Source organism: Nicotiana tabacum, chromosome 7, assembly GCF_000715075.1.
Source record: "Nicotiana tabacum cultivar K326 chromosome 7, ASM71507v2, whole genome shotgun sequence".
Taxonomy (NCBI): domain Eukaryota; kingdom Viridiplantae; phylum Streptophyta; class Magnoliopsida; order Solanales; family Solanaceae; genus Nicotiana; species Nicotiana tabacum.
This window is the reverse complement of record NC_134086.1, coordinates 753,122-897,300: the sequence shown is the minus strand read 5'-3', so window position 1 is coordinate 897,300 and position 144,179 is coordinate 753,122. Positions and strand designations below refer to the sequence as shown.

Below are 144,179 nucleotides of genomic sequence, written 5' to 3'. Positions count from 1 at the left end.
TTGAAGATCAACACTTGCTTGAATCATATCTTGCTTTCTCTTCATTGGAAGGTTGACTACTTCAGATTCATAATTGTAGCTTTTACCAACAGATGGAGCTAAGGAAAGTTCAGGAAACTCCATAACTATATATATTCAATAATCTCTCAACAAATTCATCAACTTGTTCTTTCACCTCTTCTTTGCTTTGTTATGGAGTGTATATACTCTTATGTACAGGCAAACTTATAGGAGGGATGTAGAAGAGAAAGGACAAGCAAAATTTAAAGCATCAGGAGTTGGACAAACTAAATTCCTTTAATTAACTTTGATATCTAATTATTTTTTTTTTTTTTTTTTTGGCAGGGGGTCATGCAAGAAGGTGAGTATACTTAAATTGCCTTTATCAAACACATTAAAAGGAGGGCAGGCCGAGCATTTAATGAGACAAGTAGATATATCTCTTTAATGCCCCAAAATCCTACTCTCTCATATTGCTTATAAAATCCCCTCTACAGATGAAACATTAACACCTCAATTTATTGTGGTGTTTGCATTTCAACAATTTCCTTTAATGAAAGGGAAAAATATATAAAAAAAAATATTAAATAACATTAATTATTTTCCTAGGCAAGGTCCTTCAAGAATACTGTGACCTGCAAAATAAAATTGTTTTATACTCCCTTCGGTCCAGTTTAATTGATTTTTTGGCCTTTTTTTTACTCCATAATATTTGATTTTTTCAGATATCAAGAAGGAATTAACTCCTTTTTTTCCAAAGTTGTCCTTGAAGTAAAGAACATAGGGATATTTATTATATTTTTAATAAACAAATTAAGGTTAATATGATCAATTTTATTATTAATTAAAGCTAAAAGATAGATCTATTAATATGCGTGAAATGAGTCAAAAATAAATTAAAGTGAACGGGAGGGTGTAATGTTAATACTTATTATGCCTCGTTAACCTATGACGTTAGTTAAAAGCACCACCTTCATGTCACATATATTGTTCATTCATTAAACAAGACAATTACTGTCTTCAATTATCAAAGTATCTAATGTCATTTTAATATGTTGAAGGGATTAAAATAACAGAAAAGATAGCTGCACATATATAAATGAAGAGGTTAACTGAAGTTCTTCACTAGAAAGATATGGATTAATTCATAGCATAGGAGAAAACACAAAATGCAACCGTGAAATGACATGACGACCGTATCATTCGGGAAAAAATAGACCGCGTCCCAGATTGTCCCATTTTCTACCCTTTCGGCTGAAAATTTCAGTCGTAAATGTTCCGCGATCAAGTTTTTGCCGATCGACCGACCATTACTACGGTCGGAAATTAACCATTTTCTAGTACTGAAAATTCACCTCATGGTAAATTTTGCCATATTATAACACAACATATGTTGCATGGCACAAGGAAAAAGATAACCTTTTAGGTCACTATTGTTGTTTTGCTCTCTCGTGCCGTTTTAATAGTGTTTGTGAATTTGTAATTTTAGGCATGGAATGAGAAAAGGTAAATAAAGACCTTAGGCAAAACTCAAAAGCAAGGGATTCTCAAGGGCCGAATGAGAACATAGGCAGCAGGACAGGTATTTTCGAAAAAAGAAAGAAATGAAAACAGGCAGGAAGGCAAGTGACTAAGATTATAAATCTGGAAAAAGTTATTAATCTAAATTTAATTTGAAGTATGTGGAGTGTAAAGTCATTAATCAAAATTGATTTCATTTATATGGTTTTTTGTGGTAATTATGAAGAGGATTTTCTCCTTTACACACTGTAACAGAAGCTGATATATATATAGTAGTACACTCTTCTCGTACTCCCAATGGGTAGCCATTGTAATATTTCCTTTTGTGAATGGAAGTATTAACTTCTTTTTTTTCTGAAATCCTCATTTGCAATAAATGAGAAGTTGGGAAACTGCATCTATGAATTCATTAAAGAGAGGAGTATATATTATCTACACCTCATTTATTGTTATGTGACAAGTACTTGCAGTTAGCCTGCAAACCTAGTTGGATACTCTTCAATTGGGAATTCACATCAATTTTGGTTTACCTTGCGCTTTCCGTTGCTGTAACAACGGTAAAAGCAATTTTTTCCGTTTCAATTTATACGATGTAGTTTGATTTGACACACAATTTAAGAATTTTTTTTTTAAAATATGTGGTGCTAAAAGCTTAGGGGCAAAATTTTTGTGGAACCATGATATTTGTGTGATTATAAAACCTTCTCATTAAGGGTAAAATAGGTAAACTGAAATATTTAAAATTAAAATTTTCAAATTATAGAAATATGTCATTTTTTTTAACAAACTAATAAGCAAAGTGTATCATTCAAATTGAAATAGATGGAGTACTTATTTGAAGAGGAATACTTCCTCAGGTCTATTTTAAATGCATCGAATTTAGTTCAAAACAAGTGTTGTTTTAGAAAATCAAGAATGCAATTTCATAAAAAAATGATTTTGGACATTACTATGTATAAAAAATTTATTCATTTTTCTAACGGCGGCCAACGCTAAAATTGGTGACACGATTGCGCCAGAATTGATGCAGTCACACCAAGGGTCCAAAAACTCGACTCGAAACACCACCGATTTGATTGGGGGTGTCAAATGGGTGGGTTGGATCAATTTTGGACGGATCAAAATGAGTTGAGTTAATTATTGGGCAAACATTTGGACCACAACCCAATCCGCCCAACTCTTGTGAAGCTTTACTTAATATGTGTTGTTTTCTTTTGAATTGTATAATTACTAAATAAGATTTTTTTTTTCTTTTGTTATGTTCATATATAACATCAAAAAAAGTAAAAATTATTTCTAAAATATTTTGGCAAAGTTACTCATAGATCAAATTCAGCCCAACTTTAAATGAGTTGAGATGAGTTTGAGCAAAATGGACTGAATTTAATAAATGGATGGATCTTGGGCGGTTTGGGCGGGTCATTTGGGCGTGTGCCAAATTTGACAGCCCTAGATTTGCAAAACATTGTACGGGTACCCTATTTGGTCGCCCTCATTTAACTTGTACCCACTTTTTAAAAAAGTTTTAACTTGTATCAATTTGTAAACAACTTCATGCCTCTTTTTTCTCCTCCTCCTCCTCCTCCTCTTCTTCTTCTTCTTCTTTGGGTGACAGTAATTTTATATGGTGTTTGTGAATATATTTTAAGGTAGTTTATGATATTTTACAGTAGTGAGCTGTTATGACGCTTTATTTTTACTATTGGTTAGGGTTTCTTCTTCTTCTTCTTCTTTTTCTTAATTGCAAAATGAGTTCATTAGATTTATTGTTGTTTTGACAAATTAATAATTGGGGTTTATTCATGGTTTTATTTGGAGGCTATGCTTCAAATTTGACCTCATTTGGAGTAGATTTAGGTATTAAATTGTATATTTGATTGTTATAATTCAAAGAATAAATTTATGTTTCTGGCAATTTGCACTTCAAGCCTATTTGGCCTTAAGCGCATGGAAACATTGGTCGTACTTCAGACCTTTTTGCCTTAAGTGCATCTGAAGTGCAATTTTTCACTTCAGACTTATTGACCTTAAGTATAGCAAAACATTTGTTGCACTTCACACCTTTTGTCCTTAAGTGCATCTGAAGTGCAATTTTTTTACTTCAGACCTAGTGGACTTAAGTGTAGCAAAATGTTTGTTGCACTTCAGACCTTTTGGCCTTAAGTGCATTTGAAGTGCAATTTGTCACTTAAGACTTATTGGCCTTAAGTGTAGCAAAAAGTTTGTTGCACTTCAAACTTTTTGGCCTTAAATGCATCTGAAGTTCAATTTTTCACTTAAGACTTATTGGCCTTAAGTGCATGAAACCATTAGTTATACTTCAGACCTATTTGGCCTTAAGTGCATTTGAAGTATACTTTTTCACTTCAGACTTATTGGCCATAAGTGAAGGAAAACGTTTGTTGCACTTCAGACTTTTTGACCTTAAGTGCATCTGAAGTGTAATTTTTTACTTCAGACTTACTAGCTTTAGGTGCATGAAACTACTGGTTTCACTTCAGACCTATTTGGCCTTAAGTGCATCAGAAGTACAATTTTTTCACTTCAGACTATTTTTTTTAATTCCAGACCCGATAAGTCTGAAGTTGATCGTAAAATGGGTATACTTGAAACATCTTTGCAAAGTGGGTATATGTTCAATTGTGATTCTAAAACCGGGTATAGATGCAAAAGCCTTCTATATTTGATGCAATTGCCACAAATACCAGTCCGGAAAAGGATTTTGAGAGCTGACATTGTTAGAGTACTAGATAAAGACTGATGCTATCTTTGTGCCATTATTATAATTTAGAATTGACCCATGTTGTATTGCTTTGTAATTGGGTCACTAGGTCAAGGCCCACTATTTATAAGTGACCTTCTCATTCTTGTAAAGATGGATTTTCATTTTTTACTCAATAGAAAATCTCTGCTTCTCAGGTCATGAACCGTATCTTAGATTTTGTCATTTCCTCTCTAAATCTCTGTACTTAACACGGTATCAGAGCATAGATTTTGCTAGATCTCCTCACTTGCTTACGATCGATGTTAACCTTTTTAGTTTTCATCGAGTTTTAGTTTTGATTTTTTACACTAGATTAGGCTTTTTGTTGGATTTTCGTCGGATGATTTCTTTACATTGTTGCTTGTTTCTGCTGGATTTAATTTTCTATAGATGTTTTGACTGGACCTGGCTGATCTATTCGTCTATTTCGAGCTAGGGTTTCCTTGTCGGTATTTTGCTGCACCGCCGGATGTTTTGTTCACAAGGTTGTTCTCTTTTCGGTTGCAAAAAAAGGGGGGAGGGGTGTAGACATGTAATTTTTTACCCTCCCCAAGATTTTACATATTTTAGCATTTAAATATTTATTTTAGGGCTAATATCGCTATTTCAACTAGTTTTAATTATTTTATTCTATTTTATAACAAAAATAAAAATTACAAAAATATTTTATTTTATTTAGCTAATTGATATTTTACTACCTTACATAAAGTTTGAAAATATAAAAATAGTTCCACTTTGTTTTCAAGAATATTAGTATTTTTGGTAGTAATATTATTTTAATTTTGCGATGATTTTAATCCAATCCCATTTTTTTATTTTTAGTATGATATTTGAAAAAAAAATACCAAAAATAGTTTCATTTTAGGTTAATATTTAATAGTTTATTTTAGTTAATTAGGAGTGATTTTACATATTTATAGGTGTTTTATACTATTATACAAAAAGAATTGGATTTGGATCTATAGTTTATGAATTTTAATTTTTAGCTCAATTTTAATACAATAATACATAGACGCAACCCAAAACTCAAAATTCATCCAAGCCCAATACCCATTAAACCCAATACCCTAAAATTCTAGCCCTTCTTCTTCTTGAAAAGAAAACCCTAGAGAACAAAGAAAAGGACCCTCTCTTCAACCAGACACAACCATAACTCCCAAAAGAACCCCCCGAACATCTTCTTCTTCAACAAAGAATCAACTCCACCACACCCTTGACGAGCCCCCGTCGCTACTTTTTCTTTTCTCCATTCTCACCAGAGCTCGCCGGAACCCAGAACTCACAACTGTTGATCCTCTCAACAAGAACCGCCGCTCACACCCTCCTCCATCTTCAACCGGTTTTGGTCATCTTCAACACCCAAAACGAACCGACCATTCCTATCTTCTACACACCCAAAACCAAAAAGCTGCAGCACACACACAAGCGACCAGAAACTGGCGACCACCTCAAACCTGCCAAGGACACCAGCCAGCGACCCCTGCTTCTGAACACCCAAAAACGAGCTAAAATTTAAGTTTCTTCTCTTGATTTTGGTCCCAAAGATGGAGTTTGTCCGAAGTTGATTTAATTCCCCGTCTGAGGTCTGAGTTCGTCGTTCCGGTTGGAGTATATCTCGTCTTGATGTTTTGGGATTGGCTCGTGGCACGACCCAATTCCCGAACCCAGTCGTGATGGCACCTCTCGTGAAGACAAGACTAACCAACAGACTAACAATACTTCTTTTAACAATTAATTAGCATAAATGAGTCAAAACACTAGATATCATTAACATAAGTGCGGAAGAAAATGATATAACGGGGAACCATCCCAGCTCAGCCCGAAATCGGGGTGTCATAAGTCACGAGTATCTAAAGAATCCTAACACTATTACAAGTCCAGTAATATACAGATTTGAAATTAGGTAACAACAGAGGAAAATATGGTGCCGCGAACGCTGACGGTCACCTGGCACATCTACGATAGCAAGTTCTCCAATCGGCTCAAACCCTCTACCAGGTAAACAATTACCTGAATCTGCACACGAGGTGCAGGGAGTAAAGTGAGTACTCCAACTCAATAAGTAATAAGAGTAAATAATAACCGAGTGGTAATAAACCACGTAAGGCAAATCAACATGTTATATGGTACAGTGTAACCATTGAGAAAACATGGAAAACGTGAAAAATCCTTTAGAAAATATCTTGGCTCAGTTCAAAACCTCTTTTGAAAATATCTTTTCCCAACAGTTAAGTAATTAAATGCGGTACAAGTAGTGTAAGTCAGCACAAAAGTCAGCCCCTCGGGCACAAACAAGTATGCATAATTGAGCTCATAGACTCGCCCTACAGGCAATATTATTGTTCCTGGTCAGCCATTGTTACCTGACCCGTTTACATCATACAGTGTCACTATTACCACTGTCTCAAATTTATTCTCATTAAAGTAATCAGACAATAGTAGAACAACAAATAAATATCTCAAGAAATAACACAAACAACGAATAATTGCACAAAAGTATGAATGCAATGCAATGCATATGACGGTACAGTCTAGTACCCGCTGCGACGTGCAGCCCGCTCCACTTATTTAACGTCGACGTCGCTCACTAGGGGTGTATATAGACTCCGGGAGCGGCCCCTTACGACCCAAGCGCAATATCAAGCCATCTTGTGGCATGAATCTTATTACTGGCCAGTCATTGTTACCTGGCCAAGTGGATATCCGCGCTCACTGTGGGTGTGCAGACTCCGGAGGGGCTCCTACAACCAAAGAGCAATATCAGCCATGTCTTGGCCTCAAATAGGCTCTCGGCCTCAATATCAATATAACACCGCTGCGGCGTGCAACCCGAGCCATCCATATATTCAGAAATCACGATAACACTGCTGCGGTGCGCAGCCCGATCCATACTCAGTCCAGAAATGCACATAAGCCACTTGGGCAATATTAACATGATAATCCTCAGCTCAAAATGTCAATAAAATATTATTTAAATTTTCAAGTCTTAGAAAAAATGGCTGAGTTTGCAAAACAGTATTAAAACCTTGGACCGAGATCAAATAATATGCAAGTAATGCAAAAATAATGATATCAATCCCCGAAGGGTTTACATAGTTGGCACGAAGCCCAAACATAGCAATCAGCCCACATTATGATGATAACAAATAATTTCAGTCAAATACGCGTTAAAAATCAACAACCGGGACGGACCAAGTCACAGTCCCCAACGGTGCTCTACCCCACGCCCATATCCGGCGTGCAAGTCACCTCAATACAACACTATGATATGCAAATCCGGGGTTTCAAACCTTCAGGATATCATTTACAAGTATTACTCACCTCGAGCCGGTGAAATCTCTAGCCCGCGACGCCTTTGCCCCTCAAACCGGCCTCCACGCGCGTCGAATCTAACCAAAATCAGAGCGAATACATCACAATATGCTAAGGGGATAATACCCAATCGAAAACTATCGAGAAATAGCAAAAATCTCGAAACTAGCAAAACTCGAGCCCCAGGCCCGCTTCTCCAAAAATTACAAAACTTACATTACCGGATTCCTCGTCTCGCCGCGAGTTCATACATACCAAGAACTCCCAAATCCGAGCTCAAATGACCTATCAAATCCCAATTTGGAATATCAAAAACTCAAGCCCTAGCTTCACCCTCTTTTGATGAATTTCAACCCATTTTCATGTTAAATCTAACATAATTTCATGTATTTAGGCCAAAGAACTTACCTCCAATCAATCCTCCTTGAATCCCTCTTCAATTTGTACCAAAAAGCTCTTATGGTGGTCAACAATGGAGGAAATAAAGGATGGGGTCGCGGAGGAAATAATATAAAAACCCTTCTGCGCAGCTCTAATTCCTTCTATGCGATCGCGACCCAAGGCTCGCAATCGCGAAGAGCAAATTTCCAAGCTTCCAAAAATGCACTATGCGAACGCGGTCAAAACCATGCGAACGCGATGGCTATTTTCCCAAACTTATGCGATCGCGACCGCCCTGATGTCAACGCGAAGCACAAAATCACACGACATCCAAATCCTTCTACGCGAACGCGAGAATCCTTGTGCGAACGCGGAGCACGAGCTTAGAGAACTATGCGAACGCGATCTCCTGGCTGCGAACGCAAAGAGCAAACTCAGGCAACCCAAAATTCCTTCAATGCGATCGCGATGGACCTTCCCGCGATCGTGAAGGCCAAAATTCTCTGCTATTGCTGCTGCATTTTCTGTAGCTCTTCAAGTCCGAAAACTTCTCGATTGACCATCCGAAACTTACCCGAGGCCCCCGGGACCTCGACCAAAAGTGCCAACCCATCCTAAAACATCACACGAACCTGTTCCAATCATAAAAACACCTCCAACAACCCAAGAATCATCAATTCTCAATGGATTCAAGCCTAAGTTTATCAGATTCTTCCAAAACTCACATTCGATCAAAAACCCGACCAAACGATGTCCGAATGACCTAAAAATTTGCACGCATATCCAAAATCACCCAACGGAGCTACAGTAACTCTCAAAAATTCTATTCCAACCCTCGGATCAAAACCTCGCCCATCAACCGAAATTTGCCAAAATACTAACTTCGCCAATTCAAGCCTAATTCTATACCGGACCTCCAAAATCATTTCCGATCACACTCCTAAGTCACAAATCACTTCCCGAAGCTAACCGAATCACCGGAAATCACATCCGAACCTTCTAACGCATAAGTCAACATCCGGTTGACTTTTTCAAGACAAGACTTCCTTAAAGAGACTAAGTGTCTCATTTCTTATAAAAACCATTCCAAATCAACTCTCACACACCACATACCGATAATGAAATATGAAGAAGAAATAAACAGGGAAAATGGAGCATTAACATATGAGACGACGGGTCGGGTCGTCACATCCTCCCCAACTTAAAGCAACGGTCGTCCTCGAGTGTACCCAGAGTTATCCTAGAAGCCAACCAATAGCTGAATAACCTTACCAAGCATATACCCGGGGTGATCCTATGTCACCCTATCTCGTATAGGTCCGATAACACAGTATAGCTGAAGTCTCACAACCCATCTAGACCATGACCCGTAGAACCACATTGCACTTTCCGATATTATACACAAGACCAGAACATCACATCTATACTCAGGATAAGTCCGAACCAGCTGTAATAACCCATACCTGCAACCTCCGGTGAAATCATATGATATACCACAAAGTCTAAGCACCCGAAACGATAACTTCCATTCACGGCAGCTGTCCACAACAACCATGTACCGATAGAAACCTCTTATTAACTGGAGTCTTATTCCAACACTGCAATATTCTACCATTGATAATGAACACGTAGTAGACCATCACCATCTCTCAGATCAACCATTCACGAAGGCATTTCTTCCCTTTTGACTATTACCACAACAGATCTCCGAGCCAAAACTCGATATTAACCTTCCAAAAAGTTGAAACCAAATCCGTTCGTATTCATTAATGACCCCCAATGATCACTTCGGGTCCAACACACCACTCTGGTGATATGACACCTCAACACCGGCCTAAGCCACAACTTGCATAATACACGTACCAATAAGAGACGGTCTAAACATACTCAAATCATGAAAAATGACTCAAACGAAAGAGCTGTACCTTAAGCTCATCAATACCATTACAACACAAGGCTGGGACCCCATCCTACACCATAGAAATAGAATACCTGAATCTACCCCGAAGGGTCTAATCTCCACGTAGCCTCGCTATAATACGCGATCTTATCCAAACACTGTTACACATGAAGTACCTCAAGTCACTATACTCAAAATTTATAAACACGCACAATTGATGTCTAGAACCCAAACAAATCATTATACCTATGGTGAAGCAAGGCATACGAATAGCATATGGAAAACTATTCTCAACATCACACTGTTGCGGTGTGCAACCCGATCCAGAAAACATACCCATGGCGGCGTGCCACCCGGTCAACACATAATAGATATAGGGAACTGTACTCAACATCACACTGTTGCGGCGTGCAACCCGATCCAAATAACATACCCATAGCGGCGTGCCACCCAATCCACACATAGAATTCACATAAGGAGATATACATCGAGCTAAATCTCTTATCACAAGAAAATACCGAATATCAGTCACAAGCACGCTATGTGCATAATATCGAGCCAAATTTTCTCATTACAACAAAATACCAAGTACATACAATATCTACATATAGCGTTATAAGCTACAAAACTCAAGCGCAACTGAGGTTTCCCTCTCAACATTCCACTATGAATCCCGATAACACCGCACCATATGTGCCCATAGTCCTTAAACAATAACATATCGCAACGCAGAAAACAACTCATAGATCTCTCCAGATCGCTGATAAGCTCCACAACGCTCGAGTCAACCCATCCTTCGATAATACAATTCGGAGCCAACTAAGTCAACTCAAATTGGAACACGCATCCGAAAAGTCCCTTAACGCCGGAACTGGCTCAATAATAGCAACCTCAGCACTGGCATCCATCATGAAGGCTCAATTAGGAAAAACAATTCTTCCCAGCCGTCCGCTGGGTCCTTGAAAGATAAACCACTCCACAAGAACGTAACCCAATGCACCTTGCCACTCAAACTGTGGCGTTTTCGGCATAGCCCATAACGCAATAGTCCAGAATTAATCTGACACTAAGACAACCAGTCCAAAATCCAACATCACATCCAAAATCCAACATACCAGCAACAAAAGATTCACTCGAGCCTCCAAATCCCAATAGTCGCCAAACGGTGTCGATACACACGATCCACCATCACAAATAGCCTGAATATGAGGACTTCTGCCTCCAATTCCACATAGCATATGAATCATCATACTTGATCCCAATTTCACCGTCCGAACCCGTGCCACAACTAAATATCCAATAATCTCCCTGTGCTACCAAGCAAACCCGAATATCACCCGTCGATCTAACGAGGAAGTGCAACAACACCACTAAAGTACCATCACATAATCACATTGCTCTTTCTCTGAAACATATACTCTCATCGGATCACTTTCAAATAGCCGTACCATTTTCCTTGATTATCTGAGGCTACCCGCTGCCTAAGTGCTTTATGCATTTCCTTTCTAACCTGAACTGAAACTTATCTAATCACGAACTTCCATGGATCTCATCTAGAGGAAAATCCTTACCGTGCCGATCCGGTCTGATATCACGCTACTCCATTTATCTAAATTCCTTCTGATTCGTCTTCAACTTGATATTCGCCTTGGTTGTAGTACCACAATGCCTCAACCCAGGCTCACTACATGAGACCCAAGCACAAGACCACACTGTCTAAGACCCACAAGCCACTGAATACTCTCTCAAATATTCCCAGAAATACCACATTCCCGCATGCTCTGCTTGAAGAACTTACTGCGAATCTAACTCCGTTTCCTTTACTTTCCTGATGCGGATACATAGATTACCATAATCAATATAGAATACCACAAGTCATGACATCTTCTAATGAAACTCAGTTCCTAACCCCATATGCAACCTTAGAACTCTCAATTGACGTACGCAGACTCTTGAACCCATTAGAACCATTCTCGCAAGTCATTCTCTCTTATTCAACTGCAATTTACCTGATCAAACTGACATAACCACCTGTGCCTCATTAGCACTCTGACCCTGCAGGACATGATCTCATTCCGATACAACCAAACAACTTCCTTCCTTTTACACTAAGCATTCTTTATCAATGACAGCTCAAGACATCCTATTATTTCCACACATCCACAAAGTACCATATAACCTTTGTCAAAATCTTGCTTCACTCGTGCCATCCTCGGCTCAATTTCTGCAACCAGAACTGATCCGCCAGCATATCTCGAAACGGAACTAACATAGCACATGACCGTGCAATTAGCTAATCAATAGTAACCTCTCTAACTTGGCTCGAAGCCATAGACCAAAATATTTCAATAGTTCATAATACTTTTACTCTATTGATGCCAAAATAACATGGTGAGAGTAAGCTCCAATCGTTTATAAGTTGTGAAACATAGATCTTCTAACATGCACACAAGGACCATACCACGCTAGAACACTCCGCAGGAGATAGCCCACCTGCTACGCCTCAACATAACATTTCCATATACCTTCCACCGTCATACACCTTACAGAGACGACTAGTCTTTTTGAGTCTGAACTCAAACCGCAACATGCTATTTACTTCACTCCCCACTAGGGGACTTGAAAAGATTCTTCACGCACCCATAACTCGGGGCAACACATCCAACCTCAATGGAAATCAAACACTTAATGGTTCACCTATCATTCAGTAGACCTTCTTCGACACCTCCAAGTCATATAGAACACCTCGCAGTACTAACATACTCACCACATAGCTATCCAGCCGTCATTCCCATTAATAGGGGCAACACTGAACATATAAGTTCATAAAACTAGTTCGCACAATCAGCACCTTGGTGCTCAAGCCATAAGCAAAGATCCAGCCTTAAGTCCTCCAGACTGGCCCAACATCAATTCATAGAAATCACATCTTGCCCCTCGATCGAGGAATCACAAGCCGTCAAGGCACATCTGATACTGAGCGCTCACGTGCGCATACAATCACGTGGAAGGAATTTCAAAGGTTTCCTCTTCAAGCTGAATCAAGGACGCATGATAAGAATACAAGAATGAGAATTTTATCCTAAAGTTTCTGCAGCCTCCCGAGGATAATACAGACGTCTCCGTACCGATCCACGAGACTCTACTAAACCTGCTCATGACTCATAAGACCTAGTAACCTAGGCTCTAATACCAACTTGTCAAGACCCAATTCCCAAATCCGGTCGTGATGGCGCCTCTCGTGAAGACAAGGCTAGCCAACAGACTAACAATACTTCTTTTAACCATTAATTAGCATAAATAAGTCAAAACACTAGATATCATTAACATAAGTGCGGAAGAAAATGATATAACGGGGAACCATTCCAGCTCAGCCCGAAATCGGGGTGTCATAAGTCATGAGCATCTGAAGAATCCTAACACTATTACAAGTCCAGTAATATACAGATTTGAAATTAGGTAACAACAAAGGAAAATACGGTGCCGCGAACGCTGACGGTCACCTGGTACAGCTACGATAACAAGATCTCCAATCGGCTCAAACCCGCTACCGGGTGAATAATTACCTGCATCTGCACACGAGGTGCATGGAGTAAAGTGAGTACTCCAACTCAATGAGTAATAAGAGTAAATAATAACCGAGCGGTAATAAACCACGTAAGGCAAATCAACATGCTATATGGTACAGTGTAACCATTGAGAAAACATGGAAAACGTGAAAAATCCTTTAGAAAATATCTTGGCTCAGTTCAAAACCTCTTTTGAAAATATCTTTTCTCAATAGTTAAGCAATTAAATGCGGTACAGGTAGTGTAAGTCAGCACAAAAGTCAGCCCCTCAGGCACAAACAAGTATGCATAGTTGAGCTCATAGACTCGCCCTACAGGCAATATTGTTGTTCCTGGTCAGCCATTGTTACCTGACCCGTTTACATCATACAGCGTCACTGTTACCACTGTCTCAAATTTATTCTCTTTAAAGTAATCAGACAATAGTAGAACAGCAAATAAATATCTCAAGAAATAACACAAACAACGAATAATTGCACAAAAGTATGAATGCAATGCAATGCATATGACGGTACACTCTAGTACCCGCTGCGGCGTGCAGTCCGCTCCACTTATTTAATGTCGGTGACGCTCACTAGGGTGTATACAGACTCCGGGAGGGGCCGCTCCACTTATTTAACTAAGAATTTTGACGTGTTTCATGCTCCTCCTGCTTACGCTTTGATCATAAATTTTTACAAAATAGTCCAAAAGGCCCATAAGTTGTGCTTGATTGCAGGTTTGATCAACAAAGTGACGAGATGTCAAAGATCGGCTCAAAAGGAGTAAAACCTGCACAAGTACCAAAGACAAGACAACTCAGGACAAACAGGTCTAGTGCGGCCGCAATACACTTTGTGCCCGTCCACACTAGTGAGATTCAGAGAGCTGGATTGAAGGCATCAAAGAAGTGCGGCCACAGTACATATTGTGCGGTCTGCACTGAAAACATCGAGACCGCACTGCCATTTCATGCGGTCTGCGGAAGCAACCTTCAAAGAGATATCCAAAGCCTTCAAGTCTATATAGTCCGCGGTCGAGTTTGTGCGGACCGCGCTAGATGCCTCTGCGGCCGCAGTCCACTTTGTGTAGTCCTCGGAGCCTGGGTTCAGAGAGTTAGAATTTCAGAGTAAAGAGCCTAGTGCGGCCACACACCATTTTGTGCGGTCCGCACTGACCCTGCAGGGACATTTTGTCCAGCTTAGTATAAATAGAACATTTTTTCCATTTTAGGGCATCTGACATTTTGAACTTCAGCTGCGCTCGTGAGAAGCCATTTTGTAGTCATTTTGGGCATTTTAACTTAGCTTTAACGATAGAATCTCTGTATTTATTTTAGTGTTTAATTAAAATATCTTTATCTTTATCTATTTCTCTATTTTCTCTTCAAGCATGAGTAGTTAAATCCATTAGCAAGGGTTATGGCTCAACACTAGTGTGGGTAATTGATGGGAGTTGCAATTTAGGGCTAGATTGACTATGGGTGTTTACTATTTGGGTCAATTTTATGGTTTAATTTATGAATTGGTGGTTGCAAATACTGGTTTGTGCTAAGTTGACTTGGCTTTTCTTGAGAAAGAGAGCCTAAGTCTCCAAAATTGACCCAACAAGGAATTGGAATGGAATTAAGAGAATTGATAGTCCCAATTAATGGGTTAAATCTCGAGAGAGTAATTACCCAACTTGAACCCTAGTTGCTTGAGCTAATTTGCCTACCCATTTGGTCTTGAGAATGTCAATTGGGCAAAATCACTCTCTCTACCAAGAGGTGTGAGAGTGGGTAAAATCGTGCAACGGTTATAGCATATTTCCCCAATCATGTCCATCGTGACTTAGAAACAATTACCCGTCAATTAGCCACCTAGGTGAAAGTCACTACCCTAATGCCTTTCTATCAATTAGATACAACTCTTAGCAATTCTCTCTTAGTTAATCTAGTTTCATTTATAATTAGTAGTTGATAATAGTAGATTGTTAAAGAAAAACCAAAATATGATTGGAAGTGACATTTGGAACCATTATACAATTCCACACTAGATACATTCTCGACTCCCTTCCTAGCTCCCTATGGAAATCGACCCCGACCCACAAATCGGGTAAAAGCTATTGCGACCCTCTCTTCCTACTTTATAGTAGTATGGAGTAGGAAGCGATCAAGCGCCAGCACCGCATAATTCACTTTTACCTTCACAACTTTTTCGAGCATCCAACAACCATAGAAAACTGGGGCATGGAGGGGAACAAAGGCAAAAAAATAGTTTCATGCCCATCGGAGAATCCTACACAAGCCTGTTTGAAAAGCTAAAACATTCTGGCCTGATTGAGCCGCTTCTTGGCTATACTCCAGACCCATATGCAAAGGGTTTTAATCCTACTACATGGTTCATGTACCACTCTAATGTCCAAGGTCATAACATTGAAGAAAGTCGTGCTTTAAAAAGGGAAATCAAAAGAATGATTCAAGAAGGGATAATTATAGTCCAGGACTGTGACACCCAGAATATCGCGCAAAATCTTTTATCTACACATAATTATGCACACTTTGTGGGGATGACGCATGGTGATAGGGAGTATGAGAATCCTCTTGGGAAGTTGCTGACTGAAATTAATGATATTAATATTGGTAGTGGTCTTGGTAATATTGATATGGAACTCAGTGGCTAAGATGCCGAGCTTGGTAATTGGAAAGACGCACCTTTCTTTGGTGAGCCAGGGAGGAGTCTTGGTGGTGTATTTTGTTGTCATTTTTGTTGTCTGGGTTATTTCAGGGTTGTAATCCGGATATTGTCTTGTGACTCAAATCCTTCTATCCTTTTATTTTGCCAAGTTCCTTTAATCGTAGTAACTTATTTAGTATTATGTAGGTTTTTTCTAGGGTTGTAACCCCAGTTTATTTTGCTTGTTTTGTTGTTCAAATCCTTTCACCGTCTGGATAATGCAATTTTCTATTTTTTATTATTTTTAGTCAGTTTTGTTTAATTCTCTTTTCCTTTTATAGTTCTTTTCATGCTGGCTTTAGTGACATGACATGCACGCATAATTCTAGGCATGACCTTAAAAGTTAGTTTAATCATGAAGCAATGAAATAATTTTGAAGATGATAGGGACATTTGAGTGAAATAAGTAAAGGCATTTTGAGATCACTTAAAGCCTGAATTATGTGAAACTGGGCAGATAGTTTGGGAAGTTAATAGGACGACAAGAATTTGTTACAAGAGAGTGCAACCCAACAATTTGAAGTGAGCAGTTTTGAGTTCAAGTACACCTCAATTTACAAGATAAGGTCAAGGAAGTTTTCTCCAAACAGACGGAGGGTATCCATCGTGAAGAAAAAATCACCCAATGAGAGTTATGTACTTGACAAGGCACTAAAAAGTGGAAAGCATATCAGTTATATCAATGATGAGGCTATATACGAAATATTGTGTGTGCTTTTCCTTTTTACCCAATGCATGTGTTGTACTTTATTTCTACTGAGTCGTGTCCTTAATTAAGGTTTTATGAATTTAGTCCTAATTTATTACTCTATGCTTACTGAGCCTTGATTCCTTCCTTATTTAGTCATGCACTGATTTTTCTTCTTGCCTTATATGATACTGAATCCTCCCGTTTAATCTAATTCCCTTAACTTAAGGGAGTGTTTCATTGATTCTCTAAATTGATTGATTCTGAGTTATTCAATTATTTTGTTACTATGATTCTTACCTTATTTTACTACCTACTTTTAACTATAAATACCCTAAGTATTTCATTAACATACACGAACACTTGGTTTTCAAAAACTACTTCTCTTACTAAAATCTCTGCTCTCCCCTCTCTTGTGCTATTTGCTGCTATTAGCCGGCTGCAAGCCAGGGCTAATCATCTGTGCTCTCTTGTTCTTTCATTCTGCTTACTTGGCTCTTCACTTGTATATCCTAGTTTTAATTTAAAGCCTCAACAATAACATGCTTCTCTTATTTTTTAGTTTCTCTTATTTCTAGTTTGCTTCTACTTGTGGTTCTGTTGTGAAACTTGTAGTTATGTTACATTATCATCATGTTGTTGTGTCTCCCCTTCCCTTTAGATTAATGTATTCCCTTATGTGTGTTTCAAAGCATGGCTTGTCAATTGTATTTAACTTATTGTGTACTTACCATATTATAAATCCCAAATCCATATTCCCCTCTATGTGTTTGTGTCTTTCCTGAGTAGTTGGTGATTATGCCAGTGTCAACTATCTCTGAGCATGTCCAAACCAGTCCTAAGACCTTTGCTAGGCTATATGTTTGCAGCCAAATGTCTATATGTCCCAAACCCCTTGACCCCTGTGTGACTACTGAATTCATTTGGATTCTGTAGACTAGCTGTGTGTGATCCTATCTTAAGGTGTTTGAGTTTTGTTAACTACTCCAACTTATTTTGAAACAATTTATGTTGCTTTACTAATTTCTTTCAAAAATAGATTTTCTGATCCTGTCCTTAATAAACCTTTTTCAACTTGTGTCCTACACTTCCACTTTACTCTTAGTCAATAAGTTATGCTCCCTCTAGTATGTGTACTAACTTGGGATCCTCTTGAGAGCCCTCTGAACTCTGGCATACTGAGGCTGGCCTTTCCACATTGCACTGGTTCAATACTTGGTTGCTAAGTCTAGGTGTAAGCATTACCCGGGGTCCTTGAGACTCTTAGGGAACTTTGATGCACCTAGACTCTAATTTGTCTATGGAATTGAGGCTCATGAGACCATTGAAGGCTTTGGGAAACTTGGGCCTAATTGTAGGCTCCCTATAGAATAGCTTCTTGAATTTTTATTTTACTTATGTAATTCATTCATTGGCCTGTAATAATTTGTAAATAGATATTTGGGGTATCTACTAAAAAGGTGGGTAGATGTATACTTTAAAAGGTAATACGGGTAGAAATCCTGCACTTAGGACTTTATTTTCTGACTGCTTGCATAAGTAGAAAACATGCTCATAGGTTTGCTCTTTTAAATCTGATTGCTTTGCCTAATAGAAATCATGCCTATGGGATTTCACTCTTAATTTCGTTTGCATCAGGTAGAAATCATGTTAATAAGGTTCTGTATTTTGTCACGTTAGAAACCATGTTTAGAGGTTCCAAACAATCATGTCTTAAATTAGTTCAAATACAGATGCCACGCCTATAGGATTCAACTCCGATTCAGTTTTAATGAGTATTCATGTATGTTGCTGCAAATTGATTAAAATCAATAACCCACCTAGATATTATGCCCATAAGGATTCTACTCGTAATGCTGTCTGATAATCTAATTAGCCTAATAAATCAACTTCATTACACCTAATTCATCTTTTAAAACTGGTCTTATTAAGTACAAGTTCTTTCACAATTTCCCCAATCTCATTAGATATCATGTCTATAGGTATTAAAGGAGTCTATTTCGAAAATCTGTCTGTTTCTGCATTAATGTGGACACAGTATATTGCATATAGGCAAGCCTTAGAGTTTTTTCAAAAACTGCATTTCCCTGAAGCTATCTCTATCGTTTAACGTATCCGATTCTAATAAGCTTTTAAAAAAGGGAATCCCTAGGCAACTGCTAGGTTGTAACTTTTGGGTATAAAAGTTTGGTCTGCTCCTGCATAGTCACGTAGAGATCCCGCTCTAGGACTTTGACTAATAAAGACCTTAAGTGTGTTTGAGTCGTGCTGCTTGTATGTTTACTTGAGGAGGAAACTGTGAGCCCCCCTAATTGCTCCCATTATGTGTGAAAGTCCTAAATGTTTTGACTGTCGCCTTAGAGTTTTTGCCTTTCTAAACCTTAGGGGTACGTCTAGAACTGCCTATAGGTAGAGGTCCTAACTCCCTCCGGGACTATTAAAAAGGGACGAATAGCAGCAAGTAATAGGAATCAATGACCAAACACTCGCTTTGCATGACCAACAAGGGGATGGGATGGGTAGACATAGATACGATGACTACGCATTAATGTCATGTGTAGACCCTCATTGAGGAGTATATACCGGATATTGCCTGGGGTGATCCTATAGGATAAACAACCTAGGACCCCTCTTTACCAAATTCTCTCACTTTATTTAAACTTGTTCGAACCCTTATATTGTCACTTGAGTTATCTAACGTGTTTTACTTGCAACTTATTTGATTCAACTGTTTATATGGACTAATTTGTAAATATAAGTTCGGTGGGACCCACCATTGTGGACAAAGAGGGGTGCCTAACACCTTCCCCTCGAAGTTACTTCGAGCCCTTACCCTAATATTTGGTAATGAAAATCAAACCAAGAGTTAATCACTCTAGGTACCCTAACGAACCATAATCCGTTAGGTGGAGACTCTTCAAATACCCAATTCCCAAAAGGAGATGAGTCATTACACCCCGTGAATATCGAAACCCAGACCCCACAAAAGGAAAAAGGGGGCGCGACAATGTTTCCTCGATCCTCTAGCGAGACTATGTTCAAAGTCTGGATGCCCAATACTATGCTCCAGAACCAACTTTCAAGGTCTCAGATCCATACTCTCATGCTCTTGATTTTGAGCCTCCCGGTAAAACTGAAAAGCCTGCTAAGATAGTGGATCAAGATAAGATATCCAGGAAGTTGAAAATCTTAGAGAAGTCTTTAAGAAACATGCAAGGGATAGGGAGCCAGATGGGAGTGTCTTACAAAGACTTGTGTTTGTTTCCTGGCATCCAACTGCCTACTAAGTCTAAGATGCCAAAGTTTTATTTGTATGATGGACATGGAGATCTCGTGGCCCATTTGAGAGGCTACTACAGTAAGATGAGAGGCGCAAGTGAGAAAGACAAATTATTTATGGCGTATTTCAGTCAGAGTCTGAGTTGGGCAGCTCTGGAGTGGTACACCCACCAAAACGCTAGCAGGTGGTACATATAGGATGATATGGCTTAGGCTTTTGCCTGGCACTTTCAGTACACTATAGAAATTGTCCTGGATCGCATGTCCCTCACCAAGATGGAAAAGGATCCTAATGAAAGCTTTGGGGAATACGGGCTTAGATGGAGGGAGCAAGCTACCCGAGTCAAGCCCCCGATGGAAGAAGATGAGATGGTCGAGTACTTTTTTCAAGATCAAGAGCCAACTTACTTTGTGCATTTAATATCGGCTGTGGGAAAGCCTTTTAATGATGTGGTAAAAATGGGAGAAATTGTAGAAGATGGGTTGAATTCGAGCAAGATCATAAGCTATTCTCTTTTAAAAGCCATAACAAAAGCAATTCAAAACAACACAGGAAGCTTACTGGGTCAGAAGGAACATGATGATGTTGCCATGGTTGTGTCAGGATCACGACATGGCCCAACAGGTCCACCTCACCAATATACCCAGCCTCAACCCCAACCTCAAACCTATCCCCAGGATCCACATAATCCACCTCAGTATTATCCTCCAAACAACGTTCGGTCATTTGTCCAACCATTGAGCCACTCCTTATGGCGAGCGCTAGCACCACATAATGCACTTTTTCCTTCACAACATTTTCGAGCATCCAAGAACCCTAGAAAACTGGGACATAGAGGGTAACAGAGGCAAAAAAGTTTCACGCACATCGAAGAATCCTACACAAGCCTGTTTGAAAAGTTAAAAGATTCTGGCCTGATTGAGCCGCTTCTCGGCTATACTCCAGACCCATATGCAAAAGGTTTTGATCCTACTGTACGGTGCATGTTCCACTCTAATGTCTAAGGTCATAGCATTAAAGATTGTCTTTCTTTAAAAAGTGAAATAGAAATAATGATTCAAGAAGGGATAATTGTGGTCCAGGACAGTGACACCCAGAATATTGTGCAGAATCCTTTATCCGCACATGATGATGCACACTTTGTGGGGATGATGCATGGTGATAGGGAGTATGAGAATCCTCTTGGGAACTTGCTGACTGAAGTTAATGATATTGAAATTGGTAATGGTCTTGGTAATATTCATGTGGAATTCAGTGGCTAAGATGCCGAGCTTTATAATTGGAAAGACGTTCCTTTCTTGGCTAACCAGGGAGGAGTCTTGGTGGTTTATTTTGTTGTCATTTTTGTTGTCTGAGTTATTTCAGGGTTGTAATCTGGATATGTCTTGTGACTCAAACCCTTCTATCCTTTTATTTTGCCTAGTTCCTTTAATCGTAGTAACTCATTTAGTATTATCTAGGTTTTTTCTAGGGTTGTAACCCCAGTTTATTTTGTTTGTTTTGTTGTTCTAACCTTTTCACCGTCTGTCTAATGCAATTTTCTATTTTCTATTATTTCTAGTCATTTTTGTTTAGATCTGTTTTCCTTTTATAGTTCTTTTCATGATGGCTCTAGTGGTATGACATGCACACATAATTCTAGTCCTTGCCTTAAAAGTTAGTTTAATCATGAAGCAATGAAACAATTTTGAAGTTTATAGGGATATTTGAGGGAAATAAGTAAAGGTATTTTGAGATTACTTAAAGCCCAAATTATATGAAACTGGGCAGATAGTTTGGGAAGTTAATAGGATGACAAAAATTTGTTACAAGAGAGTGCGTCCCAACAATTTGAAGTGAGTAGTTTTGAGTTCAAGTTGTAACGACCTGACCCGTCGTCTCATGAGTTACCGCCCCATTTTTCCCATTTTATGTTTCTATATGTTCAATTATATGTGTTTGGAGAGTTTAAAGTAATTCGGATGGAGTTTGGGTAGAAATGAGACAATTAGTCTCTTTATGAGAAGGTTAGTTTGGAAAAGTCAACCGAATGTTGACTTATGAGTTAGAAGGCTCGGAATGAATTTCTGATGATTTGACTAGTTTCGAATGGTGATTTGTGACTTAGGAGCGAAATCGGAACTGAATTTGGATGTCCGGTGTAGAATTAGGCTTGAATTGGCTAAGTTAGAATTTTGGCGAAGTCCGGTTGATAGGTGAGATTTTGATCCGGGGGTCGGAATAGAATTCTAACAGTTGCAGTAGCTCCGTTAGGTGATTTTGGATATGTGTGCAAATTTTCAGATCATTCGGAGTTGTTTAGGTCGGGTTTTGGATCAAATGCAAGTTTCGAAAGTTTTAGTTTAACTTAGGCTTGAATCCGTGGTAATTTGATGATTTTGATGTTTATGATAGTGTTTTTATGTTACGAGCAAGTTTGAATGAAGTAATAGAACATATATGTGCCTTTGGTTGAGGTACCGAGGGCCTCGGGGTGTTTTCGGATGGCTAACGTGAGTTTTTGAAGTTAAAAGTGCAGTAGAAAAATTGCAGAGCAACTTTGTTCATCGCGATCGCAAGCCAAGGGCTGCGACCGCATAGAAGGAAAAAGGGAGGCCTGGCTGTTGTTCTCTGTGATCACATTAAGGCGTCCGCGATCGCATAAGAGGCCTGGGGGCCGGTGTGTTTTGTTCTTCACGATCGCAACGTTTGGAACGCGATCACATAGTTGCGGGTGGTGAGGCATCGCGATCGCATGGGTATGGCCGCGATCGCATAGACAATTTTGGAGGCCTGGTGAATTTGTTCATTGCGATCGCAGGGCTAAGGCCGCGATCGCATAGAAGGAATAAGCTGGGCAGAGAAGGGTTTTTAATAACATTTCATCCGCGAACCAAACATATTTTCCTCCATTGTTAAGCAACCAAGAGAGGTTTTTGAGTGATTTGAAGCGTGTTTTCAATGGGTATTGATTGGAGGTAAGTCTCTTGACTTGAAAACGCCATTTTTAGGAAGAATCAACCCTCAATTCCATGAAATTGTGTAGAAATTGTGAAGAACTAGGGCTTAGTTTTTAGAAACGAATTTTGGGGATTTGAAAGGCTATTTGAACTCCGTTTTTGGTGAACTTTATATGTACGGACTCGTGGAGAGACGAGGAATCCGATGATGTGATTTTAGGAATTTTTCGAGAAGTGGTCCCGGGGCTCGGGTTTTACCAACTTCGTGATTTTTAGCATTTTTCGAATAATTTCAATTGGGTTATGTTTATTTAGCCTATAATAACATATTCATTGTGGTTTTGACTAGATTCGACGCATGTAGACGGATATTCAATGGGAAAGGGCATTGTGGACCAGTCTACGACCTGTTAGAGGTGAGTATTTTGTACAGATGATGGCCTGAGGGTTTGAAACCCCGGTTTATCACATCGTGACGCTATGTTAGGGCGTGACTCACACCCCATGGCAGGTGCGGGATTGTAAATGATTGGGGATTGTGACTTGGTCTATCCCAAGAGCTAAATAAAAATTATTGGCGACTAATACGCACCCTGTAATGAATATATCTGGGCTTATTGCCATGTTTGGGGCCTTGTGCCGATCTGTAGCATCCATCTAGGATGAATATCTTTGTGATATCATGATTTGCATAATCATTGTTCTCAGTCCTGTGTTTAATCACTGTTATTAAATGTTAAGTCACCTTATTCCTGAAATTGATTAATTAAATTATATTCACCTTAATAATTGGAAACTGGGAAACTAGATTGAATCTGTTATGTGACTTGTATGCATACTATGGACTGAGTGTGGGTCGGGATGCACGCCGCAGTAGTGATATGATGATATTGCGCTTGTGCTGAAGGAGCCCCTCCGGAGTCTGTACACATCCCCAGTGAGCGTCGTCGACATTAAACGGATCGGGTTGCACGCCGCAGTGAATTCATGTGCATTGCATTGCATCTTTACATGATACTTGACTGTTATATTTGATATTGCTTTTTTTACTGTTAGTTCGTAGTTAGGGTATAGGACTGTTAGTTTCAGCTTTGCTTTGTGGCATTTCGTGGATTTCTTGCCTTCAGACATTGTATATGCTTATTACTCACTGAGTCGGTAGTACTCACCCCTACTCCCTGCACCTTGTGTGCAGATTCAGGTATACCGGAGGCTTAACTGACACTCGTAGTCTCCAGATATTTCAGAGTCGTTGAGGTAGCTGCTTGACGTTCGTAGGACTTGGCTGCTCTTCATATTTCAGTTTATTATTATTATATACATTTCCAAACTTTTATATTTTCATTCAGATATTATTATCCAGTTTTGTTTAGAGGCTCTAGACTCGTGACCCCAGATCTTATGGGTGTGTTTATCGGTTTTTCGTATCTTTCCGTATTACTCTAATAATACTTTTGGATTGTTATTCTAAAATTGCTATAATATTCTTAAATTGTCGGTTTTTGAGACTTAGTGATAAATTGAAAGCGATTATTGGTCAGGCTTGCCTAGCTTTAGTGGAGTCTCGCGGATCGGTACGTAGACGTCCGTATCTATCCTCGGGAGGATACAAAACTTTTAGGAAACACCTCACTTTCTTGAAATTCATATCGTGCGGCTTTGTTAATGTGAAAAAGTAAATCTCTGTATTCTATTCTCTCGCAGCTGGTGAGAACCCGTGCTAACGAACGTGGGGGATGACCACCAGTACCACCTGCTAGAGGCCGTGGACGCAGATGTGCTGCTGGATGAGGCGGACCAGTAGGGGCAACACCTGCAGACCCATTAGCTGCCCAGGTCCCGGATCAGCCTCCAGCTGAAGATGCTCCAGCAACACCTATTCAGGCACCGACAGTGCCCATCATGATTCATGGTCTCTAGGAGGCTTTGGCTCAGATTTTGTCCGTCTGCACTGGCCTGGCTCAGGCAGTTTCAGCCACTACAGCGGCGGTTACTTCTCAGACCGGGGGTGTTCATCAGACCCCCGATGCTCGCACTCCCGAGCAGGTTGCTCAGGGCTTACAGACACATGAGGTAGCTCTAGTTCAGCCAGATCAGCCAATTCAGCCGGTTGCTCCAGTTGCACCGGTTGTTCCAGTTGTGCCAGTCGCACCAGCCCCAGCTTATGTGTTTCCAGTTATGCCGGACGACGAGCAGCGACATTTGGAGAGGTTCGGTAGGCTCCAGCCTCCGACATTTAGTGGTGCTGAGGGCGAGGATGCCTAGGGTTTTCTGGATAAATGCCAGCGTATGCTTCATATTGCGGGTATTCTGGAGTCTAGCGGAGTGGCTTTCACCACCTTCCAGTTCACGGGGGCTGCATTTACTTGGTGGGAAGAGTTCGAGAGGCATAGGCCCATTGGGGCAACACCCCTCACTTGGCAGCAGTTCTCCATGGTATTTTTGGAGAAGTATGTGCCCCAGTCTCACAGGGAGGAGCTGCGGCGTCAGTTCTAGTGGTTGACTCAGGGAGATGCAGTTTACACAGCTGGCTAGGCATGCTATGTGGATGATCCCGACAGATAGAGAGAGGTTCAGGAGGTTTATAGATGGCCTCAACTATCCGATCCGTATATTGATGACTAGAGAGAGGGCTACAACAGCTACATTTGAGGAGATTGTTGATGCGGCTCGACTGATTGAGACAGATCATCGTCGGGAGTGTATGGAGAGGGAGGCCAAGAGGCCTGGAGGTTCAGGTAATTTTAGCGGTGCTCCGTCTGGGGGCCAGTTACAGCATGGTATAGGTCGTTCCTTCAGGCCTCCTCAGTCAGGACGCACAGAGTCCAGTGGAGCCTCTCTAGGCCGGGGCCATCAGGGTCATCAACAGAGTCAGCCTGCACTGAGTGCTCTTCCAGCTCAAAGCTCTGCTCCTACTCCTTCAGCTCAGGGTTCGTCTGCAGCGAGGGGTTCTCATCATTCCCCTTCTCCAGCTTCAGTTCGTTGCTATGAGTGCGGTGATTTGGGTCATATGAGGAGGCAGTGTCCTCGACCCCGCAGTAGGCAGTCTCAGTAGAGGGATCAACCCTCGTCTTCTGCTCAGGTTTCTTCGGCTCCAACTCAGCCAGCTAGGGATGAAGGCCAGGTAGCCAGAGGTCGCCCCAGGGGTGAGGACCGTACTGGCGGTGGCCAGGCCCGTTCCTATGCCCTTCCAGATCGGAGGGACGCTATTGCCTCGGATGCAGTTGTCATAGGTATTATCTCAGTCTGCCACAGGAATGCTTCTGTTTTATTTGATCCCGGATCTACCTATTCATATGTGTCTTCCTATTTTGCTCATCATTTGGGTACGACCTGTGGTTGTCTTGCCTTGCCCATGCACGTATCTACCCCGGTGGGTGATACTATCATTGTGGATCATGTATATCGATCCTGTCTGGTGACTATTGGGGGTCTGGAGACCTGAGTTGACCTGTTATTGTTGGGCATGGTAGATTTCGACGTGATTTTGGGTATGGATTGGCTATCTTCATACCATGCTATTCTAGACTGTCATGCTAAGACAGTTACATTAGCTATTCTGGGTATTCCGAGGATCAAGTGGCGAGGCGTGACTGATTGTGTACCTAGCAGGGTGATTTCTTTCCTAAAAGCCCAACGGATGGTTGGGAAGGGTTGTCTATCGTATTTGGATTTCGTGAGGGATGTGGAAGCTGAGGCTCTTAGTCTTGATTCGGTTCCCGTTGTTAGGGATTTCACTGACGTGTTTCCAGTAGACTTGCTAGGCATGTCGTCGGACAGGGACATTGATTTCGGTATTGATCTGGTGCCGGGCACTCAGCCCATCTCTATTCCTCTCTATCGTATGGCACCAGCGGAGCTAAAGGAGTTGAAAGAACAACTTTAGGAACTCCTAGATAAGGGGTTCATTCGCCCGAATGTGTCACCTTGGGGTGCACCAGTGTTATTTGTAAAGAAGAAGGATGGCACAATGAAAATGTGCATTGACTATAGGCAGTTGAATAAGGTGACAGTGAAGAACAAGTACCCACTACCCCGTATTGAGGATTTATTTGATCAGCTCCAAGGAGCAAGGGTATTCTCTAAGATTGACCTTCGATCGGGCTATCACCAGCTGAAGATTAGGGATTCAGACATTATGAAGATGGCTTTCAGGACGAGATATGGGCACTACGAGTTTCTAGTGATGTCTTTCGGGCTGACTAATGCCCCAGCCGCGTTCATGCACTTGATGAACAATGCATTTCGGCCTTATCTGGATTTTTTTGTGATTGTTTTTATTGATGATATTCTGGTGTATTCGCGTAGTCAGGAGGAGCACGCGTAGCACTTGAGGGTGGTCTTATAGAGATTGAGAGAGGAGAAGCTTTATGCAAAGTTCTCCAAATGTGAATTCTGGCTTAGTACTGTGGCTTTTCTGGGACACGTGGTGTCCAGTGATGGTATTCAGGTTGACCCAAAGAAGATTGAGGCGGTGCAGAGTTGGCCCAGACCATCCTCAGCTACTAAGATTCGGAGTTTCCTTAGTTTGGCGGGTTATTATAGCAGGTTCGTTCAGGGCTTTTCATCTATTGCTTTGCCTTTGACGAAGTTGACACAGAAGAATGCTCCATTTGTGTGGTCGGATGAATGCGAGGAGAGCTTCCAGAAGCTCAAGTTGGCTTTGACCACAACCCCGGTACTGGTATTGCCTTCAGCTTCAGGTTCTTACACGGTGTATTGTGATGCTTTGATAGTTGGGATCGATTGTGTATTGATGCAGAAGGGTAGAGTTATTGCGTATTCTTCTCGTCAGCTAAAGCCCCATGAGAAGAACTACCATGTTCATGACTTAGAGTTAGTCGCAATTGTTTATGCCTTGAAGATTTGGAGGCATTATCTTTATGGTGTATCTTGAGAGGTATATACGGACCATCGCAGTCTTCAACACTTGTTTAAACAGAAGGATCTTAATCTGAGACAGCGGAGATGGCTTGAGTTACTCAAAGACTATGACATTACCATTTTGTATCATCCCGGGAAGGCCAATGTGGTGGCCGATGCTTTGATCCGGAAGGCTATTAGTATGGGTAGTTTGGCATACATTCCAGTTGGGGAGAGGCCCCTTGCAGTTGATGTTCAGGCCTTGGCCAATCAGATGGTGAGGTTAGATATTTCCGAGCCCAGTTGGGTGTTGGCTAGTGTGGTTTCACGATCTTCTTTATATGACCGCATCAGAGAGCGCTAGTATGATGACCCGCATTTGCTTGTCCTGAAGGACAGGGTCCAGCATGATGATGCCAGATATGTGACCGTTGGTGATGATGGTGTGTTGCGGATGCAGGGCCGGATTTGCGTGCCAAATGTGGATGGTTTCTGGGAGTTGATATTAGAGGAGGCTCACAGCTTGCAGTATTCGATTCATCTGAGTGCTGGGAAGATGTACCAGGATTTGAGATAGCATTACTGGTGGAGGAGGATGAAAAAGGATATTGTGAATTACGTGGCTCGATGTCTCAACTGTCAACAGGTCAAATATGAGCACCAGAGACCCGGTGGTGTATTCCAGCGGATGGATATTCCGGGGTGGAAATGGGAGAATATTACTATGGATTTCGTGAGTGGTCTTCCTCGTACCTCAAAAAAATTTGATTCGATTTGGGTGATTGTGGATAGGCTGACCAAGTCCATGCACTTCATTCTAGTATGCACTACCTATTTTGCGGAGAAGTTAGCAGAGATTTTCATTCGGGAGATCGTACGGTTGCATGGGGTCCCAGTTTCCATTGTATCAGATAGGGATACCGTGTTTACTTCCCAGTTCTGGAGGACTTTTCATCGGGAGTTGGGCACACAGGTACAGTTGAGCACAACATTTCATCCACAGATGGACGGGCAGTCCAAGCGTACTATCCAGATATTGGAGGACATGTTGCATGCCTGTGCTATTGATTTTGGAGGTTCTTGGGCTGAGTTCTTGCCCCTTGCGGAGTTTGCATATAATAACAGCTATCAATCCAGCATCCAGATGGAGTCGTATGAGGCCTTATATGGGAGACGATGTAGATCTCCGGTAGGTTGGTTTGAGCCCGGTGAGGCTAGATTATTGGGGACAGAGATAGTTCAGGATGCCTTAGAGAAGGTGAAAGTAATCCAGGAGAGACTTCGTATAGCTCAGTCGCGTCAGAAGCATTATGCGGACCGGAAGGTTCGAGATGTATCTTATGCAATGGGCGAGAAGGTCTTGTTAAAGGTTTCACCTATGAAAGGCGTTATGAGGTTTGGAAAGAAAGGGAAGATGAGTCCAAGGTTCATTGGGCCTTTTGAAATACTTAGGGGGATTGGGGAGGTGGCCTATATGCTCGCTTTGCTGCCTAGCTTGTCGGGAGTTCACCCGGTGTTCCATGTTTCTATGCTCCGGAAGTATGTTGGGGACCCATCTCATGTGTTAGACTTCAGCACGATCCAGTTAGATGAAGACTTGACCTATGATATAGAGCCGGTGGCTATTTTGGGTCGTCAGGTTTGAAAGTTGAGATCAAAAGACATAGCTTCAGTGAAGGTACAGTAGAGAGGTCGGCCCGTGGAGGAAGCCACTTGGGAGATCGAGCAGGATATGCGGAGCAAATATCCTCACTTGTTTGATACTCCAGGTATGTTTCTTGACCCGCTCGAGGACGAGCGTTTGTTTAAGTTGGGGAGGATGTAGCGACCTGACCCGTCGTCCCGTGAGTTACCACCCCGTGTTTCCCGTTTTATGTTTATATATGTTCCATTATATATGTTTGGAGAGTTTGAAGTAATTCGGATCGAGTTTGGGTAGAAATGAGACAATTAATCTCTTTATGAGAAGGTTAGTTTGGAAAAGTCAACCGATGTTGACTTATGAGTTAGAAGGCTCGGAATGGATTTCTGACGATTCGACTAGTTATGGATGGTGATTTATGACTTAGGAGCAAAATCGGAACTGAATTTGGAGTTCCGATGTAGAATTAGGCTTGAATTGGCTAAGTTAGAATTTTAGCGAAGTCCGGTTGATAGGTGAGATTTTGATCCGGGGGTCGGAATGGAATTCCGACAGTTGCAGTAGCTCCGTTAGGTATTTTTGGATATGTGTGCAAATTTTCATATCATTCGGAGGTGTTTAGGTCGGGTTTTGGATCAAATGCAAGTTTCGGAAGTTTTAGTTTAACTTAGGCTTGAATCCGTGGTAATTTGATGATTTTGATGTTTATGATAGTGTTTTTATGTTACGAGCAAGTTTGAATGAAGTAATAGAACATATATGTGCCTTTGGTTGAGGTCCCGAGGGCCTCGGGGTGTTTTCGGATGGCTAACGGGAGTTTTTGAAGTTAAAAGTGCAGCAGAAAAATTACAGAGCAACTTTGTTCATCGTGATCGCAAGCCAAGGGCTGCGATCGCATAGAAGGAAAAAGGGAAGCCTGGCTGTTGTTCTCTGCAATCGCATTAAGGCGTCCGCGGTCGCATAAGAGGCCTGGGGGCCGGTGTGTTTTGTTCTTCGCGATCGCAGCATTTGGAACGCGATCACATAGTTGCGGGTGGTGAGGCATCGCGATCGCATGGGTATGGCCGCGATCGCATAGGCAATTTTGGAGGCCTGGTGAATTTGTTCATCGTGATCGCATAGAAGGAATAAGCTGGCCAGATAAGGGTTTTTAATAACATTTCATCCGCGAACCAAACATATTTTCCTCCATTGTTAAGCAACCAAGAGAGATTTTTGAGCGATTTGAAGCGTGTTTTCAACGGCTATTGATTGGAGGTAAGACTCTTGACTTAAAAACACCATGTTTAGGAAGAATCAACCCTCAATTCCATGAAATTGTGTAGAAATTGTGAAGAACTAGGGCTTAGTTTTTAGAAACGAATTTTGGGGATTTGAAAGGCCATTTGAACTCCGTTTTTGGTAAACTTTATATGTACGGACTCGTGGAGAGACGAGGAATCCGATGATGTGATTTTCAGAATTTTTTGAGAAGTGGGCCCGGGGCTCGGGTTTTACCAACTTCGTGATTTTTAGCATTTTTCGAATAATTTCAATTGGGTTATGTTTATTTAGCCTATAATAACATATTCATTGTGGTTTTGACTAGATTCGACGCGTGTAGACGGAGATTCAAAGGGAAAAGGCATTGCGGACCAGTCTACGACCCGTTAGAGGTGAGTAGTTTGTATAGATGATGGCCTGAGGGTTTGAAACCCCGGTTTATCACATTGTGACGCTATGTTAGGGCGTGACTCGCACCCCATGGCAGGTGCGTGCGGGATTGTGACTTGGTCTATTCCGAGAGCTAAATAAAAATTATTGGCGGCTAATACGCACCCTGTAATGAATATATCTGGGCTTATTGCCATGTTTGGGGCCTTGTGCCGATCTGTAGCATCCATCTAGGATGAATATCTTTGTGATATCATGATTTGCATAATCATTGTTCTCAGTCCTGTGTTTAATCACTGTTATTAAATGTTAAGTCACCTTATTCCTGAAATTGATTAATTAAATTATATTCACCTTAATAATTGGAAACTGGGAAACTAGATTGAATCTGTTATGTGACTTGTATGCATACTATGGACTGAGTGTGGGTCGGGCTGCACGCCACAGCAGTGATATGATGATATTGCGTTTGGGCTGAAGGAGCCCCTCCGGAGTCTGTACACGCCCCTAGTGAGCGCCGTCGACGTTAAACGGATCAGGCTGCACGCCGCAGCGAATTCATGTGCATTGCATTGCATCTTTACATGATACTTGACTGTTATATTTGATATTGCTTTTTTGTTGTTAGTTCGTAGTTAAGGTATAGGACTGTTAGTTTCAGCTTTGCTTTGTGGCATTTCGTGGATTTCTTACCTTCAAACATTATATATGCTTATTACTCACTGAGTCGGTAGTACTCACCCCTACTCCCTGCACCTTATGTGCAGATTCAGGTACACCGGAGGCTTAACTGACACTCGTAGTCTCCAGATATTTCAGAGTCGTTGAGGTAGCTGCTTGACGTTCGTAGGACTTGGCTGCTCTTCATATTTCAGTTTATTATTATTATATACATTTCCAAACTTTTATATTTTCATTCAGATATTATTATCCAGTTTTGTTTAGAGGCTCTAGACTCGTGACCCCAGATCTTATGGGTGTGTTTATCGGTTTTTCGTATCTTTCCATATTACTCTATTAATACTTTTGGATTATTATTCTAAAATTACTATAATATTCTTAAATTGTCGGTTTTTGAGACATAGTGATAAATTGAAAGCGATTCTTGGTCAGGATTGCCTAGCTTTAGGGTTGGGCGCCATCACGACCGGGTTAGGTCGTGACACAAGTAAACCTCAATTTACAAGATAAAGTCAAGGGAGTTTGCTCCAAACAGATGGAGGGTATCCATCCTGAAGAAGAAATGTGATGACCTGACCCGTCTTCTCATGTGTTACTGCTCTGTTTCCCCCATTTTATGCTTCTTCATATTTCGTTATCGGTATGTGGTGTGTTAGAGTTGATTTGGACTGGTTTTGATAAGAAATGAGACACTTAGTCTCTTTAAGGAAAGTTTAAGTTGGATAAGTCAACCGAATGCTAACTATTGAGTTTGAGAGCTCGGATGTGATTTCCGGTGATTCGGTTAGCTTCGGGGGATGATTTGTGACTTAGGAGTGCAATCAGAATTGATTTTGGAGGTCCGGTGTAGAATTAGGCTTGAATTGGCGAAGTTGGTATTTTGGCGAATTTCGGTGGATAGGTGCGATTTTGATCCGAGGGTCGGAATGGAATTCTGAGAGTTGTAGTAGCTCCGTTAGGTGATTTTGGTTATGTTTGCAAAGTTTTAGGTCATTCAGAGGTGTTTAGGTCGAGTTTTTGATCGAATGTGCAATTCGGAAGTTTTTAAGAAACTTAGGCTTTGATTTGATGAAATTTGAGCATTTTGATGTTAACAATAGTGTTTTGATGGTTCGAGCAAGTTTGAATAAGGTAATAGAACATGTCTGTGCTTTTGGTTGAGGTCCTGGGGGCCTCGGGGTGAGATCGGGTGATCAAACGAGAGTTTTTGAAGTTTGTTTCAGGTCTGTATTTCTGTCATCTGGGATTTCCGCTTCTGCAGAAATGGACCATAGAAGCGGTTTCGCAGAAGCGGGTAAGGGAGTGCAGGAATGATTTTGGAATTGGCTGAGAAGTTCCGCAGAAGCGAAACTTGGTCCGCATTACCGGGTCCGCAGGAGCGGAAATTGAGCCGCAGAAGCGGATATGGGCGATCCGCAGAAGCGGGACCATTGTCGCATAAGCGGTCATGGGGAGTTAAGTTAAAACCGCAGAAGCGGTGGCTTGGACGCTGAAACGGGAACCGCAGAAGCGGAACCTGGGCTGGTCATAAAGGGTTTTATTGAAACATTTCATCCGCGAGGGTTATGTATTTTACTCCATTTTTGAGCGAGCTTTGAGAGCTTTGAGGTGATTTTTGAAGAGGGATTCAAGGAGGAATGATTGGAGGTAAGATTCTTGAACCCAAAACTCGTTTTATTGAGAAATCTACATAGAAATTCATGGAATTAAGCCTAAAATGGATGAATTAGGGCTTGGGATTTTGAGAATTTAAATTGGGATTTGATAGGTTATTTGAGCTCGGATTTGGGAGTTCTTGGTATGTATGGACTCGTGGCGAGACGAGGAATCTGGTAAGGTGAGTTTCGTAATTTTTCGAGAAGCGAGCTCGGGGCTCAGGTTTTGCTAGTTTCGAGAATTCTGCTATTTCTCGGTTGTTTTTGATTGGGTATTATTCCCTTGGCATATTGTAATGCATTCGCTCTGATTTTGATTAGATTCAACGCACATGGAGGTCGGTTTGAGGGGTAAAGGCGTCGCGGGCTAGATATTTCGTCGGTTCGAGGTGAGTAATACTTTTAAATGATATCCTGAGGGTTTGAAACCCCGGATTTGCACATCATAGTGCTGTATTGAGGTGACTTGTGATAACTGTGAATTATACATGTTTTATACCCCGTCTTACCTGAGCTTTGTGCATAAATTGCTTTAAATTAGTCCTAAATTTCTTACAAGGTGCGTTTGATTGCAGGTTTGAGCGACTAGATGATACATATCACAAATCGGCTCAAAAGAGGAGTGAAACCTGCCAAGCGACAAAAGATAATTGAAAGTGGGAAAAGGTGACCTGCGCAGACCGCACTATTCTGATGTGCGGCCGTGCAGAACAGTTCTCCATGATGATAAGTCCAGCCTGACCTGCGCGGTCCACCCTGTTTTGCCACGCGGCCGCACAAGATAGTTCAGAGAGTGACCCAAAAGTGAAGAAATCCCACGCGGACCGCATCCATTTCCACGCGGTCCGCACTGACAAAAGATCAGAGACTTGGCATTTTTAAGGAAAGTCCACACGGACCACAACCCTTTTTATGCGTCCGCAATGCTGATGATCAGAGACTAAGAAACTCAAGGCAAAAGGCCCACGTGGCCGCACACCAAAGCAGTGCGGTCCACATGGGAAGAAGTTCAGAGAACTAACAATTGGGCAAAACCTTCTATGCGGCCGCACACCATTGCTATGCGGTCCGCATGGTTTGACCTATGCGGCCGCGTGACATTTCTATGCGGTCCGCGTCCTCAAGTACAGAAGCCCAGATCTGAAGACCACATGCCCTACGCGGCCGCATGTCATTTCTATGTGGTCCGCGCCAGACCCTCAGGGGTATTTTTGTTCGGTTTTTCCTATGTAGTATAAATAGAACACTTTACGTTTTTAGGTTAAGTTTGGAACCTATTTTAGTAGCTGAGCACGAGATACTTTGTATTAGCCTACTTTAGGCAATTTTCTCTTGTAATTAACGTGGATTCAAGTAGATAATCTTGTAGTTAATGATTATGTTAATTTCTTCTAGTATTTCTTCTATTTCTACTTCCTCCATGTCTAGCTAAACCCATTAGCTAGGGTTGTAGCTCAACCCTAGTGTGGGTAATTAATGAGTGTTTTTGCTTGATGCTTGGATGATATTGGGTGTTTGGTATTTGGGTTATTTGTATGTTTTCACATAGATTTGGTGGTTGCACACACTAAGTCTAGCTTAGTGGGTTTTGACTCTTCTTGAGAAAGAGAGTCTATGACCTCACATTCAACCCAACAAGGATTTAGGATGGACCCATGAGAATGGTAGTCCCAAGTAACGAGTTAAACCTCGAGAGAGTAATCACCCCACTTGAACCTTAAGTTGCTTGGGCAAATTAGCCTACCCAATTGGTCTCGAGAGAGTCAATTGGGCAAAATCACTCTCTTTACCAAGAAGTGTGAGAGTGAATGCTAAAGTGCAACGGTTATCCATATTCCCCATAATTATCATCCTTGTGTTAGAATTTTATACCCATTAATTAGCCACCTAGGTGAGTGTCATGACCCTAGTGTCTTTCTCTTATTACATACAACTAGCATCATAACTTAGCATAATTTAGTTTACAATAGTAGTTGATAAATTTAGTTGTTAACAAAAGAAAAACCAAAAATGATAAAAGATCAATTAGAAGCCAAAACGCATTTCTAAGCTAGCAAATACGCAACTCCAATTTGAAGCTCTCTGTGGAATTATCGACCCCGATAAGCACATCATAGTGTTGTATTGAGGTGACTTGCACGTCGGATAGGGGCGTGGGGTAGAGCACCGTTGGGGATTGTGAAATTGGTCCATCCCGATTGTTGATTTTACCGCATATTTGACTGGAACTACTTAATATTATCATGTTTTGGGCTGATTGCCAATTGTTGGGCTTTGTGCCAATTATTTGAATCCTTCGGGGATTGATATCAGTATTTTGCATTACTCTGCATATTATTTGATCTCGGTCTAAGGTGTTAAATACTGTTTTGCAAACTCAGCCATCTTTCTAAGACTTGAAAACTTAAATGATATTTTACTGACGTTTTGAGCTGAGAACTATTATTTTGATATTGCCTAAGTGGATTATGTGCATTTCTGGATTATGCATGGATCGGGCTGCACGTGCAGCGGTGTGATATTGATATTGCGCTTGGGCTGTAGGAGCCCCTCCGGAGTCTGAACCCCCATAGTGAGCACGGGTACCCAAGTGGATCGGGCTGCACGTCATAGCGGTCATGTGCATTGCATTGCATTCATGCATTGTTTCCTGTTTGTACTACGTGGCATGACATTCAACACTCTCATATCATTGACATCCATGCTATTTCTTGCACTGTTACCAGATACCCTGGTGTTATTTGTTAATGGAGTGTTATGCCCGAGGAGCTAACTTATGTGCGGACTTGCACTATCTGATTTTGCATTTATTTGCTTGACTGTTCGAAAAAAGATATTTTCGAAAGAGGTTTTAAAGTGAGTCAGATATTTTATAAAGAATTTTCCCGGACTTACTGTTTTCTCAAAGGGTTGTGCTGTCCCATATTGCATGGTGGAGTGCTCTTACGTGATTTCTTGCCTCCCAATTATTATTTATTCTTGTTACTCACTGAGTTGGAGTACTCACTTTACTCCCTGCACCTTGCTTGCAGTTGCAGGTATTGTTCACCTAGTAGCGAATTATTAGCGGATTGAAGGTATTACTACTGTAGCTGAGCAAGTTGACCGCCAGCGTTCGCGGCACCGAACTTCATATTTTGAACTCCACATTTTATTTTACATATATTATTGGCCCTGTAGGGTTGTTCAGTCTTCTTTAGATGCTCGTGACTTGTGACGCCCCGATCGGGTTATGTTGGGTTGTAACTAATAGTTTTTAATGCCATTAAGTTGTACCCTTTATTCATTTATGTTTAAAAATTTGTTAAAGAAAGATTTGGGGTTAGTTGGCTGGCCTCGTCTTCACGAGAGGCGCCATCACAACCTAGTATGGAAATTGGGTCGTGCCAAGTTGGTATCAGAGCCTAGGTTGCTAGGTCTCACGAGTCATGAGCAGGTTTAGTAGAGTCTTGCGGATCGGTACAGAGACGTCTTTATTTATCCTCGAGAGGCTGCAAAACCTTTAGGAAAAACTTCACTTCTTGGAATTCTTATCGTGCGTACTTGATTCATCTTGGAATATAATTCTTGAAATTCCCTCCTCACGTCTGTATGTGCACATGAACGCTCAGTATTGTATGTGCCTTGATGGCTTGTGATTCCCCTATCAAGGGGCGAGATGTGATCTCCGTGAGTTTGATGTTAGGCCAGTCTGGAGGACTTTAGGCCGAATCTTCGCCTATGGCTTGAGCACCAAGGTGCCGATTTTGCGAGCTAGTGTTATGAACTTATATGTTCAGTATTGTCCCTAATTGTGGGAATGGAGGCTGGATAGCTATGTGATGAGTATGTTGGTACTGTGTGAGGTGTCTATATGACTTGGAAGTGTCGAAGAAAGTCTGCTAAGTGATAGATGAACCATTAAGTGTTTAATTTCCATTGTGATTGGATGTGTTGCCCCGAGTTTTAGGTGCGTGAAGGATCTTTTTAGGTCTCCTAGTTGGGAGTGAAGTAAATAGCATGTTGCAGTATGAGTTCAAACCCAGGAAGACTAAATGACTGTGTAGCATATATGATGGTGGAAGGCATGCTGAAATACTAAAGGAGGCAAAGCATGTGGGTTATCTCCTGTGGGTTGTTCTTAGGTGGTATGATCCTTATGCGTATGTTAGAAGGTCTCATGTGTAATTGAAGGATACGCGTTGAAATTGAGAATCTGGGGTCACTTAAGAGAGTGGGCTCAACTGATGTGGGGATGAATGCGAGATTTGTAGAGGATTACAGTACTAAGATGATCTGTGTTTTCATAAACTAGTAAATGATTTGAGTTTAATATCATTATAATATTGTGGCATCATTAGAGAAAAGATATTATGGGATATTGAGTGTTTCCTGATATATGGCTTCGAGCCAAGTTGGGGAGGCTGCTATTGATTAGCTGATTGCACTGTTATGTGCTATGTTAGTACGATTTCGAGATATGCTGGTAGATCAGTTCGGGTCGTAAAAATAGAGACGAGTATGGCATAAATGAAGCAAAATTTTGACAAAGGTTATATGGTGCGTCGTAGATGTGAGTAAGTACTAGGAGATCTTGAACGGTTGTTGATAAAGAATGCTCAGTGTATAGAGAAGGAAGATGGTGGTTTGTATTGGTATGAGATCATGTTCTGCATTGTCGGAGTGCTATAAGGCATGAGTGGTTCTGTTCGTTAAGTCAGGTAATTTGCAGTTGTATAAGAGTGAGTGACTCTCAAGAATGGTTTTATTGTGTTCAAGAATTTTACATGTAACGATAAGGTGTTTTAAGGTTGTGTATGTGGTTAGAGACTGTATTTTCATTGAAAAATTTCAAAACTTGTGGTATCTTTATGTTAATTATGGGATTCTATGCATCAGTATCAGGGAAATAAAGGTAACGGAGTTGGATTCATAGGAAGTTCTTCCTAGTAGATTATTTTGGGAATGTGGTGTTTCTAGAAATATTTGAGAGACTATTCAGTGGCTTGTGGGTCTTAGACAGTGTGGTCTTGTGCTTGGGTCTCCTGTAGTGAGCCTGAGATGAGGAACTGTGGTGCTACAGCAAGAGGGAATATCAAGTTGAAAATGAATCAGAAGGAAGCCTAGATGAATGAAGTAGCTTGTTAGTGGACCGAATCGGTATGGTAAGGATGTGATTAATTTTTTGTGTGTGTTCGAGGCAATGAGTTCGTACATGTATTTTGTAGCAAAGCTCTTGTGTTCTGACAGCTGGTTTAGCTTGGTCTAGTTAGAAGGATTCAGTCCTGACAGTTTAGCCTGTGCAAATGGAATGGGAGAGAATTCTTATTGGGTTTCATCGTGGTTTGGAGATGTATATTTTCTATGGACGTGCAGAGCATGGAGTGTGTAATGATTTTCTTCTAAATGGGATCAATAAAAGTTCTTGTCTAGTTGAGCGCGTCGATGTCTGTAGCGCGGAAGGGAGATAAAAGTTCTCATGTTATCCTTGGAGGGTATGGTATATGCAGTATGTTGTAGAAGACTGAGACTAGCGTGTGCGAGGTTTCAGTTCAGTTCTGAAAGGAAGTTCATAAAACCCTTAGGCAACGGGTGGCCTCAGATGACCAAGGAAATGATACTGCAAATTGGAAGTGATTTGACAAGAGTATACGTCTCAAGAAAGGGTAATGTGATTAAACTGATGATACTTCGGTGGTATTGCGGCACCTTCTTGCTAAATCGACTACAGATATATGAGTTTGTTTGAGGGCACAGAAGAATTTTAGAATATCATTCGTGGAATGACTGGGTACTTGAGCTGTAGGATGTATTCATACTGTGGAATTTGGGATCAGGTGATGATTCGTATGTTATATGGAGTTAGAGACCGGGAGTTCTCATGTTCAGGCTATGTAGAGGTTGTGGATCGTGTGTATTGGTACCGTTAGCGGCTATTGGGATTTGGAGGCTGAGTGGATCATTCTTTGCTTGGTATATTAGATTTTGGACGTGATATTGGGGTGTGGACTGGCTGCCTCAGTGTTGGGTTATTCTAGACTATTGTGCTATAGGTTAAATCAGAAAATGCCACAGATTGCGTGGCGTAGTGCATCAGATTATGTCCTAGCAGAGTGGTTGTATTCCAAAGCCCAGTGGACGGCTGGGAAGGATTAAGTTTCTTAATTGGGCCTTCGTGGTGGATGTCAGTGCAGAGGTTTCTACCATTGATTCAGTTCCGATATTGAGGGACTTTTTCGGATGCGTTTCTTGTGGTCGGGCATGTCGCCGAGAGAGATTGTGGATTTCGATATTTATTTGGTGCCGGGCACTGTATCGTACGGCTCCTGCAGGAGTTATAGTAGTGGAGGAGCAGCTTCAGGCTTCTTGGTAGTGAGTTCGTTGGCAGGCCAATGTGGCTACGTATTTAGCTTGAGTTAGCTTGGTTAGTCCCTAGCTGTATTGTTGAGGGATAGGCTGATCCGATCATTTTGAGCTTGTTAGTGATCTAAGGAGATCTGTGAGTTGCTTTTCTGTGCGGTGAGACGTTATGATTTGTTGGATATGGGCACATGTGGTGCGGTTCTATCAAGGAGTTATAAAGGAAGTCGAGCGGGATGAGTAATTGAGTGTTGACTGGTGTATGGAGTATTGGTTATGGCCCATCGGGTTTCGTGTCACGTGGTGTTTGTCTCATCGTGGGTGTAATGGATTGCTTGGTTTCAGACATCGATTTGTGTGTGGCTGCCTATTTTGAGAATGGTGACTTGAGGTACTTCAGGTGTAGCAATGTATGGATAAGATCGCACATTGTAGCGAGGCTACGTAGAGTTATGACATGTCGGGGTAGCTCCAGGTGTTCTATTTCTATGATGTGAGGCGGGTTCTCAGCTTTGTGTTGTAATGGTATTGATGAGCTTATGGTACATCTCTTTCGTTTGGGTCATTTGTCATGATTTGAGTATGTTCAGACTGTTTCTCGTTGGTGCGTGTATTATGCAAGTTGTGGCTTAGGCCTGTGTTGAGGTGTCATATCGCCAGAATGGTGTGTTGGATTTGAGACGATCGTTGGAGTCATTAATGAATATGAACAGATTTGATCTCAGCTTGTTAGAAGGATGATATCGAGGTTTGGCCCGGAAATCTGTTGTGCTATTAGTCAGAAGGAAGTGGCTTCATGAATGGCTGATCTGAGGAATGGTTACGGTTTATCGCATGTTTCACTTGTTGTTGGCAGTATATGAAAGTGTTGGGATAAGACTTTAGCTAATAAAAGGTTTTCTATCGGTATTCGTTTATTGTGGGCAACTGCTGTGAATAGAGGCTATCGTTCGAGTGTTTGGATTATGTGGTATATCATATGATTTCACCTGAGGCTGCAGGTATGAGCTGTTATAGCTGGTTCAGACTTATTCTGAGTATAGATGTGAGGTTCTAATCTTATGTATGATTTTGGAAAGTGCAATGCGGTCCTACGGTTTATGGGTTAGATGGACTATGAAATTTCAGCTATATTGTGTTATCGGACCTATGCGTGATAGGGTGACGAGGGATCATCCTGAGTATATGCTTGGTAAGGTCATTCAACTATTGGGTTTCTTCTAGTACAACTATGGGTACGCTCGAGGACGAGCGTTTGTTTAAGTGGGGAGGATATGGTGACCCGACCCGTCGTCTCATGTGTTACTTCTCTGTTTCCCCCATTTTATGCTTCTTCATATTTTGTTATCGGTATGTGGTGTGTTAGAGTTGATTTGGATTGGTTTTGATAAGAAATGAGACACTTAGTCTCTTTAAGGAAAGTTTAAGTTGGAAAAGTCAACCGAATGTTGACTATTGAGTTTGAGGGATCGGATGTGATTTTCGGTGATTCGGTAGCTTCGGGGGATGATTTGTGACTTAGGAGTGCGATCGGAATTGATTTTGGAGGTTCGGTGTAGAATTAGGCTTGAATTGACAAAGTTGATATTTTGGCGAATTCTGGTGGATAGGTGCGATTTTGATACGATGGTTGGAATGGAATTCCGAGAGTTGCAGTAGCTCCATTAGGTGATTTTGGATATGTGTGCAAAGTTTCAGGTCATTCGGAGGTGTTTAGGTCGAGTTTTTGATCGAATGTGCAATTCAGAATTTTTTAAGAAACTTAGGCTTTGATTTGATGAAATTTGAGCATTTTGATGTTAACGACAGTGTTATGATGGTTCAAGCAAGTTTGAATAAGGTAACAAAACATGTTTGTGCTTTTGGTTGAGGTCCTGGGGGCCTCGGGGTGAGATCGGGTGTTTAAACGAGGGTTTTTGAAGTTTGTTTCAGGTCTGTATTTCTCTCATCTAGTATTTCCGCTTCTGCGGAAATGGAACGCAGAAGCGGTTCTGCATAAGCGAGTAAGGGAACGCAGAAATTATTTTGGAATGGGCTGAGAAGTTCCGCAAAATCGAAACTTGGTCCGCATTAGCGGCTCCGAAGGAGCGGAAATCGAGTCGCGGAAGCGGATATGGGCAATCTGCAGAAGCGGGACCCTTGTTGCATAAGCGGTCGTGGGGAGTTAAGTTAAAACTGCAGAAGCGGTGGCTTGGACGCTGAAGCGGGAACCGCATAAGCGGAACCTGGGCTGGTCATAAAGGGTTTTATTGAAACATTCCATCCGCGAGGGTTATGTATTTTCCTCCATTTTCGAGCGAGCTTTGAGAGCTTTGACTCAATTTTTGAAGAGGGATTCAAGGAGGAATGATTGGAGGTAAGATTCTTGCACCTAAAACTCGTTTTATTGAGAAATCTACCTAGAAATTCATGGAATTAAGCCTAAAATGGATGAATTAGGGCTTGGGATTTTGAGAATTTAAATTGGGATTTGATAGGCTATTTGAGCTCGGATTTGGGAGTTCTTTGTATGTATGGACTCATGGCGAGACGAGGAATCCGGTAAGGTGAGTTTCGTAATTTTTTGAGAAGCGAGCCCGGGGCTCGGGTTTTGCTAGTTTCGAGAATTCTGCTATTTCTCGGTTGTTTTACAATTGGGTATTGTTCCCTTGGCATATTGTAATGCATTCGCTTTGATTTTGGTTAGACTCGACGCGCGTGGAGGCTTGTTTGAGGGGCAAAGGCTTCGCGGGCTAGAGATTTTGCCGGTTCGAGGTGAGTAATACTTGTAAATGATATCCTGAGGGTTTGAAACCCTGGATAAGCACATCATAGTGTTGTATTGAGGTGACTTGCACGTCGGATAGGGGCGTGGGGTAGAGCACCGTTGGGGATTGTGAAATTGGTCCATCCCGATTGTTGATTTTACCGCATATTTGACTGGAACTACTTAATATTATCATGTTTTGGGCTGATTGCCAATTGTTGGGCTTCGTGCCAATTATTTGAATCCTTCAGGGATTGATATCACTGTTTTGCATTACTCTACATATTATTTGATCTCGGTCCAAGGTGTTAAATACTGTTTTGCTAACTCAGCCATCTTTCTAAGACTTGAAAACTTAAATGATATTTTACTGACGTTTTCAGCTGAGAACTATTAATTTGATATTGCCTAAGTGGCTTATGTGCATTTCTGGACTGTGCATGGATCGGGCTGCACGCTGCAGCGGTGTGATATTGATATTGCGCTTGGGCTGTAGGAGGCCCTCCGGAGTATGAACCCCCACAGTGAGCGCGGGTACCCAAATGGATCGGACTGCACGCCACAGCGATCATGTGCATTGCATTGCATTCATGCATTGTTTCCTGTTTGTACTACGTGTGATGACATTCATCACTCTCATATCATTGACATCCATGCTATTTCTTGCACTGTTACCAGATACCCTGGTGTTATTTGTTAATGGAGTGATGTGCCCGAGGGGCTGACTTATGTGCGGACTTGCACTATCTGATTTTGCATTCATTTGCTTAACTGTTGGAAAAAGGATATTTTCAAAAGAGGTTTTTAAACTGAGCCAGATATTTTCTAAGGAATTTTCCCAGACTTACTGTTTTCTCAAAGGGCTGTGTTGTCCTACATTGCTTGGTGGAGTGCTCTTACGTGATTTCTTGCCTCTCAGTTATTATTTACTCTTATTACTCACTGAGTTGGAGTACTCACTTTACTCCCTGCACCTCGCGTGCAGTTGCAGGTATTGTTCACCCGGTAGCGGGTTATTAGCGGATTGAAGGTATTACTACTGTAGCTGAGCAAGGTGACCGCCAGCGTTCGCGGCACCGAACTTCGTCTTTTGAACTCCAGATTTTATTTTACATATATTATTGGCCCTGTAGGATTGTTCAGTTTTCTTTAGATGCTCGTGATTTGTGACGCCCCGGTCGGGTTGTGTTGGGTTGTAGCTAATAGTTTTTAATGCCATTAAGTTGTACCCTCTATTCATTTATGTTTAAAAATTTGTTAAAGAAAGGATTTGGGATTAGTTGGCTGGCCTCGTCTTCACGAGAGGCGCCATCACGACCGAGTATGGAAATTGGGTCGTGATAATAAATCACCCAATGAGAGTTCTGTACTTGACAAGGCACTAAAAAAATGAAAAGCATATCAGTGATATCAATGCCGAAGCTGTAAAAGAAATATTGTGTGTGCTCTTCCTTTTTCATTTCAAGTTACATGTGTTGTACTTGGTATTTTCAGGGATTAAGAGGCCCTCTTTCAGCTACCCAAATACTTATACCATGGTATACTTTTTTGAGCCTGTACTGATTTCTTTGATGTTCCCTCTTTTGGAATCAAATTAGAGTCATACAAAAAAATAGTTCATGTCCCCATAGGTTTATTTTAGAAAGTTCATTCCAAAAGGAAAATTCCAAAAAAAAAAAGAGAAAAGAATAGAGATAAAGAAAAAAAAGGAAAAAGAAAAAGGAAAATAGTATCAAAAAGTAGTCTTTTGAACTACGTTCGACCTGATTCTTATCACCACAAGATGCGTAGGGAGCCTTATAGTTCGGTTGCACCAAATAAAATAATTCATAATTCCACAAAGTCGAGAGTGGAGCAGTCTTTCTTAAAAATTCCATCTCAAGAAAAAAAGGGAAAAAGCAAAAAAAAAAAAGGATTCAAATTACCTTGTTTTAGAAATTTGGGCAAAGTTTTAGAATGGATTCCAAAAGTTGTAAATAAATTAACCCCATTGTCTTAGTTATTTTGAGCCTTTATGATATCCTTTCTCTCTAACCCTGTCCAAAAGTCATATTACAGTCCAAAAGACCTCCTAGATAATCTTTAGGAGTGCCGAATCAGACATGCCAGGAGCATATGATGTTTCTATCGTAGTTAATGCTTTGTCATCTGCGAAATCAGAGGAAAGAAGAAGAAAAAAAAAGAGTCTTATCGGTGAAAACCTTCACACGCACCATAAGGTGACGATAATTTGAGAGAAAGAACAAAATGAGAGAGGCTTGATGGTGAAAACCCTTCGGGCACTACAAGCCGGATAAGGATAGAGAGTCAGATAGGATAATCGGAGCATTGAAGCCCAGTTTCACAACGAAGAGGTACAACAAGAGTTGAATATTAGACTTGCTTGACAGATTAGGCCACTTAATTCAAAGGTGTATGTCATGGTCATTAGAGTTGGTATCCACATCTAATAGGTTTCTACTTTGCAATTTTCTTGTTAGGTATCATCTCTTTTCAGTGTCCCTTACTCTGTTCCTTTTGTTTTGTTCACTTCCTCTTCTTGAGTCTGTTTGGTCAGAATAAGTGAAAAATGACTTCAAAATTTGCTACCAGATTTCCAATTGCACAAAATGGAATCTGGTTAGCACATTAAAGTGGCATAAGTCAGGAAAGAACAATATACACACTGAGTTGGTAACAATCAACGTGTTTTGTGATTCATGTGAAATGCAAAGGTTGATATATGTCAATTCATGAGCACTGTCGCACCTCCTGTTTACCGCGCCCGCGGGGCGCGTGGGGAGTTTTCTCCAATTGAAGGACAGTCGAAACGGGATTTATTTAATTATTTTAGAGTCGCCACCTAGGAATTTTAAGGCGTCCCAAGTTACCGGTTTTAATCCCTGAATCGAGGAGAATATGACTCTGTTTATTATTCTGCGAACCAGAAATCCTGAGTAAGGAATTCTGTTAATCCGGAAGAAGGTGTTAGGCATTTCCGAATTCCGTGGTTCTAGCACGGTCGCTCAACTGTTTTTATTATTGGCTTAGTTATCTTGATTTTTACTAAATACGTTTTTATTGCATGATTTTACTACCACTTTTACTTATTGTTTACAATTATATAAACGAATTACGCGTACGTATATTCGTATTATATATCTTTCATAATTACGGGTATCATGTCACGCATACGTGTACACAATAAAATTGTCCATGTTATAGTTTTTATTATAAATCATATGTTCAAAAATTAAATTAAAATTAGGAACATCATCACCCTTGTATTTAGACAATGAACTGCACATCTCGGGTTATATGAAATTATTTTAAAGAAATTTTGGAGAAATCTTTTTTTTATTAAATATGCACTCGAAATTGCGCGTACGCATAATCCGGATTTGTTTTTTTTTAATATAATCAGGGTACGCGAACGCATCCCTAATCGCGCAAAATATTTGTAATGGTATTATGGATTTTCCACAAATTGTCTATTATATCTACACATTTTATATGAAAATCCTGAGAAATTCACATTTTTAAGGATGCCTTTAAATTCTTTTAAAAGAATTCACAAATTATTAAACGTTGCCCGTCGATTATAATTTCCGGGTATAGATTATATTCATCCCAACTATCCAAATTCAAAGAAAAGGATAAAAATTCGATTTTTAGCAAATACAACATATATATGTATGCCAAAGAATGAATTGTATATGAAACTAACAAATTCTATTTCTAATTACCATTGATATAAAGTGTTGCAATTTGTGCTTATACATATCATCTCATTCTCACATGCTTGTTTTTAATCCAAAATTATAATTGCTTAGTTTATTTATAACGATAAATAATCAAATTGATGAGAAAGGAGTTATTATTCGAATTGATTCAATTCGAATTGTATTACATACAACATAGTTGTGCGCCTAAACATTCATAATATTCTTAACATCATGACGAGCTATACCAACTCACCTTACTCATATGATTATAAATATACCTGTCATCATGCCATATAATAACTTATATCAATCTAAACAAAATCATATTTTTTACAAGATATACTACTAATGTAACTTCTTAATACTTCCATTCTACTTTATATTTAGCTAAAGGTATTATGGGATGTAATCAATGGCCCATTTTTATGCCATACTCCCTGTTTTGACAACTCACATATACCTATACTAATGAGATTTCGAAATGGATAACATTATTACAAACCTTATACGAATTTCAAATAAGGTAAATAACTTATAGCCATCGTGTTGAATTCACCACTAATTAACCAACACAAAATAAAACTGAAATTTAAACTAAATGGCATAGATGAGCAGAAAGCAGAATCATAACTCCAAACTTCATTTATTTGCCGTGTTGAAGCTTTTCACAACATGAGTTTAAAAGGATATGTACCTGAAAATGAAGGTATAAGGAGTAAATTTCAGCCGTAGCAGTAGTAACAAAATCAGCAGAATAGCAGTCTTTCCACAGATTTGAGCAATAATGAGACCCAAGGAAAACAAATGCACAATAGCAGTATTCTTGTGAGAAATTTCAGATTTGAACCACAAATTGCCACTAAAAACAGACCCGGACAGATTCAGAAATGTGTTTCTGATTTTTCTTTTTCTTCTTCTACATATATTTCAGATTGTGTGTGTATATGTGTGTTCTCCTTTTGTTTCTTTCTGTTTCTTCTTCCTCTTCAGAAAATCATTTTTGATTTTTCTGCTTGATTCTCTTTCTTTTTATCTCACTCTAGGTGTATTTTTTCTTAAAATCTCTCTCAAAATCTGATCTAAATTCTGTCTGAAAGCTCTCTTTTTTCCTTGTTTTTCTTCCCTCTAAATCTGATCCAACTCCCTGTATTTATACAAGGCTGCTCCTTTCTTTTTAAGTTCTTCTTGGACCCCCTTTCTTCTTTAAAAATCAGAAAGTTCCATTAAAACTGCTTTTTAATACTTTAAGTGATCTTATCCTGATTTTAAGCAGCCCCATTACCCTTTGTTTCCCGTTATCACTTTCAATAATAGCCAATAACTTTCCACTTTCAGCCCATTATGCTATCATATTACCCTCACTATTCTGTCCCAGAAATACCCTCAGAAATCCTACTGTGATTACTATTATTACTGCTGTCAAACTTAAAATCTAACAATACAGATTTTTAAAATCTGTACAAACCTGATTATTAATCTGATTTAAGACAGCTACAACCAATCCTAAAGTTTTGGACTGAATCCTAACTAAGAATGTAACCTTCTAACACAATTACATCTAATCAACATTTGTAAAATCACACTGAATTCAACATAACAATTTAAACAGAGGATTCTCAATTGAATACTGAACCTGAATAAAGCACACTAACATTACACAAAACATGCAGGATTATTTCAACTGAGATTCAAAACTGAACTAAAAAGCAAACAAATACAGGAGCATTGTCAATATACTGACAATGCCCTGAAACTCAATGTTCAGAAAACAATATATGCACAACATTCATTTGAATTTACTGATTTGCAAACAAACATGATTTAATTGACGAGTATTAATCAGTTGACTATTTACAATATTTGTCCATAATCAGTCTAAAACAATAGAAACAGACTGTTTCAATCAGCATTATCATAAATGAGAATTCATAATATAACTAATCGACGAACTTAATCGAGTCGATTACTCACATTGTAAATAATCACAACCAACAGAAATAGTTTCATATTTTGATCATATAGACGGGTATGAGACAAAAATGACAGAATTAAATCAAACAAAAATATGAAAAATTAACAGGCTATTAAAACAAACAAAAATACGTAGAATACACAAAAGAAATAGAAAAATACCTCTGAACCTTCAAATTTATTCAAACTAGAACTCCACTTGGATTCGGATTTTGTTTGAAATCAAACAGACCTTAAAATACTTCGACTAAGGTCGATTAAACCTCAATCTTCTATTTAATTTGAAACAGATGCCAGGATTGGAAATTTAGGGTTTCAAATCTTGGATTTTAAATCCGAACACTTCTGGGTAGAATCGAATCAAACCAACGGTATTCTAGGCACGAGGGAGGTCAGGGGGGTAACTGGTGTGAGTTTGAGGTAAGTTGGGATAGGGTCAAGTTTTACTCGAATCTTCAAATAAAGATTCGAGTAGTTCTAGTATGATTCGAACCATGCAACCAACAGATCCGTGGTGAGGGAATTTAGGGGAGGCTGTGGTGTTAATTTGAGATCCATTGGAAAGGTTTGAGTTTTCAGACCAACCTTCGATTTAATATTCGAAGAGTTGGGGTCTGATTCGAAGGAAACTAAGGTCAGATCTGTGTAGAGGAAGTGGTGAGGAGTCTAGGGTGTTATTTTGGTGACCGGCGGCGTTGTTGCCGCCGGGTTTCAGGCGGTGAGATTCTAGGGCGGCTAGGGTTAGGGGTGTGTTTGGGAAGACGATGAACAGGAGAGGAAGGGGGGTGTTTAGTTAGGGGCCGGGGTAAGGATTATGGGTTTATATAGGGGAATGATGGATTGATATTGACCGTCCGATCAATCAAAATGAAAGGCTATGATCTACTCACTTAACCAAACGACGTCGTTTGGCTTAAGTTTGGGGGGACGGGTTGAACCGGGTGTTGGATCGGGTAAGGATTATGGGTTAGGGTGATGAGATCTCATCCGTTGGTTGGGTTTGATCCAACGGTCCCTGATAAACTACGACCAAACGCTGTCGTTTTGACTCGTCTGGTTTGGACCGGACCTGGGCTGCCTGGATTGGGCTGTGGGGGGGGGGTAACTTGATTTGGGCCTGGATTGTAATCCAGGTCCGATATTTTTTCTTATTTTTCAATTTATTTTTCATCTTTCTAATTTAAATTTCTAATTTTAATTATAAAACAATTTTAACTTCTAAATAATATTAATCACTTCATAACAACTATTCAACATACAGATAAAACATTAATCACACAGTGGAATATTAAAAATATAACAAAATGCATATTTTTTGTGATTTTATTTTGAATCAATGCATAATTAAATCCTAGATGTGCATGCAACATGTATTTTTATTTTATTTTTTCATTTTATTATGGCAACGTAAATATTTACGGATATAAGACAAATATTTAACAAACATCACGCAAATTCAAAAATTGCACTGTAAAAGAAATTTATTTTATTTTTGATTTATTTTGGAGTAGTTTTCATAAGGCAAAAATCACGTGCTCACAGCTGCCCCTCTTTGTGCGGAAACTCGAAGAGTTTTCGTGCAAAGATAAAGTGAGCGGATACGAGCGATTTTTGCCCGTTCGAATACTCCGTGGGAAGCATTTTTGAAAGATTTGACCGAACCTCTGCTTCAAAGGTTTCCTACATATCCTTGGCTATAAAGGAATCAGGTCAATGTAGTTCGGAAAGTTTTGGGCAGCTGGGACTACCGTGGGACTGTGATGTTACTGCTGCTTCGTGCTGTTTTTACTGCTTGCTGACCTCCTTATTACACCTTACTTCAAAGGAAATACAAAAAACTAAACTAGACTATGGTACATGAATTATAAAATCTTATCTAGATCATGCCCTTGCGTTTCTTGTTATCTTGATATCTTGGTGACTCTTGGGCATTTGGCTTATTCCGTATTCCTTTTCATTGTGTCCCGTATTTTCTTCATCTGTTTGGGACTCTTGTCGTTTCCTGCTGGGGATTTTGTTGGACTCCTCTGCTTTATTGACTCTAAATGTGCTCCTTTATCATATGAGCGGGCTTTTGATTTCAACACTTCCATTGCATTCCCTCGTTCTCCATGTGGGTGCCTGACTTCTTCTTTTCTTTCTTCATCCTCATTTTCCAGGTGGACGCCTGACTTCTTTTTAACTTCTTCATCCTCATTCTCCAGGGGGACGTCTGATTTCTTCAATTCTCATCCTCATTCTCCAGGTGGACGCCTGACTTCTTCAATTCTCATCCTCATTCTCCAGGTGGACGCCTGACTTCTTTAATTCTCATCCTCATTCTCCAGGTGGACGCCTGACTTCTTCGATTCTCATCCTCATTCTCCAGGTGGACGCCTGACTTCTTTGATTCTTCATCCTCATTCTCCAGGTGGACGCCTGACTTCTTCTTTTCTCATCCTCATTCTCCAGGTGGACGCCTGATTTTTTAATTCTCATCCTCATTCTCCAGGTGGACGCCTGATTTCTTCTTTAATTCTTTTCATCCTCATTCTCCAGGTGGACGCCTGACTTCTTTAATTCTTCGTCCTCATTCTCCAGGTGGACGCCTGACTTCTTCAATTCTTTGTCCTCATTCTCCAGGTGGACGCCTGACTTCTTCAATTTTCATCCTCATTCTCCAGGTGGACGCCTGAATTCTTTATCCTCATTCTCCAGGTGGACGCCTGACTTCTTCAATTCTCATCCTCATTCTCCAGGTGGACGCCTGATTTCTTCTTTAATTCTTTGTCCTCATTCTCCAGGTGGACGCCTGACTTCTTCAATTCTCATCATCATTCTCCAGGTGGACGCCTGATTTCTTCTTTAATTCTTTTCATCCTCATTCTCCAGGTGGACGCCTGACTTCTTTAATTCTCATCCTCATTCTCCAGGTGTACGCCTGACTTCTTCGATTCTCATCCTCATTCTCCAGGTGGACGCCTGACTTCCTTTATTTTCATCCTCATTCTCCAGGTGGACGCCTGACTTCTTCTTTTCTCATCCTCATTATCCAGGTGGACGCCTGACTTCTTTAATTCTCATCCTCATTCTCCAGGTGGACGCCTGACTTCTTTAATTCTCATCCTCATTCTCCAGGTGGACGCCTGACTTCTTTAATTCTCATCCTCATTCTCCAGGTGGACGCCTGACTTCTTTAATTCTCATCCTCATTCTCCAGGTGGACGCCTGACTTCTTTAATTCTCATCCTCATTCTCCAGGTGGACGCCTGACTTCTTTAATTCTCATCCTCATTCTCCAGGTGGACGCCTGACTTCTTTAATTCTCATCCTCATTCTCCAGGTGGACGCCTGACTTCTTTAATTCTCATCCTCATTCTCCAGGTGGACGCCTGACTTCTTCTTTTCTCATCCTCATTCTCCAGGTGGACGCCTGATTTCTTTAATTCTCATCCTCATTCTCCAGGTGGACGCCTGATTTCTTCTTTAATTCTTTTCATCCTCATTCTCCAGGTGGACGCCTGACTTCTTTAATTCTTCGTCCTCATTCTCCAGGTGGACGCCTGACTTCTTCAATTCTTTGTCCTCATTCTCCAGGTGGACGCCTGATTTCTTCAATTCTTATCCTCATTCTCCAGGTGGACGCCTGATTTCTTTAATTCTTTTATCCTCTACCAAGTGTTTCCTGACACAAATGTTATTTTTGCCCCTGTTTTAAATCAAAGAAAACTTCGTTAGTTTAAAGCAGGGTGGTTAACTGGGGTATTCCTGCCGATGGTGGGGCTTCTTCTTCGTCTTGTTTTATTGCCTTGGAATGGTTGAAAAAGACTGTTTTGTCTTTGTGATTGATCCTTGACTATAGGATTCCCCTCTGTATGTTTTCCTTCAAACCCTTTTAACTGTAATCATATGTCCCTCCTGACATTGCTGATCCACTTTTGATTTCACTTTTCTTACACCCATATCCTATTATTTTATCTCCCGCCTTTCATGGCCGTATTCTGTATCATGTAACCTTGAATCTTGGTAGTATACCTTGACATTCCTTCTTATTTGTTTGGAATAGAACTTATCTCAAAGCTTTAGAAAAGTAAGATTATTAGTGACGAAACACGCTGATTTCGACAATTATAGAATGAAAAGAAAAATCCAAGTTTGGATGACTGTTGGAGAAAGAATAAAAACTTATCTGATTGGAGTTACTGGCGCCAATGATCAGGGTATGCATTTCGGATTAATCAACCCAGTCTTTTAATCAATCTCCTTTCAATTGTCTCATCTTTGTTTTCCCCCAAAAATTCCGTAATCCAACTTCATTTTTCATTTTACAGACCTGTTGGACTTGCAATATCTCAAAGAGTTTTCACCGATAAACCTTCCTCATTTGTTCATTTCTTACTTCTTTTTCGCCTTATGGTGCCTACGGAGGTTTTCACTAATAAGACTCTCTCATTTTACTTTCTCTCAACTTCCGTCGCCTTATGGTGCCCGTGTGGGTTTTCACCTATAAGACTCTCTCATTTTTACTTTCTTTTCTTGTTTGTACCAGAGTGTTATGAACCATCTTCATTTGTTTGACTCAGCCTTTTTCTAAGATTGATTGAAAGGTCTTTTTGGTGTGTGGTTGGGAATGGAAAGGTATCAAAAGCTAAATAGTTTTGGTATGTGTTTAAAATTACAACTCTTGGAATCTTTTTCTTATTTTCAATACAGTTCTTGCCCCAGTTTCTTGATTGGGGTCGCTTGATGTTTCTTTTTGTGCACATTATGCATATTGTGCACCCTATGACCGAGCCGTGAGGCGCCTACGTATCCTTCTTTGAGGAATCAGGTCAAACGTAGTTTGCTAAATAATAGTGATTTTTTTTTTCATATTTGATTTTCATTGATTCCAAGAGAGGGTAGGAAAGAAACAAGTATGGCTCAAAGGGGAAACAAAGGGTATAGTGTTTGGATAGCAGAATAAATTGCCTTTGTCATTCCAATCTTCGAAATAATGCTAAATATAAACATTCAAAAAGTTATGCATAATATCTCTTTACCGCGTCAGAATTGATCGCCATGTCTATGCATTTGCCTTCAATATCTGTTAAGCATAGTGCACCATTCGACAATACTCTGGTCACAATGAATGGTCCTTACCAATTCGGGGCAAATTTGCCTTTCGCCTCAACCTGATGTGGAAGAATACGTTTCAGCACATGTTGACCCACTTCGAACTTCCGTGGACGCACCTTTTTATTGTATGCTCTTGCTATTCTTCTTTGATATAATTGACCATGACATACCGCGGCCAATCGTTTTTCATCAATCAAGTTTAACTGTTCTAGACGGGTTTTGACCCATTCATCATCATCAATCTTTGCTTCGGCGATGATCCGAAGGGAAGGGATCTCAACTTCTGCAGGAATTACTGCTTCAGTGCCATATACCAACAAATAAGGAGTAGCTCCTACTGAAGTGCGAACAGTAGTGCGGTATCCCAATAATGCAAATGGTAATTTTTCATGCCATTGTTTTGAACCTTCTACCATTTTCCGAAGTATCTTCTTTATGTTTTTGTTGGCTGCCTCGACTGCTCCATTCGCCTTGGGCCGATATGGGGTAGAGTTGCGATGTGTAATCTTAAACTGTTGACATACTTCCTTCATTAAGTTGCTGTTAAGATTAGCACCGTTATCTGTGATGATCACCTTTGGGATTCCGAATCGACATATGATATTTGAGTGGACAAAATCGACCACGGCTTTCTTGGTCACCGATTTGAATGTCTTGGCCTCAACCCATTTGGTAAAATAATCAATGGCTACCAGAATGAACCTGTGCCCATTGGATGCTGCCGGCTCAATCGGTCCAATCACATCCATGCCCCAGGCAACGAAGGGCCATGGTGCCGACATTGTGTGCAACTCGGATGGTGGAGAATGAATCAAATCTCCGTGTATCTGGCATTGATGACACTTGCGCACAAAACTGATACAATCTCGCTCCATGGTAAGCCAATAGTAACCAGCTCGGAGGATTTTCTTTTCCAACACATATCCACTCATATGGGGTCCGCAAACTCCCGAATGTACTTCAGACATGACAGCTGTAGCTTGTCTGGCATCTATGCATCTTAATAATCCAAGATCTGGTGTTCTTTTATACAAAACTCCTCCGCTTAAGAAGAATCTATTTGCCAATCGCCTAATGGTCCTCTTTTGATCTCCTGTGGCTTGTGCGGGATATATCCCCATCTTGATATACTCCTTGATGTCGTGGAACCATGGTTCACCATCAAATTCTTCTTCAACCATATTGCAATAAGCGTGCTGATCGTGGACTTGAATATGTATCGGATCTACATAAGCTTTGTCCGGATGATGCAACATTGATTCCAGGGTAGCCAATGCATCGGCAACCTCATTATGGATTCTTGGAATATGTTGGAACTCCACTGATTGAAACCGCTGACAAAGATCATGTAGACATTGTCGGTATGGTATAAGCTTCAAGTCTCGGGTTTCCCATTCTCCTTGAATTTGATGTACCAAAAGATCCGAATCTCCCATGACTAAGATTTCTCGGATACCCATGTCTGCGGCTAGCCTTAACCCCAAAATGCAAGCTTCATATTCAGCCATATTATTGGTGCAATAAAATCGCAATTGAGCCGTAACAGGATAGTGATGCCCTGTTTCAGAAATGATTATAGCTCCTATCCCGACTCCTTTCATGTTAGTGGCTCCATCAAAGAAAAGTTTCCAGCCAGGTTTTTCAATTCGTTCCACCTCGTCGATATGCATTGTTTCTTCATCAGGAAAATAGGTTTTCAACGGCTCGTATTCCTCATCGACCGGGTTTTCGGCTAAATGATCGGCTAGTGCTTGGGCTTTCATTGCAGTCCGAGTCACATAGATGATGTCAAACTCTGTGAGCAAAATTTGCCACTTTGCAAGTCTTCCTGTTGGCATAGGCTTTTGAAAAATATATTTTAATGGATCCAAACGCGAAATGAGGTAAGTAGTGTAGGACGACAAATAGTGTTTCAACTTCTGAGCTACCCATGTTAGGGCGCAACATGTCTTTTCCAGATGAGTATACGTAACCTCATAAGCTGTGAATTTCTTGCTAAGGTAGTAGATGGCCTGTTCTTTTCTGCCGGTGAGGTCATGTTGCCCCAATACGCAACCAAATGAATTTTCCAAAACTGTCAAGTAAAGAATCAAAGGTCTTCCTGGCTCTGGCGGGACCAACACGGGTGGGTTCGACAAGTACCCTTTTATTTTATCGAACGCTTCTTGACACTCATCGGTCCATTTGACCGCAGCATCCTTTTTCAACAATTTGAAAATTGGCTCACAAGTTGTTGTGAGCTGAGCAATAAACCTGCTGATGTAATTTAACCTTCCCAACAAACTCATTACTTCAGTTTTGTTCCTGGGAGGTGGCAATTCTTGGATGGCTTTGATTTTTGATGGGTCTAGCTCGATGCCTCGCCTAATGACTATGAATCCCAGCAACTTTCCAGATGGAACTCCAAATGCGCATTTGGCAGGGTTAAGCTTGAGGTTGTACCTGCGAAGTCTTAAGAAGAACTTCCTCAAATCCCCAACGTGGTCGGCCTGATGCTTTGATTTTATGATCACATCGTCCACGTATACCTCAATCTCCTTGTGTATCATATCATGAAACACTGTGGTCATTGCTCTCATATAGGTTGCTCCGGCGTTCTTTAAACCGAATAGCATTACCCGGTAGCAATAAGTTCCCCATGGTGTGATGAATGCCGTCTTTTCTGCGTCTTCTTCATCCATTAGAATTTGATGATACCCGGCATAACAATCCACGAAAGATCCTATATCATGCTTGGCACAATTGTCGATCAAAATATGGATATTGGGTAATGGGAAATTATCCTTTGGACTTGCTTTGTTGAGATTGCGGTAGTCGACGCATACTCTAATTTTGCCGTCTTTCTTTGGTACAGGAACGATATTAGCCAACCAAACAGGATATCGAGTGACTCGAATGACCTTTGCTTCCAATTGTTTGGTGATTTCTTCCTTAATTCTCACACTCATATCAGGCTTGAATTTTCTCAGTCTCTGCTTGACAGGAGGCACCGTTGGATCGGTGGGCAATTTGTGAACCACTAAATCAGTGCTCAGGCCCGGCATGTCGTCATACGACCATGCAAAAACATCTTTGAATTCTATGAGTGCTTTAATTAACTCTTCTCGGATCTTTGGTTCGAGATGGACACTTATTTTAGTTTCTCGGATATTACTCGTGTCCCCTATATTGATGTCTTCGGTATCACTCAAGTTAGGTTTGATTTTTTCCTCAAAGTGAATTAACTCTTTACTAATCTCTTCAAAAACCTCATCTTCATCATATTCTGATTCATAATCACAATATATTTCTTGAATTATTACTTCGGAACCAGATTGATTTTTACGACTGGGCTGAGGATTCCTCATGCATGCCATATCACTAGAGCCAGCGTAAAAAGAACTGTACATGAAAGAAGAAAAAGAAAAGAAAACTATCAGGAATGATAATAAAAAGGAAACTGCTTTTTATTGGATGATGAAAGATAACAAGGTTTTGCACACTTCAAACAAACTGTAAGATAAGCTTTGGGATTACAACCCTGAAGTAACCCAAACAAACTGAAAGAAAATCAAAATAAACTACCAAGACTCCTTTCGAATTGGGAGAGGAGTGGCTTTCCAGTTATTAAGCTTTGTTTCTGGCCCAACGAATTGAACTTCTGCGTTGCTACACCCTTCTCCGCTTTCCAACATATTCACATCATTAAACAATTTCTCGAATCTTTCAATTAATTCCTCCTCAGGATTGACCCGGGATTTGGAAGATCACATGCCTTATGTTTCAGCTTTCTGGCCTTTTTCACATCGGTGATAGTGGGTATAAATCCCAAACCAAATGTTCCCCAATTCTCGGGGAGAGATACTGGTTGTATAATTCCTTGCAAAGATGAGCCCAGACCTTTGCCGGGTATAAAACCGTTTTTTAACATTTCATAGGCTACCATGACTGATGCAGAGGATATCTTTGGATTCGGAAAGTATTTCCCCTCTGGAATTTTCTCTACCGACACTGTGTCGGATACTTGGTATACCCATGGTCCCTGGTCATTTTCCGTTCCCTCGACCAGTACAATGGTACTGCTGTGAGCATTTAAACTTTCTTCCCCATGCACAACTATTTCTTGATAATCCCATTCAAACTTGACAGCCTGATGTAGTGTTGACGGGACTGCTTTAGCAGCATGGATCCATGGTCGACCCAACAACAAGTTGTAAGAAACAGTTATGTCCAACACTTGAAATTCCATTGTGAATTCAACCGGCCCTATTGTTAGTTCCAACACTATGTCGCCAAATGAATCTCTGCTTCCACCGTCAAACCCCCGTACGCAGATACTATTTTTCTGGATCCTCTCCTCTTTAATTTTTAATTTGCTTAAAGTGGAGAGAGGGCAGATGTTTGCACTTGACCCATTGTCAACCAATACCCGGGTTACTACGGAGTTTTCACATTTCACGGTGAGGTAAAGAGTTCTGTTGTGCTCGGTACCTTCCACAGGCAATTCATCATTAGCAAATGTAATTCTGTTTGTCTCAAAGATTCTGTTGGCTATTCTTCCCAAATGATTTACAGAGATTTTTTCAGGAACATGAGCCTCATTCAGGATTTTCATCAAAGCCAGGCGGTGCTCCTCTGAATGGATCAGTAATGACAACAATGAAATTTGAGCGGGCGTCTTCTTCAATTGATCCACCACAGAATAATCATGGAGTTTCATTTTTCTTAAAAACTCTTCCGCCTCTTCTTCCGTCACAGCTCTCTTTATTGGTGTTGGATTATTTTTAGTTTTTCTTAACTCTTCGGGCGTAAAACATCTTCCCGAACGAGTCAAGCCTTGCACCTCACACACTTCTTCCTTGACTTCTTTTCCCTTGTACATTACAGTCACCCGTTCATAGTTCCATGGGATGGCTTTGTTGTTGATGACTGGCAGCTGGGTTATAGGTGTGATAATAACCCGATCTGTACGAGCTCCTTCCACGAATACAATGGGTTTGTTGGCAACCCCTGGTACTATCACTTTCGGCCTTTCTTGTTTTGTGGCAACTTTGCTCGATGATCCCTCCTCGACTATCATAGATGGTTCATCACCATTTCTGTTCTGCTTAGGTACCGGCTTCTCCTCTGTTAACTGCTTATCTGGCTTGGCTTCATGAGACTTGATCATCATGACAGTTTGTGACGGCTTCTTTGTCTCCCCATCAGCTTGTATGATTTCTATCATATTGGCCTCTTGATGGGCTGGCATTGGATTTCTATTGATATTGGGAGCTTCGAGGGTTTGAACCTCGATTTTATTAGTATCAATCAGCTCTTGTATTGCATTTTTCAAATGCCAGCATTTCTCTGTATCATGGCCTGGTGCACCGGAGCAATACTCACAGCTAATGGTGTAATCCAGATTCTTTGGAGGAGGATTGGGTAGCTTGGATTGTATTGGTCTTAGCATGTCTAGCTATCTCAGCCTGTGGAACAGACTAGTGTAAGACTCTCCCAATGGAGTGTAAGTTTTCTTTTTCTGTTCCCTTTCTCCCCTGAATGCTGGCCTCGGCCTGAAACCTGGTCCGGGATAGGCTCGTGGATAAGTACTTGGTATGACAGGAGCACGCCAGTTAGCGTGTGCCGGTGGATGATTGTATGCTTGTGTATGGTTGATGAAAAAATGAGGCTCCGAAGGGTGATAGTAATGTTGGGATGAATCGTGGTGGTAAGTTGATTGGCGAGGTCGTTGTTGATTATAGTAAGGCGGTGAACCTCTGGGTCCTGACCAATTTCCTGAATCAATTACCGCTGCTTCCTCCCTCTTCTTTCTTCTGATTCCTCCTACCCCGCCTTGAATAGCTTGAGTAGTCGCCTTAATCGCTGAATAGCTCATGATTTTATTTGTCTTGAGGCCTTCTTCCACCATACCTCCCATATTTACTACTTCGTTGAATGATTTCCCAACCGCTGAAACCAAGTGGGCATAGTAAGTTGGTTCCAAGGCTTGGAGGAAGTAGTCTACCATTTCACTCTCCTTCATAGGAGGATCCACTCTTGCTGCCTGTTCTCTCCACCGGAAGCCATACTCTCTGAAACTTTCATTGTGTTTCTTCTCAAATTTTGTCAAAGATAATCGATCTGGGATGATTTCCAGATTGTATTGGAAATGGTATGCGAATGCCTGTGCCAGGTCATCCCAGGTGTACCATCTCCCATGGTCCTGGCGTGTATACCACTCCAAAGCTGATCCGCTTAAACTTTGACTGAAGTAAGCCATCAATAATTCATCCTTTCCCCCAGCTCCTCGCATCTTGCTACAGAAACCCCTTAAATGGGCTACTGTGTCGCCGTGCCCGTTGTATAGGTCAAATTTGGGCATCTTGAAGCCAACTGGTAATTGTACATTGGGGAATAAGCACAAATCTTTGTATGCCACACTGACTTGCCCACCTAATCCTCACATTTCTCTGAACGATTGTTCTAGACTCTTGACCTTCCTGAACATCTCTTCTTGTTCAGCATTTTTGGCTGGCTTGTCAATTTCGGTTGGGAGATCAAAACGAGGAGCAGTTGAATGGATTTCAGAGGCTTTGAGGGTGGGCTCCGGGGGTAATATTGGTTGTCATGGGCCTGGAATGTAGGCTCACTAAGAGATTTATGGAGTGTAGCTGTGGGAGGTGCTACGAAAACAAGAGTCATAGGCGGAGGAAAGTATGGAACTGGTTTCGGAGGTGGAGACTGCGGTGTCTGAGAGGTGGTGCCTCGGTAGTGCTGGTAAATAGGGAAATTTGGGGATAATTCAGTGGTAATATTATCCTGAGTTTGGGTCATTGATGGAGCAGGGTTATTTGGGTAAGATGGGGTAACTGTCCTGTAGACCAGGCTTGGTACATCTCAGCCATTTGCTGCTTGAGTTTAAACATCTCTTCTTTCATTTTCCCAACATCCATTTCTTCTATTTCCATACCTGTGTCAACATCTGGGATAGACATACTTTCGAGTATTGGTCCTTTTGATCTTGTGTGATAGTGATAATATGCCAGTATACTCTTTAGAGAAACTAACTGCTTGAATTCTGGAAATGAACAAACTTGTTAGTTTTGAGAGTTTAACACATATATAATCACACGTTGAGATGCAATGCTCCTAGACAAATAATCCCTTTCTATTATGCATTTGCTCGGCTGCTTGTGTCGTCCCAGCTTTCTTGAAATTTTTATTGTTATTCACTTTTATTTATTATATATATCTTTTATCGTGGTGGTCGAATCTTATAGAGATTGCCTACGTATCATGCCCCTGCATGAATCAGACCTTGCGTAGTTCGAACTAAAGGCGATCACTTTTATTCATTATACAAAGATGGAATTACATTTGAAAATTTTAAGAAAATGGTTTGAAACACACATAAATAAAAATACAAGATACAACTCTTAACATCTCACAACATGCCCCACTTTCCACTTTTGTTGTTAATTATTGGATTATCTGCTCAATGTGGGGCTTGACCTGGATGGCCTCCCAGCGTACGATACATCCTTTCCACTCCATTGCTAGATGACGAGCCAAAATGGGTGCATGCTCTGTAAACCTTTCATAATCCATTCCTTGGCAATTTACATAACTTTGAGAAGTGTAGACCGCCAGGTCGTGGATTTGTGCCCTGAAATCTTGGAGACGTTAGTCTTGGTTCTGCAATTGCTGCTGACGAGTGGTGGCTATATCTCTGACACGGTTTTCACAATCTAGAGCTGATTCTAATAGAGCTCGGAGTCTGGCCTGCTCTAATCTTGCATGCGCTCTTTCCCTGTCGATGTCTGCTTGTTGATGTTCTCTGTTGCATCTTCTTGCCTCTTCTAGTTGTGCACGAAGCTGATCTTCTGATCGTATCCAATGGTCTTTTTCCTTCTTGAATTGTGCCCTGTCTTCTTCGGATTGCCTTACTTGGCGTTCCTTATTAGATCTGGCCTCTTCGTTTAATTGTTGGATCCTTTCTTTTGCTTTGCATAACGCCCTTTCGTTTTCCGCAAGAATGGAATCATAATCTTGCATTCTTTCAAAAAGATTGGCGATGGTTTTATGATCCTTCCAGCTCCTCTTTGGTGTCTCAGAAACTCTTTTCATTTTTTGGAATCGAGCATGAAGATTTTCATTCTCACAAGCTAGACTCTTCTTCTCGCCTTCGGCTTCTTGTGCTTGCAAATCTTTCTCCAAACTGAGGCTTCTCAGATTTTCTTTTAGGGCTTGGATAGTTGCTTTGTACCCTTTTTCCTTTTCTCCCCAGATCAACCGCTCTTGGATTTTATCATTGAAGTTTTGAACATGGGGTCTTTTTGTTGGCCTTCTTAGCTCAGGTTCTGGTACATCATCCACGCGAGATCGTTTTTCAAACCACCTTGCATATCCAGGATTTATCTCACCCTTTGTAGTGTCTGGGACTTGAGTATCACTTTTCAAGTACCAACATCCATTCCACATCTGCTGAAGTAGATCCTCTGGAATAGTGGCTTCTGGATGTAATTCGATTACTTGCATACTCAAATCTTCATCATCAGGAACTACTTGATATCTCCCTAGTTGTCTTAGGACTCTTAGTGGCGCATACGGCTGGATGCTTCTCAATCCCAATAGTAGCAGATAACTATTTGAGGTTGACATGTGTATCACTTCCCTCATCGGGAGCCATCCCAAAGTCCATTCAATTTGATTTGCCGTTAAAGCCCTTAGATGAGATACCCATGCTTCTATCCCTTCGGGAGCCTGATAATTTTTCATTCTTTCTTCATAACTCTCGATGCAATTATCATTGTTTGGCCCATACTGTATGATCTTGGGCTGTTGTTGGAGATGTTCCATCACCCACATTTGCAACAAAATTTTGCATCCTTCGAAGACTTTCGCTCCTGATTTACACAAAGTCAAAGCCCGATAAATGTCTGAAAGAATGATGGGGACAAGGGTGTGATTTTCTTTGGTGGTGAGGATTTGCACAACTTTCGCGGTGTGAATATCAATTGTTCGCTCTTTGTTTGGGAAGATCATGATTCCTAGAAAAGCCACCATGAAGGCAAAGCGACGGTGAATCTGCCAAGTGTCTTTGTTTTGCTTGTTAGTAAGGCCTTTCTCATGAATTTCGAACCCATCTGACTTTCCGAATCTTGAATACAAAAAGTTGAAGGAACAACATCCATTGATAACATTGCTTTTCCTGATTTGACTGCTGATGTTCAGAAGACCGAAGAATCGATGTACCGAAGGAGCCTTTGTGAATATCAGGCTTTGATTTCTTAGACTTCCGTCAAAACCAGCATATCCAGCTATCTCCTCTAATGTAGGAGTAAGCTCGAAGTCAGAGAAACGAAATACATTGTGAACAGGGTCCCAAAAAGTTACTAACGCCGCAATCAGATCATCACGGGGTTTAATTTTCATAATATCCGTGAGATTTCCCAAATGCTTGACGACCCATTTTTGACCATCTTCGCCTAAATCATACCACCACATTTGAAGCTGAAATAGAAACTCTTCTGTATTCGTGGATGGGGGGTTTTGAGTGGTGCTCATTTTGTATCTGAAATTTAATTTAATAAAGTTAAGACTCATTTTGAAAATAAAAAAAAATCATTTTCAAAATTTTATATTTTTTTTATTTATTAAACACTTTTTATTTCAAGATTTCAAAACTACTTTTTGCGGATTTTTTTCTTTTATTTTTTTTTTTTTTAAAAATAACCCATTTTATTCCTTGACTCTCAAAAATATTTTCAATTTAGCTGGTCAACAAGCAAATCCGAGGCAAATGAATGCACAGGTAGCAAGTAGGATGCATCATGATAGTCTTTTCATTTTGGGTTCACCTGTCCTAGAAAAGCCCAACCCCTGTGTTGAGTCTCCAAGGCCAAATGCATATGATGCAAATATTCGTTCCTACTAGGGATCCGGTACATGGCTGAGTTATTCTAAGTGTAAAACCTGAGGTTGATTGTTCTAAACCTGGCTTACCCAAACGGACAGTTTGAGCCGAAGTGGGGGCAACGTACCGGGAGCACGAAAGTCTACCCGGCCTAGTTACTTGTCCCAACTCCGTCTTATTTGGTATGACTTTAACAGAAAGGTGGGCCAGGCGCACGTGTACACAATAAATTCAGAAGACTCAGAGAGAAGGGGGTTTCGTAGCAGTTATATATATTCACAATTCAAATAATATTAAAGCGGAAAAAAAAAAACATTTAGCATATTGAGCATATAAACAGTTGAAAATCATATAGTAAATAAAGCCAATTAACACAGATATTTTAAGCTCGAATTCTTTAAACACTGAACCAATGGTTCTGGGTTACAGTTTACACAGTTATCCCCAGCAGAGTCGCCAGAGCTGTCGCACCTCCTTTTTACCGCGCCCGCGGGGCGCGTGGGGAGTTTTCTCCAATTGAAGGACAGTCGAAACGAGATTTATTTAATTATTTCAGAGTCGCCACCTGGGAATTTTAAGGCGTCCCAAGTCACCGGTTTTAATCCCTGAATCGAGGAGAATATGACTCTGTTTATTATTCTGCGAACCAGAAATCCTGAGTAAGGAATTCTGTTAATCCGGAAGAAGGTGTTAGGCATTTCCAAATTCCGTGGTTCTAGCACGGTCGCTCAACTGTTTTTATTATTGGCTTAGTTATCTTGATTTTTACTAAATACGTTTTTATTGCATGATTTTACTACCGCTTTTACTTATTGTTTACAATTATATAAACGAATTACGCGTACGTATATTCGTATTATATATCTTTCATAATTACGGGTATCATGTCACGCATACGTGTACACAATAAAATTGTCCATGTTATAGTTTTTATTAAAAATCATATGTTCAAAAATTAAATTAAAATTAGGAACATCATCACCCTTGTATTTAGACAATGAACTGCACATCTCGGGTTATATGAAATTATTTTAAAGAAATTTTGGAGAAATTTTTTTTTTATTAAATATGCACTCGAAATTGCGCGTACGCATAATCCAGATTTGTTTTTGTTTTTTAATATAATCAGGGTACGCGAACGCATCCCTAATCGCGCAAAATATTTGTAATAGTATTATGGATTTTCCACAAATTGTCTATTATATCTACACATTTTATATGAAAATCCTGAGAAATTCACATTTTTAAGGATGCCTTTAAATTCTTTTAAAAGAATTCACAAATTATTAAACGTTGCCCGTCGATTATAATTTCCGGGTATAGATTACATTTATCCCAACTATCCAAATTCAAAGAAAAGGATAAAAATTCGATTTTTAGCAAATACAACATATATATGTATGCCAAAGAATGAATTGTATATGAAACTAACAAATTCTATTTCTAATTACCATTGATATAAAGTGTTGCAATTTGTGCTTATACATATCATCTCATTCTCACATGCTTGTTTTTAATCCAAAATTATAATTGCTTAGTTTATTTATAACGATAAATAATCAAATTGATGAGAAAGGAGTTATTATTCGAATTGATTCAATTCGAATTGTATTACATACAACATAGTTGTGCGCCTAAACATTCATAATATTCTTAACATCATGACGAGCTATACCAACTCACCTTACTCATATGATTATAAATATACCTGTCATCATGCCATATAATAACTTATATCAATCTAAACAAAATCATATTTTTTACAAGATATACTACTAATGTAACTTCTTAATACTTCCATTCTACTTTACATTTAGCTAAAGGTATTATGGGATGTAATCAATGGCCCATTTTTATGCCATACTCCCTGTTTTGACAACTCACATATACCTATACTAATGAGATTTCGAAATGGATAACATTATTACAAACCTTATACGAATTTCAAATAAGGTAAATAACTTATAGCCATCGTGTTGAATTCACCACTAATTAACCAACACAAAATAAAACTGAAATTTAAACTAAATGGCTTAGATGAGCAGAAAGCAGAATCATAACTCCAAACTTCATTTATTTGCCGTGTTGAAGCTTTTCACAACATGAGTTTAAAAGGATATGTACCTGGAAATGAAGGTATAAGGAGTAAATTTCAGCCGTAGCAGCAGTAACAAAATCAGCAGAATAGCAGTCTTTCCACAGATTTGAGCAATAATGAGACCCAAGGAAAACAAATGCACAATAGCAGTATTCTTGTGAGAAATTTCAGATTTGAACCACAAATTGCCACTAAAAACAGACCCGGACAGATTCAGAAATGTGTTTCTGATTTTTCTTTTTCTTCTTCTACATATGTTTCAGATTGTGTGTGTATATGTGTGTTCTCCTTTTGTTTCTTTCTGTATCTTCTTCCTCTTCAGAAAATCATTTTTGATTTTTCTGCTTGATTCTCTTTCTTTTTATCTCACTCTAGGTGTATTTTTTCTTAAAATCTCTCTCAAAATCTGATCTAAATTCTATCTGAAAGCTCTCTTTTTTTCTTGTTTTTCTTCCCTCTAAATCTGATCCAGCTCCCTGTATTTATACAGGGCTGCCCCTTTCTTTTTAAGTGCTTCTTGGACCCCTTTTCTTCTTTAAAAATCAGAAAGTTCCATTAAAACTGCTTTTTAATACTTTAAGTGATCTTATCCTGATTTTAAGCAGTCCCATTACCCTTTGTTTCCCATTATCACTTTAAATAATAGCCAATAACTTTCCACTTTCAGCCCATTATGCTATCATATTACCCTCACTATTCTGTCCCAAAAATACCCTCAGAAATCCTACTGTGATTACTATTATTACTGCTGTCAAACTTAAAATCTAACAATACAGATTTTTAAAATCTGTACAAACCTGATTATTAATCTGATTTAAGACAGCTACAACCAATCCTAAAGTTTTGGACTGAATCCTAACTAAGAATGTAACCTTCTAACACAATTACATCTAATCAACATTTGTAAAATCACACTGAATTCAACATAACAATTTAAACAGAGGATTCTCAATTGAATACTGAACCTGAATAAAGCACACTAACATTACACAGAACATGCAGGATTATTTCAACTGAGATTCAAAACTGAACTAAAAAGCAAACAAATACAGGAGCATTGTCAATATACTGACAATGCCCTGAAACTCAATGTTCAGAAAACAATATATGCACAACATTCATTTGAATTTACTGATTTGCAAACAAACATGATTTAATTGACGAGTATTAATCAGTTGACTATTTACAACATTTGTCCATAATCAGTCTAAAACAATAGAAACAGACTGTTTCAATCAGCATTATCATAAATGAGAATTCATAATATAACTAATCGACGAACTTAATCGAGTCGATTACTCACATTGTAAATAATCACAACCAACAGAAATAGTTTCATATTTTAATCATATAGACGGGTATGAGACAAAAATGACAGAATTAAATCAAACAAAAATATGAAAAATTAACAGGCTATTAAAACAAACAAAAATACGTAGAATACACAAAAGAAATAGAAAAATACCTCTGAACCTTTAAATTTATTCAAACTAGAACTCCACTTGGATTCGGATTTTGTTTGAAATCAAACAGACCTTAGTCGAAGTATTTTCCACTGAAAATACTTCGACTAAGGTCGATTAAACCTCAATCTTCTATTTAATTTGAAACAGATGCCATGATTGGAAATTTAGGGTTTCAACTCTTGGATTTTAAATCCGAACACTTCTGGGTAGATTCGAATCAAACCAACGGTATTCTAGGCACGAGGGAGGTCAGTGGGGTAACTGGTGTGAGTTTGAGGTAAGTTGGGATAGGGTCAAGTTTTACTCGAATCTTCAAATGAAGATTCGAGTAGTTCTAGTATGATTCGAACCATGCAACCAACAGATCCGTGGTGAGGGAATTTAGGGGAGGCTGTGGTGTTAATTTGAGATCCATTGGAAAGGTTTGAGTTTTCAGACCAACCTTCGATTTAATATTCGAAGAGTTGGGGTCTGATTCGAAGGAAACTAAGGTCAGATCTGTGTAGAGGAAGTGGTGAGGAGTCTAGGGTGTTATTTTGGTGACCGGCGGCGTTGTTGCCGCCGGGTTTCAGGCGGTGAGATTCTAGGGCGGCTAGGGTTAGGGGTGTGTTTGGGAAGACGATGAACATGAGACGAGGGGGTGTTTAGTTAGGGGGCCGGGGTAAGGATTATGGGTTTATATAGGGGAATGATGGATTGATATTGACCGTCCGATCAATCAAAATGAAAGGCCAGGATCTACTCACTTAACCAAACGACGTCGTTTGGCTTAAGTTTGGGGGGAGGGTTGAACCGGGTGTTGGATTGGGTAAGGATTATGGGTTAGGGTGATGAGATCTCATCTGTTGGTTGGGTTTGATCCAACGGTCCCTGATAAACTACGACCAAACGCTGTCGTTTTGACTCGTCTGGTTTGGACCGGACCTGGGCTGCCTGGATTGGGATGTGGGGGGGGGGGTAACTTGATTTGGGCCTGGATTTTAATCCAGGTCCGATATTTTTTCTTATTTTTCAATTTATTTTTCATCTTTCTAATTTAAATTTCTAATTTTAATTATAAAACAATTTTAACTTCTAAATAATATTAATCACTTCATAACAACTATTCAACATACAGATAAAACATTAATCACATAATGGAATATTAAAAATAGAACAAAATATATATTTTTTGTGATTTTATTTTGAATCAATGCATAATTAAATCCTAGATGTGCATGCAACATGTATTTTTATTTTATTTTTTCATTTTATTATGGCAACATAAATATTTACGGATATAAGACAAATATTTAACAAACATCACGCAAATTCAAAAATTGCACAGTAAAAGAATTTTATTTTATTTTTGATTTATTTTGGAGTAGTTTTCGTAAGGCAAAAATCACGTGCTCACAAGCACAATGCAACAGATAGAGGGTATTGGATTTTAACGGATCAGAGGTATTGTCTGTGATAAGGGTGACAGAGAAAGTGATTAGTCAATAAACAAGCAAGGTCTTTCAAGTTAAAATCAAAGTTATCATGGGAAGTGAAGGAGCAATTGCCCTCAAAGTCAAGGCCACAAACCAACCACCATGTTTAAACTCATAAATTTTCTTTGTTTGAAACAGAGACGAAGACTGTGTCCAAATCAAAGCTTAGAAGCTTGAACCTTTCCAGTGTCATGCCCAATTTTGTCAGTACAAAGGCTGTTTGAGAATGTTTTTTTATCTCCTAGGCATCCCCTAGTTGAGAAGATCATCATTTCCCGAGAATTTGCCCTAGTTGAGAAGAACCATGCCTCCTAGACATCCCCCTAGTTGTGAATAATATTTAGTTTTCTTATGTTCACGGGTCCCGCCCGGAAAATAGGGCAAGTTTTTAATTTTTCTTAAGTTGTCAATCTTTCATTTTCCTTAAGATTAGGGGTCCCGCATGGAGAATATGGTCAATTGTTAGCTTTCTTAAGTTTAATCTCTAGTTTTTCTTGAGTTCAAGGGTCCCGCCTGGAGAATAGGGTTAATTTTTAGTCAAGTTAAGCTCCGTTTATAGTTATCCTCAAGCTCAATCTCAAATATAGGAGACACACTTCCTAAATTGAGATTTCCTAGTTTGGGCCTTTCAAGTTATATTATAATTTAGGAGACACACTTCCTAAATTGAGAATTTACTCCTAGGAGATGCACTTCCTAGTCTGGGTATTTCAAGTTAGATTTTTATTTTTAGGAGACACACTTCCTAATGTTGGTCATTTAAATTCATCCCTAGGAGACGCACGTCCTAGTTGGAGTCATTGAAGTTTTACCCATTAGGAGACGCACTTCCTAGTAGGGGTCTTTCAGATTATACTTGTTAGAAGATGCACTTCCTAGATTTGGCCATTTAAGTTCATTCTTAGGAGACGCACTTCCTAGTTTTAGTCATTGAAGTTTCACCCCTAGGAGACACACTTCCTAGTTTGAATCATTGAAGTTTTGCCCCTAGGAGACGCACTTCCTAGTCTGGATCTTTCTGGTTATATTTTTATTTTAGGAGATGCACTTCCTACATTGAAGTTTTACCCTTAGAAGACGCACTTCCTAGTTTGGGTCATTTAAGTTCAGCCCTAGGAGACGCACTTCCTAGTTGGTTCATTCAAGTTTCACCCCTAGGAGACGCACTTCCTAGTTGGTTCATTCAAGTTTCACCTCTAGGAGACGCACTTCCTAGTCTTGGTTTTTCAGGATATACTTTTAGGAGTCGCACTTCCTATATTGAGATTTCACCCCTAGGAGACGCACTTTCTAGTTTGGGTCATTTATGTTCAGCCCTAGGAGACGCACTTCCTAGTGGGTTCATTCAAGTTCCACCCCTAGGAGACGCACGTCCTAGTCTAGGTTTTTCAGGATATACTTTTAGGAGACGCACTACCTAAATTAAGATTTTACCCCTAGGAGACGCACTTCCTATTTTGGGTCATTCAAATTCGTTCCTAGGAGACGCACTTCCTAGTTTGAGTCATTGAAGTTTTACCCCTAAGAGACGCTTTTCCTAGTTTAGGTTTTTCAAGTTATTCTTTTAGGAGACACACTTCCTAAATTGAAATTTTACCCCTAGGAGACGTACTTCCTAGTTTGATTCATTGAAGTTTCACCCCTAGGAGACGCACTTCCTAGTCTAGGTCTTTTAGGATATACTTTTAGGAGACGCACTTCCTAGTCTGAGTCTTTTAGGATATACTTTTAGGAGACGCACTTCCTAAATTGAGATTTCCTCCCTAGGAGATGCACTTCCTAATCTGGCATTCATGTTTTATTATTAGTAGAAGCATTTTCTAGTCAAAGTGTCTTAGTTTTACTCATAGGGGATGCAAATCCTAGTCGAGTCTTTATTTTACTCCATCATTGCATGTTACATCCCATTTTTTCTTATGTGAGAATACGTCGTAAGCCAACTGATGTAAGCTCGAAAATGAGATCATTTTTGAAAGTACATAACTTAAGTTCATCATTTTATCTTGGAGGTTCCAAATCTTTAAGATCATGAATAACAAGTACCAAAAGGGCTGGAAAGCTTAAACGCTAAACGAACTGAAGAAAATAAGTTTCGTCGAAAGTCAACAAGTTTGGAATGTTATAACATATACTTTTGGGGCCGCACTAGGGTGATTAACATGATAAGAAGGTTAAGCTATGAGTTATTTTGGTTGTATGATAGTCTTGTGTTGTGTTTCTAAGTCATCCGAGTTGTGGAACAAAAGTTGGCAAAGGTCATCCCAAGTTGCATTCATAATGTGCTGAAATTCAGGTCAAATGCAGCTGCACTTTTCTCCCAATATACTTGGAATCGAGTGATGATATACATATCAAATTGAATATCTCCAAGTCTAGTTTCTAATGGATCAAACCGTTTGTCGATACAACATCGTACTAGAGAGATATTTGCATTTTTGCGAGACTGCACCAAGCAGCTCTCTATGGGGCCCACATAGGCGGTTTAAGACATATTGATATATATAAGATACCTAAACCCCATTTTAAGTAATTATTTTTAGTATATTCAGACCTTAGAACCCTATAAATACTCTCTCAAGGTTCTCTCATGATCCAAGACCCAAACAAAGGGCAAACAACACAAATCAAATGTCGGGAATCCGGTGGCGCTAGCAAGTTTCTTGTTCTTCTTGTTGTTGCCAATTTTTAGGTGGTTCCAGCTCGTGTGGGAGGTTTTTTTAAGTGGTTTATGTTCTTTAAAATACTCTCCCATGGTTTTCATATGAACCCTAGGTTATTTCAAGTCATGCAAATGGATTACACCATATTTCAACATCAAAAGTGAAGAATAACACCTCTTTGAGGTTGTGTTGTCATTGAGGATAGTTGTGGGTTGTTTTGTGCTGAAATTTCAAGTTGTTGCTACTGGATAAGGTGAGTATAACAGCCTACTAATTGTGCTTAAGCTTTCTTGTATGTTGGTTAAGTTGTTAGTATGATAAACTACAAGATAATACTTGGATTAGCTTAAGTCACTTCTATGGTGTTGTATTGCCATTGAGGGTTGTTGTAAGCTAAATATAACTTGGATTTTTACTTGAAGCTACTGTAGGAGGTATGTGTATTTTGTTCTTGCAAGTTCTTAAGGTTATCTTGATGTTGATTAAGTTAAATGGTTGGACTAGACATGAACTAGTGAATAAAGTTTCTAATTGAAGATAGTTGGAGTTGTAGATTGTTTCCTTTGTTATAAATATATGGTATAAGGGTGGAATCATTGATGAAATAATTCATTATCAAGTTAATGATGATGTTAAGGTAATGTAAGAAGTGTATAAGGGGTGATATGGGTTATACGGATTCCAATCAGAGCTTGCCACTCGTCGTGAAGTAGTTAAGACTTGTTGTTGTTATATGGTATCTTTTTATTGATATTTATATGTTGATGGATTTATTATGTTGTTGTTGTTTGTATATGGTATTGGCGGAGTCCCTTGTTACATGGGAGATGCTGCCCGAATTTACGTAAATGAGCTACTAGCTTAAGTTACAGACTTAGCCTTTGCTCAACACTGATTTTGAATCTTCTTATACTATAATAGATTGAGTTGACTTGTTTGAAGAGTTGCTTGGAAGGAATTAAGGACTCAACGGATTTAAGGTATGTTAAGGCACTTTCTTCTTTCTTTTGGCATGATCTAAAGTGAAACGAATACGATATTTCATAACAGATCTACTCCTAGCAACTAAGGTTGTCCATGTTGTTCTTTCCTTATAAAATTATTCTAAGCAACTGTGTATGATCCTTGAATCCTACTGAGGTTCATATTGAGGGTATGGATGCCCATAATGTTCTTAAGTCACTCCAAAAGGTTTAGAACGTGATTCCATGAGTCTAGCATGCATTATATATAGTATCTATTTTATTCTACCGAGCCATGCAATAGTCGGTCGGGTACGGAACATATTGTGCAACCACTTATCAGTAGGGTTTACCGAGCTCCACGTGGCCGGGTACGATTCTACCGAGCCTTATGATGGACGGGTACATTTTTACCGAGTCCTATTTGAGGTCGTGTACGATATGATGATGATGATGCCTGATTGCTGCCAACTCAATGCTACAAGAATGTAGGGAGAGCGGGTCACTCTTTTACCCGAGTAGTGGTTCGGGATCAAATTTCCACAGGGAGCTTGGAGTGGAGTTGTATTGTCTGTTTAGTCTAGAATCGCGTTTGTACTTATAATTGCACTTCACACATTTTTTGGGGTTTTTCTGTGAACTAAGGATTAAAGCTAAATTATGCTAAGGAGATACTGCTAGGTTGTAATTAATAGGGAGAAAGGCACTAGGGTTATGGCATCACCTATGTGGTTAACTGACGGGTAGAAACTACTAAGAATAGATTGACATATTTGGGATTTATGCTATAACCGTTGCACAATTTTACCCACTCTCACACCTCTCGGTAGAGAAAGTGATTTTGCCCAATTGACTCTCTCGAGATCAATTGGGTATGCCAATTAGACCAAGCAACTAGGGTTCAAGTAGGGTGATTACTCTCTCGAGATTTAACCCGTTAATTGGGACTACCACTTCTCATGGGTCCATCCCAATTTCTTGTCGGGTCAATTTTGGGGTCATAGACTCTCTTTCTCAAGCAGAGTCAAAACCCACTAAGCTATAATTAATGTTTGCAACCACCAATCCTTAATTAAAGCATAAAATTAACCAAAATAACAAACACCCAATATCAATCTATCATTAGAAAGCAACACCCATCAATTACGCACACTAGGGTTGAGCCACAACCCTAGATAATGGGTTTAGCTAGACATAATTGACGAAGAAACAGAAGAAATAGAAGAAGAAATAAACATATTAATTAATAACTAAAGAGAAACTAAAAGAATCTATGGAGAAATTAATGCTAAAATGCCAAAATAGGCTAAAACTATCATCCTCACGAGCGCAACTCTGTTCTTTAAATACAACTTAACCTAAAAATAGTAAAAGGTTCTATTTATAGTGTGCTGGAAAAACTGGACAAAATTGCCCATGCGGGGTCAGTGCGGGCCGCACAATTATGATCGTAGCCGCACTGGCTGTTTGACTTCCATTTTCATGCTCTCTAAAGTATCTAGCGCGGACAGCAGAAAGGTGTAGCGCGGATGCGAGGAGGTCTGACGCGGACCGCGTGAGAGTGACTGCGGCTGCGTGGCTTGTAATTGCCCAAATCTCCAACTCTCTGAATCTCTTGGCGCAGACCGCATGACACAGTGGCGCGGCCCGCGGGAGCTAAACGCGGGCCGCATAAATCCAACCGCGGCCGCGTGATGAGGGCCCTGATCATGCACTTCTCTGAATCCCCTAGTGCGGCCACATGCACAATTGTGCGGACCGCACTAGGCTCCTTTTTCAACAACTTCACTTGGCCTTTGATACTTGAGCAGGTTTCACTCTGTTTTGAGCCGATATTTGACATTTCATCACTTTGTCACTCAAACCTGCAATCAAGCGCAACCTGTGAGTATTTTGGGTCTATTATGTAGCAAATTATACTCAAAGCATAGGCAAGTAGGGACATAAAATACATTAAAATCCTACTTATTAATGCCCAAATATGCATATGTTTTTAAAAGCTTATGTATATGCATATATTATGCATTTCATGTCAGTAGCCCCCAGAGGAACTCAGATGTTACAGGTTATATCTCATTTATCTCTTTTTACATTACTGTTCATGTTTATGCTTTCCTGTCTTACATACTCGGTACTTTATTCGTACTAACATTCTTTTTGCTTGGGGACGCTACGTTTCATGCCCTTAGGTCCCGATTGATAGATTGACAGTCCTCCTAGTAGGCTATCAGCTCAGCGGAGGTGTTGGTATACTCCACTTGCTCCAGAGTTGCATATTTGGTCAGTATGCTTTGGATATGTATTGATTGGTATGGTAGGGCCTTATCCCGACCTTTATGATTTTATGTACTCTTAGAGGCTTGTAGACTGATCTCAGGTGTATGGATACTTGTAAGGCCTTGTCAGCCTATGTTTTAATTTTACAAATGGTCATGTCGGCTTTATAGGCCCATATGTCACATGTATAAGTTTGTATATCATGTTGGACCGTCATATGTTGAGTATTACCTTATGTTTTATTCTTGTTATCTCATGACATGTTTTCTAGCTCATTTACTCATGATAGTATGATGAGAAAGATATGTTACATTGGTACTCAATTGAGTAAGGCACCGGGTGCCCGTCGCGGCCCTTCGGTTTGGATCATGAAATTGCATCAATAACATAAGTGGTTTACAGTTTTGCTAACAACTCACAAATCTTTCTAGTGCAAATTGGGGCAGAAAACTTCGTTTATTTTGTTGTTTTGATTGCAAGCACCCACATGGAGAACAAGGAAATTTGTTTCGGAATTATTTCAAGTTTCAAATCAGTAGTAGGCGCCCACCTGGAGAACAAAGGAAGTCATTTCAGAATTCAATTCAAGTTAGAAGTAGCAGAATCTCGCAGAAAGAATGCGAGTCAACACTCCGAGATGACCAATAGAAGTACTCTCAATCCAAAAAAAAAGAAAAAAAAAAGAAAAGAAATGAAAAAAAAGAAGTGAATCGAAAATGTAGAAGCAGAAAAAAGATGTGAACTGCTCAAGATGTGGTTGAAGTCACGAGCGCGGTGTGTACGGTTTTGATCCGAATAACCTGCAGCTAGCAAGCGTCAAGGTTCAAATCTAAAGTATGCATGAAGAACCATTCGAGACTCAAGATCAAGTTTCAGAAGACTTATAGATAGGAATCTTGTAACTCATAGTTGATAGGCTTATTCAATCTTTTTTATTTTTTTGATTTTGATGTAATAGCAGGACCGCGGACCCGAACCTCGATGGAACGGCACCTCAATCAGCTCTCCACCTCGGTATACTCCATCACTATTCCTACTTCTGAACACGTGGCCTGACTCCTTTATAGCCAAGGATATGTAGGCAGCTCAGATATCAGGGCTCGGTCATATTCTTCTTTCTCTTTGTTTTTGGTCTCTCTAAATAAGGGTCGGGGCAAAAAAACTATCTCGTCGTTCTTTTTCTGAAAACTCTTCACGTTTTCAGTCAAAGAGGGGCAGCTGTAGACATGTAATTTTTTACCCTCCCCAAGATTTTACATATTTTAGCATTTAAATATTTAGTTTACGGCTAATATCGCTATTTCAACTAGTTTTAACTATTTTATTCTATTTTATAACAAAAATAAAGATTACAAAAATATTTTCTTTTATTTAGCTAATTAATATTTTATCTAGTTACTTTTAGTTTATCTACCTTACATAAAATTCGAAAATACAAAAATAGTTCCTCTTTGTTTTCAAGAATATTGGTATTTTTGGTAGTAATATTATTTTAATTTTGCGATGATTTTCATCTAATCCCATTTTTATTTTTTGTTTTTAGTATGATATTTGAAGAAAAATACCAAAAACAATTTCATTTTAGGTTTATCTTTAATAGTTTATTTTAATTAATTAGGAGTGATTTTACATATTTATAGGTACTTTATACTATTGTACAAGAAAAATTGGATTTGGATCTCTAGTTTATGAATTTTAATTTTTAGCTAAATTTTAATCCAATAATACATAGACCTAACCCAAAACCCAAAAGCTATCCAAGCCCAATACTCATTAAATCCAATACCCTAAAATCCCAACCCTTATTCTTCTTACAAAGAAAACCCTAGAGAACAAAGAAAAGGACCCTCTCTTGAACCAGACACAGCCGCAACTCCCAAAAAGAACCCCCATGAACGTCTTCTCTTCAACAGAGAATCAACTCCACCACACCCCTGACGAGCCGCTTCTTCTTCTCCCCATTCTCACCAGAGTTCGCCGGATCCCAGAACTCACAGCCATCGATCCTCTTAACCAAGAACCGCCACTCACACCCTCCTCCATATTCAGCCGGGCACACACACAAAAAGCTGAGCGACCCCTGCTTCTGAACAATCAAAAATGAGCTAAAATTTCAGTTTCTTCTCTGGATTTTGGTATCAAAGATGGAGTTTGTCCGAAGCTAATATAATTTGTCGTCTGAGGTCCGAGTTCATCGTTCCGGTTGGAGTACTGTGGCAATATTTTAAAACTTCTTTGGACAAGTGTTTAGGCCTTCTAGAAGGTTAAGATACATGGCAAGATGCATGCTAGAAAATTTACAAATGGCAAAGAACCTTGACAAATGGCAAAGAGCCTTGACAAATGCAAGAAAAATCTTGAGCCTTTTTGCCTATAAAATGGTCTTTCCATAAGACAATTTGAATATTACACACACTTCTCATATGTCTCTCTCTTCCTCCTTCCAATTACTTTTCTATAATATTTAATTAACTTTACACATTAGTTGGTCTTCCTTTTTCCTTCTAGCTGGATTAGTACAATATTTAATTTTGCTGATTCTTGTATCCTCTAAATAAAATAGAGGCAAGCTTGTTTAATCCTGGAAAAATATTTCACACTGCTGAAATAGTTTCTTAGGACAGTGCCCAGCACGACTCAAGCCAGTTGGTGTATTTCTTCTCAAAAATTATTTTATTGTAGTATTATTATTGTTGTTATTTTCGGTGTCATATCACTACAATATAAGAAACTATAGCAAATAACACTGATGCTAAAAATACTACTGATACCGCCAATATTGGCATTACATCCACTACTCCAGCCCCAGTTGCACTACCATATGCCAGGCCATTTCCAGATGTGTCAAATATTGAAATTTTCGCCAATGAAAATTTCAAGCGTTGACAAGAACGTATTTTCTCATTGCTTGATGTCCATGGTGTTGCACATGCACTACTGCATCCATAATCTAGTGGAGACGTTGATAATAAAATAGTGGAATCATGGTAATATGCCAACAAGGTATGCCGCCATACAATATTGCAAACTATTTCTAATGAACTGTTTGACGTGTATTGCAGTTATATAGAAGCAAAAGCTATATGGGAATCTTTAATTAAAAAATTCACTGCTGAAAATGCTACAAAACAAAAATTTGTAGTAGGAAAATTTTATCAGTGGCAGATGAGAGATAATAAAGAGATGAACATCCAAATCAACGAATTTCAAAAATAGTTAGAAGACTTGAAGGCCGAGGGGACGTCTTTACCAGAGAAGTTTGTTGCTGGAGTGCTAATTGAGAAGCTGTCTGACTCATGGAGTGACTACAAAAATAACTTAAAGCACAAACAGAAAAATTTCACTATTGAGGAAATTGTGACCCACATCCTAATTGAAGATTCCAACAGAAAAGAATTTGCCAAAGCTAGGATGACATCTCTTAAAGCAAACTTAGTGCAAAGCAGCAACAAAAATCGCAAAAGGTACGAGAATAAGTCTCAAGGTTGCAAGCCTAAAAATCCTAACCTTAAAAGAAAAAAAGGCTCTTGTTTTGTTTGTGGAAAACCGGGCCATCATGCCTCACAGTGCAAGTACAGAGCAGGAAATGACAAAGGAAAAACTAATACTCCTAAGGCTAACTTAGCCGAAGGAGGTGATATTATTGCAGTTGTCATTTCTCAAGTAAACATTGTAGCACATGCAAAAAAATGGGTGATAGACTCTGGGGCTACTCGGCATATTTGTGCAAATCGAGAAGCATTTTCTTCGTATCTCCTGTAAAGGATGATAGAAAAGAGGTCTACCTTAGAGACTCAAGTACTACCAAAGTCTTGGGTAAGGGTAAAGTTCTCCTGAAACTCACTTCGGGAAAAACTTTAGCCCTTGTTGATGTACTGCATGTTCCTACTATGAGAGCAAACTTGATCTCTGTATCCTTGTTGGGAAAAGCCAGAGTGAAAGTGTCATTTGAATCTGATAAGATCATAATGACCAAAAATAATGTGTTTGTTGGGAAGGGATATTGTAACCAAGGACTCTTTGTATTTAATATTTCTGATGTTATCAATGAAAATGTATCTGCTTCTGCTTATATGATTGCGTCTATTTCTCTATGGCATGCTAGACTAGGACATGTTAATGTCACATATATAAAGAAAATGCAGTCACTAGGATTAATATCTGGTTTAGACTCAAATAATATTAACAAATGTGAAATATATGCTGAAGCTAAAAGTACTACAAAGACCTGTTTTTCCATAAATATAGAAACTGAATTGTTATCTTTAATTCATACTGATTTAGGCGACTTGAAGCAGACTATGACTAGAGGTGGTAAAAGATATTATGTGACTTTTATTGATGATTTTTCTAGATATACTAAGTTGTATTTGATTAGAAATAACGATAATGCATTTAATGCTTTTATTTCTTATAAAACTGAGGTTGAAAATCAACTTAATAGAAAAATCAAGAGAATTAGATAAGATAGAGGTGGAGAATATTTATTTTTAAATGAATTTCGTGAAAATAATGGAATTATGCATGAAGTAACTCCGCCTTATTCACCTGAGTCAAATGGAGTAGCTGAAAGGAAAAATAGAACATTGAAAGAGATGATGAACTCTATGTTAGTTAGTTCTAATGCTCCTGATAATTTGTGGGGTGAAGCTATTTTATCTGCATGTCACTTACAAAATAGAATACCACATAGACGAACAGGCAAAACTCCTTATGAATTGTGGAAGGGTTACAAACCTAATATAAAATATTTAAAAGTGTGGGGGTGTCTTGCTAAAGTTCTTTTGCCTGAACCTAAAAAGAGAAAAATAGGTTCTAAAACTGCTGATTGCATGCTAATTGGATATGTTGAACATAGTGCTGCATATAGATTTCTTGTTTTAAAAAGTTATGTGCTTGATTGCAATACTATAATTGAGACAAAGAATGTTAAGTTCTTTGAATATATTTATCCATTATATGATAAAATTTCTCATAAACCTTTTGAAACAAATAATGAAATTACCTCTAATGAGGAACTGAGAAGGAGCAAAAGGCCTAGGAAAGAATATTTTTCTTATGGAAATGATTTTCAAAATTTTCTTGTCGATAATGAACCATCAAATTATTTTGAAGCTATATCTTCTTCAGATGCTAAATATTGGAAAGTGGCAATAAAAGTTGAAATAGATTCTATTAAGAAAAATAGTACATGGATTTTAACTTATTTACCTCCTGGTGCAAAGCGTATTGGTTGTAAATGAATTTTCAAAAGGAAATTTAATCCTGATGGATCTTTAGATAAATATAAAGCTCGATTAGTAGCAAGAGGTTTTTATCAAAAAAAAATATAGATTATTTTGATACATTTGCACCAGTAGCTAGAATTTCTTCTATTCGAATTTTAATTGCATTAGCTTCAATCCGTAAGCTTCTTTTTCCACAAAATGGATGTGAAAACTGCTTTTCTAAATGGTGATTTAGAAGAAGAGATTTATATGTTTCAACCAGAAGGTTGTGTCATTTCTGGACAAGAAAATAAAGTTTGTAAACTAATTAAATCTCTTTATGGCCTTAAACAAACTCCTAAACAGTGGTATGAGAAATTTGAACAAGTCTTACTGAGAGACGATTTTTCTTCAGTTGAGGTGGATAAATGTGTTTCTACTAAAGTGGTAGACAATGATTATGTGATAATATATCTGTATGTTGATGACATGCTTATATTTGGTACAAGTTTAAATATTGTGCAAAATACTAAATTATTTATGTCTGCTAATTTTGATATGAAAGATCTTGGTGAAGTAAATACAATATTGGGAGTTAAAGTCATAAGGAGTGAAGATGGAATAATGTTGTCTCAAGAACATTATGTTGAGAGACTTCTTCAGAAGTTTGAATATTTTAATGTCACATCTGTGAGCGCTCTTTTTGATGCTAACTCTCAGTTAAAAAAGAATAATGGTGACCCAGTTGCTCAATCTAAATATGCTTAGATTATTGGGAGTCTGATGCATTTAATGAATTTTACAAGGCCTTATATAGCCTATGTTGTGTGTATCTGAGTAGATATACTCATAATCCCAACATAGAGCATTAGTCTACATTAGATAGACTAATGAAATATCTGAGAGGAACCATGAATTATGGTATCCTATATAGTGGATTTCCTTATACTTTAGAAGGGTACGGTGATGCAAACTGGATCTCTGATTCAGATGAGACAAAATACACTAGTGGTTAAGTGTTCACCCTTGGTGGTGGTGCAAGATCGTGGAAATCAGCTAAACAGACGATCATTGCTAGATCGACTATGGAATCAGAGTTTGTAGCTCTGGAGTTAGTTTGTTCAGAGACTAAGTGGCTAAGAAACTTCTTAGCTAATATCCCTTTAATAAAGGATGTATTGCCTCCTGTGTCTATACATTGTGATTGCTAAGCGGCAATAGCTATAGCAAAGAATAAATCTTATAATTGTAAAAGTAGACACATGAAACTGAGACATGATGTCATAAAACAGTTGTTGAGAGATGGAATAATTTTCATTGATTATGTGAAGTCAGAGATAAATTTGGTCAATCCTCTGACTAAACCCGTAGGAAGAAAATTAATTCTTCAAACCTCAAAAGAGATGGGGTTAAGGCCGACATGTTGTCAATTGAGATGGTAACCCAACCTATGTGATTTGAGATCCCATGAAGTAGGTTCATATGGGTAATAGCAAGTCAATATTGGTACTGATGCACTAAAAGAGAGTGCTTGACTACTACTAATTGAGAGTCTGAGTTATAACTCTTAATGAAATTCATAGTCCTTATGGATGGTATATTTAAAAGCAGTATGCACTTGATGAATTCACCTATATAAGAGTGGAGTGGGCCGCTCCTATGAGATTTTGGCCTAGTCTCTAAAGCTCTCATGAATAACCAGACACGCGAATGGCCTATTGGGCGCAAAACCGTGTTGAACAGCAAAATTACCGGGGGTCAAAATGTGATTGATAAAATCTCTGACTTACAATAAGAATTATTGGTTCATAGAAATATTATATTTCACCAGTAATTCTGTGAGTTAAATTTTATTGGTCTAAGTTTGGTTCATAGTCCAGAAGACACCAAACCTATTACATTTGGACCATACAAATCCAGCAAGTTTATTTTTGAAAGTCTTAAAATAGTGGGGGACTGTGGCAATATTTTAAAACTTCTTTGGACAAGTGTTTAGGCTTTCTAGAAGGTTAAGATACATGGCAAGATGCATGCTAGAAAATTTACAAATGACAAAGAACCTTGACCAATGGAAAAGAGCCTTGACAAATGCAAGAAAAATCTTGAGCCTTTTTGCCTATAAAATGGTCTTTCCATAAGACAATTTGAATCATTACATACACTTCTCATACGTCTCTCTCTTCCTCCTTTCAATTACTTTTCTATAATATTTAATTAACATTACACATTAGTTGGTCTTCCCTTTTCCTTCTAGCTGGATTAGTATAATATTTAATTTTGCTGATTCTTGTATCCTCTAAATAAAATAGAGGCAAGCTTGTTTAATCCTGGAAAAATATTTCACACTGCTGAAATAGTTTCTTAGGACAGTGCCCAGCACGACTCAAGCCAGTTGGTGTATTTCTTCTCAAAAATTATTTTATTGTAGTATTATTATTGTTGTTATTTTCGATGTCATATCACTACAATATAAGAAACTATAGCAAATAACACTGATGCTAAAAATACTACTGATACCGCCAATATTGGCATTACATCCACTACTCCAGCCCCAGTTGCACTACCATATGCCAGGCCATTTCCAGATGTGTCAAATATTGAAATTTTCGCCAATGAAAATTTCAAACGTTGACAAGAACGTATTTTCTCATTGCTTGATGTCCATGGTGTTGCACATGCACTACTGCATCATAACCTAGTGGAGACATTGATAATAAAATAGTGGAATCATGGTAATATGCCAACAAGGTATGCCGCCATACAATATTGCAAACTATTTCTAATGAACTGTTTGACGTGTATTGCAGTTATATAGAAGCAAAAGCTATATGGGAATCTTTAATTAAAAAATTCACTACTGAAAATGCTACAAAACAAAAATTTGTAGTGGAAAAATTTTATCAGTGGCAGATGAGAGATAATAAAGAGATGAACATCCAAATCAATTGAAAGCTCATTTTCAGATCCAAAGAGCTGAGGTTCTCTCTTGTCCCTCTGACTTATGAACCCGTTATTTTCTTTTCTTGGTGTTGCTTTGAGATTTTGCTGTTTAGTTAGTGACTGTTATTCCCATTATGAGGTTTTTTGGTTGACGGCCTATTTTCCTATGATGTTATTCTCGACTAGCGTAAAGGCTTTGGGATAATCTCTGTTAATTATTAACTTGGGTTTAATCAATTGGATGCTTGGATTGAGCTTCACCAAAAGATTAAAATTTAGCTTTTCTCGGCCTAAGAGAATAATGGCTCTTTAATTTCTTAGATTTGAATCTATTCATGTAACGATCTTTATATTTGGACTAATATGCGGGACTTCAGTGATGTTAAGCTTAAGATTTTGCTTTTCTTAGTTAGCAATTTAATATCTGTTTTTTTGACCGCATCTTCTTTTGGTTCTTTTTGTCCTGTTCATGAGGTACATTTAATTCTTCTTATGTACTAAGTACTATTTTGGATCTGCTCATTTCCTATGGAACTTTATTTTTAAGTTTGAGCGGTTTATCTTGATTATGCTACATATAAATGATGTGTGATTACAGGGCATACTTTGTTTGTTTTGTAATTGTTTGTTTCAGTTCTTATGCTCGTCTAAAGCCAAAATGTGTTTCTCATGAATTATGACCTGAAGGACCAAATAGATGCATCATGGAACTGTATTCTCGGTCTCACACGAAATTTTGTACTACTTGTACCACAAATTAATTCCAAAGTAAAATAAATAAATAAAATAAATATTCGTAGTCAATGCTTTAGGTGCAACTTAATCTATCATTGTAATTGTGTACACGTTCGCATGATATAGTTACGATTCTTTTAAAAATGAAAAGCAAGGTATGCGTTCACGCAACTTTGACCATGTTTTTTCCTAAATAGCTAAGTGTTAGGACTTATGGACACATGCGCGTGAAGTGATTCTTGACGCGCCAAACAAAATGAGTACACGTACGCGTGACTCGTTTTTCTAGATAACTCCCTATTTAGGAATAATTAAGCAAATAAAAGTGGTAAGAGGTAAATGCACATATGTTCTAAAATAAGTAACTAAACAATTTAATAAGCCATGTATGATTAAAGCGACAGTGCTAAAATCACAGAATCTGGGAATGCCTAACACCTTCTTCCGGGTTAACAGAATTCCTTACTCCGATTTTTGTGTTACGCAGACTGTAAAACAGAGTCAAACTTCCTCGATTCGGGATTTTAAACCTTTAATTTGGGATACCATAATTATCCCAAGTAGTAACTCTGAATTTGAATAAATAATTCCATTTCGATTATTGTCTTTTTTATTAGAAAAATTCCCTTATATCCCCTTTTGGGTAGAAAAAGGAGGTGTGATAAGGGGTAAACCAGTTTCTTCTTCATATCTCATAAGTTTGTTGATTGTTTTTGTTTGTTGTGATATTTTTCTCTCAATGACGAATGATAATCTTGCAATTACACCTTCCTCTTCCTCTACTGCATCTCGTACTGTGTTTCATTAGGATTACTTTACACATCTATGTCATTCACTATATGTGCATCCATCAGATGTGGTGGGAACCTCCTTTGTTTCTGGTCTGTTTGATGGAACCTGCTATGACAGCTAAAGGATAAACATCTTAGTTGCTCTTTCCATTCGTAAGAAACTTGATTTTATCAATGGTACCTCTACAAAGCCACTTTCTGGGTCTCCTCTGGCATGTCAGTGGCAACGATGTAATGATCTTGTGGTGTCATGGTTGGTTTATTCCCTGTCGAAAGAAATATCTCATAGCGTAGAGTATTCTGAATATGCTAGGGATATTTGGTGTGAATTTCGGGAGAGATATGGTAGGGCTGATGGGGCCAGAGTCTTTGAGCTAAAGAAAGAGTTAGCACATATCTCTCGAGGGTCTTTAGAAATAGCTTCTTATTTTAACAAAATCAAATAACTCTGGGATGAAATAGCATCTTATAAGGTCATAGTTTGTACTTGTGGGGGTAAGGCTGCTGAGGATGAATAGCAGAAGGATTATCAGTTCCTTATGAGTCTGAATGATACCTACATGCAAAATCGCAGCAACATTCTAATGATGAAACCACTTCCATTTGTTGGAAATGTGTACAACATCTTATTATGTAATGAGAAGCAGAGGCAGGTGTCTTCTGACTCCCAATTCTCAACACAATCTATTTTTTTTAATGTTGGTACTTCTAAGCCATCATTTCCCTCCAAGGTTTCTTTTGAGGCTCCCAGGACTTCTCTTATCTGCAAATATTGCAAGAAGCCTGGACATTCTATAGAAATTATAAGTTGCATGGATATCCTCCTAATTTCAAGTTCAACAAAGGACCTCCTCTTCGCAGAACTACTGCACATGTTGAGCTTGAATCCTCTGGTGGTTCCTCTGTGTTTGGTAGTTTTGATGGTCCAGTTGAGCATGAGGATTCCTTTGTGATACCTGGCCTTACCAAGGATCAATACTCCCAGCTGATGATCTTATTACAACAATTCCAAATCTCTGCTTCCCCATATTATCCACCTTTCTTAGCCTCTGCTAATTTTGCTGGTAAGCCCATGCCTTATAAGGGTGTTTCTTATGGAGCTTGTATGTTGTCTAGTGTGAATGGCGTTATTTGGATAATAGACTCTAGAACTACTGATCATATGACTTCCATTAGGAGTTTGCTTTTTGATATAATCACTCTTCATGTTTCTTAACTTGTGTCTCTTCCAAATAGGTACAAAGTAAAGGTTACAAATGTTGGTTCTTTAGCTTTATTCCCTAACTTAATTCTTCTTAGTGTTCTTTACATCCCTAGTTTCAAACATAATCTCATATATGTCCAGAAGCTTTTGTCTCATTATGATGATGTTGTACAGTTTACCAAGTCTACTTGCACTTTCCAAGGCCCTTCAGTGAGGAAGCCAGTGGTGCTTGGTAGACTGGACAATGGACTTTACAAGTTATTTTAGCATGTGACTTCTCCGGTTGAGTCTGTTAATGTTAGTTCTTGTTCTTCTGTTGTTTCTTCTTTACCTGTAGTGTCTAATAATGTTGTTGTTGAAAATTCATATGTAAATACCATGGTTGATTCAAATAAAGTGAATAATTCTGATGTTGTTTGGCATTATAGACTTGGACACATTCCTTTTTCCAAAATGAAACTTATTTCTGGTCTTGATAATGGATTGTCTTCCAATTAGTCCTTCACATGTCCCATTTGCCCCTTAGCAAGACAAACTAGACTCATTTTTCCTGATAGTTCTATTTAGTCCACTCAGTCTTTTCAGCTTATTCAGATAGATACTTGGGGCCTTCACACCACTCCTACTCACTCTATTTCTAAGTACTTCCTTACAATAGTAGATGATGATACTAGGCTATCGGGACACATCTGATGGGGGCAAAGAGCAATGCTTTTAATTTGTCAAAGGCTTTTATTTCTATGGTTGAAACACAGTTTCAAACTAGAGTTCAGACTATGAGAAGTGATAATGCTTTAGAGCTAGGATCCTCTTCATCTGGTTCTCATTTTTATCTGAAAAAAGGGATCATTAATCAGACCTCTTTTCCTCACGCTCCACAATAAAATGGTGTAGTTAAAAAAATATAGGCATTTATTAGAGACTGTCAGGGCTTTTTTGTTTCAATCTCATCTTCCTATTAAATTCTGGGGTGATTGTCTCCTTACTTCCACTTATCTGATAAATAGATTTTCTTCACCTCTTCTCAAGCACAAGAGTCCCTATGAGTTATTTTTGGCAAGGAACCTATATATTCTCACTTTTAGATACTTTGGGTGTCTTTGCTACTCAACTGTGCCCAAACCCCATAGAGATAAATTTCATCCTAGGTCTGTCCCAAGTGTGATCCTTAGATACACTTTTGCCAAAAATGTTATAAACTTTACGATTTGTCCACTAAATACTGTTTTGTCTCCAGAGATGTGACTTTCCAAGAACACATTTCCCGTTTTCCAAATCGTATATTCCCCCATCCCCTATCTTGCCTTCTCCTCTCGTTCCTGACAATCTCTCTGATGATTCAACTTCTCCTTTATCTCCTTCTATTCTTGTTTCTTCTCCCCAATCCTCTACCCCTCCTCCTTCTTCCCCAGGTTCCCCTAATTTTATTATCTCTCCTTCCCCTAGCTCATCTTCCCCTTCTGTTCTTCTTTTATCTCCTCCTCCACTTAGAAGATTTATATAGGTTGCAAATGGGTATACAAAGTGAAATATAGAGCTGAAAGGAGTCAGGATAGGTATAAGACCAGGTTAATAGTTAGGGTGATACTAAGGTTGAAGGGGTTGACTTTCATTAAACGTTTTCTCCAGTTGTTAAAATGTCTACTGTAAAGTCTTTCATTTTTGTGCCTGTCAATTAACACTAGCCTTTATTTCAACTTGATGTTAATAATGCATTTTTACATGGGGGTCTTGATGAGGAGGTTTTCATGAAGGTGCCTCCTAGTTTATCTGTTTCTCGTTCCTCTTCTTCTTCTCCTCCTTTGGTTTGCAAGCTACTCAAGTCCCTCTATGGTTTGAGACAAGCTTCGAGACAATGGTATGCTAAATTGTCTTAGGCTCTTTGTTCTAAAGGATATTCTCATTCTTTAAATGACTACTCCCTATTTACTAGGGGTTCTAGCTCTTTCTTGGTCATTTTAGCAGTGTATGTGGATGGTATCATTGTTACTGGGACTGACTTGTCTGAGATTTCCTCCTTGAAGGGATTTCTACACGAACAATTCAGGATTAAGGACCTTGGTTCTCTTAATCACTTTTTGGAAATTGAGGTTCTCTATCGTGATTATGGGGTTCTTCTTCATTAAAAGAAGTTTATTCATGACTTATTAGAGTCATTTGCTTCTTCTGTTGTTGTTTGTCCTCTTGCTCTCAATGAGAAATTAAAGGCTTCTGTTGGTGATCCTTTGCCCAAGCCTGAAGAGTATAGATGCTTGGTGGGCAAGTTAAATTTCTTAACACACAAGGCCTGATATCAGTTTTGCATGTCAACATCTTAGTCAGTTCTTGCAAACTCCTTGTGTTCCTCATATGCAAGCTGCTTTACATCTCTTGAGGTATTTGAAAAGGACTTTTGACATTGGGTCATTATTTAGTAATTCTCCTAACCTTTCTTTAAAAGTATATTTTGATACTGATTGGACTTCTTGTGCTGATAGTAGAAGATCTGTAACTGGTTTTTGTATTTTTCTTGTTGATTGTTTGGTGAGCTGGAAATCCAAAAAGCAGCCTGTGGTCTCTCTTTCTTCTGCTCAAGTTGAGTACAGGGCCAAGAGTAAAGCTTAGCTGAGGTTACTTGGCTTTCAATATTGTTGTCTGATTTAGGTCTTCCTTCCTCTTCTCCCCTTCCTTTGTATTATGACAACCAGACAGCTTTGAACATTGCCCGCAATCTAGTTTTTCATGAGCGGACTAAGCATATAGAGCTGAACTGTCATTTCATTAGAGGCAACATTGGTGATGGGCTTATTAGCTTGGGTCATGTATCCACTGATACTCAAGTTGTTAATATTCTTACCAAGGCCCTTCCTAGGCCAGCTCATCATTTTCATCCTCGGAAGTTGGAGGTTTTACCACCCTCCAACTTGAGGGGGGATGTTAGAGTATTAGATAAAGGCTTATGCTATCTTTGGGCCATTATTATAATTTAGAATTGGCCCATGTTGTATTACTCTGTAATTGGGTCACCGGGTCAAGGCCCACTATTTATAAGTGACCTTCTTATTCTTGTAAAGAGAGATTTTCATTTTTTACTCAATTGAATCTCGAAACTTCTCTCAGGTCATGAACCCTATCTTAGATTTTGTCATTTCCTCTCTAAATATCTGTACTTAACAGACATCACCTAAAATGAGGATTTCTTCAAGATTTGATTTACGATTAGTTTTAATCATACAATTTAATTTGTTTAAGTTTGAGGTGATGGAATATCGCGATATATAGAGGAATCTTAGATAGACCTTTTTTTTGTGAAAAAACCATCTCTTAAATATTCAAATAAAAATTTAAAGCATCTACAATAAAGGATGGAGGGCTAGTATTCCACTCCACTGAGCCTGACATAGAATCAGCCACTCGTGCTAATGCATGAGCAACCTAATTCGCAGACCTTCGAACAACAGATAAAGACAGAAACTGAAAAACTCTTAAGAGGTTTTTACAATCAGAAATCAAGTCAGATAAATATGAGTAAATATCTTCGGCCTTCTCTAATGCATTCTTCACAAATAGACTATCCATCTCGAGCTCTATCTCGGTGTCTTCGTAGTGAATCTTCAGCCAACTAAGAGATTCCTTTACCGCCAATGCCTCTGCCATTATCGGACTGAATGTTGCCCCTATGTATATCGATATACCTCTCAAAAACTCACCTTGCCTATCCCGAACAACCATCCCTGCTCCAGCTTCACCGGTTGCAAGGTTGAAGGATGCGTCAATATTGCACTTGAGAGATAAACCATATGGGGGTTTCTACTTTTGATTCTCCTCGTTATCCTGCCCATGTGAAGCATATGGCGTGAGTAACTGGCGCCATTCATTGATGAAGCTAATAGCTTTATCTAGTATGTGATCCACCATACTCGTTCTTTGGTTCCAGATTACACCATTTTTATAGTTCCAAATCTCCCAGCATATCATGATTGCTTCTTCAATCTCCTTCTTGTTCAATGTATGATTAAGCTTGTTAAACCACTGCTCCATATTCAAAGTTGTTTCTGTCCATCCCACGTGAGATTGCAGCCAGCATGCCTTAGCCATGGTGCAATTAAGGAGGCAGTGCTTGATGGTTTCGGGGTGCTGCCAACACAATTGACAAGTTGCATTATTCATCACATGTCGTCAGGTCAAGTTATCACATATTGGGAGCACGTTGTTCATCGTTCTCCACATAAACTTTTTTATCTTTGGTGGGGTTCGCAACTGCCACAATGATTGCCAAAGTTGTCGGCGACTTGCCTCAATTTCATGTCCGACTTTATCATAACAACCACATCTATTTATCCGGCTGTCAGGTCGAGCTTAGTGGTATTTTTTGTATTAGTTCAATCTCCTGTGCATTAAAAATTGTCTCCGGCTTCACTTCTCTCCATGTTCGAGTCTCCTCACATATTAATTCTGACACGACCATCTCCTCAATCCCATTATTGCTCACACTTTGAATAACTTGCAATTGGTCGGATGGTAGCCATGGAGTATGGAATATTTTTATTGTACGTCCATCTCCTATACGCCTAACACAGCCCCCTTGTAAGACCTGTAACCCCACGCATAATGAGCGCCAAACATAACTGGGGTTATTTCCCACTGTTACTGAAAGAAAATCTCCTGTAGGGAAGTATCGAGCTTTGTATATTCGGCTCACTAGTGCCTCCGGTCGTGTCAACAAACTCCATGCTGTTTTTGCTAGCATAGCCAAATTAAAATCCTGCACCTCTCGAAATACCAATCCTCCGTCTTCTTTTCGTTTACATAGCCCTTTCCATGCCATACATCTCATTCCCCGAGGGTCACCACCTTTTCCACGCCACCAGAACCCATTCATTGCTTTCTCAATTGAGTCACAAGTTCTTGTTGGGACAAGAAATAGCATCATAACATAATTTGGGATAGCTTGCACCACTGTTTTCAGTAGGATTTCCTTACCAGCTCTAAAGAAGTACTTTTGCTTCCACCTTTGCATTTTTTTCCAAACTTTATCTAATACATATTGGAAGATGTCCTTCTTTTTTCTACCCACAATGGATGGTAATCCGAGATATTTGCTCGAGGTAGCAATCTCTTTCACTCCAAGCGCATGTTTTATCGCTATCTTTATATCTTTCAATGTATTCTGACTAAAGTATAAATCAGATTTTTGCAAATTGACCTATTGTCCAAAAGCCTTCTGATAGCTATCAAGGTAGAGTTTAATGATATTTGCCTCACCAATCTCTGCCTGAGAAAAGTGCAAGGCGTCGTCCGTAAAAAATAGGTGTGAAACAGATGCTGCCTTAAAGCCACATATCCTTTTTTCCTCTGTGTTTTGAGTTTCAAGTAGTGCATCGTTTCAAGAGAAATCATTGCATTGTCCGAATAAATCTTCCAGGGATGAAGGCACTTTGGACCTCCGTAATTGCTACATTCATAAACTTTCTCATTCGATTGGCCATGGTTTTGCATGCGATCCTGTCAATCACATTACATAAGGATATAGGGCGTAAATCTGTGATGTTCTCAGGAATCTTCTTCTTTAGAATTAAGATAATATTAGTGAGGTTTCCTCCCGGATTTGGCATATTGTGGTTAAGAGTCGCTAGAACTGCGTCACTAACATCTTTGCCCATGATAGACCAGAACGAGCGATAGAACCCCGGATTCAATCTGTCCGATCCCGGTGCCTTATCAGGGTGCATATCGAAGGTTGCTGTCTTAACTTCCTCTCTAGTAAATGGCCTTTTAAGCTAGATATTATGTTCTTCCTTAACTCTACATTCAACCATCTCCAGGATCTCGTGCATACTCCCTTGATTGGATGAAAACAGATTCGTATAGAAGGTGATAGTCAGATTTTTGAGTCCGTTATCCCATCCAACCCATTTTCCATCATTATGCTTAAGTTGCACCAGTAAATTTTTCCTTCTCCTTACTGAAGCCATGTTATGAAAGTAGCGTGTATTAAGATTACCATCGTGTAACCAGTGTTTCTTTACACGTTGGCGCCAATACATGTCTTCCTGCTTAGAAATCTGTAAGTAAGCATCTTTAGCTGCGGTATACAGTTGCGCATGCTCCGGGTTATTGCAATCTCTGAACTTATACATCTGATTCTTACATTGTTCTAGCTTAGTGCGGAATTTGTCTTTCTTATTTTCCCCCTATTCCTTTAGAAAGTTTCCACAAATTGCAATGCGATTGCCAATTGGCTTTTCTCTGCCGCATGACCACGCCTCCAAAACTGCCTCTTCTATGTCAATCTCTTTGAGCCAAGCATTCTCGAATCTAAAAGGCATATCGAATAACACTCACCCCTAGTGTTAAGAACAGAGTGGAGTGATCACTATTCGCTGCCTCAACATGATGGACCTGCGCCTTTGGAAATAGGAAGACCCACTGAGATGTGGTCAAAACACGATCTAGTCGTTCACAGAACAAATTTCTTGTATTCCTGTGACTCTCCCAGGCGAAACGATTACCCGTAAACCCCAAGTCTCTTAGTTCACATTCCTCGACGATTTGCCGAAAGCCATCCACACGCCAAACTGGTTGTTGAATCCGTCCCATTTTATCTCCAAAAGAGAGGATATCATTAAAGTCTCCTCCAATACACCATGGTAGAGAAGAAGTATTCTTAAGTGTTTGCATGATATTCCATGATTGTCTTCGTTGGTGTGAACCAGGAAGACCATAGAAGCCTGTGAATCGATAGCATGGAAGGCCAACAATTTCAACTTTGACGTCAATAAAGTTAGTTCTGTATCCAAGAACGGTGCACATGCCTTTCTCTTTCCAAACTAGTACAACACAACCACTGAGTCCTACTGAGTCAACTGCTAGGAGTCCCTCAAACCCCAATTCCACTCGAACTGATTCAACCTTCGAAGCCAGAACTTTAGTTTCTTGCAAAAAAAACAAATTGGGCTACTTATCAAGGACAAAGTCCTTCAGTTTTGAAACTGTACATGGGTTCCCAATTGTTAGGGCCTGACTTTTTGTCATCGGGCGTGGCACGGCTGTGGCAAGGATTTGGGCGTGATGGCCTTGTCATTGGCCCATGTGCGGGCAAAACGATCATGCGGAAGACGGACAAGACATTGTCATTGAGGGCTGTTGTAGGCAAGTATGGGCCAAGACCTTGGGACAGGCAAGGTGCGCTTGGCAAAGGCTTGACAAAGCTGTGTGGGCAATGTTAGGGCGGCATGGCACGGCATGCGCGCCAAAGTCAGGGGCATGACACTTTGGGTTGTGGCAGCTAAGTGCGGGCTAAGCTAAGACAAGACGGAAATGCGAGATGATGGAAAAGGCTTTCAATAGCTAAGGCAAAGTTATGTGATGGAAAATACAAGCAATGGCACGAGGGAAATGAAGGTTGACATGAGCAAGGCAGATTTGGGCCAAGACAGTGTGCGGGCGGCAGCTGCGTCGGGCATGTGCGGCAAAATCACAGGCAGCGGATGCGGGCAAGGCATTGGCGCGAAAGCAATGTCAAGATGTGCCAAGGTTGGGCACAATGCCAGCCTTGGGCACGAATCAGCTGGCCAAGTGAAGAATGGCACATGCAATGCACATGGAAAGTAGTTGGCGGTTACCTTGTCATAACCTCTTTGTCCCATGATCTGATCATGCTTGTATAATGTCCCCATTTCGTGTATAATGTGTCCTAAGTAGTTGGGGATGTCAACTACATGTTAGGAGCAGAATTAGTCTTAGTCCGACAAGTGGCAAAAGCTGTAGACAACAAGTGTCATGTGCTGCCAAGTCTAAGGGCTGCCTATATTCTATAAATAGGACCTTTGTGACTTAGGCAGAAAAAAGGAGTGAATGTGGGGAATTTCGTGAGAAATTCTAAGTGGGAAACAAGAGTGAAACGTGAGGGTTTCAGTTGTTTCAAAAAGGGGCTAAGGTTTGGCTTAGGCAGATCTTAGTGTTGACAAGAACGACTTGTGTTCTATGTCAAAAAGTGGGCTGTGAGCGGACTGTGTTCATAGCAAAGTGAGGGTCCTTTGTATATTTTCCACATTAATGCAAAGGTTGGGATTTTCCCGTATATGTGTGTGTTCTTATTGAATTGCTGTCTAAATTTCGTTTAAGGCCAAACTTGCCGAAAATTGGCTAAGTATTTTGGGAAAAGGCTGAGTCAAGTGTACGACTTGACTGCCGCGCGGGTGTGAGTTTTGACTGACTAAAATCGCCCCCGTGACAACTGGTATCAGAGCCAGGCAAGTTCGTGGCAGTGGCAAGACGATCGGTGGCAGAATTCGTGGGGCTATTTGAGAACATGGCTGGTGGCACAAATGCGGAACTGCGTCAAAGGATAGAGCAGTTGGAAGCACTCGTTGGGCAGGCTCTTGAAGCAAATGGCGATTCTTCTGTTCTTGCAAGAATGGCAAGGTTAGAGGCAGATTATGCAGCGAGACATGAAACAACGCTGGCAGAAATGGCCTTGGTACGCCAAGAGAAGGAAGAACTGCGCGAGGAAGTGGTTCAACTTCGGAGGGAATTGCAAACTGTTGTCCCTAGAAGTGATGAACGCACTAAGTTGAGGATTCCGGAGCCAAAGGCATATGGGGGTGCAAGAAGTGCCAAAGAACTGGAAAATTTCTTGTGGGATATGGAGCAGTATTTCCAGGCTGCACGTGTTGCGGATGAAGACAAGGTGATAATTACACCAATGTATTTGACTGGTGATGCAAAGGTGTGGTGGCGCACACGAATGGCAGAAACGGAAAGTGCTGGACTGCCCAAGATTGGAACTTGGGAGATGCTGAAGAAGGAATTAAAATCCCAATTCCTTCCAACTAATTCGTCGTGGTTGGCACGAGATGGACTTCGTCGCTTGAAGCAAAGTGGTACAGTGGCGAAGTATGTCAAGGAATTTTCATCCTTGATGCTCAATGTAAGTAATATGGTAGAGGAAGATAAGCTGCATTACTTCATGAGCGGGTTGAAGGGTTGGGCGCAATTGGAGTTGAGAAGGCAGAATCTTCAATGCCTTTCTACTTCCATTGCGGCGGCAGATGCGTTGGCTGACCTAAATATAGGTGATGACCCTGCTGGAACTTCGCATTCAAAGGCTGACGGGAAAGCTAAGGAATGGAAGAAAAGAGGGAAGGGGCAAGCTGCCGAAGAAGAGGGCTTTGCCAAGAATGTGAGACAAGAGAATCACAACGGCAAAGAAAGGAGCGGCAAGTTCAAAGGCTGCTTCACTTGTGGTGGACCGCACTTGAAAAAGGACTGTCCGGTGCAGGCTAGGGTGAATGCTATGCTGGCTGCAGAGAAACAGGAACAAGTGGCGGAAGCAAATGCCATTGTGGCAAGTGGGAATGAAGCACCAGGGGCGGTGTATGTTAACAACCCCTTGGGGCTGCTTCATTAAGTCGGCTCGACAAAGACTCTAGCAAAGGTGGCTTACTGTTAGGGCCTGACTTTTTGTCATCGGGCGTGGCACGGCTGTGGCAAGGATTTGGGCGTGATGGCCTTGTCATTGGCCCATGTGCGGGCAAAACGATCATGCGGAAGACGGACAAGACATTGTCATTGAGGGCTGTTGTAGGCAAGTATGGGCCAAGACCTTGGGACAGGCAAGGTGCGCTTGGCAAAGGCTTGACAAAGCTGTGTGGGCAATGTTAGGGCGGCATGGCACGGTATGCGCGCCAAAGTCAGGGGCATGGCACTTTGGGTTGTGGCAGCTAAGTGCGGGCTAAGCTAAGACAAGACGGAAATGCGGGATGATGGAAAAGGCTTTCAATAGCTAAGGCAAAGCTATGTGAAGGAAAATACAAGCAATGGCACGAGGGAAATGAAGGTTGACATGAGCAAGGCAGATTTGGGCCAAGACAGTGTGCGGGCGGCAGCGGCGTCGGGCATGTGCGGCAAAATCACAGGCAGCGGATGCGGGCAACGCATTGGCGCGGAAGCAATGTCAAGATGTGCCAAGGTTGGGCACAATGCCAGCCTTAGGCACGAATCAGCTGGCCAAGTGAAGAATGGCACATGCAATGCACATGGAAAGTAGTTGGCGGTTACCTTGTCATAACCTCTTTGTCCCATGATCTGATCATGCTTGTATAATGTCCCCATTTCGTGTATAATGTGTCCTAAGTAGTTGGGGATGTCAACTACATGTTAGGAGCAGAATTAGTCTTAGTCCGACAAGTGGCAAAAGCTGTAGACAACAAGTGTCATGTGCTGCCAAGTCTAAGGGCTGCCTATATTCTATAAATAGGACCTTTGTGACTTAGGCAGAAAAAAGGAGTGAATGTGGGGAATTTCGTGAGAAATTCTAAGTGGGAAACAAGAGTGAAACGTGAGGGTTTCAGTTGTTTCAAAAAGGGGCTAAGGTTTGGCTTGGGCAGATCTTAGTGTTGACAAGAACGACTTGTGTTCTATGTCAAAAAGTGGGCTGTGAGCGGACTGTGTTCATAGCAAAGTGAGGGTCCTTTGTATATTTTCCACATTAATGCAAAGGTTGGGATTTTTCCGTATATGTGTGTGTTCTTATTGAATTGCTGTCTAAATTTCGTTTAAGGCCAAACTTGCCGAAAATTGGCTAAGTATTTTGGGAAAAGGCTGAGTCAAGTGTACGACTTGACTGCCGCGCGAGTGTGAGTTTTGACTGACTAAACTCGCCCCCGTGACACCAATCCTACGACAATTCCAAATTATTGAACTCATTGGTCCTGGCGGGCCTGGGAACCAGGACCCGCCTCGAATCCGTTTTTTGGATTCTCGTATATTACCATCGCACCCTTTCTTTCTAATTTTCTCTTTTTATCCATTGGACAGACTGTACCATCCTTCACACATATTGCCTTTCCATTCCTAATCTCCGTTACCCTAACCAACCCAAGATTTTCACTCTCCATTTTCACAAATTGTACCCTCTCTTTTTTAGACCCCATCCCCACATTTTCCGTCATTTGTTCCCCCACGTTACCATTCCCTACACCCTCTTTTCTAAAATTTGCGAAATTCCCTCCCCTATTTTTTAGGACAGGATCACTCCCTTCCCCATTCTCGCTCCCTGATTTTCTCTCTCCCTCGATGAAATCGGGGTTTCCTTATCCATCATGTTTCTCTCCTCCGCCCAATTCTATGGCTTCAACCACTATGCTCCAGCCATGACCACCGACCTCCTCTCTGCTCGTAGCCAAGGACCATATGCAAATGGTTCAGTAGTCTGTCCACGATTTTGCCATAGTTTACGGAAAAACTTATCAGTATGTCCGAGAATACCATAGTAAAAGCAGAAGATTCCTAGTTGTTCATACTGAATGAGACTTGTATACAGGAACCCCTAGGTCGACGGATATTCATTGTCTTTTTCAGAAGGTTTCGGACGTCAATTTGAACCCTAACGCGCATGTAGTCTCTGCAAATGGAATCGTGATTTTTTGGGTCAGCATACTGGAATTCCCCGAGTGTATTGCCAATATCCTTAACCACTCTCTCTGATCGGAGAGCGCCCACCAGATCATGTATTTGGATCCAGATTTCTAGTTTTGTGAAATTAAACATATCTTGGGTTTTGTCCTGGCGGAAGGGGCTTCATAATGATCGGGCATTGTTCAAAGTTCCATGGTCTGTCTTTTAGAGTCCTAGTATAGTCCATTTCATCGAAGAATTGGAAAGCAAAAGCATTGTTACCTAGTTCTTTCACCACCATACATTCCATTGGCCGGATAGCCTTTGCCAATGCATCCTTAGAGAACTTAGGATTTATGACCTAGCGGTAAGCACCAGGGCTACAATACACCATTGCGTGGTATCGTCATGCAAGCTCTGGCTGGCTAGGTCTGCATCGTCTCCATAGTCTAAATCAATTTTTGAGTCGCCGAGATTTAAGCTGGACATTTCCTCCCACGGAGGGCTACCGCCAGTGGGGCGTGTAGAAGCCATAGTCGCCAATAGCGGATGTAGAAAGCGAGAACTCTAGTTACTAAAGAAAACTTGTTATGAAAACAAGAGGACTGCTCTCATACAGAGAGAGTTTAGATGTTTGTACTTTAGAAGAAGTGTTTATTTTGTGTTTAGATAGACTTCTCAAATAACTGAAGGAGAAAAAAACAGATAAATTGCTGCATTATTCTTATACTATTACTTAGAGAAATTAAACAAATTAGAATAGAATTGGACAAGGCTTAAATTTGTGCCTTGTCACCAGCCACCAGGTCCACCATACAAAACCATATGTTTCCAATCACCCCCAACATTTTCAACATCTACGGCGTTGTATACATTAGGACTATCTACATGTGTTGTCAATTTACCTATGTCTATATTTTAGCCTTTATCGTTTAAAATTGTAATATTTCTGCAATATCCATCACGCGTAGTGTTTCCTATACATGGGCGGTTCAAGTATTCCAGGTGGACTATATACCACTCCGCCAAATTCAATTCTTGTTGCAAAATACGTAAAATCATCAAACACCACTTGAGGCCAAAAACCAATTGGTGTATGAGTGTTTGTAATAAATAACCACCAATTTCCATTGTTTAAGTCCTGTTTTCAATAGAAAAAAAAATGGTTAATAAATAAAAAATTTCTGTTGTATTTGTGCTTCTCTACTTGAAGGTACAACATAAGGAAAAAAAAGTTACCCAATTTAAGTAAAAACCCAGGTCATATGTCTTCACTCCAGGTTGTGAAACGGGAGAAATTATTGAATCTACCGCTATTTCTGTATTTATAAGTACAAAAGCAGGGCATAACAAATTGAAACAAGAATTTGTAACATCCTGAAAAAAAAAATGAAAATCTACATTTAAGGGACCAAAAAACTTATAATATAGTATATATAAGAAGCTAACTGATCTTACTAGTAATTGGAGACTTACGTCGAAATGTATGTATAACCTAGTATTATTGTCGCCGTACAGAGTAGGGTCAACCTGAAGCAAAGAAAAAGGATAGATATGTGAGAATTGAGTTGTAATTAACTCACTTTTCGAGTTATTACCTTGTAATTTACAAGTATACGGTTCAACAATAACGACCGAGTAAAATCTCACAAGTGGGGTTTGGGAAGGGTAGTGTCTACACAGACCTTACCCTACCCCGATGGAGTAGAGAGGCCGTTTTCGATAGACCTCGGCTTAAGAAGATGGAAAAGACGAGAAGAGACAATATATCAGTACCATCAACAAAAATCATACTAATAATAACAACATCACAATAAAATAGATGAAATGTAATAACAATAACCATTAAATAAGGCTCAGTGTTTTGAAAAATTGAAGGATAGTGTGAATACAACATTAACCAGGAGCCATCTAAGACCAACCATATCAAACTAGCCTCACCCCCAGTACGAAAGTAGAAAAATGTTCGACTACCTCCTAGCCTACCACTGTACCAGAAGTATACAATTCATATTTCTTAATTCTTTTTGAAGGTGATTGAGGCCAGAGGCGGAGCCATGATTCCAATTTTATGGGTTCGGAATTTTAGTCGTCTTAAGTTACTGGGTTCTAATTAATAATTTATACATATTCAATAAAAATTTTAAGATAAATATAGAGTTCAAATAAAAGCTACTGGGTTCGGCCGAACCCACTCTCGACACTCTAGCTCCGTCTCTAATTGAGGCATCATATGAATTAATGTTAAATTTATCAAATAACGCAGTCACGCTCAGGCCGCACTCGTCAGGCAGAACACTGGGCAATATGCGCGGCCGCGCTAGTCAAATCCGGAAAAAGTATTTTTTTCGTCTAAGAGAAGGTATAATTATTTGGGCCCAACCCTACTTGGTATATATACATGAAAAAAATGGTATTTTGAGGAGGTTGGACATACTTTTGACACATATTCGACCTAAGGAGACAGAGACACAATAGAAGCAAGGCGGGGAATTCTTTTATGAGTTTTTTCTTCCTCTTCCTATTTTTCATTGTTGGTTATGATTTTTAGTATTTTAGTTTTACATACTATTATGAATAGCTAATTTGTTATCTAGGGTTTTGATGGAACCTTTTTTGTAGGATGAATTATTGTTATGTTTTTATATAATTGAGCCGTAATATTTTCTTTATTTGTTCAACTATATTATTCTTGTGGTTGATTGAAAGGCCCTCAATTAATTGTACCTATTTAATATGTATTACTCGGGAGAGAGTGCATATTTAGGTAGTTGTTGAACAACATCACTCCTGACGTATGTGAGGAATCAATAACCTATGGTTTAAAGGTGGGATTAGGGATAACGAAACCTTGGGTGCGATCTAAGTGAGATATAAATTAAAGCCAGCTAGCGTAACTCGGGAGAGTATCTAGTAAATTATCGTAATTACTCGGAAGAGAATTACAATACGCAGAGCGCTCATGATCGCTAGAGAATACTTAGGCGAAATTATAGAAGATATAGCGGGAAGGATTCCGACGATTGGGGAAATCATAAATCTAGATCTCTTTAATCTTTTCTCCAACCTGTAGTATCTTTAGTGTTAATTTATTATTTTAATTTATTAGTTAGTTAGTTAAACACAAGAATCTTAATATCTATAAGTTAGGAATTGTTCAAGTTTGTATTCTTGGTGATAGTGAACAACTGTAGCTAAGCCTTATTTCTCTGTGGGATTCAACTCCAGACTTGTAAACCGGATTATATTTGTAACGACTGCTTAGTCTTTTTTATAAGGCATAGTTGGGCGTTACCAGGCAAGTTAAATTTCTTAACACACACAAGGCCCGATATCAGTTTTGCATGTCAACATCTTAGCCAGTTCTTGTAAACTCCTTGTGTTCCTCATATGCAAGCTGTTTTACATCTCTTGAGGTATTTGAAAAGGACTTCTGACTTTGGGCTATTCTTCCGTAATTCTTCTGACCTTTCTTTAAAAGTATATTGTGGTAGTGATTGGGCTTCTTGTGCTGATAATAGAAGATCTGCAACTGGTTTTTGTGTTTTTCTTGGTGATTGTTTGGTGAGCAGGAAATCCAAGAAGCAACTTGTGATCTCTCTTTCTTCTGCTGAAGCTGAGTACATGGCCATGAGTAAAGCTACAATTGAGGTTACTTGGCTTTCAAAATTGTTTTATGATTTTGGTCTTCCTTCTTCTTCTCCCCATCCTTTGTATTGTGACAACTATGCAGCTTTGCACATTGCCCACAATCCAGTTTTTTCATGAGCGGACTAAGCATATAGAGCTGGATTGTCATTTCGTCAGAGGCAAGATTGGTGATGGGCAAATTAGCTTGGGTCATGTATCTAGTGATGCTAAAGTTGCTGATATTCTTACCAAGCCCTTCCTGGACCTGCTCATCATTTTCAACCTCCAACTTGAGGGGAGGCTATTAGAGTATTAGATAATGACTGATGCTATCTTTAGGCTATTGTTATAATTTAGAATTGGCCCATATTGTATTGCTTTGTAATTGGGTCACCGGTCAAGACCCTATTTATAAGTTCCCTTCTCATTCTTGTAAAGACATATTTTCATTTTTTACTCAATAGAAAATATCTGTTTTTCTCAGGTCATGAACCGTATCTTAAATTTTGTCATTTCCTCTTTAAATCTCTGTACTAAACAGACATCACCTAAAATGAGGATTTCTTCAAGATTTGAGGTGCGATTAGTTCTAATCATACAATTTAATTTGTTTAAGTTTGAGGTGATGGAATCGCGATATAGTGGAATCTTAGATAGACTTCTCAAATAACAGAAGGAAAAAAACAGATAAATTGGTGCATTATTCTTATACTATTACTTAGAGAAATTAAACAAATTATAATAGAATTGGACAAGGCTTAAATTTGTGTCTTGTCACCAGCCACCAGGTCCACCATACAAAACCATATGTTTCCAATCACCCCCAGCATTTTCAACATCTACGGCGTTGTATAAATTAGGACTATCTACATGTGTTGTCAATTTACCTATGTCTATATTTTCGTCTTTATCGCTTAAAATTGTAATATTTCTACAATATCCATCACGCGTAGTGTTTCCTACAGGGAAAGAGCCTGAACCCATGGGCGGTTCAAGTATTCCAGGTGGACTATATACCACTCCGCCAAATTCAACTCTTGTTGCAAAATACACAAAATCATCAAACACCTCTTGAGGCCAAAAACCAATTGGTGTATGAGTGTTTGTAATAAAAAACCACCAATTTCCATTGTTTAGGTCCTGTTTTCAATAGAAAACAAAATGGTTAATAAATAAAGTTATTTGTGCTTGAAGGTACAACATATATATGGAAAATAAAGTTACCCAATTTAAGTAAAAAGCCAGGTCATATGTCTTCACTCCAGGTTGTGAAACGGGAGAAATTACTGAATCTACCGCTATTTCTGTATTTATAAGTACAAAAGCAGGACATAACAAATTGAAACAAGAATTTGTACCATCCTGAAAAAAAAAATGAAAATCAACATTTAAGGGACCAAAAAACTTATAATATAAGAAGCTAACTGATCTTACTAGTAATGGGAGACTTACGTCGAAATGTATGTATAACCTAGTATTATTGTCGCCATAAAGAGTAGGGTCAACCTGAAGCAAAGAAAAAGGATAGATATGTGAGAATTGAGTTGTAATTAACTCACTTTTCGAGTTATTACCTTGTATTTTACAAGTATAAGGTTAAACAACAACGACCCAGTAAAATCTCACAAGTGGGGTTTGGGAAGGGTAGTGAGTACACACAGAGGCGGAGGTAGCTCTTCGGCTGCGGGTTCGGCCGAACCCAGTAATTTTGATCCAAATCTTATATTTATCTTAAAAATTCGTTGAATATGTAAAAAATATTAAGTTAGAACCCAGTAACTTCAACAAACTAGAATCCTCAACCCATAAGAATCAAGTCCCGGCTCCGCCTCTGTGTACACAAACCTTACCCTACCCTGATGGAGTAGAGAGGCCGTTTTCGATAGACCTCGGCTTAAGAAGATGGAAAAGATGAGAAGAGACAATATATCAGTACCATCAACAAAAATAATAGCAATAATAACAACATCACAATAAAATAGATGAAACGTAATAACAATAACCAGTAAATAAGGCTCGGTGTTATGAAAAATTGAAGGATAGTGTGAATACAACATTAACTAGGAGCCGTCTAAGACCAACCATATCAAACTAGCCTCACCCCCAGTACGAAAGTAGAAAAATGTTCGACTACCTCCTAGCCTACCACTGTACCACAAGTATACAGTTCATATTTCTTAATTCTTTTTGAAGGTGATTGAGGCCAGAGGCGGAGCCAGGATTCCAATTTTATGGGTTCGGAATTTTAGTCGTCTTAAGTTACTAGGTTCTAAATTAATAATTTATACATATTCAATAAAAATTTTAAGATAAATATAGAGTTCAAATAAAAGCTACTGGGTTCGGCCGAACCCACTCTCGACACTCTGGCTCCGCCTCTAATTGAGGCATCATATGAATTAATGTTAAATTTATCAAATAAAATACATGAAAATATGTTTATGTTTACAGGATAAGATGTACATAATTGATTTGACTTACTCTCCAACCAGCTTGTAGAATATTTGACCCTTTAATAATTTTTAATCGACATGCACTATGTTGTTGACCTTCGACATGAGGATTATATACGGCTGCTGCCATGGAAGCTCCTCCAAATTTGTTGTTTGGATTATCGTCATCAGTATGAACAGTCGCAATCTGAAGAGAATAAACAACAATATGATTTAGAAAATTCCACATAGACATGAGATATCCATCTCAAAACTAAAATACAAAAACAATAAAATAAAACAAAATAATTTAATCTGAATAAGTATGATTACGTACCTTGTACCCTTGCAAAGGTTTGTATCTTCTTCTTTTTGAATCAATGGAGTTTTCCCTCTGTGCACAAGTAAATTAATATTATACAAGATGTTATATTAGAAATTTAAATTTAATTTAGTGCGTGATAGGCGCAACGAATCTTTCATGTTTATAAGTTATAAATTATCAATGACAATCAGAGGCAAGTCTAGGATTCGGACTGTACGATCATGGCCTACATCCGCCATGAAATATTGAAAATAACATAATCTTACATGAGTAAGTGGACTGTCGACCATGACATTTTCTGCTGGTGGCATAAGTTTATGTCTAATAAGATCTTCTTTGGTTGTTCTTCTTATTGGAACAGTTCCAACAGGACAACCTCCGTCTGGTAATTCTATTCCTGACAGCTTATTACTTGTTGACATAGTTGAATCGCTCTCTTTCACAAACAAAGATGGTTTCATCTGCTCATCCAAAATTTCTTTTTATAATTCATCACTTATTTTCAGAATTAAAAACAAAAATTGATTGCAGGAGTATATAGTGGAGGTAAACCTGAGGATGGTAATTGTGATTTTTCAGTAATAGATGATCAAATGCAGGTTGTTTGTAGAAGTCCACACAATCATATATATCTCCAAATTTAGTCTGTTGATGAAAAAATCGAAATATAAATGATTTACATTATACCAAAGAAGCAAAGAGTATAACTAGCAGTGTAAACATACAAAGTGGGCTTACGGTATGAATTTAAAGTTAATGAAAAGGTCATTTGAGAAAACGAAACAATTATCTCCAAGTAAGTTAGGTTAATGGTAACAGAGATATCAGAAATTCAAAAAGAACGAGAAAACTTAAACAAAAAATAAAAAGAAAAGGAAAGAATACGCCACAAAATACAAAGATAGTCACAAAAAATAAGCTATTGAAACACGTACCTTAATCGTTTTAATTGCAGGTTTATTTAGAAGTTTCAGGCGCTTCTCCAACTCTAACTTGTCTTGATTGGGTAACTTTCTTCCTCGAACCCCGTCATAGCTCGAGCATAGATAGAGCATAAACAAAAATTGTTCTATAATTTTTCGATTCATTATCATTTTCTACATCATAAAAAAGAAGGTTCGCTGTTAAATGTGTATATGAAGGATATGATTTCTTTCATATACATAAATTGCTAAATGAATAAAAACTTTAAGGGCATTCTCTAGCTAGTATGAACGCCAATACGTGGGTAGTGAAGAGTGTAGAAAATAAGAAAAAAAGAAAAAGAACATCTTATATAGAACCCAATCATTCATAAAATTTCATATATATCAAACTAAATTAGTAAATTAAAATTAAAATAGTATGAAAAAAGACTACCACTTACTTGATTCACCAATATTCTTGAGGTTGAATATTTCTAGCTACTATCACGAAAATTTTATACTTATTGGGATTTGAAGTGTTTTCAATTATTAAACAAATTAATCGAGATTAAGTAATATTAATATATAGAGAAGATTTGACGTGTAGAGGTATTAAATTAAGATTGCCTAATACTTGTATGTTCTTATACTCTTACCTTTTGTGGAGGGAAAAGTGTGAACAAATGCAATGAGGTTAATTACCACAAGGAGATTATTTAACTAAAATGAAAAAATATTTCCATTTTTGAAGATTTATTTCTTTATTGAATGGATATTGATTGACCTCTAGAAAAGAAAAGTTCATGAAGCCAATTTTAGAAACTCATCAATGAGTTTTTCGAATATCAAGACACTAGTGTCATGGAGCTGGAAACTTTTAAATGTTACTCCCTCCAGTTTCAATAATTGTCCAATTTGTTTTTTTATTTTGGTTCAAAATAAGTGTCCAATTATGTAATCAAGAAAAAAATTAATTTATTTTTACAAAATAACCCCTATGTACATCCCTAAAAAAAATTCTTACTCGTCACATTAAATGTTTAATTAGGGGTAGATTAGTTATAGTAGGTATTTTTCTATAGAATTTAGTATTTTCTTAATGGGCTTGCTAAAAGCAAATTGAACACTTATTGTGAACCGGAGGGAGTAGTAATTAGTTAAATCGGAAAAAGGGCCTAAAATTCCCTTTTACTATATGAAATAGGACATCAAAGCCCTCCGTTAAAAGTTGGCCCCTTAAATGCCCTTGCCGTCTAAAAATTGGCTAAAAAATGCCCTTCTCCACTAACGGAAGACATGCAAATCCACGTGGAATTACATTTGCCTATTTAAAAACATAGAAGGACATTTTAGACCCTTTTCGGATTGTACAAGGTCATATATGAATCAGTTATAGTAGTCAATTCTCAAGCACTTCACACCATATCAGTTTACTCACACACCTATTTGAGATCAACAACGCTATAATTATCACAGCAAATAATTCAATCACAGACACAAACTAATTATCACAGCAAGTAACTCAATAATATACAAAAACATTCAAATGAATGGAAATGGCTTCATTGAATCTTTGCACAAAAACATAAATTTTCATTACATACAACAATTAAGCCACAATAACACTACCATTGCATATCATTTCCCCTTAATGCAAAGAACATAACAAAACATCCCAATATCACACAAAAGAAAATCCACGTCTTCTTCCGACATTTAGCATCACGCAGAGCTGAGTACTCTAAATCAACCACTTTCTTCATTAGAACATTTCTTACCAATTCCAAGGATTCTATTCCACCATGATCGACGAGCATCATAACATTCTCAAGATCGGCAACTTTTCTTTGGAGTACATTTCTTTCACAGATTAGAGCTTCCTTCTTCTTCTTTAAGCTGCACATAAGATTTGAAATTCTAGGAGGAACCTCCTCATCTTGCCATTCCCAATAGGAATATTTTTCATCCTAAAACCAAAAAAAAAAAAGAAATTACAGTCAAATCGACAAATTTACATACCTCATGCTTAGGGCACTTGAAAAATCTTCTCCCAGCATTTAAAGGAGTCCACACCATGAAATAATTAGCAGCAAGTCCACAACGACACCTCCAAATCGACCTATTTAAGCTACTCGAACTTTGCGACATTGTCTTAGAGAAATCTCCAAAACAAACTGATAAAGATGAAAAATAATTAAACCTAAACTAGAACCCAACTCGAAATCGACAAGGTGACCCAATTAGTAGGAGATATCAGATATCAATGAAGGGTCTAAAATAGGTGTGTGAGTAAACTGATATGGTGTGAAGTGCTTGAGAATTGACTGCTATAACTGACTCGTATATGACCTTGTACAATCCAAAAAGGGTCTAAAATGTCCTTCTACGTTTTAAAATAGACAAATGTAATTCCACGTGGATTTACATGTCTTCCGTTAGTGGATAAGGGCATTTTTAAGCCCATTTTCAGACGGCAAGGGCATTTAAGGGCCAACTTTTAATGGAGGGCTTTGATGCCCTATTTCATATAGTAAAGGGGCATTTTAGGCCCTTTTCCGTAGTTAAATTAACCCATTATTTTCTCTGGTACCACCTATGAAATTATCCTATTATTTTTCAGACACCATTCATGAAATTACCTTAATTACGAAACTTTAAAGAGTCAATTACTCAAATGGTCAGTCAACTATCTCAAATTATCTCCTAAAGTCACTTTTCTTTCGTTTGTAACAACAAAGTCACTGAACTATGTCTGTTGCATTCAGAAGGTCACTCAACAAGATTTTTCAAATTTTGGATTGTCAAATACCTATTTTACCCTCTAAATTATAAATATTTATCTTCTTTTATTTTTTTATACAAGCGAAACTCCATGACACTGTCTTAAAGTTTGAAGTATCTTGAACTATCTCCTTCTCAAACTGATAAATATTTTAACTCTATGAATATTTTCTGGAGTATGAATTCTACGTGTTCAAATTTCGTAAAACTTCCTGGAGTTTTCCGTGTTTCGATTAGATTTTTTTTTTTTCAAAACTTTATTTTCGTATTAAAACGGTAAAACTTTGAATAATTTTCAAACAATGGTTAAATATTGACGAGAGGTCTGAGAAGGAACTATTGTGAAGTCTGAATTCCCTCATGTGCTTCAAATTAAATTCCTTCCAAGACACTACGAACGGGCCCAAAGATAGTGGCGCGAAATTCAAAATTAACCAGATTTTACCATGAGTAATTGAAAAATAGTCACAGTTTCAATCATGTATTTATCAAATTGAAACGAAAGTGGCTTTTGCAGTAGAGAGAATTGTTTAGCACTGTTAATTTACGACCCAAACAATTCTGATGAACAATAGATCCTACTTTAACACTCAGGGGTGAAGCTATGCTCTTCTAAGGGTGGTCAATTGGCCACCTTTTGTCAAAAAATTTATATAAATAAAATATTAGATTTTATGGGCATATAATATATATTGAATACCCTTGACTCATGCGTGCTCACCAGGTCCACCATAAACCATCACATGTTTGAAATAATCCCCACCATTAGGAATATCTATAGCATTGTATAAATTAGGGCCGTTTGCATATATTGGCAATTGACCTACATTAATATTGTCACCCTTATCACTTAAAAGTGTAATATTTCTGCAAAATGCGTCATATAAAGTGTCTCTAATGGGAGAAAATCCTGAACCCATGGAAGGTTCACGTATTCCTGGTGGACTATATACGACTCCGCCCCACTCAACTCTTGTTGCAAAATAGTCAAAGTCATCAAACACCTCACGAGGCCAAAAACCAATTGGTATATTAGTGTCTGTGCTGAACAACCACCAATTTCCTTTATTTTGGTCCTATTTTCAAAAATAAAAAATGGTTAGCGAATAAAAATTGATATTGCTTTATGCTTGAATAAAAAAAAAAAACTTACCCAATTTATTGAAAGTCTCATCTCAAATATTTTCTCTCCACGTTGTGAAACGGGATTAAGTGCTCCATCTATAACTACTTCTCGGTTTACAAGTACAAAGGCAGGACATAACAAGTTGAAACAAGCATTTGTACCATTCTGAAAGTATGAAAAGAAAAGTTTGAGGGAGCAAAAGAAATTACAGAAAATACCTAAAAATGCCACTCAACTTTCAAAATGGTCTATCCATGTCATCCGTTAAAAAAATGCTCATTTCCATGCCACTGTCGTTACAGAAATGGCCCATCCATGCCATTATTGACTAACGGCAGTGGCATGGATGGGCCAAATAAAAATTGAGTCGTTAGTCAATAATGGCATGAATGGGCCAAATGTGTAACGGCAGTGGCATGAAATGAGCATTTTTTAAAGAATGGCATGAATAGACCATTTCTCAATGTTGAGTGACATTTTTAGGCATTTTCCAAAGATATTATGAAATATATAAAAAGCTAACTAATCATACTAGTTGGGAACTTGCCTGGAAATGTATGTATAACCTAGTCGCGTTGTCACCATACAAGGTTGGGTCAACCTAAAGTAGAAAAGAAATAATGTTAATTATAGCTCTTTTCTTTGTTTAAATATGTAGATAGGAAAAGAACTAATTCCCAGTGAAGAGTCTCATTTGACTTACTCTCCAACCAACTTGTATAATATTTGTTCCTTTAATTATTTTCAAACGACATGCACTATGTTGTTGATCTTCGACATGAGGATTATAGACACTAGTTGTCATCGCGCCTCCTCCAAATTTGTTATTTGGATTGTCAGCTGTATGAATGATTGCAAGCTGAAGGGAGTAAAAATATATAGGATCACTTAAATTTGAAAATTCTTCACGAAAAGCTAGGAATAATTTAAACATAATTTAAATAAATATGATAAATCATGATATTTACCTTGTACCCTTGCAAAGGTTTGTATCTTCTTTTTTTTCGAATCAATGGAGTTTTCCCTCTGTGCAAAAGTAAGGTAAGAATATAAGATATATTATATTAAAAAGCTGAATTTAAATTGTGATAGCAAATGAATCTTTGGCATGTTTTATTTATAAATTATAACTAGCAATAAAATATAGTGAAATATGAATTGTATTGGAACCAACTTTGTCAATTGAAAATAACACAATCTTACATAGGTAAGTGGACTGTCGACCATTATATCTTCTGGTGGGGGCAAAAGTTTATGTCTAATAAGATCTTCTTTCGTTGTTCTTCTGATAGGAACAGTTCCAACAGGACAACCTCCATCTGCTAATCTTATTCCTGGCAACTTATTACTTGTCGACATAGTTGAATCGCTCTCTTTCACAAACAACGAGTTCATCTGCTCATCCAAAATTTCTTTTTATAATCATCACTTATTGTCAAAACTGAAAATAAAAATTGATTATATTGGAGGCAAACCTGAGGATGGTAATTGTGATTTTTCAATAATGGATGATCAAATGCAGGTTGCTTGTAGAAGTCCACACAATCATATATATCGCTATATTCAGTCTGTTAATGAAAAAATTGAAATATTAATGATTTCATTATATCAAAGAGGCAAAGAGTATAATTAATTAGCAATGTATACTTAAAAAAGTGGGCGTATGAAATGAATGTCGATTTTAATGAAAAGGCATTTGAGAAACGAAACAATTATCTCCAAGACAGGTAATTAATAATATCTCAAAACTGCACACACTGAATAAAGAACGGGAGAACTTAAAAATCGAAAATAAAAAGAAACGGCAAAATTAAGTTACAAAATAGAAATGTAATCACTAAAACAAGTTACAAAAAACAATTATGGCAATTTAACTATTGAGACACGTACCTTAATCGTTTTAATTGCAGGCTTATTTAGACGTTCTAGTTGCATCTCCAACTCTAGATCTTCTTGTTCATCGGATAACTTTGTTCCTCGAACCCCATCATAAATCAAGCACAGAAAGAGAACCAACAAAAGTTGTATAATCTTTCGATTCATTACCATTTTCTACCTCATAAAAAAGAAAGTTTACTTTAAAAAGATGTGTGTGTATAGGAAGATGATTTATTTCAAATAAATAAATTGCTAATTATTTTTACAAGTCGATGACTTATTCTAGCTAGTAAATGTCATCTAGAAGAATGAATGTCGATATATGGGTAGTGAAGAGTGTAAAAAGGTAAGAAAAAAGAAAAGAAAAAGAGCATTTAATATGGAACCAAACATTCATAAAATTTCAGATATATCAAATCAAAGTAAATTAAAATAGTAGAGAAAAGACCACCAATTACTTGATTCACCATTACTCCTGAGGTTGAATTTTTCTATCTGCTCTTGCCTAAGCTACTATCAAGAAGATTTTATATTTATTAGGATTAGAATTATTTTCAATTATTTTTGGTAATAATATCCATAGAGGAGATTAACTCATCTTGTGTAAGAGTATTAAAGATTGTCTAATACTTCTATGTTTTTATCTTCTTATCTATTGTGGAGGGAAAAGTGTGAACTAATGCAATGACATTACCATAAGGAGATTATTTAACTAAAGTGGAAAAATAAGTTCCATTTTTGAAGATTTATTTCTTCATTGATTAATGGATATTGATACACCTCTGGAAAAGATTTTAGAAACTCGTTTGTACGCGGGAAAAATCGGGGGCATAATGCTTTGAAGAGTAAGTCCCGAAGTCACAGGATCTCGGTTCGGCCGCTTCCCTCGAGATTTATCGACGCCTCGCCCGGATCAGGCGTCGGCCAAGGTCCTGATGAGCGAAGATACCCTCGCTCGAGAGAATGCATCGGGGGGCCGCCAGCCTTGTCAAAATAGCTCGACGCCAATCCTCATGCGACATAAGAGAAACGGGCTATCACATCTCTTTCTTTTTGTACTACGTATTCCGTACTAAGTTTGGGGCGCCCCTTTTTCTATAAAAGAGGGGTCATCAACACCTTGTAGTCCATCTCCAACTATCTTAAGAAAGCAATAATACTCCCCCCCCCCCTCTCTCTCTCTCTCTATCTCTTCTAAGATATTTGTCTCCATCGACCTCGAGGTCACTTTAAAACTTTATTATTTCACCGTGTGTTCTTCATTAATATACTCAAAATCGATAATATAGAGCTTGGCTCAACCGTATTTTTACTTGTTATCCCTTCCCCGACTACCTCCGATAAGCCCGAGACAGGCTCGAGGCTCGGCCCCGAAGCATCTACTGGCCGGCTTTTCGCCCAGGGAACGTCCCCTTACTGGTTCGGTTATTGCTTTGTTTAGATCAATCTCCATCGTTTTACTTCACGTTTCGACACTAAACACCCCCACAAACTAGCTCGAGAATAGATCACGTATTTTTAGAATCCCATTTAATTTACAAATTTAATTATTGTTACAATTTTCACGTTAAATAGTTTGGCGCCCACCGTGAGGCTAAATATAATAGTGATTATTTTCTTGCTAGTTTCGTCACTCAAACATACGATACCTTTCACACATTTTCTTGCCCGAGATCATTTGATAGCAGGTGGAAATATCCGGCTCGATAAACAGAGTTGAGAACAATATTCTCGAAAACCATGGGGAAAATGATGTGGCTGTCCCGGCCGCCGGAGCACCCCCGCAGGAGCTTGGTGGCATTCCCGGACCAATCCTGGTGGACGCAGATTCGCAGGACGCTCAGCAAGTGGACGAAACTTCTTGCTGCAACAGGAGCATACGACACGACGACCAACATGAAGCACAAAAAACCCCGGCCCGGGAAGATCAAGAAGTTAGTCTTCATGTTATTTTTGAAATGTTGCAGGCATAACAGCTAGCGATTTCTCAGCTGTAGAGCCACCCAAGAACCCCCAGCACGGTAGCACTGGATACATCTCCCCCGCCGAACGGGTACTCGAAAGATTAAGCAACAACTGATCGTGGCTGATCCCATCATCATAAAAATGCTCGAGGATCTTACCAAAAGAATCGAGTCGGGAGAAAGGATGATCGCAGCCAACGACAAAAGGGTCGAGACCTACAACTCTAGGGTCGATCAAATCCCAGGTTCTCCCCCGGTCCTTAAAGGTTTGGACTCAAGGAAATTCATCCAAAGGTTGTTCCCTGAAGAAGCAGCCCCGAAACCTATCCCGAAGAAGTTCAGGATGCCAGAGCTCCCTAAGTACAACGGCACCACCGACCCCAACGGACTCGTCACTATGTACATTTGCATAGTAAAAGGCAACGACATAAAGAGCGACGAGATTGAATCTGTACTGCTGAAAATTCGGAGAAACACTTTCAAAGGGGGCCATGATGTGGTACCATAACCTGGCTCCCGACTCCATAGATTTGTTCGCCATGTTAGCAGATTCTTTCGCGAAAGCACATGCCGGAGCCATTAAAGTAGCAACGAGGAAGTCTAACATTTTCAAGATCAAGCAGAGGGAGAATGAGATGCTGCGAGAATTCGTGTCCCGATTCCAAATGGAGCGGATGGAGCTACCACCAGTCTCCAACTATTGGGCGGTACAGGCCTTCACCCAGGGCCTGAACAAACGAAGCTCCATGGCTTCGAAGAAGCTGAAGCAGAATCTGATCGAGTACCCAGCCGTAACTTGGTCATACGTCCACAACCAGTATCAATCAAAGATCGGAGCGGAGGATGACCAGCTAGGGGCCCATCGGGCTCGTTATACCCGAACAGACTCCTAGCGAAAGAAGTGAAACTAATCAAGGAAAGGTACCAATTGTACCTCGAAGACAGGAGGAACACCCCAAGGCGCAACCTGCCCTACAACGATCGGAGAATGGATCGGGGACAGGATCCTCGAGGGATCATCAATAGGGACAAATTCGACCGAGGCATGGAACCGACCAACGCACCTCACTTATCAGAGTATAACTTCAGCGTCGACCTATGAGACATCGTGTTCGCTATCAGCAAAATCCAGGATGTAAAATGGCCTAAACCAATACAGTCAGACCCGTCGTAGAGAAATTACAACTTGACGTGTGAGTTTCATAACACGCATGGTCACGAGACCGAGGATTGCCATCAACTGTGAGAAGAGGTAGCCCGGCTACTCAGCAAAGGACATCTCCGGGAATTCCTCAGCGATCGAGCCAAACATCATTTTCGAGATAGGGAGGCGATCAAGAAGAATGAAGTAAACGAACCACAACACGTCATTCACATGATCATGGGGGGTGCTGATACCCCGTAGGAACCCATGATGAGGAAAACCAAAATATCCATTACTAGGGAGAAACGGACTCGGGGATAAAACGCCCTGGTAATCTCATAACAACGCCCTGGTAATCTCCTTCCTAGTGAATTCTTTTTAGGTAAAATGTGTACTCGTGGATCCAGGTAGCTCAACCAATATTATCAGATCAAGGGTGGTAGAACAGCTCGGCCTGACCGAACGGATCATGCCCACCACTCGAATCCTCAACAGGTTCAACATGGCAAGCGAAACGACGAAGGGAGAAATCAACATCCCCATCACCGTGGTTGGTACGACCCAAAACACCAAGTTCCATGTCATCGAAGGAGACATGAGGTATAACGCCTTGTTCAGACGATCGTGGATACATTTCATGATAGCAGTACCGTCCACTTTCCACCAGATGATAAAATTCCCGACGAAAGACGGAGTTAAAACCATCTACGGGGAACAAGACGCGGCAAGGGAAATGTTCTCAATACACGACGCACCATCGGCCCCGGTATTCCCGCGTCCGAAATAAGCCCACAGGCGAATCGAGCCTCGTCACCAGTCAGGATAGGCAAAATGAAAAAATAAGAACCCGTACTTCATACCCGACATCGGGCAATCATAGCAAATCAGCTCCGGAACACCGCCGACGTATCTTGTCCCAAGGTACCGCCACTTTCTTTATTTTATTTTTAAATAAAAATTAACCCTCGTACAGGCACTCGACCAAAGATATCAGGACACTGGCACTATCAGAAGACCTCGAGACCCCCCAAAAAGAGTTGCGCCCATTGCACTCTTTTCCTTAGGCCGAGTTTTTTATCCCAAAAAAAAGAAAGGGTTTTTACCGGTAAGGTTTTTAATGAGGCAATGCCCGCTAAGCTACCGGGGGAAAGAATCCGCAAAATCGCTCGGAGCCATCCTAACTACCAGCGCCCGAAGCAGCCAGGGGCATTCCCCCTGAAAATCCACCGGACTCATGGGAGCACCAAACAAAGGTCCCTATAGGGAAATAATGTACCAGGCCAAAATGTTCGATATAGCCAAACCTCGCTAGGACGAGGAGATGTATCATTCTGTCTGGCAATCAAAAATACCCCCATTCTTTTTATGAGAAAAGGGAAAGGCTCCTAATCAAGGGTAAGGCAACATGAAAATCGACGAAACAACCCGGCTTGGCCTAGGAACCGGTCGTTTCCGCGCAATAGCACACATATCGCATCGATGGGCCAAAATGTATCTCCAACGCCTTACTATCCAAAAGAGGAACAAATCGCAGTATACTCCCAACAGGAAATATCTCCATCAAATATGTCCCGAAACACTCGGAGACTTAAAGTAACTCGACATCCACTCTATCTCGGGGTCGAAACTCCGGGCTCACAAAGCCCTCGCAAATGCAACTCCGGGCACACAAAAAGCTATCTTCAAGCTTTAGCGGGACTCAATATTTCGTAAAATCATCTCCAATCACCACATACTAGAAAATCTGAAATTGTAAGACCCTAACGGGCAGCCTCGGCACAACCAGATCTATTCTCCATACACTGTAAGAACTCAACAGGCATGGCAAACTGTAAGACCTTAACATGCATGAAAGGTCCCACAGTCTAGGCTATATGTCGCATTTGTAAGAATCCCAAAAGGGCATACCCTTGGCGTAGATGCCTAGAACTGCTTCTCGGGATCAAAAATGGCTCTGGCCAAATGCACATGACTTCGGTCATAAATGACTGCTACAGCCCAAAAACACGACTCGAGGACGCCCGACTGTCATTAAAAAATCATCTGAATCTACTTCGGAAAGAACCAGTTAAAAATAGACTTCCCTCAACAGGCAAAAAACACGAGTCCCAACCACGTCAGCTCCAAAATCGCAAAAATGTTGATAAACTCGACCTATGAGCTATGAACCTTCCGAGGTGCTCAAAACTTTACCGACTACGACTTGATATCAAAGTTCTTTTAGAACTGACGACGGGTCAGGCAAACACATTCAATAAGACCTTAACTAGAGAAAACAAAGCCTGTAGAGATCCCCCGGGCCTCATATCAAAAGGTCTCTACGACCAAACAACGTAAGTGCCATTGTTGCCGACTAAGCATGCCTCCAGGCCTCACATCGAAAGGTCTCTACGACCAAACAGCGTACGAGCCATTGTCACTGGCTTGAAAATTAACAACTTGAGGATTAAAATGAGCTCGAATCGTAACCCAATTCGGAGACCGGATCCAAAATAGTTAACCAAGCAAAGCCTCCGGGCCTCATACTAAACGGTCTCAATGACCAAGTAACAGAAAAAGCCACCTTCGTTGGACAAAAAAGATTTGTGGATTGGTTACAGCTCGGGTCGTAACGCTACTTGGAGACTGGGCCCTAAAAATTGCAACATGCTCAAGGGCATGAAATTGATACTATTACCACCAACTGAAACTCCCAGAAGGATTAAAAGGTTCATTAACAGCTCGAGCCGCAACACGACTCGGAGACTGAACCTGGAAAATCGCCAGAAAAGCAGATCATCCTTGCTAGACAAAATTGGCTCAAGGGTAAGTTAAGCACGAGTCGGATTCCGACTCAAAGATTAAACCCAAGGATAAATCAATCCCAAAATGCCTAAAGGCACAAACACCGCTATCACCGGCCAGAAGCTCTATAAAGATTTGGGGATCGATTGCGGCTCAAGTTACAGCGTGACTTAGAGACTAAACTCAAAAGTCGCAGAAAGCCTAAGGGCACGACGTAAATACCAGCATGCCGGCCAGAGTATCACGAAAAGTCGAGGCTCAAATTCAGCTCGAGCCACAGCACGACTCGGGAACCGGGCCAAAGGGAAGTTTGACCACGGATGCTTCTAAAAGCATAAATGATATCATTGGCAAACGCCGATACAAGCAAGAAATACTCGGAGACTAATAAAACTCGAGCCACGACATGACCCGGAGACTGGGGCCAAGAAGAATCGGGATGTCAAAAGAATCAAGAAGGTCTGAACCAAGACCCGCCTCAAAGGACCCAACTCGAAACGGCTAGGCTAAACACGCGAAGCCCCGACATATCTGATCAAAATCGGACTTATGAAGGCCCGTCCATGCACCAGAATCAGCCCGCCCGGGCTAAAACAACAAAGGTATCAAAGAAGAAAAACTCCAAACATTTCTTTATATACATATATCATGCACGAAAGGCTCCCTTTCAATCTACAGGCATCCTACGACTATGTCGAAAACAAAACAGCAAAGAATGATAAAATCTATGCCCCGCGCCGAAAGGAATACAGCTTGTCAGGATTCACCCTCTACTGCCTCAGCAAAAGACAACCAAGCTCCGCGATTGTCCCGCTACACTAGCCCAAGCGGAATATTCCTCTTCGCAGGCCACATGGAAACATCTTCATAGTCGCCCCTCGACAAATTGGGCCACCCAGCTAAAAACTATTTCGGCTTATCCACAATAAGAAATATCCTCACCTGATGTATCTCGAAATACCCGGAGACTGAAATCGAAGGCGATCCAACCTCAAACATGCCTAAAGGGATGACCCGAATAACAACTATCAATGGTCGAGGTAGGTCTCCGAACCGCCCGCCCGCAAAACCGCTTTAGTTTAGGAGCGCAAAGTTCCATCTCCCCCCGCCCATGAAGGCGTATAGGATCCGGATGGCCAACCAAAGCTCGAGCCATGGCACGAATCGGGGACTATTGTCACACCTCCTTTTTCACTACACCCGTAAGGGCATAAAGGAGTTTTTCCGCTTAAAGGACATTAGAACGGGATTTATTATAAGGATTTCAGAGTCGCCACTTGGGAGATTAATGGTGTCCCAAGTCACCATTTGAATCCCGATCCGAGGAAAATATGACTCTGTTAACAGTCTGCGAACCAAAAATCCGAGTAAGGAATTCTGTTAACCCGGGAGAAGGTGTTAGGCATTCCCGGGTTCCGTGGTTCTAGCACGGTCGCTCAACTGTCGTGTTTAGCTTATTCATCTGATTTTATTACATGACAAACCTATGTGCCGACTTTTACTTTTAACCGCTTTTATTTAATTTTTAAAGAAAGTTGAACGTCGTTTAAAACGTGTCTTTGGATCGTGTCACATGAAATGCACCCGCAATCCTAAACACATTTCATTCAACGTTTTGGAATTTGATTTGGGTCACATGAAATTCACACCCGAGTTTAATTAATTTTATTAAAAATTGCACCTCAAGTATGTAACGCGTTGTTATCTTTGGGGGAGGCCGTAAAATTTGCTAAACGGACCATCCCAAATTCTAAATATTTTATTATAACCAGTTATTGAGGGCCCCGCAACTTTGCATTATATTTGGCGAGGCTCGTCTCATTTTTTATTTAAAGTCTACCCTAAAGTAAACTATGATTTTCTATATTATTTGTCTAATATTAAAGGAAAAGGCCTAATTAGTTAGTATTATGAAATTCAGGTCTCAAGTTCAAGTCCGGATCCAAACAAGAGGAAACACCTTTTAGTTTGAACCCGCTACCTAACTTAAAGCCCACAACCTGTCATTTAAGTACTAACAAATCAATGGCCATTTCAGTCTTGGGCCTAGGGAGCCCAAACCAAACGACACATGCGGGCAAGACAAAATTTCAACCAACCAATATATTGGGCTTGACATCAATTCACACTAGACAGAGGATAGACCAGTGAAGCTTGGCCCAGGTCCAAATAGACAAATACTTATGACAAGACCTGGGCCTTCAACCCAAATAACTAGGCCCAAAGGCGCAGGGGAGATCTGATAGCCCAAATAGATAAGAACATCTACTAGGGGTGGGCGTTCGGTATTTCGGTTCGGTATGTAAGAATTTCGGTTCGGTATTTTAGTATTCAGTTTATCAATTGTGTATACCAAATACCATACCAAAATATTTCGGTACGGTTTCGGTTTAACAATCAATGAATAATCAATGTTAAGTGCTAACAGTGCATATACACAATTGAAATTTTCACTCTAAAAGAATATATTTTCCGATATATAACAGTGCACAACTGCACAATGTGCACATGGCTGAAACAAGAATAACATATTATATTCTCTTAATTGTGGCTGAAACCTAAAACCCCTGTTATGTGAATATGTGATAACCAATTCACAATTTCACATGACTTAAGAATAATTGAAAAGCAAAAGCTGAACAAGACAACAACTTCTTTACAATCTGGCAATCTGCAGTTGCAAACTTGCACGCCAGTATACTCAATACTGTATGTTATATTATACAATATTACAATCTGCAGTTCTGCACAATGCACAATGAATTTGGCGTATACTGTAGTTGGCAAAAGCTGGCCAACTGCACAATGCACATTACACAACTATATTAAAAAACTTAAACACAAAATACTTAACACAGTCCAACAAGTCCAACAACTTAAACACAGTTAAACACAGTCCAACAAAAACAGTCTTAAGTATTAACACTTAAACACAGTGCAACACAAATAAGAGCTTGCACACATTTAGGAGTCAATGAACTTCTAAATGAATCAAGAATACGACCACCAGTGCTAAATGCGCATTCCGACGCCACACTAGAAATTGGAATTGTCAACACATCACGAGCCAACTCCGAAAGAATAGGAAATCTAGGAGCAATCATGCCATCAACCTCATCCATAATCAGAACAGTCTTCTGATGGTGCAATCTACAATCATCAACATGGATTATGGCATATCATACTTCTGATACAAACATTCAAAAAAGCAGAGGTTTACCTGCCAATATTAGCACCTAGGGATTCATTGCTAACAAGTTCTTTTATGGAATTTGCAGTACTACCACCAATTCCTTTCTCAATTTTTGAATCAGCCTTTCCACGACTATCACTAGCATTTACCTAAAAAAAATAAAGGTACTGTTATATTAATCCAACATCCAACAAAAAGAAAGAGTAAGTTAAAATGCGCATTCGGTTGAATACTTTTTTAGATACTCTCCAAACAAAGAATTCATATAAGCATACACCTCAACATTTATTTTCTTCCCTTTTTCCTCCCCAAAAAGTTCTTCAAGTGCTCCCTCAACATATTCAAATTTGTTACGTGGATCCAAGACGAAAGCAATAAAAATCATTTTATTCATCTTTTCAGGCTCACCCCAATACTTCTTGAAAGGCTATAACGAATTAACAATATCTTTCCAACAGATGCAGTAGCAGTCTAATACTCTAATGTAACTGCAGTCTGCAGCTAAGCAAAAGCTAAAAAGGCTAAACAAGCCATTAACATTTAACAATATCCTTTTCTAGCCATCTATAAATAAATAAAAAACCATGGCCATTACTACTCAAGTGACAAGTCCACACTCCACAATTATTTAAATCTTTCCAAACCAGCAACCATAAGAATGTCACAACAAAGAAGACTAACAGTGAATTCACTCAACTGTCATCATCCTAAAGTGTCTATCACAAGAAAAATGCAAGGAAAGTTCTAAAAATCAGACCTAAACAAAGTAATCATATGGTAAGCCTAACATATAGTCGTGTACTCACAACTGTTATTATACAAGCAAATGAATTAAACAGCATGAACGTGATACAGATGATATTTTCCTACTAAAGGGAAAAGCTCGGAACAGCAGTTCATTCAATCAGCAGTACAACCAAAAGAAAGCAAAACATACCTTTGAAATTGAAATTGAATCGAGCTCGGAACACTAGAACAGGACAGCAACGTCTTCGACACTTTGTTTGCCCGGAATTTGTGAGGAGTGAGGAATCAAATCGAGCTGGAAATCGCCGCCTATAACCCTAAATTAGTTTGATGCAGAAAATCGAGCTGGGATGAGAATGAGATGAGATGAGACTTACAAAAGTAGTGAAGTTAACCGGTGAAGATGACATGAGACTCGAGCTCGACTGTCGACTGGTCGTAACTCGTAAGTCGTAACTCATAGACTGATATCCTAAGCAGTCGATTCTCGTCTAGACTCAGCACTCGCAGACTGATATCCTAGACTCGCAGTCGATTCTCGTCTTCTTCTTCTCGATGATATCCTTCCTAAGCAGTAATCCCTAATGGGTAATGGCTAATGGCTGCCCTACTTTGATGAGAATGCCTAATTTGATTCTCGACTTGGGTCTTGGGTATACTATTAACTGACTTGGGTCTTGGGTAATTGATTGGGATTGGGCTTGGGAGTTGGGGGAGTTGGGCCTGGGTGGGTGGGATGCCGGGAGACGGTATTGGATTATGGGGCATGGGCTATTAAATAGGTAATTGGGCTTAGAACTTAGATATAGTCATATATATTATATAGGTTCACCAAAATTTCGGTATTTCGGTGTACCGAAATTGTAAAATTATAGTACCAAAAACCGAACCGAAATACCGAAATACCGAAAATTCAGTACCGAATTAGACCGAAATACCGAAAAAACCGAAACCGAAATACCAAATTAATTTGGTTCGGTTCGGAATTCGGTTTTTCGGATTTTATTCCCACCCCTATCCTCTACTGAAATTGATTCTCAACGGGTCTAAATGCACCAAACGTTAAGTGACCGAATTTTAATTACAGTTATTTTTCTTACTGACTTTAACTTGAATTTTCCAATACTATTAATGAGAAGCCCCAAATGGAACGTGATTTACAAACACAAAATGGACCAATTGTTTTTGAATTAGGCAATCCAGGTCATTACACATTATGTAAACATGAGGTTAGTATCATATTTTACTACTCACGCAGACTTGAAATAATGACCAAATCATTTATACTAAGTGAACAACAGGCTGGAAATAATGACTAACACTGGCAACCGGATTCTATTTCTGATGATTTCGACTTAGTTTCCATTTCAAGGCTATGATTAACACATAATACTAATGACCTGTATTATGACTACTAATTTTGAAGAAACAAACACAAATCCATTCACTTAACAGTCTGATATTGTAATTAAACAGTATGAATACAAGCTACATAAATCAAATGTAAACTAAGCAGGTACAGATTGTAGATCGTCCCTTCAGCAACTCAGATTCCACTTCAGCAACTCAAATACAAAGCTACATCCATTCAGATTTGAGTATGTACCTGGAATTTGAAATGCAATGAGTAGAAAGAGGAGAGAATCAGCAGCAGTTAGCAAGTGGTCACAAGCAGCCCAATAATAGTTCAGAACTCAAAATATTTCAAAATCAAGTAGTATCGGCAGGTCAGACCAACACCCAATCGAACTAGTTCAAACATATCCCAAATGCACCCAAAATGAACCCAGTATCACTTAAATCTTCCCACAAACCAGAGCTTCACCAAAATCAAGCTAAGTAGACCAAAATACTCAGAATCAAACTAGTTAACCTCCACAGAAATTCAGCAAACCAGTAGGATACTACGATCACTTACTAAAATTGAAATTAGCCTAAAATTCCTAACGAAACAGTAACTTTTTTTGTGATTTTTGAGTTTTTTCTTGTTTTTGATTTTTGAAATCTGGGTTTCAACTTCAGAGCTGAAAAAAAACTAAAGAGAGGGAGTTTTCTTTTTTGGGGGGATTAGATAGCTGAAAAACCTTGGGAATTTTCAGGGAGTCTAACCTTGTAATCCAAGGTACTAAACATGCCTTTTATAGGCAGAAAAGGGGGCAGAAGGTTCTGGAAACATTTACTCATTTTTCCCTTTCTTATTTCAGAAATTATTGCTTAATCCCTGAATTTTTGGCTTGTTACTGAAGATTCTGCATTAAAAATGCAGAAACTTACACTAAGGCCCCCTTCTAGAAGGCCCTAGGGTGTTCTTTTACCTATACAATACCTATACTACCCTTATTTTGGTTTTGGAATTACTATTCTTAACAGATTACATCATTTCCCATGCCCAAACTGCCCTTACGTGCCCCCTGAAATTACTAACCACCCAAACCCCTTTATCTTTGCTACAAATTCACCATGGTTAATCAGAACTAAACTATTCAGCTACATCCAACCATCCAACCTTAAAACTGAATTAAAGAATAATTAAACCTTCTAATCAAACTATCAGAATACTAATTCAATCCAAACAAAATCCAACAATGTTCAACAAACTTGCAACCACATTTAAACTTAAAATCTAAAATTCCCAAACCAAGATGGAAAAATGAAACACACTTACTACAAACACTTACAGAAATCAAAAAGAAAACTACCAAATTCATAACTAAAAATTGAAATCAAAGCGAAGAAAACCTAATTAAATCGAATTCGGCTAACTAAATAGAACTAAACACTGAGAAAATCAAAAATACAGTAACGCCTAGAATTGTAACAGAAGCATGATCAATTGGAAACAAATCAAAAACTTCATTAAACCACTAACAACAAGAACCAAACTAATAAAAACCAAGACTAATAAGAAAAAGAAAGAGAAGAAAACTTACTGCTAAATCTTCATTTGGACAAATTCATCGAAATTGGTTTTCTAATTAATGTTATATGTTTATAAAACATATAACATCAATTAAGAAACCACTTGACGCCTGAAATCCCCAAAACAGCTTCAAATCCATAACCCTAAATTTGACATGCGAGCCCTTGCACTCAGATTTGAAGGATTCTGGGTAAGTATTAGTGATGAGGGAAGGAATACGATCATCTGGTATCAATTTGGTGGGAAAAAATGGGCGGCGGCTAGGGTTTATCAACTTCGAATCAGGATTCGAAACCTTTGAGGTTGATTTGAAAGAAAAGAAAGGTAGATTTGGCATGAGAAGGCAGAGACGATGTCAGGGTGTGATTTTGGTGGCCGTTGGTGTAACTAACGTCTTGGCCGGAATCTTCAAATTAAGATTCGACCCGGTGAGGTCTGATTCGAGGGAAACCGGGTGCACAGTTGGAAAGAGAAGATCGAGGAGAGTTACTGGTGTATTTTTGGTGGTCATCGGCGTAGTTATCGTCCTCCCCGCCAGCGAGTTTTAACGGAGAAGATGAGGGCGGGTGAGGATCCCTAGGGTTTGGTTGGAGATGGAGGAGGGGGCTTTGAGGGTGGGGGTGTTATGTTTCGGACAAATTTATATTAAAATATGGGGGTTTCCTGGTCGTTTGATCGAGTTACCTCGACGGCCAGGATTGAGGTTAAAAGGGAAAACGATGTCGTTTCGGTTAAGGGGGAGATGGACCGAGTGAGGTATTCAATTGGGCTGGGTGTGGGGATGTTCGGATTGGGCCAAACTCAGACAACTAAAGAAATTAGCCCAATTCGGGTTTCTTATAAAGAACCCTTTCATTTGTTTGATTTCTCTTTTATTTATTTTATTTATATTTGTTTGTTTTTTTTTTCATTTTGTATTTTTGTATTATTTTTCTGATTTTATATATATGCAAAAATTAAAATTAAAATTAAAATCAAGTCCTAATTTATTTCAAAGCTAAATTAAAAACTACTTTGTAACGAATTCACAATTAAAACAATTAAAAAGTGAATTATTTTTGTTATTTTTTTCATATTTTGTTCTAAAAACAAATTAATCCCTAATTAACACTAAAAATATGAAATTAAATCCTAAATGCAAATATATTTTTGTATTTTTCATATGAATAAAAATTCACAAATAAAATGCAACAATTACCAGAAAATGCCACAAAATTCACAAAAAATTGTAAAATAATAAAGATATTATTTTGTTTGAATTTAGGAATAATATGCTTAGGGAAAAAGTCACGTGCTCACAACTATTCCCAAAACCGGCTTACACGATCAAAAGCAACAACAGAAAAAAGGTACGAAAGGAATAAAATCTTTAAAAGTTCTTCTTATATTACATGCAGAAAAAGAAAACATTCCCCGCATACAGGCGCACCCTGTGCGCGCCGGAAATAAAGTTACGAAACAAGGGAACCTCTATTTCTGTGCCAAAGGGCTACAATTCGCCAAGATCGCCCTTTTCAACGCCCACGGAGAGTGACCGAGCATCACGTTCATCCGCCCTTGCTTGGGCCAATTCCTTCAAAGAAAATGAAGCCCCCCATTCCAGCCTTCTTGAGTATCTCTCTTCATGGTAGGCAGCAGACGTATTCCTTGATCCTTTTCACGATCAAGGGCTCACCTCAACTCGGATCGAGCATCACAACTTCCTTTATGCAACCTCCATCCCGCGATCATCCTGGTTCGGCTTAAAAGCCGTTTTCGCCCGGGCATGGGTTGCCTCGGCCCTGACCTACAAAGAAATTAGGTTCGAACTTCTCAATCATATCCTCCCGGACCCTGGCATTATCACAGGTCAAGTAAGGTTAGACCTCGAAGGTAGGGGTCCTAGCCAAAATTCTTATCTCCTCCGAAACCCGGTGCCTGCGCTCGAGTCCTCAGCTCCCCGCAAACAATTCTGGCAAAATTATCATCGCCCATAAGGTACTGCAAAAAATCTTCACCTTTTTTCTACAGCTGATAGAAAGGAGGCCGACTAGAAGGATAGAAGATGCGAAGCAAGCTGCAAAAAGTTACCTGCTCCACCAAATAGCTCCAGAAATTCGAGCTTGACCTCAGGTATAATGGGCCCCAACGGCGTCCGACTTAGTCAATGCATTCCCCTCAGGAGCATAAAGCAGCCTTGCCTTGACAAAAGGATCTGGCATACCACATGCCTCATCATCAACACTGCCCGCCTAGGAACCTACAGGAAAGGCACATTCGCACCCCTAAGGAACCACCCAACGCCGACAGACTCCCGCAATAGAGAAAGGAAAGAGCAGCCACTGAAATTCGTCATCATCAAAGATAGAACCGGCAGCACACTAGGTATGCTGCCTGAGGGACACCCTTTCGCCCTTACGGACAACTAACAAAAGGTACCAAAGGCACGGCACCTATGCCCGGAAGGAGCGACTCACCTAAAAATCGGTCTCTGCCCCCTCCGAATAAAACAGCCATTAAAGGCAGGACCCAACGGCTCCTAAGGATGCAACAACAACCAGGAACGCCAGTCGTCAGCTCCATCTCCTAAAACGGCATAAAAGTCGGCCTCGGGAGCCCCCATCATTGTGAAGTAAAGCTCCTTAAAGCCAACAACACCTCCACCTCCACAGCGTCAGCACACAAGGGCATGTGTCCGAGAGACGGCCAGCAGACGCAATGACATTTTGATGAGCACTCTCATGGAATGATCTCTGGGCTACGATCAGGGTGACCTAATTACAGGTAGATCTCCACCCAAAAGCCGCATTTGGGGAGCCGGCAGTGCCCCTAAACTCGCCAGCCCTCAGACGAGCCTCCTATCAAAGGCCTCCGTAAGGTTCGAGGTCATCACCCTCACCTTCACGGCAAAATATTTAGCTGCCCAATGTACTAATTCTATTTTTGGAGCATGGAGAATCCTATGCGAAGCTGCTTCTTTGGGCAGAAGCTTCACGAAGGCCAGAAAAAGTGCCCGAATACAAATAAAACATGGTTCGCCTCATGCATCCCGAAGAGGGTTATCCACGTCGAGATTGGCAAATACCCCCGGGTACCCAAAGGCAAGCCTCGCCCATAATAACGTCCCTGAAAGTACCGGGGTTCAGCAAACCTCAGAACCATTCGGAGAGCCCGGTAAGCCAGGTCTATCGAAGCAGATGCTCACGTTCAAGACAGGTGACGATAGTCCGCGAGTCCGCGAGCAATAGAGAACGCCCGAGAGGCCTCAAAAAGAATCAAAAACATTCAAAGGAAAAGCGAAGCAAGGAAAGCAGAAATCCAAAAAAGGTTTGATTCATATTTTCGAGAAATGCATAAACAGAAAGCCCCCGAGGGGTCATTACAAGTGACACAAAGACCCGCGAGAGGATCATTACACAGAAGAAAAATCTAAAGGTCGGAGGAAGCCGACCTCATATATCGCCATACCAAGCCAATGGGAACAACAACAATAACAGCAACAACAACAACAACAACAACAACAACATCAGTAGCAACATCATCGCAGGACAAGCCTTTCCCACCGAAGAAAGATCGAGAGCTGGCCCGCGGCATGCCCGACATAGGATCTCAAGGCTGTAGGCCTCAAATATTGCAAAGCAGCCAAAATTGGAAAAATGGCAGGAGAGGCAAGAAGAGAAGATAACGAAGGGAGCTTTTGGATGAGGAACTGATCATAAGGAAACTCCATATATATAGGGAAAGGCAGAGTAACCAACGACGCTATTATCGCCCTCTAGAAACAAAACATTAGGTATAATTAAAGAATTCATGTAAGCCAAAGCAATAGCAACGAAATGATAGAACAGAACGATAACAACAATGCTGCCCCGAGAAGAAAGGGGCCACGATACTTCTAATGGTCCTAAAGAAGCAGGAAGGATAAACGCCTCGACTCCTGAGAAGGGAGGTTGCGCCATCGGCACAATGTCATAACGGAAGCTCACGAGGAAAAGTGTCAAAAATGTTTCTTATCATTTCTCTCAAAGAAATGCAGAGTCTATCTGTACGTGGGGAAAATCGGAGGAATGATTTTCCTCGGCATAATGCTTCGAAGAGTAAGTCCCGAAGTCACAGTTTCTCGGTTCGGCCGCTTCCCTTGAGATTTATCGATGCCTCGCCCGGATCGAGCGTCGGCCAAGGTCATGATGAGCGAAGAATGAGAGAAGATACCCTCCCCCCGAGAGAATGCATTAGGGGCCCGCCAGCCTTGTCCAAATAGCTCGACGCCAATCCTCATGCAACATAAGAGAAATAGGCTGTCACATCTCGTTCTTTTTGTACTATGTATTCCATACTAAGTTTGGGATGCCCCTTTTTCTATAAAAGAGGGGTCACCAACACCTTGTAGTCCATCTCCAAGGTTGCTACCATTTAATTGTTGCTACCATTTTCACGATAACCATCGTTGATGAATACTTGAAAATTAATGAATCTTATATGGTTTATTTAGTTTTTTCAAGAGTTGAAATAAATGGTTTTGGCTCCTCTTGATTACTTATTTTCTCTATTTTCCCAAATTTTTACTTGGATGAGTGACAAATGAAATAATTGTTGCAGTTCAAACTCAAGTAAATCATTTGGGAATTTTCCCATCCGCATTTTAGCTAGGATTTTGTTGTCCAAATTACTTTATTTTGTATTAAAAAGTGGTAAATGTTTGAATAACTTTAAAGGGTAGCTAAATATTAATTAGCTATCTAAAAAGTTGCTATTTGTTGAAGTTTGAATTCTCTTATGTTCTTCAAATTCTATTCCATCCAAGACGAATTAATTGGTGAAATATGACACAATAAAGGGTAGTCTTAAAATTTTGGTCCTGCTAAACAAAATATTTAAACTTGAGAGAGTCAACCATAAGAACTTAATGAATGAGTTGGCTCACCAAAAGTCAACCATAAGAACTTGATGAATGAGTCGATCTATAGAGAGTCAACCGTAAGAACTTAATGAATGAGTTGGCCCATAAAGAGTCGACCATAAGAACTTAATGAATGAGTTGGTTCACAGAGGATGTTGTCATGTAAATGTGATTTATATTTTCGAACTCTCAGGTTCATTCCACACTTATGTCATTTGGCCAAAGGCCTAATTATCTTTTGAATCAAAACAAAGATTTCTAAGAGAGAGTTTAAGTACCTAGGGTCTATTATTTAGGGAGATAAGGAAATTGATGGGGATGTCACGCACCATATCGCGGTGGGGTGGATGAAATGGAGGTTAACGTCTGGAGTCCTATGTGACAAGAATGTGTCACCGAAACATAAAGATAAGTTCTATAAAACGGTGGTTAGACCAGCCATAATGTATGGGGCTGGGTCCTGGCGAGTCAAGATTTCACATATCTAGAAGATAAAAGTAGCAGAAATGAGGATATTGAGATGGATGTGCGGGCACACTAGGATGGATAAGATTAGGAATGAGGACATTCGGGAGAGGATGGGTGTGGATCCTTTGAATGACAAGATGTCGGACGTGAGGCTTAGATTGTTCGGGCACGTGCGGAGGAGGAGCCTAGATGCTCCGGTTAGGATGTGTGAGCGGTTGTCTCTGGCGGATATGAAAAGAGGTAGAGGGCGGCCTAAGAAGTATTGGAGCGAGGTGATCAGGCAGGACATGGCACGACCTCAGATTTCCGAGGACATGACTCTTGATAGGTGTTTCGGCCAAACGCACACGCAAGTATACGCGGTCGTCAAGTAATAAAGTGACTAAAAATTGAATGTCGATCCCACAAGTACTTGTGATTAACTATTAACTAAATTTGACTATCCTAATTATCTAAAAAAGAATTAAACCTAGAAGTATTTGATTCTAAACTAATTAAATAAAGAAATATAAACAATGAACTTTGAATAGAGAAATAGCAGATTTTTATGATATCGATGTAATGAAAATGATCTAGGGTTATGGGCTATCTAACATTCCTATTGTATTCTTCAATTGAATTGACTAACTAATTTATCTAGTTTATTGGTTGAGAGAATTAATATTGTTCATAAGAATCTGTCGAGTTCTTACTCGTCTATTCTAGCTAACCTAACGACTATATTTCTATGGAGTTGGAATCAACAAGAACGCATTTATAATTCCTGTAAGTTGATGATAGGCTATAATTGAGTATTTTAGTCGGTTATTACACTCTAATTTACTGCACTTTAATTGAGTTTGCGCTTTAATAGCTAGTATTTTGCACTAACGGTGTGTTTTATGCCTTGTAGGAGTGATTCCGAGCTATATAGATTTTATGGAATGAATTCAAGTGATTTGGAGATTTGAAGTCTGAGGAAAAGTCCAAGGAATTAAGTCGAGATCGTATTCGGGGATCAACGAATGATAAAACAACAAAACGAAGACTCTAGTAGGCATATTACGCACTATCTATTAAAATTCACATACCTTTTTTCTCAGAACTCTATTTGGGCTCCACAATATATTGTTGGAAATCTAACTCAAAGGTCTACAACTTTCATGTTTTATGTTTTCCCAAATTCCAAACGGAACAGGATGAAAAATGCGATTGAAAGTTCACCGCCGTTATTACCGCGGTCTGCGCCACGGTTTAAGGCAGTGCCTTCCGCGGTCCACGCCGCGACCGCGGCAGTCCAGACGTGAAATATTATTCTTTTTCGTGTAGGAGAAGTTATAATTGTTTTGTCCCAACCCTACTTGCTATATATACATGGAAAAATGGTTTTTTAAGAGTTTGACATATTTTTGACACGGATTTGACCTAAGGAGGCAAAGACACAATAGGAGCAAGGCTTGGGGATTCTTCTACGAGTTTTTCCTTCCTCTTCCTATTTTTCATTTTTGGTTATGACTTTTAGTATTGTAGTTTCACATACTATTATGAATAGCTAATTTGTTATCTAAGGTTTTGGGTGAAACCCGTTGGGGATGAATTAGTTGTTATATTAATATAGTTTTGAGTTGGTTGTTAATCTCTATTTGTTCAACTACTTTTTGGTTTTGGTTAATTGAAAGGATACTCAATTAGTCGTTCCTATTTATTATGTATCTGCTAGAGAGAGAGTGTATATTTAGGTAGTTGTTTGAACAAAATCACTCCCGGAGGATAGGCGAGAGTGATAACGGAGGGTTTAGAGGTTGGATTAGAGATAACGATACCTCGGGTGCGATCTAAGTGAACTGTAATGTGAATCTAGCCAGCGTAGCTTGAGAGAGTGCGTCTATTAAATTATCATAATTTCTTGAGAGAGATTTATGATAGCTGGAGAGTTCACGATTGATAGAGGCAACTAAGTCAAAGCTATAAGAAACATGCAACTAATGAAATCAACAACGGGAGAAACCATTACCTTAGACCTCTTAGTTTAATCTCCAACCCTTAGTATCTTTATTTGTTAATTTATTGCTTTAGTTTCTTATTTAATTAGTTAGATACAAGAATCTCAATATTTATAAATTAGAAAATTGTTCAAACTTGTCTTCTTAGTAATATTAAACAGATACAGTTAAGCCTTAGTTATCTATGGGGTTCGACTCCGAACTTTTAGACCGGATTATATTTGCTGCAACCACTTATCCTTTTGAGGACTAGAGGTGGGCGTGATCAAATTTTGGCGCCGTTGTTAGGGAACTAACGGTGTAGTTGTAGCTATATATATTGCTAGGTTTCGAATTTGAACTTTTATTTTATTTTCTTTTGTTTTGTTTTTTTGTATTTTTCTATAGCTATTGATTGGAGAAACATGACATCTTGGAATTATGGAAATTTAGGTGTAGATAATTCTACTATTGATCTCCATACATATTGTGAAGGAAACCACCTGTGGCAAAATTTTCAAAGCGTTCCTAAGAGCGAGTTATGTACACCAACTCAATCTTATTTGAGGAATGTGTGTGATGTGTGTGGTGGTAAAAATGGTCACCTTCATGGTTGTGCTTATATTTCTTATTTTCCCCCAACCCCTTACTATGATGGTTCTACCATTTCTTGTGAAGTTAATAGCAATAAAGAACCTGGGAATGCGGACCTGAAGGAGATCAAGGATATGCTAAAGTGCCTTATGGAACAAAACAATGAGAAGCAATTGCACATAGAAAGGCAAGAGGCAACTATTCACAAGTTGGAGGCTCAATTGAGTCAAGTGGTTGAAGCTTTTAATGCTCAACAAGCCAATATTGAGGACAACAAACAAGAAGAGCATGAATTTGAGGTGTTAATTGGGGAGCTCAGAGTAGAAAGTCAACAACCTAGCCAACCACAATTTGAGGATGTCAATGTTAAAGAAGTGAGACTAGAGCCAGCCAAGAACTTTGAGGATATAAATTTTGTTGACTCTAGTATCACTGATGTTGAGGATGTTGAATGTCCTGAAGTTCATGTGTTTGAGCGCATTGGTCCACACTCCAAGCATTTTTCCACGTTATGTTTGGATGATGATATGGAAATAGAGTCATGTGAACCAATCGAAGAGTCAAGGAATGAGGAACAAGGTGCATATATTCTGGAATTTTTCTTGCCAAAAAGTCGGGATTACATACCTCATACAAAGGCCAAGGAGTGAAGAATACTATATTATTTCCTTGGGCCAGTTAGATCCATTACACCGCCCCATGACCATAATCATAAGCTTGAATCAAAACTTGGGGTTCAATTCATAAGCTCAAGGTGGAGGCAAAACGTTATTCGCGTCGTGCCGCGACGTTAAATCAAGCGCATGTTGGGAGGCAACCCAACTTTATTTTTATTTTATTTTTTTAATTGTATTATTTTTGTAGTGTCAATTTTTTATTTTCTAGGAGCATGTAAAGCAAAGGTATTGGAAGGATGCAACAACAAACCAAATAGTTGGAACTAAGTGTGAGGTACTCGCGTGAAGGACCAAGCTTGGGAGAAGTCTGAGTAACCCATGAGCTGTTAATGCTTCGGCCTTTAGCCTATCGGGGAGTCTCTTTTACCCTTTTATTAGTTATGGTGTGCATCGAGGACAATGCATAATTTTAAGTGTAGGGTGAGGAGATTGTCTGAGTGACTTTCTATGCTATTTTAGTTGTGTTAGTTTAATTGAATAATTTTTTTTAAAAATAGAAAAGATTGGACTTTTACCGACGATAGATCTATTAGACAATTTTCTTGAGGGATTTAAGTCTAAATAAAAAAAACAAAAAGATTTTCTATTGTTAGGTAGTGTAGAAATTACCCTTTGGTTTTTCTTTAAACCACGGTTCTTTTCCAAGGGCTTTATTTGAACCGGGTGTAGATATTATTTTTGGGAGTAGGAGCCATTGTGTTGTGTTTTGAAGTAAAGCAATAATATCTCTTGACTTTGTTATGCCTTGAGAATAGTGAGTACTTTGGTTGTGACACTTAAGCTCAGTTTTTGACTCTTGTATAAGTACCTTAAATTGTGTGTTCTTAAAATTGCTTAACTGCTTTAACTAGAGTGTCCATGAATCCAATCCTGAGTGAGTTATGTGTCATGTGTGTGTGAGGTTTTTTGTATTCTGTGCATTACATTTGATGTCTAGAACTTGCCCTGTGTATTTGCAAAGCGAAATAGTAGTTTTGTTCAGTCTTGGAAGTGATATAGGCGTTTTTTTGTTGAGCCAGATATGTATATTTTACCACCTAATTGTTATATATCGTAGTTAACCCATTTGAGCCTGTAATCTTGTTTATTTGGCAACCACATTACAAGCCTTATCCATTTGTTGGAATTAACCATTTATTTGAACCATTGTAACCTCTCATGAGCACTTGAATTATTTATGAACTTTATAAAAGTTAAAGTGTGGGGTGCTTGGTTTGGCTTTTGAGTGGAACTAATGAAATAAGGAGAAAGGTGCATTGTTTTGAAAAAGTAAAAGCCACTTGAATTGAAAAAAAAATAACTGGATTGTTGTGAAAAAATAATTTCTTGTGGTGGTGGCTTTTGATGTAAGTGTGCGTAAAGAAGAATGGGGTAATATACATTGATGTGAAGGTGAAGTTTGGTTTGACATAAGTATTGTGTTTGTATGTCAAAGTATATGTATTAAAGTGTTTAGGGAGGTGTAGTCGCTCTTATATCTTAATGTATCCTACCCGTCCCGTAGCCTACACTATAACCAAATAAAGTCCTAATTGATCCAAGATTGAATGAGCTCGATTAGTGGAGTATTACACTACGGGCAAGCTTATGGTGCATCTTTTGTGGCATATGAATATTATTTCTGAGAGTGAGTGAATTCTTTCTATCTTGAGTTCCTAAGTGTTCTTAAATTTTATTGTATGGAACTACTCTCTTTTGTGTGTGAGGGCACTTGATTCATGAAGGAAAGGTAATGTCAGTGACCTCTATGTTATAGTAAGTAGGTGAGTTGTGAATAATGTGTGGTACTTGTGAGTCAAATCTTGAGTTGAAGATGTTACGCTTTTGTGCTTAGTCTATTTTAAATACTCTTGGTGTGATGAGTTAGGAGAATTGTTTAAAAGGTTCGTGTCTATAAAAAAAAGTGTAGTTTGATTGCTCGAGAACGAGCAATGGTTTAAGTGTTGGGTGTTTATGATAGGCTATAATTGCATATTTTAGTCGGTTATTACACTCTAATTTACTGCACTTTAGTTGAGTTTGCGCTTTAATCACTAGTATTTTGCACTAACGGTGTGTTTTATGCCTTGTAGGAGTGATTCCGAGCTATATAGATATTAAGGAATAAATTCAAGTGATTTGGAGCTTTGAATTCTGATTAAAAACCCAAGGAATTAAGCCGGGATCGTATTCGGGGATCAACGGATGATAAAACAACAAAACGAAGACTCGAGTAGGCATATTGCGCATTGTCTAGTAAAATACACATAACATTTTTCTCAGAAGTCCATTTGGGCTCCACAATATATGGTTGGAAAGGTAACTCAAAGGTCTACAACTTTCATGTTTATGTTTTTCCAAATTCTAAAGGAAACAAGGTGAAAACTGCGGTTGAAATTCACTGCGGTTGTAACCGAGGCCGCGGCAGTTCAGACGTGAAATATTGTCTTTTTTCGCGTAGGAAAAGGTATAATTGTTTGTGTCCGACCCTACTTGGTATATATACATGGAAAACGGTATTTTTAATATTTGGACATATTTTTTACATAGATTTGACCTAAGGAGGCAGAGACACAATAAGAGCAAGGCTTGGGGATTCTTCTACAAGTTTTTCCTTCCTCTTCCTATTTTTCATTGTTGGTTATGACTTTTAGTATTATAGTTTTACATACTATTATAAATAGCTAATTTTTTATCTAAGGTTTTGGGTGAAACCCGTTGGGGATGAATTAGTTGTTATATTAATATAGTTTTGAGTTGGTTGTTAATCTCTATTTGTTCAACTACGTTTTGATTTTGGTTAATTGAAAGGATACTCAATTATCCGTTCCTATTTATTATGTATCTGCTAGAGAGAGAGTGCATATTTAGGTAGTTTTTTGAACAACATCACTCCCGGAGGATAGGCGAGAGTCATAACCGAGGGTTTAGAGGTTGGATTAGAGATAACGATACCTCGGGTGCGATCCAAGTGAACTGTAATGTGAATCTAGCTAGTGTAGCTTGAGAGAGTGCGTCTAGTAAATTATCATAATTGCTTGAGAGAGATTTATGATAGCTGGAGAGTTCATGATTGATAGAGGCAACTAAGTCAAAGATATAAGAATCATGCAATTAATGAAATCAACAACGGGGGAAACCATTACCTTAGACCTCCATAATTTAATCTCCAACCCTTAGTATCTTTAGTTGTTAATTTACTGCTTTAGTTTCTTATTTAATTAGTTAGATACAAGAATCTCAATCTTTATAAATTAGAAAATTGTTCGAACTTGTCTTCTTAGTAATATTAAACAGATACATCTAAGCCTTAGTTCTCTGTGGGATTCGACTCCGGACTTTTAGACCGGATTATATTTGCAGCGACCGTTTATCCTTTTTAGAGTTGGGCGTGATCATAAATAAACAAAGCAAGGCAATCAAGTATATGTCTATCCTAACCGCGAATCCGTTCTCCGATGCCCAGGTTCAACAACTTGCTCTACTCAATCCTATATGCAATCTAAAATTCTCACTTTCGAGTTCAACTCTAGATTCGTAGATAGTATTCAATTGGTGATCAAGCAATCAAACAATTAAGTGCAAGATTGAATAAATAAACCAATATGATAAATCAAGAAATCAAAATTAATATTCGAATAACAATAGTCATGAAAGAACCACAACCCTAGAACGGGAGGTTTAGCTCCACATAGACATGAAAGCAAAACAACAAATCATACAAATAAACATAAAAATTACTCAGTTTGGTGGAAGAAAAGATGAAACCCGACCTCCACGGTAGCTCTGTACTCTTCCTAGGTCTAAGATGTGTTAAAAGTCCTCAAAATAACGTTTTATATGTATTTATGCCAAGTAAGGTTTGGCCCAGACAAAAACACCTTCTTCCGCGCGAAATAGGACTCTGGATCTGTAAATTTTTTACAATCGCGCCACACCCTGCGGCGCGCCATGCGGCGCGCTAATGGAGTTTATCAGCAGGCTTCACTTTTCTTGTCAGGCCAGTTTTTACACTGCTATGCCGCACCCTGTGGCATCCTATGTGGCAAGGTATTGAGAATTTGCAAAAATTCAAACATGAAAGTTGTAGCCCTTTTGAATAGCTTTCCAACGATATCTTGTGGAGCCCAAACGAAGTTCTGAGCGAAACGTTATGTGCATTTTACTAGACAATGCGCCGTATGCCCGCTCGATTCTTCGTTTCATTCTTAACTATCATCCATTGATCCCCGAACACGATCCCGACTTAATTCCTTGGGATTTTACTCAGACTTTAAAGCTCCAAATCAGTTGAATTCATTCCATAATATTTACATAGCTCAGAATCACTCCTACAAGGCATAAAACACATATTTAGTGCAAAACACTAGCGATTAAAGCTTAAACTCAATTAAAGTGCAGTAAATTAGAGTGTAATAAGCGACTAAAAATTCAATTATAGCCTATCATCAACAGGAATGTGTGGAGGTCGAGCATTTGGGTTGTAAGTTAAGGGGTAGTCGAGCGTTTCTCCTCGTTGTGTCGGCTTGGCATTTTGTCTAGGACTACGATTTTGTTGTATTTCACATTTTTTATGTTTTTCACATTTTGGACTTTCTATTTATTTATTGTCTTTTACAATGTTGATTCTATTTTTTAGGTTTCGGCTATTGTTACGGATCTATTGTCTCTGAGCCGAGGGTCTCCCGGAAACAACCTCTCCATCCCTCCGGGTTAGGGGTAAGGTCTGCGTACACTCTACTCTTCCAAGACACTCTACTCCCCCATTAGTTTTGGTGAAGCATTTCTTTAGCAAAACTTATTAGGTTAGTAAATCTTAACTCGTTTCTTCATTTTCCATCAATATCTATTGAATTCCTAAGCCTAAATCATGTAATTTAGGGTAGAAATTGGGGATTTGAGTAGAGTTAGGGCTTTTTGATTTTTCTTGATTTAGACCTTGTTTTGAGGTCGAATTTGAAAATAAATTATATATTCGGGCTCGTGGGGGAATGGGTGATATGAATTTGGTCCAAACCTCGTGTTTCGACCAAGTGGGCCCGGGGTCGATTTTTGGAATTTTGGGAAGAATGTTTGGAAAGCTATAATTAGACATTGGATTCGATTTCTTTAGCTTTTATTGATGTATTGAAGTCATTATTGTATATATTTGATTGATTTGGAGCCGAATTCGAGAGGGAAAGCGGTTGTTGTGGATTGATTTGGTCGTGGAAGTTTGAGGTAAGTATTCGGTCTAACTTTAGCTTGAGGGATTGGGAGTCGAGTCATATTTACTACTTGTTTTGTGTTGTGTACGACGTATAGGCATTGTGACAGGTATCTATACGTTGGTGTCGAGCATGACTGTGAGTCCTAAATTGCTAAATTGTTGTATTCTTAATTGATCCTATGAGAACTTTGATAGATGATGTTTGATACTGAGCAAGTAATTAGTTATTTCCGTGGACTTTGGTTATGACTGAGTACTGGTGTTAGTTGTGTTATGTAGAAATTGAATAGGATTGGTTATAGCTGAATCTCCCTTGTCGGGGAATCATTATGTTATCTTGTTCCCATTCCAGAAAATCATTATATTATCTTGTTCCCTTGCCGTGATTCTCTTTGTAATGCTGTGTTGGATCGAAATGGGAGCGGGTGGTACGCCTATCATAGGATTTATGAAATGGGAGCGGGTGGTACGCCTGCCACATGATTTATAAAATGGGAGTGGGTGGTATACCTACCATAAGGTTCATTAAATAGGAGTGGGTGGTACGCCTACCACAAGATTGATGAAATGGGAGAGGGTGGTACGCCTACCACATGACATTATGAAATGGGAGCGGGTGGTACGCCTACCACGAGATAAATGGGATCGGGTTGCACGTATACAACAAGATGAAACTTAAAATGAAAGTTGTCTTTATGTCTTTATTCCGTGTTAGAATTTAAACTGTAGTATTTTCCAGATTATTCATGAGATTCTGCTTTTATCTGCTACCCCCGAAACATGTTTCCCCCTCCCAGCTTTAATTGTTTATTTCTATTGTTTCTCCGTTGTATTTGTATATATATATATATATATATATATATATATATCTGCACAGGTTTATCAGGAGTCTGGTCCTAGCCTCGTCATTATCTCGCCGGGGTTAGGCCAGACACTTACCAGCACATGGTGTCGGTTGTGCTGATGCTACACTCTGTGCTCTTTGGAGCAGCAGTAGCCATGGAGCATTCCTTCAGTCCACGAGATTCCCGAGGGAGTCCTGCAGGCGTCCGCAGGCCCGGTATCTCTTCAACCTTTTCCTTCCCTGTTTCCCTTATACCGAGACAGAGTTTATTTATTTTGTTTCAGACTTTTGTGTTTAGCATTCCAAGATAGTCCATGAAATCTTATGATACCAGGTGCTGGGTAGAGACTTGTATCGATATTTTAGACGCTATTTCCATATGTAGTTTAGACTTCCGCCATTTTTTATTAATCGTCGTCTTTTAATTGCTTATTCTTCAATCATTTAATGGTTTTAATCATGTATAAAATGAGATAGAATAATATTTGCAAATGTTCATGGCTTTCCTAGCTTTCACGAGTAGGCGCCATCACGACTCTCGAGGGTGGGAATTCCGGATCGTGACAAGTTGGTATCAGAGCACTAGGTTGCATAGGTCTCACAACTCGCAGACAAACTTAGTAAAGTCTGAAGGATCGGTACAGAGACGTCTGTATTTATCCCCAGAGGCGATAGAGTTAGGAAAACTTCACATTTGTTCTTTCTTGTCGTGCAATTTTTTTTTCTGAAATACTGATTGCCTTTCTACTCTGTTCTTTCGTAGATGGCGAGAACACGTGCTTCCTCATCTACCGCTCAGCAGCCCGAGCCCCCAGCAACATCTCCCACTAAGGGAAGAGGGTGAGGCCAAGGCCGTGCCAGAGGCGGAGGTAGGGGCAGAGCTCAGCCCCGAGCAACAACACCAGTGGCGGAGCCCCAGGTTGATTTTGATGACGAGGTTCCGGCCCCAGCAGTTCCAGTGGGCCTAGCTCAGGTCCCAGAGGGGTTTATTGCTACCCCAGTTCTTCAGGACTCTCTAGTGTTGGCCCAAGTTCAGTTGGAGTTTTGAAGATTGACAAATGAACTCAGGGAAGGACCTGGTCCATCTTGAGAGACACAGTTAGTCATAACCATTGCACATGGAAGGCACGTGAGGAAGATATGTATTGAAGATTACGCAGCAAATATCTTCTGAACGGAATTGAAAAGATTGCATTGAGCTCTAAGGAGGACAGTCTCCTTATGATAAGAGAACACAATCCTAAGCTAGGATAATGATGGGAGTTTGTATTGGTTAAGGACTCAAATCGACTAAGGATAAGCATTGGAGTCTCGATTAAACTCTAACTGCTAATCTATTAAATAACCAAGCTGTTCTCTTTTACAGGTAATGCACATACGCAGAAGTTAAGCATATTTGAGAGCAAAAAGAGCAAGTCTAATTTGCGAGCAATATATGTGAGATACAAGTGTGCACCTCTGAAGCTACATGAACTAAGATAGAAGAACCAGTTTCATCATTGTGTTTATTCTAAGTCTAGTTCAATTTTAGTAGGTTTTCATATTGTACCTTTCAGCTTTCTTAGAAGCAATTGTATTAGGTACTCTGAGTATTCAAGTTAGAGTTAACTTGAAAGTGTCGCAACAGTTGAGGCTATGTACCACATTGGGATTAGAGTTAATCCTTAGGTTTACAAAGAGTTTTGTAAATGTAGTTTTTGGCTCAGTGATTTTAGTGGAGTTTGGGAAAATCCTACTGAGTAGTAGGTCGTGGTTTTTTCACCTTTTAAGCCAGGTGTTTTTCACGTAAAAATCTCTGTGTACTTTACTTTCAGTATTTATTATTCCGCAAACTGCTGTAGTTAGAACACTTAGAAGAACCTGGTTCTTCTAACGCGAAAATTAGGTACCACACAAATCACCCCCCCCCCTCTTGTGTGGTATTGATGTTTATAACATCAATTGGTATCAGAGCAGGTTATCCTTGAAGAGGTTAACACCTTAGGAAAAGATCAACATTAGTGCACCACCTGGGAACTGGGAAGGGCAATCCACTGCCAGGACTCCTCTCTTCAATGGCCTCTACTACTCCTGGTGGAAAAACAGAATGAGGGACCATATCATGGGCGAAGACTATGAGCTTTGGGATATCATCACCGATGGTCCTTTAGCCACAACCAAGAAGACTGTTGAAGGGTTGGATGTTCCAAAGACAAGAGCAGATTGTACTGCTGAAGATCTAAAGAAGTGGGAGAAAAATGCGAAGGCCAAGAAATGGCTAGTGTGTGGACTTGGTCCTGATGAGTACAGCAGGATTCAAGGTTATACTACTGCCAAAGAGATTTGGGACACTTTACAAATGGCTCATGAAGGAACACCTCAGGTGAAGAGGTCAAGAGGAACACTGTTGTATTCTCAATATGAGAATTTTACTATGAAGGATGGAGAAACTATCCAAGAGATGTATACCAGGTTCACTACACTGACAAATGAACTTGAGTCTCTTGGAAGGATTATCCTGGAAGAAGACAAGGTGGAGAAGATTCTAACTAGTGTTCTGCCAATCTCCTGGGAAAGCAAAATCAGTGCTATTCAGGAATCCAAAAACATTGCTACTTTAAAATTGGATGAACTCATTAGAAATCTTACTGCCTATGAATTGAGAAGGCGGACAATGAAGATGGATGCTCCAAAGAAAGAAATAAGTCTAGCTCTCAGAATCTCAGAAGGATCAGATCTTGAAGATGATGAAATGGCTATGATAACCAGAGATTTCAAGAAATATCTTATGAGAGGAAAGGGTCCTTCAAAAGGAACAACATTCAACAAACCTAGGGCTCTTGAGAAACAAACCAATGAGGGGTGTTACAAGTGTGGGAAGACTGATCACCACATCAGAAATTGCCCTCAATGGTAGGTTGAATGGAAGAAAGAAAGAGCAGATAGAAGAAACAGGAAGAAGGAACAGGTTCAACCAAGAAGGAACAAAGGATCAACTAAAGTTGTGGTTGCTGTATGGGGAGAAACATCAGATAAGGACTCAGAAAATAAAGCTGAAGATGAGCAAGCTCTTATGGCCATTGGAGAATCAGAAGATGAACAGGTGGTAAGTATTTTACATCTTAAAGAAAAGATTAAGTTCTTGTCTAAAGAAAAATTGGCTGATCTACTGATGGACTTCATAGATGAGTTTGAAATAATAAACAATGAGAAGGATGTTCTGTCTAGGGAATGTGTTATCCTAGAAGAAAAATGCAAAAGGTTAGAGTCTAGGGCTGATGAGAGTGACAACACAAATACTGAGTTGAAGAACCAGGTTCATCAACTTGAAAATAAGGTCCTAGAACTTAGATCTGAAAATATTAAACTGAAATTAGGGACAGGAAAGAAAAGGGTTGATCAATCATTTCTCACTCTAGAAGAAAATCTAGGAAAAATGAAAGATGAACTGTACAAGAAAGATGAATTGATTAAAGTCCTAAAAGAAGATTTAGGAAAGGTAAAGCATGAACTAGGCAGAACATGCAAATGGAACAAGGCTTCCGACGCACTCTCCTGGCTGCAAGAACATCATAGTAGCAATAAGAGAGGACTTGGATTTGGGACACAAGCTCCAAAATGGGATCCCAAAAACAAGTACCTCACAATTCCTAAGAATAAGATCTGCACACACTGTGGTAAGACTGGCCATTACAAAAATGAATGTAATACAAAAGAAAAGGCCAGTCAAAAGAATAAAGCATTTGTTCAAGAAAAGCACAAACTGCCTGGTTGGGCAAAGAAAAATATAATTCATCCTTTTGCCCATAGAAAGGGACCCAAACTAGTTTGGGTTCCTAAGACTAACCCATGATTTCTTTTTGCAGGTCCAAGTGAAGGGGAGTAGCCAAATATGGTACATGGATAGTGGTTGCTCAAAACATATGACGGGTAACAAGGATCAGTTCCTTTCACTTGAGAACCTAAAAGGAGGTAATGTCTCCTTTGGAAATGGAAAGAAAGGTGAGATCATTGGAGTTGGAAAGGTAGGAAAGATATACTCTCATTCCATTGAGATGTCTATTTGATAGATGGCTTAAAATATAGCCTGATAACTGTGTCACAACTGCGTGATAGAGGTAACCTTGTGGCTTTCACTTCCACAAAATGTTTTGTGATTAGCCTTACTACTGACAAGATTATTTTGCAGGGAAGGAGAGTTAACAATATTTACATTATAGATCTGTCAAATCTCTCTGAAAATGAACTCACTTGCTTGAGTGTGTTAATTAATGATCCCCTCCTTTGGCACAAAAGACTTGGCCATGCCAATCTAAATCAATTGAACAAATTAGTCTCCAAGGACTTGGTGGTAGGGTTACCTAATATCAAGTTCAAGGAAGACAAAGTTTGTGAGGCATATGCAAGGGGGAAGCAGGTAAGGTCATCCTTCAAACCCAAGAAAATGGTAAGTACGTCCAAGATGTTGGAACTGGTTCATATGGATCTTTGTGATCCAATGAGATCCATGAGCAGAGGTGGTAAAAGATATGTAATGGTGCTTGTTGATGATTATTCTAGATTTACCTGGGTGTTGTTTCTAACTTCTAAAGATGAAGCATTTGAAATGTTCACTGTTTTGTTAGAAAAACCCAGAAACAATTAGGAAATCAACTTGCATCCATTAGGTCTGATCATGGAACTGAATTTGAAAATGCAAAGTTTGCTGAATTTTGTGACAAAAATGGAATAGATCATAATTTCTCTGCCCCTAGGACTCCTCAGCAAAATGGGGTAGTTGAGAGGAAGAACAGGACCCTTGATGATATGGCAAGGACCATGCTTCTTTTCAATAAACTACCTTATAGCTTCTGGGCAGAAGCTATAAACACTGCTTGTTATATAATAAATAGATGCATGACCAGACCTCCTGTAGAGAAAACTCCTTATGAGTTACTTAAAGGGAGAAAACCAAACATATCTCATCTTAGGGCTTTTGGTTGCAAGTGATATGTGCACAATAATGGCAAAGACTCCCTAGGTAAGTTTGATCTCATAACTGATAAGGGAGTATTCTTGAGATATTTTTCACATAGCAAAGCATATAAAGTGTTTAATAAAAGAACTCTGTGTGTTGAAGAAAGTGTACATGTTGTGTTAGATGAATCTAACACTCTTTCTAAGAGACAGGAACATGAAGATGAAGCCATTGGACTGGTGAGACAATTGACTGAAGCCACAGCACAAGTCAAGGTGGCATCAAAGGAAGGAGTAGGTGATGGAACAGGTCCTTCGACCCAGGGCAACCTGACTGGTGGAACCAATTTGAGAGAAACTGAACAAAATTCTCTGAAGGATCTTATACCTGAACCTGTTCCTCTGCAGCATAACAATAAAGGAGCAACTAGCAGGAACCAGCTAGTGGGGAAATCTTACAAGTACCTAAGTTCTCATCCCATTGAGAACATCATCAATGATCCAACATCGGGAGTTAAGACTAGATCACAACTGAAGAACCTGTGTGCATTTGATGCCTTTCTATCCCTCATTGAACCTAAAAATGTGAGTGAAGCTCTACAAAATGCAGATTGGGTCAATGCTATGCAAGATGAGCTCAATCAGTTTGAAAGAAGCCAAGTCTGGCACTTGGTTTCAAGACCTAAGGACAGGTCAATCATTGGGACAAAATGGGTCTTCAGGAACAAACTAGATGAAGATGGAACAGTTACAAGAAACAAGGCAAGTTTGGTGGTTCGAGGCTATAGTCAAGAGGAAGGCATTGATTATGATGAGACCTTTGCTCCAATTGCAAGACTGGAGGAAATAAGACTCCTCATAGCCTTTGCAGCACATATGGAATTCACTCTTCATCAAATGGATGTCAAAAGTGCCTTCCTAAATGGCTATCTCAAAGAAGAAGTATTTGTGAAACAACCTCCAGGATTCGAAAGCAAAGAATGTCCTGATCATGTATACAAGCTAGATAAAGCTCTCTATGGTCTCAAGCAGGCCCCAAGAGCTTGGTATGAAAGATTGTCAAAATTTCTTCTGGAGTATGGGTACAAAAGAGGTAAAATTGACAGCACTTTGTTCCTAAGGGAAAAAGATAAATATCTTCTTGTTGTACAAATATATGTTGATGACATAATATTTGGGGCCACTACAGATAGGCTAAGTAAGGACTTTGCTAAACTAATGGGAAGTGAGTTTGAAATGAGCATGATGGGTGAACTTAATTTCTTCTTGGGGCTACAGATTAAACAAAGTCCAGATGGAACTATGATCCATCAGCAGAAGTATACGAAGGAACTAATCAAGAAGTTTAAAATGGAAGAATCCAAAGAAATAGATACACCTATTGCAACTGCCACAAAGCTAGATGTTGATGAACCTGGTTCATCAGTTGATCAAAAGTTGTATAGGGGTATGATTGGTTCACTTTTGTATCTTACTGCCAGTAGACCTGACATTGTTTTCAGTATAGGACTTTGTACTCGTTTCCAGGCAAATCCAAAAGAGTCACATTTGACAGCTGTCAAAAGAATATTGAGATACTTGAAAGGCACAACTGATCTGTGTTTGTGGTATCCCAAAGGTAGTAATTTTGACTTAATTGGATATGTTGATGCTGACTATGCAGGTTTTCTAGTGGATAAGAAGAGCCCTTCAGGTATGGCACACTTTCCAGGGTCTTGTCTTGTATCATGGGCTACCAAAAAGCAAAATTCAGTGGATCTCTCTACTGCTAAAGCTGAATATGTCGCTGCTGCTTCATGTTATGCTCAATTACTATGGATTAAGAAATAACTGGTAGACTTTGGAACTGAAGTGGGGTGCATACCAATATTTTGTGATAACACCAGTGCAATTAGTATGATAAAGAACCATGTTCATCACAAAAGGACTAAGTACATAGATGTTAGACACCACTTCTTAACAGACAACTATGAGAAAGGGCTAATCTCCATAGAATTCTGTGTTACTGATAAACAAATAGCTGACATCTTCACTAAGGCACTGAGTAGAGAAAACTTTGAAAGGAACAGGTTGGAGTTAGGAATGATTAAGATCACCCAAAAAGTCCAGTTCAGAATGCACAATGAAAAAAAATTATATATTGAAAAAAATAATTTTGGTTAGGAGTTCTTAATTTTTGTGAATATTAGACTAATTCCTACTTAGTCTCATACTGTAAACAGTATACTCTTGTGACATGTGTTTATACGATTCACTAATCTCTTACAAATTTTCTATTTTGACATTTGAGGCATAATCAAGAGAAGTTTCACTTGAAGAACCTGGTTCATCA

General features: G+C 39.4%; 4 protein-coding genes and 1 long non-coding RNA gene across 5 annotated transcripts in view; 1 reads left to right on the top strand and 4 right to left on the bottom strand.

Annotated features, from left to right (window-relative positions):
• LOC142182500 (uncharacterized) overlaps positions 1–249 on the bottom strand; it is a 1,172-nt gene extending 923 nt beyond the window's left edge. Inside the window, exon 1 of the mRNA XM_075256750.1 lies at positions 1–249. This exon is cut by the window's left edge and continues 48 nt beyond it. Coding sequence (XP_075112851.1) covers positions 1–123 — 123 coding nt within the window. The 5' untranslated portion in view covers positions 124–249.
• Positions 250–76,519: 76,270 nt separating this feature from the next.
• Positions 76,520–88,062, top strand: LOC142182617 (uncharacterized). Its single transcript, XM_075256819.1, has 13 exons — positions 76,520–76,597; positions 77,433–77,879; positions 77,981–78,331; positions 79,613–79,899; positions 84,688–84,999; positions 85,126–85,325; positions 85,431–85,489; positions 86,331–86,555; positions 86,779–86,951; positions 87,027–87,154; positions 87,245–87,352; positions 87,450–87,686; positions 87,737–88,062. Exons 1-13 carry the CDS (start codon positions 76,520–76,522, stop codon positions 88,060–88,062), a joined length of 2,931 nt encoding a protein of 976 aa, XP_075112920.1.
• Positions 88,063–91,390: 3,328 nt separating this feature from the next.
• On the bottom strand, positions 91,391–92,751 carry LOC142182616 (uncharacterized). The gene is made up of 2 exons (XM_075256818.1): positions 92,698–92,751; positions 91,391–91,984 (listed from the first exon to the last, which is right to left on the bottom strand). The coding sequence occupies exons 1-2, from the start codon at positions 92,749–92,751 to the stop codon at positions 91,391–91,393; spliced, it is 648 nt and encodes a 215-aa protein (XP_075112919.1).
• An 8,125-nt stretch (positions 92,752–100,876) lies between these two features.
• On the bottom strand, positions 100,877–109,720 carry LOC107832443 (uncharacterized). The gene is made up of 18 exons (XM_075256816.1): positions 109,562–109,720; positions 109,147–109,239; positions 108,875–109,066; positions 108,647–108,697; positions 108,375–108,530; positions 108,219–108,272; positions 107,699–107,836; positions 107,267–107,621; positions 105,784–105,938; positions 105,543–105,731; positions 103,795–103,956; positions 103,412–103,504; positions 103,126–103,320; positions 102,872–102,928; positions 102,584–102,742; positions 101,555–101,608; positions 101,327–101,464; positions 100,877–101,242 (listed from the first exon to the last, which is right to left on the bottom strand). Exons 1-18 carry the CDS (start codon positions 109,718–109,720, stop codon positions 100,877–100,879), a joined length of 2,766 nt encoding a protein of 921 aa, XP_075112917.1.
• An 8,818-nt stretch (positions 109,721–118,538) lies between these two features.
• Positions 118,539–119,659, bottom strand: LOC142182499 (uncharacterized). The gene is made up of 3 exons (XR_012711307.1): positions 119,572–119,659; positions 118,662–118,783; positions 118,539–118,591 (listed from the first exon to the last, which is right to left on the bottom strand). It is a non-coding gene; the product is annotated as an uncharacterized LOC142182499 (long non-coding RNA).
• Positions 119,660–144,179: the final 24,520 nt, after the last annotated feature.

Coding starts and splice junctions, on each gene's coding strand:
- LOC142182616 (XM_075256818.1), bottom strand. CDS start 92,751: ATGGGGACATTATACAAGCATGATCAGATCATGGGACAAAGAGGTTAT. Junction 91,985..92,697: donor GACAAAGAGGTTATGACAAG/GTAACCGCCAAC, acceptor CTGGCTTCGAAG/GTTGAATCAGTTCGAGTGGA.
- LOC107832443 (XM_075256816.1), bottom strand. CDS start 109,720: ATGGTAATGAATCGAAAGATTATACAACTTTTGTTGGTTCTCTTTCTG. Junction 108,698..108,874: donor TCGACAGTCCACTTACCTAT/GTAAGATTGTGT, acceptor ACTTTTGCACAG/AGGGAAAACTCCATTGATTC. Junction 105,732..105,783: donor TCAAGTGCCCTAAGCATGAG/GTATGTAAATTT, acceptor TTTTGGTTTTAG/GATGAAAAATATTCCTATTG.
- LOC142182617 (XM_075256819.1), top strand. CDS start 76,520: ATGGCAAAGAACCTTGACAAATGGCAAAGAGCCTTGACAAATGCAAGA. Junction 86,952..87,026: donor AGACAAGCTTCGAGACAATG/GTATGCTAAATT, acceptor CCTATTTACTAG/GGGTTCTAGCTCTTTCTTGG. Junction 87,687..87,736: donor AGTTGAGTACAGGGCCAAGA/GTAAAGCTTAGC, acceptor TGTCTGATTTAG/GTCTTCCTTCCTCTTCTCCC.